This window comes from Cervus elaphus, chromosome 28 (genome assembly GCF_910594005.1).
Source record: "Cervus elaphus chromosome 28, mCerEla1.1, whole genome shotgun sequence".
Taxonomy (NCBI): domain Eukaryota; kingdom Metazoa; phylum Chordata; class Mammalia; order Artiodactyla; family Cervidae; genus Cervus; species Cervus elaphus.
In genome coordinates this window covers 28,493,048-28,637,226 of record NC_057842.1, presented here as the reverse complement: position 1 = coordinate 28,637,226, position 144,179 = coordinate 28,493,048, and the positions used below count along the sequence as shown (strand labels likewise).

General features: G+C 40.7%; 1 long non-coding RNA gene across 3 annotated transcripts; it reads right to left on the bottom strand.

Moving 5' to 3' along the window:
• Positions 1 to 45,821: 45,821 nt before the first annotated feature.
• On the bottom strand, positions 45,822 to 143,013 carry LOC122685585. 3 transcript variants are annotated; one of them, XR_006338452.1, is made up of 6 exons: positions 142,958 to 143,013; positions 141,083 to 141,156; positions 139,227 to 139,300; positions 123,640 to 123,913; positions 105,800 to 105,913; positions 45,822 to 46,267 (listed from the first exon to the last, which is right to left on the bottom strand). It is a non-coding gene; the product is annotated as an uncharacterized LOC122685585 (long non-coding RNA). The 3 variants fall into 3 exon arrangements; XR_006338453.1 differs by lacking the exons at positions 45,822 to 46,267; positions 105,800 to 105,913 and adding an exon at positions 117,713 to 118,084; XR_006338451.1 differs by lacking the exons at positions 45,822 to 46,267; positions 105,800 to 105,913; positions 123,640 to 123,913 and adding an exon at positions 138,200 to 138,473.
• Positions 143,014 to 144,179: the final 1,166 nt, after the last annotated feature.

Here is a 144,179-nt window from a genome sequence, read left to right as displayed (position 1 = left end):
CATAACAAACCTCAGGAAAAAGATGCTGTGGTTTTGTGTATCCCAAAGTTAGCTGAAAATCAGAATTATCCTGCAAGCTGTTTCCAACTTAGATTTCTAAAGCCTCAACCAAATCTACTGAATCAGAATCTCTAGGGGTTAAGTGTGAGCATCTTTATTTTGAAAAAGAAAAGAAAGTCATTCAGATGAAAGGAGCTTGGACCAATTTTTTTTTTTTTTTTTTTTTGCCAGCAGGATAAATGCAGCATCATATAGTTATATTTACCCATACAAAGCAAACAGACCCTTCCAGATTATGGTGATAATCTGGGTTCTGAAAACTTCCACCTGAGAGAGCTCCAGTAACTGAGGTGAAGTAGAAAATTTTAATTGTGCAAATAATTGCTTAAATCCTCCATTAATTTTATGTGGGCAACCTCTGGGGGAAATAGGGACCCCACATTACTAACCTTTTGTGGGTAACTTCTTTTACAAATATTTCTATGCCACTTAATTATACTCTGTTATGTTAAAAGCTCCCTGTTTTCTACTTTTTATAGAGTATATGTTATTATTTGAACTGTCTATTGTAAGGAACAATTAAACCTTACCCAATTATACTTTCGATACCTTTGTCATTGGGGGCTTCTCTGACGGCTCAGTGGTAAAGACTCTGCCTGCAATTCAGGGAATTCAGGTTAGGTCCCTGGATCAGGAAGATCCCCTGGAGGAGAAAATGGCAACCCACTCCAGTAGTCTTGCCTGGGAAATGCTATGGACAGAGGAGCCTAGTGGGTTACAGTCTTGGGTCACAGAGAGTCGGACATGACTGAGCAACTAAACCACCACCACCTTTGTCATCTCTCAACCTCCCATTTTCCAAATGAAGCTAATCTCTCTCTCAGTTGTTCTGGGGTGATGATGGGCAGCTGGAATCAGAGGAAATAACTTCCCCAGAAACACTGACTTTTCAGTCTTTAGACTTCAATCTCCAGTTCTCACAATAATAATACTTTGCTGTCCTCAGGCTTGTGTCTGCAGGGCTGGGCTGGAGGACACTTACTCCCAAATTTTCACTCTCTCAGGGGCTGGAGAGCTACAGGGAGAACCTCCCAGAAGGTCCTCCTTAACACTCATCAGAAGGATCGTCCTTCCACCTAACCTAGACAACAACTGTATAAAGGAAAGCCTGGACCCATCAAATGATGCTTTTTCTTAAGAAACGTACACAAATTGTTTGAAGATAAAACATCAGTGTTGCACCTGTTGATAAAGAAGCTTCCTCACTCTGAAAAAGGGAAAATCATGCCAGCAGAATGTATCCTTCAATCATTCTGAATAACACTGTGTTCTGAATTATGGTTAATTCAGAGTGATTTCACACATCAGCCATGGATGTAAAAGATGCAGCCACAGCAAGCACACACTACAAATTCCAAATCAGTTTCTCTTGAATTCAGCAGCTGCCCCAAACTCAAACATTACTAGTTAATTTGGTGCAGTTGTTCACCTATGAGAAGCGAAGAGAGTGTAGGTAATGAGCTCGGTTCTACCACTGCATTTAGGGTCCGTGTACTTGGTGTGATGGGAAAAGACCAAAACTTTGAGAGTTTCTTAGATGCATTTGAGCTCCTCACTTGCCACCAGGTGAAGTAACTTTATTTTGCTAAGCTTAATTTTTCTTGTTTGTGAAATGGGGAAAATATACCCAATTGATTTTCAGTGTTGTTGTGAGGATACAGTTAGAAAATGAATGTGAAAAAGCCATATAAGCTGTTGGGGCTTAGAAAAGTGTATGAAGTTGTAACTGGCCACCTGTTTGGTCTCCAAACCATGCTGTTCTATACTTAATGTTGATTAACACATTGTTTCATGAGGTCCACATACTTTTCTTGATTCCCTTAAATTTTTCATGGATTGAGGGATAGAGTGGGGACCCAGAGATATGGAAGTAAAAAATCATCCACCATTTCTCTACATATTTCTTATTTTATACTATGTCCTCATTATGAATCTGACCTTGATTGATTATATCCATTCAACAAATACTAAACTTATACTGTATACCAGGTGCTGCCCTGATTTATGGGAAGGGTCAATTTATATATACGTAGTTGGTGGGAGTGTAAATTGGTACAACCATTATGGAGAACAGTATGGAGGTTCCTTAAAAAACTAAAAATAGAACTACTGTATGATCCAGCAGTCCCACTCCTGGACACACATCTGGAGAAAACTCTAATTCAAAAAGATACATGCAACCCGGTGCTCATAGCAGCACTATATACAATAGCCAAGACATGGAAGCAACCTAAATGCCCTCTGACAGATGAATGGCTAAAGATAGGTACGTATATAAATGCAATATTACTCAGCCATAAAAAGGATGAAATAATGCCATTCATAGCAATATGGATAGACCAAGAGATTATCATACTAAGTGAAATAAGTCAGATAGAGAGAGACAAATATTGCTTATATGTAGAATCTAAAAAAAATGATACAAATGAACTTACTTACAAAACAGAAGTAGAGCCCCAGATGTAGGAAACAAACAGCCATCAGGGAGGAGAAGAGGGAAGGGTTAAACTGGAAGTTTGGGATTGATATATACACACTACCATATATAAAATAGATAACAAATAAGAACCTACTGTGTAACACAGATAACTCTACTCAATAATCTATAATTACTATATGAGAAAAGTGTACTCTAAAAAAAAATAGATATATATATACACACATGTATATAACTGATTTACTTTGCTGTATAGAAGAAACTTCCCAGGTGTCTCAGAGGGTAAAGTGTCTGCCTGCAGTGTGGGAGCCCTGGCTTCAATCCCTGGGTCCTGAAGATCGCCTAGAGAAGGAAAAGGCAACCCACTCCAGTACTCTTGCCTAGAAAATTCCATGGACTGAGGAGCCTGGCAGGCTACAGTCCATGGTGTCACAAAGAGTCGGACATGACTGAGCGACTTCACTTTCATAGCAGAAACTAACACAATGTTGTAAATCAACTCTACTGTAATAAAAATTTAATATATATATATATATTATATATATATATATATATATGAATTGTAGTAAATGGTGATAAATGCAATAAAAAAAATAGTGTCTAGTTTTATTTCACACAGAGCAATTAGAACTGGACATGGAACAACAGACTGGTTCCAAATAGGAAAAGGAGTACGTCAAGGCTGTATATGGTCACCCTGCTTATTTAACTTATAGGCAGAGTACATCATGAGAAATGCTGGGCTGGAGGAAGCACAATCTGGAATCAAGATTGCCGGGAGAAATATCAATAACCTCAGATATGCAGATGACACAACCCTTATGGCAGAAAGTGAAGAAGAACTAAAGAGCCTCTTGATGAAAGTGAAAGAGGAGAGTGAAAAAGTTGGCTAAAAGCTCAACATTCAGAAAACTAAGATCATGGCATCCAGTCCCATCATTTCATGACAAATACATGGGGAAACAGTGGAAACAGTGGCTGACTTTATTTTTCTGGGCTCCAAAATCACTGCAGATAGTGACTGCAGCCGTGAAATTAAAAGATGCTTACTCCTTGGAAGGAAAGTTATGACCAACCTAGACAGCATATTAAAAAGCAGAGACATTATTTTGCCAACAAAGGTCTGTCTAGTCAAGGCTATGGTTTTTCCAGTAGTCATGTATGGATGTGAGAGTTGGACTGTGAAGAAAGCTGAGCGCCGAAGAACTGATGCTTATGAACTGTGGTGTTGGTGAAGACTCTTTAGAGTCCCTTGGACTGCAAGGAGATCCAACCAGCCCATCCTAAAGGAGATCAGTTCTGGGTGTTCATTGGAAGGACTGATGTTGAAGCTGAAACTCCAGTACTTTGGCCACCTCATGCGAAGAGCTGACTCATTTGAAAAGACCCTGATGCTGGGAAAGATTGAGGGCAGGAGGAGAAGGGACCGACAGAGGATGAGATGGTTGGATGGCATCACCAACTCAATGGACATGGGTTTGGGTGGAGTCCGGGAGTTGGTGATGGACAGAGAGGCCTGGCGTGCTGCAGTTCATGGGGTTGCAGAGTCAGACTGAACTGAGCAACTGAACTGAACTGAATTACAGAAAAGTCCTCTTTGATAATGTGGTATTTGAACAGATTACAGAAGAAAAATGCTTGTGAAAGAACCACAAAACTATCAACTAGAAGAGTATTTAAAGTAGAGGGAAGCTTAAATGCTTAAGGCGGAGGTGTGCTGAGATGTTTGAGGAATATCATGGATGCCTGAGGCTAGAGTACAGTCAACAAGTAGGAGGCAAGGTTGGAAAAGTAGCTGGGGCCAAATTATGTAGCTTTGTAAGGACTTTGATTTTTTCTCTGATGAGAAAAGTCACGAGAGGATTTTGAACAGAGGAGTGGTGTGATTCGACTAACTCGCATTAAAAAAAAATCTGGTTGCTGTGTGGAGAATGTTAGGAAAACTGGAAGGGTAATTAGGAGCTATTGAAGTAATCTAGGCAAGAAATGATAGTGACTTACAGAGGGGTGTCAGTGGAGGGGTTGATGAGAAGGTGTCAGACTCTGGATGTCTTTTGAAGAATTGAGAGGGTTTGCTGACAGTTGTTATGCATGTGAGAGAAAGAGAGGAGTCAGGGATCTTTAGCCTGAGAACTCAAAGTTTGACTCTACTAATTATACTGAGGTGGGAAGTCTGTGAGCGTGTCTATGAGGGGAGGGAAACCAAGAATTCCAGTCTGGACATGTGTAATGGTGAGATGCATATCTCTACCTGTATCAGGTTGGGTAGGCAGGTGGCTATGTAAGTACAGAGTTCAGAAGGGGGATCTGGGTTGGATACAGGAATGTGGGGTCTTCAGCATTTGGACACCTTTAAAGCCATAGGAGTTAAAGACCTAAGGGGAGTGAGTCTAGAGAGAGAAGAGAAGATGTCCAATTTTCCATTTCTAGTTCTAAGATTCTATTCATTTTTTAATCAAGAACCTCCAGGGCACCTTTACCATGTTCTTGGCGACCCTTCATCTGGTATAAGACTTTCACCACATTGGCACAACCCAAGTTCCCTTCCTTGTTTGACGAAGCCCCAAATGACTATCTCAATCTTACTGTACACTGCACCTTTGCTTGTCTTTTTTCCACTATGACTGGCCACCCATGTGTCTGCCCAGTTCAGATCCTATGTCCATGAATGAGGGAGTGATTCTAATTGTTCCACGACCAAATCTCTTACTCCTTCTTAGCAACCAATGTATTCATTTGGACTGCAGAATAGATCACATGGCACTCATCTTAGTCCTCTTCTGAACTGCTTTTTATCCTAAGGAAGCTGGAAAAATAAAAATCACAAAACAAAACATTAACCCCTGACTCTTCAGCTAGAGTGTCTACCTATGATCTAGATCCCTCAAGTCAATATCCGGGCTCCTATGAGACTTGGAAAGCAGAGGTCTTCATGATGAGGCACCTGCTGCACTCAGGGAGGTATTTCATTCTGCTGAGGTAGCTGTGGAGCATCCCTGAGGGTCATGTAGGTGCTGAGTGAAAGACAGCAAGGGCCGCACCAGTTACCATTTCACTAAACATTTTTGTGGTAAAATTGGACAACTCTTTTGACAGTGTAGTAGCTAACTTTGCTTCCTTGGCCTTTCTAGAAATTCTATATGCAACCTAATACTCTTTAAGAAGCTCTTTCTACTTGAAGCAGGTTGAGTGAATTCTGCTTTCTGCAATTAAACATCTTAACCAATAAAACATCTTTTAATTATTACCAGCTCACTTTGCTGGGTGACATGCTTACTGTATTTTTTTCTCTGCTAGATTGTTTAGACAGGAGATAACTATGTCACATTCCTCTTGTGTAGCGTACAGCACCCAATGTTGCTGCGAGGTGCCCAGGATGCCACAGCAAGCTCACAAGAGGGCTGCAAGATGTTTTAACATGGTGACATGTCCATTTTGGTCATTGAGTAACCTACTACTACTAAGTTGTTTGGATATTTCTACTTAATAAGTGGAACTGCTTCTTTCACTGCTTCTTACCAAGACACTAAGGGAACCATGAACTAAGGCAGCTTGATAATCTCTGCACTAGGTACTGAACAGAAATAAATGTTGTATCTCAGCTCTGCTTGGAGAAGACTCGAGGAGGCCAGTTCTCAGCTGAGGAACAAAGGGAAATCTGGGCCATTTGGGAACCACTCAAAGCAGGGAGGATGGAAAAATAGGACTTACATGGATAGCATCTCAAACAGAGTTCTTTAACTTTGGTCAAAACTCATGAGAAACACTGGAATGCCTACAGGAGGCAGAGAACCCGCTGCTTATCTCTGCATCACTGAAGTTATTATGGAAGCGCTCCTGGAGTCCTCTGGTCAGCTTGCTCTTAACTGTCAGTGCTGCTGCATTGTACCATTCTATTGGCTTAAATGAATTCCACAGGTTCATAAAGCTATTACAAACTTAGACAGCGTATTAAAAAGTAGAGTCATCACTTTGCCAACAAAGGTCCACAGAGTCAAAACTATGGTTTTTTCAGTAGTCATGTACAGATATGAGAGTTGGACCATAAAGAAGGCTGAGTGCTGAAGAATTGATGTTTTCAAACCTTGGTGCTGGAGAAGACTCTTGGACAGTGAGGTGATCAAACCAGTCAATCCTAAAAGAAATCAGTCCTGAATATTCACTGGAAGGACTGATGCTGCTGCTGAAGCTCCAATACCTTGGTCACCTGATGCGAAGAACTGACTCATTAGAAAAGACCCTGATGCTAGGGAAGATTGAAGGCAGAGGAGAAGGGGACGACAGAGGATGAGATGGTTGGATGGCATCACTGACTCAGTGAACATGAGTATGAGCAAACTCTGGAAGACAGTGAAGGACAGGGAAGCCTGGTGTGCTGCGGTCCATGGGGATGCAGAGTTGGACACAAATTCACAACTGAACAACAGTAACAACCAGCCCAGAAAGGAGGTCAAATATAGGCAGACAGCCTAGCTGAGACAATGATGGAGAAGACAGACTGTATTTTAATTGCTGGCATGTCAGCTCATATCTTTTGCCAAATGATATTTATACAGCTGAGAGGAGTATGTTAGTTTCATGTTCCTTCTGAACAGGAGTCGGAGCCATTCTCAAGAGAAGGGTCTTAAATGGAATGCATATGTTTTACAATATCCAAAATGAGCTTCTCATCCTCAGATCCTTAAGCCCCTAAATACCACAACTTTGGCTAAGCTGGCAGGCTCCTTTCTGGCCAGCGGTTTGATTAGAATCTAAACTTTAGATGATTATACTCCAGAATCAGAACTGAACCATGTTGGGGTTTTGTAGTGTGTGAATTCAATTCATTATGGTTACTGGAGTTTAGGATTCATCAGAAGGATCTAGAATCACTGTGAGGAGACATTTTATCAGACAGTTTTCAATTTTGCCAGATTTTCCTGAGAGCTCAGAAACTGTGGTCCAAAGCTGGGATCTCAGCCACTGAGAGCAGCAGTTAGGTGGCTGAAGGCAACCCATGAAGTCCACTAGTATTTGCCTAATGGAAATATGAGTCAGCGTTCTCTGGGAAGCAGTAGCCAGGCCTGTGGGCCAAGGAACATATAGACTGAGAAGGTAAGACATTGACAAGCAACTTCCATTTTATGGAAAGGAAAAGTTACAAGCAAGTTGGTCTACTCTTCAGCGGCCCCCAAAGATAAAAATGTAGCAACTCTCAAAGTGATTATTACAGAGCATGATCTCTCTCTCTTTCTGTCTCTCTCTCTATCTTACTGTCTCTTGTTCTTGCTCTTCATCTTTGCATTTTTTCCAGTATTTAACATTAATGTCCATGTAAAACTGAGAGTCCATGTCCCTTAAGCTGCCAGATCTGCTCTCTCCATGGAATTTTCCAGGCAAGAAGACTGGAGTGGGTAGCCCTTTCCTTCTCCAGAGGATCTTCCCGACCCAGGGATCAAATCCAAGTTTCTTATCCTGCATTGGCAGGTGGATTCTTTACCACTGCACCACCTGGGAAGCTCCAGACTGAGAGTAGTGCCTGGGAATAGAGCTATAGAGCAGAGAGGACAATAGGGAACACTGGAAACAGATTTTTAGTTAGTTGGAAAGACTATGTGTAATCTTAGGGTCACTCCGTCTTCAACTTTCACAGAGCTTTGTAGAGTCATGATGGCCGAGAATACTGTAGAAGATAGTAAAGAAAAATGCTGGAGCATTTTTCTTCCCCTTGAGAACCAAATGAGGGAGCCTGGAGGGCTGCAATTCTCAGAATCACAAAGAGTGAGACACAACTGAGTGAGCATGTAGACACTTAGAGAAATGTTTTGCTTCTATGTATGCTTGTCATGTGTGCCCATGAACAGCATGAAAAGGCAAAAAGATAGGACACTGAAGATGAACTCCCCAGGTCGGTAGGTGCCCAATATGCTACTGGAGATCAGTGGAGAAATAACTTCAGAAAGAATGAAGAGATGGAGCCAAAGCAAAAACAACACCCAGTTGTGGATGTGACTGGTGATGAAAGTAAACTCTGATGCTGTAAACAGCAATATTGCATAGGAACCTGAAACGTTAAGTCCACGAATCAAGGCAAATTGGAAGTAGTCAAACAGGAGATGTCAAGAGTGTATGTCAACATTTTAGGAATCAGTGAACTAAGATGGACTGGAATGGGTGAATTTAACTTAGATGACCATTATATCTACTACTGTGGGCAGGAATCCCTTAGAAGAGATGGAGTAGCCAACATAGTCAACAAAAGAGTCTGAAATGCAGTACTTGGATGCAATCTCAAAAACGACAGAATGACCTCTGTTCATTTCCAAGGCAACCCATTTAATATCACAGTAATCCAAGTCTACACCCAGACCAGTAATGCTGAAGAAGCTGAAATTGAATGGTTCTATGAAGACCTATAAGACCATCTAGAACTAACACCCCAAAACGATGTCCTTTTCATTATAGGGGACTGGAATGCAAAAGCAGGAAGTCAAGAGATACTGGAGTAAGAGGCAAATTTGGTCTTGGAGTACAAAATGAAACAGGTCAAAGCTAACAGAGTTTGCCAAGAGAATGCACCGGTCATAGCAAACACCCTCTTCCAACAACACAAGAAAAAGACTACACATGGACATCATCAGATGGTCAATACCAAAATCAGATTGATTATATTCTTTGCAATCAAAGATGGTGAAGTTCTATACAGTCAGCAAAAACAAGACCGGGAGCTGACTGTGGCTCAGATCATAACTCCTTATTGCCAAATTCAGACTTAAATTGAAGAAAGTAGGAGAAACCACTAGAACATTCAGGTAAGACCTAAACCAAATCCCTTATGATTATATAGTGTAAGTGACAAATAGATTTAAGGGATTAGATCTGATAAACAGAGTGCCTGAAGAACTAAGGACAGAGGCTCATGACATTGTACAAAAGGCAGGGATCAAGACCATCCCCAAGAAAAAGAAATGCAAAAAGGCAAAATGGTTGTCTGAGGGGGCCTTACAAATAGCTGAGAAAAGAAGAAACTAAAGGCAAAGGAGAAAAGGAAAGATATACCCATTTGAATGCAGAGTTCCAAAGAATAGCCAGGAGAGATAAGAAAGCCTTCCTCAGCGATCAATGCAAAGAAATAGAGAAAAACAATAGAATGGGAAAGACTAGAGATCTTTTCAAAAAAATTAGATACCAGGGAACATTTCATGCAAAGGTAGACTCAATAAAGGACAGAAATGGTATGGGTCTAACAGAAGCAGAAGGTATTAAGAAGAGATGGCAAGAATACACAGAAGAACTATACAAAAAAGTTCTTCATGACCCAAATAACCATGATGGTGTGATCACTCACCTAGAGCCAGGCATTCTGGAATGCGAAGTCAAGTGGGCCTTAGGAAGGATCGAACAAAGCTAGCGGAGGTGACGGAATTCCAGTTGAGCGATCTCAAATCCTACAAGATGATGCTGTGAAAGTGCTGTACTCAATATGCCAGCAAATTTGGAAAACTCAGCGGTGGCTACAGGACTGGAAAAGGTCAGCTTTTATTCTAGTCCCAAAGAAAGGCAATGCCAAAGAATGCTCAAATTACCACACAATTGCACTCATCTCACATGCTAGCAAAGTAATGCTCAAAATTCTCCAAGCCAGGCTTCAACAGTATGTGAACCATGAACTTTCAGATGTTCAGCTGGATTTAGAAAAGGCAGAGGAACCAGAGATCAACTTGTCAACATCTGTTGGATCATCAAAAAAGCAAGAGAGTTCCAGAAAAACATCTACTTCTGCTTTATTGACTATGCCAAAGCCTTTGATTTTGTGGATCACCACAAACTGTGGAAAATTCTTAAAGAGATGGGAATACCAGACTACCCGATCTGCCTCCTGAGAAATCTGTATGCAGGTCAAGAAGCAATAGTTAGAACTGGACATGAAACAACAGACTGGTTCCAAATCGGGAAAGGAGTACATCAAGGCTGTATATTGTCACCCTGATTATTTAACTTACATGCAAAGCACATCATGTGAAATGCTGGGCTGGAGGAGGCACAAGCTGGAATCAAGATTGCCGGGAGAAATATCAATAACCTCAGATATGCGGATGACACCACCCTTATGGCAGAAAGGGAAGCAGAACTAAAGAGCCTCTTGATGAAAGAAGAGAGTGAAAAAGTTAGCTTAAAACTCAACATTCAGAAAACTGAGATCATGGCATTTGGTCCCATCACTTCATGGCATTTAGATGGGGAAACAATGGAAACTTTGAGAGACTTTCTTTTCTTGGGCTCCAAAATCACTGTAGGTAGTGACTGCAGCTATGAAGTTAAAAGGTGCTTACTCCTTGGAAGAAAAGCTATGACCAACCTAGACAGCATATTAAAAAGCAGAGACATTACCTTAACAACAAAGGTCCATCTAGTCAAAGCTATGGTTTTTCCAGTAGTCTCATACAGACGTGAGAGTTGGATTATAAAGAAAGCTGAGCGCTGAAGAATTGATGCTTTTGAACTGTGGTGTTGGAGAAGACTCTTGAGAGTCCCTTGGACTGCAAGGAGATCAAACCAGTCAATCCTAAGGGAAATCAGTCCTGAATGTTCATTGGAAGGACTGATGCTGAAGCTAAAACTTCAGTACTTTGGCCACCTAATGTGAAGAAGTAGCTCATTGTAGAAGACCAAGATGCTGGGAAAGATTGAAGGCAGGAGGTAAAGGGGACGACATAGGATGAAATGGTTGGATGGCATCACCATCTCAATGGACGTGAGTTTAAGCATGCTAGGAGTTGGTGATGGACAGGGAAGTTTGGCGTGCTGCAGTCCATGGGGTCACAAAGAGTCAGACACAACTGAGTGACTGAAGTGAACTGAACTGAACTGATGCTTGTCTGTGAGAGGGAAAAAACACTGGTGTCTCCTTATAATCTATTTATCAGCTCTTTCTCAGCTGAGAATGTGACTAGGATAGAATCTCAAAGAAAAACTGAACCCAAACGAGTGAATATTTACTTGGCAGTCTTTCTGCCAAAACAGATACAATATTTGTATTGGTGATATTTGTTGCTTCACCCATGAGAAAGTTTCTCTTTACCTTGAAACACTGGAAGCAGCCTGACCTAACAGATTCTCACAGTGAGTGAAGTAAGTTAGACAGAGAAAGACAAATGTAATATTGATTATATGTGGAACCTAAAAGAAGATTACAAATGAACTTAATTATAAAACTGAAATAGAGTAATAGTAATTATAAAACTGAAATAGATGAAGAAAACAAACTTATGGCTACAAAGGGGCTAAAAGGGGAAGGGATAAATTGGAAGACTGACAGAAACATGCTACTATATATAAAATGGAAACTAATAAGGACTTACTGTAAAGCACAGGGAATTCTACTCAATACTATATAATGATTTATATGGGAGAAGGATCTAAAAAAGAGTGGATATGTGTATATATATATATATATATATATATATATATACATATATATATATATATTTGAATAACAGATTCACTTTTCTGTCCACCTAAAACTAACACAACACTGTAAATCAATTATAATGCAATTAAAAATTTTTTTAAATCAACAATTGACATATCCCCTGCCCAAGACCTTTGAAAGGTCAGTGATGTCACTAACTTAAATGATTTTGCACTTATTTTGATTTGAGGTCTTCTGGTCAGGCCTTCATTTTCTCTCCTACACGGTCACATATTTGTTAAAGCACGTTGTCTGAAGGTGGAGAGAATTCTAGAGGAGCTATCACTAGACAGGTGGCCCATCTGGTTCTGTCATTCATCAGGGTGTGCCTGTGGGCAGCTCATTCAGCTCTCGGGCAGCATCAGTCAGTTCAGTTCAGTTTAGTTCAGTCGCTCAGTTGTGTCTGACTATTTGCGACACCATGGACTATAGCATGCCAGGCCTCCTTGTCCATCGCCAGCTCCCGGAATTTACTCAAACTGATTAGTGATGCCATCCAACCTTCTCATCTTCTGCGGCCCCCTTATCCTCCTGTCCTCAATCTTTCTCAGCATCACGGTCTTTTCCAATGAGTCGGCTCTTCACATCAGGTGGTCAAAGTAGTGGAGCTTCTGCGTCAGTCCTTCTAAAGAATATTCAGGATTGATTTCCTTTAGGATGGGCTGGTTGGATCTCCTTGCAGTCCAAGGGACTCTCAGAGTTTTCTCCAACACCACAATAGGCAGCATCAATAGGACACAGCAGAAAGAAAATATTTTCTAAGATTTTTTCCAACTTGAGCAACTTTTGATTTTAAGAACGCTCTCTGTTAGCCCTTGTGCCTCTTTCCATCTATCCTCCCACCTTTGGCATTGTTTTCTCAATGCCGAGCCGCACATTAGGTTCTGTATATTCTCATTTACAAGCCAAGCCAACGTGTCCTGAGCATGTACATCGTTGTGACCATGGTCACCATCATGGTGATCACAGTTAACTTCTAAGATCTACTCTATAGCCACTACAAGAGTAGATCTTAAAAGTTTTTATCTCAAAAAAATAATGTGTAACAATGTGAGGCGATAATGTAATATATTAACTAAATTTATTGTGGTATCATTTTGCTATTTATATATACATTGATGTTCCTTCCACTTCAGCTCAGGGAGTCTGTTCACCCTATTCCCACCCAGCCTGGCCTCTTTGCCTCTGCAGGAACATCTCCCTTGCAGTTTTTGTCTTAGGTTCATATCATGTTGTGGCTACATTCACTAATGCTCAATTTTTTTTTTTTTGCTTTATTTATTTTTTTAAATACAGATTTAAAAATAGACATTTCACTTCAAGGAAATCCTAAAAAAAAAAAAAATCCCGGGGCCATTTGCATTTGGAATACCTGATTCTTATTGCTGACACTGTTGTGCTGAAGTAGTCTCCTCCTTAACTAACGGTAATGCATATATATCAATCTTAATGTCCCAATTTGTCCCACTCTTCCCCTCCCTCTCTGTGTCCCCAAGTCTGTTCTTTACCTCTGCATCTCTATTACTGCCCTGGAAACAGGTTCATCTGTATCATTTTTCTAGATTCAACATGTATGCATTAATATGCCATGTTTGTTTTTCTTTCTTACTTCAATCTGTGTGACAGACTCTAGGTAGATCCACATCTCTATAAATGACCCAATTTCATCCCATTTTATATGTGCACCACATCTCTTTATCCATTCTTCTGTTGTTGGACATTTAGATGGGTTTCCATGTCCTGGCTAGGCTTTCTAGGAGAGCAAAAACAAGGAGCCATCTAAGGAAAGCCGCCTAAGATTACAAATTGTAATCAGGAAATATCTCTTCCCACCCCCTTTTTACTACCACGCACAGACCATAATCAACTTCCAAAATCTCCTGCTGAACACCATGTTCTGAATGTCAGACAAAAGAAAAATCATTCTTCTTCTATTCCTGAAAATAATTGAGACAAGGAAAGGAGCAGAAGGTTTGCAGTTAAAGGGTACTAGTTCAGTTTTGGACTTACTAAAAGTAAAAAGCCACTAAATCTGTAACTTTCCCTCTTGCACTCTGACATATAAGATAAGCTCTCTTTCTTAACACACACACACACACACACACACACACACACACACACACACACAATCTTTCTTCAATCTTTCCCAGCATCAGGGCCTTTTCCAATGAGTCAGTTCTTCACACCAGGTGGCCAAAGTATTTGAGTTTTAGCTTCAGCATCAGTTCTTCCAATGATACTCAGGAATGATTTCCTTTAGGATCTCCTCACTGTCCAAGGGACTCTCAAGAGTCATCTTCAGCACCACAATTCAAAAGTATCTATTCTTTGATGCTCAACCTTCTTTATGGCCCAATCTTCACATCCGTACATGACTAATGGAAAAACCATAGCTTTGACTATACAGAACTTTGTCGGCAAAGTGATAAACTTTGTTTTTTAATATGCTTCTAGGTTTGTCATAGCCTTCCTTCCAAGAAGCAAGTGTCTTCTAATTTCATGGCTGCAGTCACCATCTGCAGTGATTTTGGAGTCCAAGAAGAGAAAATCTGTCACTGCTTCTACTTTTCCCCCATCTATTTGCCATGGAATGATGGGACCAAATGCCAAGATCTTTGTTTTTCGAACGATGAGTTTTAAGCCAGCTGTTCACTCCCCTCTTTCACCTCATCAAGAGGTTCTTTAGTTCCTCTTTGCTTTCTGCCATTAGAATGGAATCATCTCCATATCTGAGGTTGTTATCTCTTCCAGCAGTTGATTCTAGCTTGTAACTCATCCAGCCTGGGATTTTGCATGGGGTACACTGCATATAAGTTAAATAAACAGAATGACAGTATATAGCCTTGATGTACTCCTTTCCAAATATTGAACCAGTCCATTGTTCCATGTAATGTTCAAACTGTTGCTTCTTGACCCTCATACAGGTTTCTCAGGAGACAGGTATGATGGTCTGGTATTCCCATTTCTTTAAGAATTTTTCACAGCTTTTTGTGCTCCACACAGTCAAAGGCTTTTGTATGATCAATGAAACAGAAGCAGATGTTTTTCAGTAATTCCCTTGCTTTCTCTATGTATGATTCAACAAATGTTGGCAATTTGATCTCTGGTTCCTATGCCTTTTCTAAACCCAGCTTGTACATCTGGAAGCCCTTCCTTACCAACATGGAAATGCTGGTGAACTCCTCAGGCATCTTACAGACCTTTTCCCAGAACTCCTTATAAAGAGCCAAAACAAACAAGCCCCCTAACACTCACGTATGGCAAAGGCCCTGTAGCCTTGCACCAGTGTTTCTGCTCTGATATATTCCTCATGTGCTTCAATACTGTTGTCTGGAGAGTGAATTCCAAGCCCATCTCTTATCTTTATCCAGTGATACAGTGTCATCATTCCTGCTTTTACAAGAATTCTGAGAGAGTGTGTGGGTGAACTTGGCCTGGAAGAGGAGAGGGGGATTCCAAGCAGAAGGGCCTCCATTCTGAATGTCACTATGGACCACGATGTGCAAGGCAGAAGCCATCAAACCTGCCACTTCCGGCCTCAACAATGCCCTTCTCACTCAAGTGAGATCTGAGGAGACGCTGGGGGCTGAGGAAGTAGGGAAAAGTTCTCTTACCCTTATTCCACCCAGCTCATGTGAGTTGAAAGAGAATGGATGGGTAATTCAGACCAAGCTCTAGGAAAAAAGAGTTTGCTGGGTAAATTACAGATGGAGTCAAGATTATAGGAAGGAAGAAAGTGCTTTTGAGGCATCCTTTTAAAAAGCAAGTTAAGATACTAATATTAGCTAAAAGTTTTTGAATACTTATTTGCAGGAAACATACATGCTAAATGCTTTGTTTATAGTATCTCACCAAATGCTCAGTACTGGTCTGGGAGAAGACATACACAGTCTGAAACATGAAGGACTTGTCCAGGAACATAAAGTTTTACATGGCAAATTGGGATTCAAATGTGGGTCTTTCTGTGCTCAATATAATATATGGCTTCCTGACTGTGATGATAATATCATAGGTCTCCTTGAACAAGCATTGTTACCACTTGTAACAATAAGTAAATGATTCATATCATTATACATTCTTAAAAGTGATAAAACAACAGTTTTCATTTTTAAATGAATGTAATCTGGCATTTTCACCACTTCAGTCTATTCTATTTAATTATTTAGAATTTGTATGACTCTACCACAAAATTCACATGTGCTAGCCAAAACCCAGAAAGAAAAATAAATGAATTCCATACAAGCAGTCCAAAATTAGTATTATCTTGTTTTCATTTAAATTGTATCCCATTGGTTCCAAGAGCCAAATAGAATCCAACTGCCCAAATACATACAATGAAGCTCAAAACATTTCAGCAGGAAGCAAAGTAGAGAAGGTTCCTGCTCCCTTAGCTTAAAGTCTAAAATTCAACATGGTCACACAACAATATGAAGAACATAACCACGCACCATGATACAAGAGAAAGTGCACGGGATCATCAATACAACAGCAAGCACACAGGGAATGACTAATTTTAACATCTCCTCTGAGATTTTGATTGCCAGGAAGAGGGAGAAATTTATCACTCAGATCAGAGAGGAGCTAAGTAGAAATGAAAGTGAGGAATGAACTTTTCCCAATAGAGAGATCTTCTGGATAAAGCCTGGGAATGACTTAGATGAAAGAGTGGAGTCTGTTTGGTCAAACAAGATGGAATGAATGCTGGGGAGATAGCTTTGGGCAAAGTGACGGGAGCATGAAGGAAGGGAAGAGATTCATTACAGACCCCAGGGATAAGATAAAGAGCCCTATAAACGGGCCCGAGCAGCCTGGCCTACATAGAGGGAACAAAGATTTCAAAGGGTAAGGTGACCTGGTGCAGGTGGTGAAGGCACTATTTCTCTGCATCACTGGGATCACCAGGGTCTGAGGTGGAGGAACGTGGGCCAGTGAGAAGGAAGTGGCCGTGGTCAAGTTTGGAAGCTGATTATTCTGAAGAAAATAAGTCCCTTTATCCACATAATGCCTCTTCTTTAGATGGAAAGGACAGAATTCAAGTCTACAGTAAGACTGCATTCTCATTTCTTTCAGGCTTTCAGGTAGTATAGAGTAGGAAAAACATAGGTGGCTGGCAGGGCAGTGTGGTTAGGGAGGAAGGAAGGCTGGATTATGAAAGGATGATGGTTAGTGGGTAAAACTTGTGTAAAATACACAGTCCTTGTCCCTCAGTGTCCATGGGGGTTGGTTCCAGGACACTGAAGTGAAAAGTGAAAGTGTTAGCTGCTCAGTCCTGTCTGACTCTTTGCGACCCCGTGGACTATAGCCCACCAGGCTCCGCAGTCCATGGAATTCTCTAGGCAAGAATATTGGATTGGGTAGCCATGCCCTTCTCCAGGGGATCTTCCCAACCGAGAAATCAAAGTCAGGTCCCTTGCATTGTAGGTGGATTCTTTACCATCTCAGCCATGAAGGAAGCCCTCCAGGACTTAGGGGAGATCAAAATTCCTACATGATCAAATCCCATAGTCAGCCCCCTGCATCCATGAATTCAATCAAATGCCCATCACATATTACGTTTGTAATCCCTGGTTGGTTGAATGCTCAGATGCAGTCCTGAAGATACAGAGCACCAGCTGTATATTTTGATGAAAATTCACTTACAGGTGGAGCCATGCAGTTCAAAGTCATGTTGTCTAAGGATTGATCATACTCACGACTAGATTCTAGTCTCCTCACTGCTGTTGCTGTTCAGTCACTCAGTCGTGTCTGCTTCTGAGACCCCATGAACTGAAGCACACCAGGCTTCCCTTTCCTTCACTATGTCCTGGAGTTTGCTCAAACTCATGCCCATTGAGTCAATAATGCCATCCAACCATCTCAGCCTCTGTTGATCCCTTCTCCTGGCCTCTGTCTTTCCCAGCATCAAGGTCTTTTCCAGTGAGTCAGTTCTTCACATCAGGTATCCAAAGGACTGGAGCTTCAGCTTCAGCATCAGTCCTTCCAATGAATATTCAAGGTTGATTTAGGATTGATTGGTTTCATCTCCTTTCAGTCCAAGGAACTCTCAAGAGTCTTCTCCAACATCACAGTTTGAAAGCATCAATTCTTTAGTGCTCAACCTTCTTTATGTTTCAACTCCCACATCCATACACAACTACTGGAAAAACCATAGCTTTGATTATGGAAAACCATACTTTGCCACTTTATTGCAAAGTGATGTCTCTGCTTTTTAATACTCTGTCTAGGTTTGTCATAGCTTTTCTTCCAAGGAGAAAGCATCTTAATTTCATGGCTGCAGTCACCGTCCACAGTGATTTTGGAGCCCAAGAAAATAAGGTCTGTCACTGAAACAGTTTTCTCACTATAAAATTCTATGTCCATCCTGACAAATGAAAGGCAACTTTATCCCCAAAGCATTGTTATTCACAAACTGTATTTCTTTATTCTGTGTCTTCACAAAAGGTCATGGAGTCAGTCTGCACCACATTTGCACTTGTTTCCATATTTCATGGTTGAGAGTTTTAATGCCATTTGCAGTGACTAGGAGATGAGGATGTGTGGCTAGACACACCTCATTAAATTCCAACCCTGCTACTAGTTAAGTTAGGATGTGATGTTGGGAAGCCACTTAATGTCTCCAAGTCTCAATGTCCTCACATATAATAATGATAATATCTACTCACATGGTTGTTTTAAGATCAACTAAATGCAGCTGCCATGGTGCATGAGCGCAGCCAAGAGGAGTTACCCCACGTCCAAGGTAAGAGAAACCCAAGTAAGATGATAGGTGCTAAGAGAGGGCATCAGAGGGCAGACAGACTGAAACCACAATCACAGACAACCAGCCAGTCTGATCACACGGACCACAGCCTTGTCTAACTCAATGAAACTAAGCCATGCCGTGTGGGGCCACCTAAGATGGACGGGTCATGGTGGAGAGGTCTGACAGAATGTGGTCCACTGGAGAAGGCAATGGCAAACCACTTCAGTGTTCTTGCCTTGAGAACCCCATCAACAGTATGAAAAGGCAAAATGATAGGACACGGAAAGATGAACTCCCCAGGTCTGTAGGTGCCCAACATGCTACTGGAGATCAATGGAGAAATAACTTCAGAAAGAATGAAGGGATCGAGCCAAAGCAAAAACAAAAACAACACCCAGTTGTGGATGGGACTGGTGATAGAAGCAAGATTCGATGCTATAAAGAGCAATACTGCAGAGGAACCTGGAATGTTAGGTCCATGAATCAAGGCAAATTGGAAGTGGTCAAACAGGAGACGGCAAGAGTGAACATCAACATTCTAGGAATCAGTGAACTAAGATGGACTGGAATGGGTGAATTTAACTCAGATGACCATTATATCTACTACTGTGGGCAGGAATCCCTTAGAAGAAATGGAGTAGCCATCATAGTCAACAAAGGAGTCCGAAATGCAGTACTTGGATGCAATCTCAAAAACGACAGAATGATCTCTGTTCATTTCCAAGGCAAACCATTCAATATCACGGTAATCCAAGTCTATGCCCCCGACGAGTAATGCTGAAGAAGCAGAAATTGAATGGTTCTATGAAGACCTACAAGACCTGCTAGAACTAACACCCAAAAACGATGTCCTTTTCATTATAGGGGACTGGAATGCAAAAATAGGAAGTCAAGAAATACCTGGAGTAACAGGCAAATTTGGCCTTGGAGTACAGAATGAAGCAGGGCAAAGGCTAACAGAGTTCTGCCAAGAGAACACACTAGTCATAGCAAACACCCTCATCCAATAACACAAGAGAAGACTCTACACATGGATATCACCAGATGGTCAACACTGAAATCAGATTGATTATATCCTTTGCAGCCAAAGATGGAGAAGCTCTATACAGTCAGCAAAAACAAGACTGGGAGCGGACTGTGGCTCAGATTATGAACTCCTTATTGCCAGATTCAGACTGAAATTGAAGAAAGTGGGGAAAACCACTACACCATTCAGGTATGACCTAAGTCAAATCCCTTATGACTATACAGTGGAAGTCAGTAATAGATTTAAGGGACTAGATCTGATAGACAGAATGCCTAATGAACTATGGACATGGTTCATAGTTCATGACATTGTATAGGAGAGAGGGATCAAAACCATCCCCATGGAAAAGAAATGCAAAAAAGAAAAATGGCTGTCTGAGGAGGCCTTACAAATAGCTGTGAAACAAAGAGAAGTGAAAAGCAAAGGAGAAAAGGAAAGATATACCCATTTGAATGCAGAGTTTCAAAGAATAGCAAGGAGAGATAAGAAAGCCTCTCTCAGCGATCAATGCAAAGAAATAGAGGAAAACAATAGAATGGGAAAGACTAGAGACCTCTTCAAGAAAATTAGAGACACCAAGAGAACATTTCATGCAAAGATGGGCTCAATAAAGGACAGAAATGGCATGGACCTAACAGAAGCAGAAGATATTAAGAAGAGGTGGCAAGAATACACAGAAGAACTGTACAAAAAAGATCTTCACAATCACGAAGGTGTGATCACTCACACTCACCTAGAGCCAGACATCCTGGAATGTGAAGTCAGGTGGGCCTTAGGAAGCATCTCTATGAACAAAGCTAGTGGAGGTGATGGAATTCCAGTTGAGTTATTTCAAATTCTAATAGATGATGCTGTGAAAGTGCTGCACTCAATATGCCAGCAAATTTGGAAAACTCAGCAGTGGCCACAGGACTGGAAAATGTGAGTTTTCATTCCAATCCTAAAGAAAGGTAATGCCACAGAATACTCAAACTACCACACAATTGCACTCATCTCACACACTAGTAAAGTAATGCTCAAAATTCTCCAAGCCAGGCTTCAGCAATATGTGAACTGTGAACTTCCAGATGTTCAAGCTGGTTTTAGAAAAGGCAGAGGAACCAGAGATCAAATTGCCAGCATCCACTGGATCATCAAAAAAGCAAGAGAGTTCCAGAAAAACATCTATTTCTGCTTTATTGACTACGCCAAAGCCTTTGACTGTGTGGATCACAATAATCTGTGGAAAATTCTGAAAGAGATGGGAATACCAGACCACCTGACCTGCCTCTTGAGAAACCTGTATGCAGGTCAGGAAACAACAGTTAGAACTGGACATGGAACAACAGACTGGTTCCAAATAGGAAAAGGAGTACATCAAGGCTGTATATTGTCACCCTGCTTATTTAACTTATATGCAGAGTACATCATGAGAATCGCTGGGCTGGAGGAAGCACAAGCTGGAATCAAGATTGCCGGGAAAAATATCAATAACCTTAGATACGCAGATGACACAATCCTTATGGCAGAAAGTGAAGAAGAACTAAAGAGCCTCTTGATGAAAGTGAAAGAGGAGAGTGAAAAAGTTGGCTAAAAGCTCAACATTCAGAAAACTAAGATCATGGCATCCGGTTTCATCATTTCATGGCAAATAGATGGGGAAACAGTGGAAACAATGGCTGACTTTATTTTTCTGGGCTCCAAAATCACTGTGGATGGTGATTGCAGCCATGAAATTAAAAGATGGTTGCTCCTTGGAAGGAAAGTTATGACCAACCTAGACAGCATATTAAAAAGCAGAGACATTATTTTGCCAACAAAGGTCTGTCTAGTCAAGGCTATGGTTTTTCCAGTAGTCATGTATGGATGTGAGAGTTGGACTATTAAGAAAGCTGAGCCCCGAAGAATTGATGCTTTTGAACTGTGGTATTGGAGAAGCCTCTTGAGAGTCCCTTGGACTGCAAGGAGATCCAACCAGTCCATCCTAAAGGAGATCAGTCCTGGGTGTTCATTGGAAGGACTGATGTTGAAGCTGAAACTCCAATACAGTGACCACCTGATGCAAAGAGCTGACTCATTTGAAAAGACCCTGATGCTGGCCAAGATTGAGGGCAGGAGGAGAAGGGGCCGACAGAGGATGAGATGATTGGATGACATCACCGTCACAATGAACATGGGTTTTGGTGGACACCAGGGGTCGATGATGGACAGGGAGGCCTGGCATGCTGCAGTTCATGGGGTCGCACAGAGTCGGACATGACTGAGTGACTGAACAGAACTGAAATGCATATAATGCATTTAATAGAATGCTGGCAAATAGTGACTGTTCAAAAAGCACACACACACAAAAAGAATATTAAACATTACAGTTACTTTTCTGTATGCTTTCTCTCCAGATAAATTTCAAGTGTCTCCATTTGAAGACAAGTTCAAAATTTGTGCAACATCAGATACCACAGAAAAATATCAAGCTCTGTCTTCCACAGACAGTGAGGGGTGGAGAAATTGAAAATACTGTGCCTGGGATTATGATTGCAGACCTCAACAATACCCAGGCAGAAGGAGGATAATTCTGTTCACCTTTCATACAACGTCAAACACCCAGCTACATTTTTGATTGAATGGATTGTTGGCTTCTGAAAGGAGACATTCATAAACTGCTTTGGATTAATATGTTTACAGGAATTGGGTCTTTTGTGAAACTCACAGAGGCGTGGTGTTTGATATTTAGTTATTCATCGCTGATGATCTTTCCTTCCTATACTTCACTATGAAAGTATTAGTCACGCAGTGACCTCCAACTCTTTGCAACCCATGGATTGTAGCCTGCCAGGCTCCTCTGTCCATGGAAATTCTCCAGGCAAGAATATTGGAATGGGTAGCTGTCCCCTTATCCAGGAGATCTTCCCCACCTAGGGATCGAACCCAGTCTCTCTCATTACAGACAGATTCTTACTGTCTGAGCCACTAGTTTAGACACAATTTTTTTTTTTAAAAATTGGATATCTGTGCAGCAGGTGGGATCTAGTTCCCCAACCAGGGATTCAATCCAAATCCCTGAGTTGCAAGGCAGTTTCTTAACCGCTGAACCACCAAGGAAGTCTCACTTTAGCCATGGTCTATTTGATCACCTAGGTGCATGACCTGCTAATATATTCAAGGATTTTCATCTCAATACACTCAGTTTTTAATGACATTGTCCTTTTTGAATATACAGCATTGGAATCTCACTCCTGGCTCATAATGAATTCCTCTCTGTGTCCTGTTTAGGACTCTATTAAATCTTTGTGCACCTCACTACAATGGTTTGCTTCAGTATCCCTCCACCATCGAATACATTAAAACCAAAACAAAACGCTGTCATACACAGAAGAGTTCATAAAGTCCAGACTGTGAAAAGCCGTCAGCAATCTGTCCAAGTCACATCCTGGACTTTTTGTTTTACAGACTTTCCCAGAAAATTGACTCAGTGTTAATAGAGCAACTGTACATAAAACTCAGAAAAGAAGGGGTCAGTTTGTCTATGGGAGACCTGGCCCCAGAGGGCTGCCCACACCTCTGGGTAGTACTGAGTTTGCTAAATCTGCTATTGTCAGCTAATAACACAGATAGAAATCATAAGACTCTAAAGTATGCATATTCAGACCTTTGGGGTCACTTATAAATAGGCCAATAAAGGTATTCTTTTGCTTTTTTCTGTGAACAGCAAATGCAAAGGCATCAGAAAGCAGTTATTTGCAGACACATAACATTTTTTTCAAGCCATGCATTTTTTAAAAACTAGAATGATAGAATTTGAAGGTCTATGTAAGAGTAGCTATCCTCATTTGCCCTGCTTAAAAAAAAAAAAAAAAAGGATTGCTTTTGTATTGTGTGTTATCAATTGCATTTTTGAAATAAAATGATATGTCTTTAGAACTAAAAGGTTCTTAATAAAGGTAATTGATGCTCTGAGAATTTTAAACATTCTGCTTCAAGTCCCACAGCCAGTGAGAGGTAGACTGAGGATTCAGATCCTGTTCTCCCATTTCTAAACATGTATTTATACTCTGCCAAGCAACCCAAATCCAAATCGCAGAAGAATTAGAGTTTCCCCCATGCTCTGGCCTCTTAGACACCCCAAGCCTGGATAAAGCTGCCCCTTTGTCCTTCTTTTAAGCGTTTCTTACCTTTACTCTGATCCCCTCATGTTCTAAGGTAATCAGATGGAATTTGAGCACTTTCAGCACGTGTCATTAGTACAGCTAAAAACATGGTTTCTTACACAACTGCAGTATAAAAACACAGCTATCCTGAAGGCAAAAATACTAAAATCTGTCTTGTCATTATCTCCATTAAGTACCCCTCTTCAAGAAAGGCCCAAGTCAGAAACAAAAGGAGTACATCAAGACTGTATATTGTCAACCTGCTTATTTAACTTATAGGCAGAGTACATCATGAGAAATGCTAGGTTGGAGGAAGCACAAGCTGGAATCAAGATTGCTGGGAAAAATATCAATAACCTCAGATATGCAGATGACACACCCTTATGGCAGAAAGTGAAGAAGAACTAAAGAGCCTCTTGATAAAAGTGAAAGGGGAGAGTGAAAAAGTTGGCTTGAAGCTCAACATTCAGAAAACTAAGATCATGGCATCCGGTTCCATCACTTCATGGCAAATAGATGGGGAAACAGTGGAAACAGTGGCTGACTTTATTTTTCGGGGGGGCTCCAAAATCACTGTGGATGGTGACTGCAGCCATGAAATTAAAAGATGCTTACTCCTTGGAAGGAAAGTTATGACCAACCTAGACAGCATATTAAAAAGCAGAGACATCACTTTGTCAACAAAGGTCCATCTAGTCAAGGCTATGGTTTACCAGTGGTCATGTATGAGCGTGAGAATTGGACTATAAAGAAAGCTGAGTGCTGAAGAATTGATGCTTTTGAACTGTGGTGTTGGAGAAGACTCTTGAGAGTCCCTTGGACTGCAAGAAGATCCAACCAGTCCATCCTAAAGGAGATCAGTCCTGGGTGTTCATTGGAAGGACTGACGTTGAAGCTGAAACTCCAGTATTTTGGCCACCTGATGGGAAGAGCTGACTCATTTGAAAAGACCCTGGTACTGGGAAAGATTGAAGATGGGAGGAGAAGGGGACGACAGAGGATGAGATGGTTGGATGGCATTACCGACTCAATGGACATGGGTTTGGGTGGACTCTGGGAGTTGGTGATGGAGGGGGAGGCCTGGCGTGCTGTGGTTCATGGGGTCGCAAAGAGTTGGACATGACTGTGCGACTGAACTGACTGAACTACCTATAAGCCCTTGGCAAGTTACACAGTCCCCTGAGCATCAATGTCCTTATCTGCAAATGGAACTATCAATAGTAACTACTCAAAAAGCGTTGCGAGGTTCAAATGAACACAGGTGTGTAGCATTCTTAGGAAAGCATGAGGCACATAGTAGATACTCCATAAATGTTATCTATGATGTTGTTGATGTATGTTCAAAGAATCATAGGTAAAAATTACATGGCGTATTCCTGAACATTCCAGGAAAAGCAAATAGTTCAAACTGTTGGGAGCACAGAGGATAAATGTAATCAGAATGATCTGTGCTCACTTCTTCCAACTGTGGAGTTTGCCAGAAATTGTACATCACATCAACTACATAATATAACTGTTAGTGCATGCTAAGTCGCTTCAGTCATGTCCAACTCTTTGTGACCCTGTGGACCAGAGCCCACCAGGCTCCTCTGTCTAAACAATTCTCCAGGCAAGAATACTGGAGTGGGTTGCCATGCTCTCCTCCAGGGGATCTTCTGGACCTAGGGATTGAACCTATGTCTCTTGTGTCTCCTGCATTGGTAGGCGGGTTCTTTACACTAGTGTCACCTGGGAAGCTCCACAATATAACAGAATACCCATTAAATCCTGTTTGTTCTTCAAAGGATTGATGGTGGGTTTATGGCAGCATCCATTAGAGGGTGTTTATGAATTAGGGTAGCCAGGCTTACTGTAGGTAAAAAGATTTAAGAGCTAAAAGAAAGGTATAGTGGATCCCAGGGAATGACAGGAATGGGCAACCAGGGCTGGGTTTAAGATAAGTGGCCCATACCTTGGAGTAGTCCTGTAGTAAGTCTATGAGCCCCAGAGTTCCAGGAGCACTGGCCCACAAAACTGCCTGAAGGGCACCATTTAAATGATCTGTAGTTGAAGGAGTCAGAAAGCTAACTGCTGAAATGATAGAAACAAACTAATTTGCAAAACAGTAACAGACTTACAGCCTTAGAGAATGAGTTTATGGTTGGTGTGGTGGGGGGGAGGGGGAGGGGAAGGGATAGTTCAGGAGTTTGGGATCGACATGTACACCCTGCTATATTGAAAATGGATAACCAACAAGGACCCACTGTATAGTACAAGGAACTCTGCTGGATGTTACGTGGCAGCCTGGATGGGAGGAAAATTCGCAGAAGAATGTATACATGTGTGTGTATGACTGAGTCCCTTTGCTGTTTGCCTGAAACTATCTCAACATTGTTAATCAGCTATACTCCAATGCAAAATATAAAGTTAAAAAAAAAAAGAATCCTGTTTTGGTTGTGTGCAGTCTGAGATGCCCAGCTGACAAACAACTTTATATATTGAGGGGGGCAACTATCACAGCACTGTTACTCAGCTATGCTGTATATTCAGTTGTGTCCGACTCTTGCGACCCCCTGGACTATAGCCTACCGGGCTCCTCTGTCCTTGGAATTTTCCAGGCAAGAATATTGGAGTGGGTTGCCATTTCCTTCTCCAATACAAAATAAAAAGGTTTTAAAAATGGAGCTAATACATAGTATGAGAAGCCTGAAAAAGAAAGAAAAAACTAACTGCAGCTTTTGGCCTGGGGATGACCCTCCTGGATGGCCCACCAGGTGAATGAAATTTTTAGTCTTGCCTCTGCCTCAGGTCAGGGGGCCATCCCATGAGTGGGATCTTTGGTCCAGAGGAGCTTCAAGTCCAGGAATGTCAATGAAGGGGTTGATATGGCACTGATGGCCAGTGTGTTAGTTTATTAACAAGAGCTGGTTTTGCTTCTAACAGTGTGTGTGCTCAGTCACTCAGTTGTATCCGACCCTGTGACCCCTGGACTGCAGTCTGACAGGCTCCTCTGTCCATGGGGTTTCCCAGCCAAGAATATTGGAGAGGCTTGCCATTCTCTTCACCAGGGTATCTTCCCGACCAAGGGATCAAACCCACATCTCCTGCTTGGCAGGTGGATTCTTTCCAATGAACCACCTGGGAAGCCTTGCTTCTAACAGAGAAATAAGTAATTTATAAATGAAGGTCAAATGACTTTTTCCAGGTGTCAGGGCAAACCGCAAGGCACAATTCGGCCGAGAAGACAAACATTTTATCTTCAAAGATCTCAGAGGCACACAGATTGACCTTTGGCAAGAGAGGAAGACCAGTCCAAATTGCTCAGAGATGCATCTTCTCCTTTAAAATCAGCAAGATTCCTAAGTTCTGAAAAGCTCTCTGCTGTAGACTGACTGTTGTGTCTCCCCAGTATTCATATACCGATACCTAATCCTCACTGTGATGGTGTTCGGAGGCTGGTCCTTTGGGAGGCGATTAGCTGCAAAGGTGAAACTCTCATGAATGGGATTAGTGTCCTTATAAAAGAGACCCCAGAGTGCTCTCTTACCCTCTTTCTGCCATGTGAGGATAGTGAGAAGAGGGCCATCTGTGACACAGAAAGCAGGCTCTCATCAGACACCAAATCTGCTGTTTTCTTGATCTTGGACCTCTCAGCCTCTAGAACTGTGAGAAATAAACATTTGTTGTTCAAGCCACCCAGACTATCAAGTTTTGTTACGGCAGCCCAAACTGATGAAAACACTCTGTGTGTTAGAAACATCAGATCAGAATGTGACTGGATACTCTTGCATCCTTTCTGAATGCCCTGGACCGCTCAGGAATCTGTGGATAGCAGGCAGAGCACTTCCACCAAGACCCTCCATTCCAGGCAGGCAGGGATTCAGAAACAGCCTTCTCTCTTCAGCTTTCCTTCCATAGTCTGGGAATGCTAGTGGTAAAGAACCCTCCTGCCAAGGCAGGAGACACAGAGATGTGGGTTCAATCCCTGGGTCGGGAAGACAGCCTAAAGGAAGGCATGGCAACTCACTCTAGTATCCTTGCCTGGAGAATCCCATGGACAGAGAAGCCTGGAGGGCTACAGTCATAGGGTCACAAAGAGTTGGACATGACTGAAGTGTCTTAGCAGGCAAGGGAACTTCCCAAGGGCTTAGGTTCGATTCCTGGTTGGGGAACTAAGATCCCACATCCCATATGGTGCAGCAAGAAACAAAAAAAAGATGGTCTGGACTTCCAATCTTGCTTTATCTTAAACTTAAAACAGACTTCCCACCTCTGCCTGTCCCTGTAGAAGAATTTTATTCTTACTGGCCTGCAGGTATTCTATTGAGCTGTTTTCATTTAACTAGCAGGATGTGTTCACAGAGTGATCCAGTGCATTATTTAAAAGCCTTTATTAATCGTCCCATGGTGCCATAAAATGACAGGCATTTGGTTCCCCAAAGCAAATACTGCAAACCAAGGACCTTAATGTAGACATGGATTTAAATGATAATAGCCAAGTGGCAAGTCCTTGGTGCATTTAGAGGATCACAAGAGGATAAAAAGAGCTTCTGGTGCCTCTCTAATTGTTTTTAAATTTTTATTTATGGTCATATTAAGCAGTTCTCAGAAGGTTCAAGTCATTTAAATTATGATGATTCTTTCTGAAGGCTTTTACCTGTAAGGAAATTGGGAATTAGTCCCTTTTCTGAGGAGACGCAGGTGCCTGGGTTTCTCTTAACAGACAGTTGTTCTTTCGAACTTGCTGAATGCAGAAGTTATTAGTGGTTCAAAACTTTCAGAATTTCCTGAGGAACTTAATAAACTCAAATTGCCAGGCCCCCATCCTAGGATTTCTGATTCAGTAGGTCTGAGGCACGCCTGGAAACCTATGTTTTGAACGTGTTCCCAGGTGATAACTGATGCTAATGCTGAAGTCTTGAAAGCCACACTTTGAGAACAACCGGTATAGAACACACGTGTTCATGTGTACTAAGTCACTTCAGTCGTGTCTGACTCTTTGCGACCCTATGGACAGTAGCCCACCAGGTTCCTCTGTCCATGGGAATTCTCCAGGCAAGAATACGGGAGTGGGTTGCCATTTCCTCCTCCAGGGGAACTTCCGGACCCAGGGATCGAACCTGTATCTCCTGTGGCTCCTGCATTGCAGGTGGATTCTCTACTGTTGAGCCAGAGGGGAAGCCTGCGGTATAGAATATACTTTGAGCTAAATGCATCAGGCTGTCATTGTTGGATAGGATTTCAGAGGATGCGGTCCTCAAGTACCCCAGGCCCTCTGTTTTCTTTATCCAGTAATAAGGGAGCACTCCTATCCCCACACTATGATCTTCTAATTGCCTACAGATTAGACACTGCTTATGGTTAAAAAAAAAAAACAAAACAGATATCCAGTGTCTGTTCCCATCATTACTGTGGAGAAACGTTTAATACATACATAGAGCTGAGCCAAGTAATCGCATGATGATGTAAATCCAGCAACATTTTCCCTCAGGAAAATTAGAAAATAATTACATTTCATTTTCAAGCAAGTCCAGTGATTTTTTTTTTTTGGTCCAATAAATTCACACTTCAATATATTCCATTTTTGAATAAGTAAGGAATAACATATATAAAGGGGCTTCCCAGGTGGTACAGAGGTAAAGAATTCACCTGCCAACGCAGGAGATGCAAGACTCAGGTTCGACCCTTGGGTCAGGAAGATCCCCTTTAGTAGGAAACGGCAACCTGTTCCAGCGTTCTTGCCTGGAAATTTCCATGGACAGAGGAGCCAGGTGGGCTACAGTTCATGGGGTCACAAAGAGTCAGACACGACTGAGTGAGCACATAGGCACAACCATATATAATGCCATCAATGCTGTTGCAATAAACGTTTCCTCTTTGCCTAAACTCTGACAAACTTTGACATCACGTGATTTCATCCCAACTTATTTTTGCTTATCAATAGACTATGATTCTCCCTGAAAGAATTTTTATTGAGCTTGAGCATTTCTAATATATACCTAAGGGTGTTCTCTCTGGGTAATTCTGTTACATTTGCTCATTCTCCATCTTAGGTAATTCATTTAAATTTCTACATTGTACTGCAAGTTATTAATTTTTTAACCTTTTATTTTGAAATCACTTCAAACATACAAGAAAGTTGCAAGAAAGATACAAAGAACATCCATGTAACCCACACTCAGATTGGCCAGTTATTCACATTTTATCTTTCTCTCTCTTTTGCTCTCTGTCTGTATACACATATGTCACATATAAGTAAAATATGTACATATATATCTAATATCATGTTAATTACTCTATATAATATACATACTTGAACCATTCAAGAGTAAGTAGACATAATGTCCCGTTACTTCTCAAGATATGAATGTCTATTTCTTGAAAATAAGGAAATTCTCTCACATAAGCACAGAGCATCAAAAAATCAACATTAATAGATTACCACCATCACATTCACACACTCGGTTCTAATTATACTGACTATTATAATAATATCCTTTATAAATTCAGGATCCAATCTAGGAATACTAGTTGTATTTAGTTTCCATGACTCTTTAGTTACTTTAACTTGGAAAAATTCTTTCAGTCTTTCTTGGTACTTTATGAGCTTGTATTTTATGTATTTTTAAGAGTACAGTATTATTTCCTGCAGCAGTCTTCAGCATGAAGATTTTGATTTTTCCTCATGGTTAGATTCAGGGTATGCTTCATGACAGAATATCACAGCAGTAGTGCTATATTCTTCCTGGAGTGTCATAGGAGGAAGCACATGATGTCAATTTGTCCCAGTATGGGTGCTGCAGAATTTTACCACTTGATTATGATGATACCTGCCAGTATTTTGAGGCTGTTTATTAATAAGTGATTAACAAGTATTTGAATAAGATATATGTTAACACTACAAGTATCCTGATGCTCATCAAACTATCACCAACTAGTTTTGGCATTCAGCAATGATTTCTTGCCCTGAATTGATTATTATAATTGTACTTGCCAAGTGGTAATTTCCTAATTCCATCATTAGGAATACTTTTACTTTCAAGTAGAGCTTTTCTTCTGGTCTTTTTATCTACCTGTCATCTATCTATCTACAGAGATTTTAATAGGCAGATATATGGTTTTACACCTTATTCAATGATTTATAATCCATTATTTTTATTACTTATTTTGAGACTTAAATTATCCCAGATTTGGCAAGTGGGAGTCAATCAAATTGGCTTTCATATTACCATTTTAGCACTTTCTTACTATCTAGCTCAGTAAGATATTCTAGATTCATCTTGAATTTTATTTCCAAAGGCCCTGGAATTAGCCATTTCTCTAAGGAGTCCTGGTTCTCCTTAGTGAACCAAGATATGGATTCTAGGTGTGTCCCTGTGTGTATTCTAGGTGTGCTCATGTAGTGTGTGTGTGTTTGTGGGTTTGTGTGTGTGTTACGGATTGAAGTCTGTGTGCCCCCAAACTCTTAAGTTAAACAATAAATCCTATTGTAGCAGTATTTGGAGATGGGGCCTAGAAGGTAATAATTAAGGTTAAATGAAGTTGTAAGGGTGGGGCCCTTATCCAATAGGGTTAGTGTCCTTATAAAAAGATCTCTCTCTTTCTCAATGTGCATGCACTAAGGAAAGGCCATATGAGTACATATGGAAAACACAGCTGTCTGCAAGCCAAGGAGGAAACTGTCACCAGAATCTGACCATAATGGCTCCTTGATCTTGGACTTCCAGCCTCCAGAACTTGGAGAGAATGTTTCCGTTGTTCGAGCCACTCAGTTTGTGGTATTTTGCTATGGTAACCCAAGCAGATAAATACAACTGATATCTGTGTCTATGTCTTTATTGATATCTATTTACATCCATACCTAATATGTATCTACTTCTACTTATATCAAAGGAAACGACTCACATGTTTCCATCAGTACTGCAGATTCCAATCCAGAATTTTTTCTGGCCTTCTCTTTTTTCATATTTGTAACTTTAATCTCCATTGGTGAAACCCGGCCTTTACTATCCTCCATATATTTAATTACTTGTTCACCCCACTGTGTTTAATCAGTCCCCCAATCACATGGGCTAAGTCCTAAGTGCTGGCTCTTCTAACCACAACTAGAAGGGTTACTTCCGTGTCCCTGAACTAACCAACAATGTTAGCTGAATCCTCAGCCCCAGAAGGAAACTTCACTAAAGGTTTAAAAGTTTAAACAGGATTTGGCTAGCTACACATCTTAAAAATTATTTTATAATCTTCCAATATTAATATAATATATAAATTTCAGTAGTCATGTTTTTTGTCTAATGTGAGATAATTCACCATTATATTTTTCATTATGAAGAAGATCAGTTTGAGGAGATGGCAGTGGTGATGAGATATATATTGGAAACAATTTTAATCTCATAAAATATGTTCATTTAATAATTTTTGTCTGACATTGAACATCGATTTACAAATTAAGTGAAAACTAAAATTAGTTTAAATATATTAAGATAAGGAATACCCATGGTCAGAAGAAATGATAAGTGGTGAAAGAAATAATGGATCAAATGATGAAAAAGTAACTTTTCTTTCAAGCAGTTACCAAAACTTTCTTCCCATGCACAGAAAAATTATGCCTTCTCATTAACAGTGCAGCAGTTGTGAAATCTGATAAAAATCTCATTCTAAACAAGTGGCATATTAGGTCAACAATGCTGTAACAAACCCATTTTACACACCACAGTGATATAATTAGTTTATTCTATGTATCTGAGAGTATATGGTAATAAAATCATGTAAATTTAAATCCCATGTGCAGGGACAAACCGGATTTGTCCTAATGGTCAGTTCGTTCATCTCCAAGGTTTTCTATGTCATATATGTAATTAAATATGCAAGTGCCATTGTACATAATGTCATATTTAGGGTTAGTCCCAAGACCTGAAATGCTTAACATGAATATACACTTTGCCATTCAACTTGACATTCTAACCACACATCAGTTTCTTTTTTAATATTTTCTCCATATTGATCAAGTCACTTAATCAACCTCCATAAATACTTTTTAAAAATCCTTCTTCATCTCAGAAAACCAAGATATTTTTCGAAGCATGTAATCTGAAGATGTGTGTGTATAATGGCTCCACTTACTTAATTAAAATTCATGGCTTTTATGGAAAATAAGAATTAGAAAATCAATCTAAAACTATGATAAGCCCTTTAGTTTACAGTCTAATTGAGAAAGTAAGAAATAGATACAAAGGAAAAAATGAACTGTGTAACGGAGTATCAGGCTGGTGAACTGAAGTCTTATCGCTGTTGAGAGAAGTGTGACTTGGGATAGTTTGGATTTCAAGCGACTGGGATATGAGGAAGATTGAGGCTTAAAAAGAGAGAGACGGCTGAGGCAAAAGCAAAGAACTATCAGAGCAGAGGCTTTTGTTAGGGAGTCTAGGGAAATAAGAGTAAAAATTTATGAAATTGAAAACCCATTTCACAGATTTACAGAACCATGTGCTTTTGACATATGATTAAAATCAAATAGGAACGGGAATTCCCTGGCAGTCCAGTGGTTAGGACTTGGCATGTTCACTGCATTGTCTTTCATCCCTGGTTGGGAAGCTAAGCTCTCGCAAGCCACATGGCGTGACTTCCTTTATCTTTCTTCTTAGTTGAGAGCTTCATTATATTGCTAACTTGTATTATTTTAGCATCAATCCTTCTGCTCAAAAGACGTGAAACTCTTTGAGGAAAGGGAATGTCATCTACTTTTTTGAATAATAATAATAATAATAGCAATAAATAGGAATTATTTCTAAACAATGGATCCAGTAAGCTTTGTAGACTTTGCTCATTGAATCCTTCTAACAACTCTTTGAGACAGGTATTCTATCAGTCTGACTTTATAGATGTGGAATCTGAGCCTGGTTAAGGTTAATTTGCATAAAATCACAAGGTTGGTAATGAGCAGAATATATGTTCAACTCCAGGTCTGTTTTTCTCAAAGCCTTTGTTCTATCCACCCAACTCAGCTGCCTCTGAGGGTAGACACTGAAAATTTTCTGTATTCCCTACCAGTCAGAGAGTTGAGTCCAGTGAGGTTTTTTTTAAGGTCCTTACTATGCTCAGAAAGACTTGATAAGTGAAAAAGCATGGGTATTTTTTGTTGTTGAAATCAATGAGGTACTACAAGATGTACTACATTTATCAAAAAGAACCTATGGAAGTCTTTATTTTTGTAAGTCAGCTGCAAACATATTGAATCAGAGAATTTTCACATTTCATAAAACGTTCAGCATTCATTTTATTGTTTCTTCTTGATGATTTTGTCCTTCATGAGCAAATACTCACTTGGAATGCTTCTATTCATCTATAAATCCTAAGGGGAAATATTGGACATCTTTAATAATCACATAACTTCTCTTGAGGTTTTGAATGGTCACCAGTCAGGGGCAAAGGGGCCAGGGTTAGGGTCTTGGGGACCACGGGAAGAGTAGAAAACCTTGCAAAGATGCCTGACTTTACTACTATGTTACTTTCTAATCTGAATTGTCACCCAAATGTTAGCAAACACTGAACTTGACAAGAGGGATGACACCAGAGCTGTGTGGGGAGGAGAGAAAGCCATTTGCAAACACACGATTGTTTGGCTGGAAGAACACCAGCTGAGAAACTAATGATGTCCACACGTATTTAATTGAAGGCAGGGAATTTAATCCTGAGACATCTTGAGTTGGAGCTCACCCTCCTGTTTCCTGTTGGATTTGGCAGTGCCCTTTTCTGTTATTGAGATGTGCCTTGGGAAGGGGGGTTCTTAGAAGAAAAGGGCACCTAAATTTTCTCACATCCAGGAGCTGCCATTAGCAAGACAGAGGCCAGACCCACAGTTCCAAAAGCCTTTCTCACAGTTACTGATGCATCTTCCTAAGGAGGCTTTTCCCTTTTTTTCCCCTTTTCTTTCTATTTTTTCCTTTTTTGATTTTTGACATTTGCTTTAGATATGCTTACACTGTGTAGGTGCATGACAACCCTAGTCATGCATTAAAATCACTCTTCAGCCCTGTTGGACTTTTTAATCACATGAATTTCTTTTCAAAAAATCACTCCAGGGTCCAGAAATTTTAATTTAATTGGTCTGAAATGGGGTATTTTTAAGCTCTCCAATTGGTCTCAATGTGCAGTGTAATGTGATTCTCGGCCCAGGGCTTGCAGGAGTCCACAGGAGCCACTTTGACTATTTCAAACAGCTTAAGGTCAGTCATATATTTCACCCAGGATAAACTTCTTTGGGGTTAACACTGAGACTCTTTGCTCTTAAAAGAAAAACCAAAGTTAGTTGCTCAGTCATGTCTGACTCTGAGAGCCCATGGGCTGTAGGCCAGCAGGCTCCTCCATCCATGGGATTCTCCAAGCAAGAATACTGGAGTGGGTTACCATTTTCTTCTCAGTGCATCTTCTCTACACAGGGATTGAACCTGGGTCTCCTGCATTGTAGGCAGGTTCTTCATTGTCTCAGCCATCAGGGGCTGGAGCTAAATCAATGCCTTGTGGTAACAGCTTATCACTTGCTAATGAAAAACTCCAATGAGCAGAGTTTCTAAATAAAATAAAAATGAGAAATTAATTAATTATTAATTTATAAATACCAGTTTAAATAGATAAAATCTTCAAGAACTTAGTTGATCATGGGAGAAGATAAAAGACTATTTCAGGTGAAAAAGTTGGAGAGCCATCTGATAAGGTTATCTTTTAAGCTGGTATTAAAACTAGCCTTCAAACACACAGCAACAAATTAATGGAAGGCATACCAGAAAGGCGGTGGGTGCTAGGGGACGCCAGAGTGGGGGTTTTACATTTGTCCTGGATAATGTGCACTCAGAGATGCAAAGGGTGACCTGAGTGATTTTGTCCCTGAATTCACTTGCCTTCTCTTGCTTTAGGCAGTAACACAGCATCTCCCCATCACCCCATCTTGAGTCTATCAATCCCATTAGGACCAGACCCTTCAAGACCTGTCTGAGAAAAATCACAGAGGGAAGTACTAGAGATTATTTCTATTGTCTGCCAAGTTGGTCTCTTGCTATCATCCGGAAATGTTTAACATAAGTGAATCTTTAATTAACTTCAAAAAGTGCCTGTGCCTGGTGTCAGGTATGTAAACATGGCAGGACAAAAGTCACTAATGTTTGGCAAGGGGAGTTTTCAAAACATCAATTAGAAAGAGTTGGTATGCCTGATGAACACCCACCTTGACGGTAGAAAAGAAATTAGTGCAAATCATGAGCATCCTTCTTACTCACCAAGCATTTGTTCATGATTATACACCAAGGAAGTGAAACCAAGCACAGTTTATTTTTTTCTTTTGCTATATTTTATCTATTCATATATTCAAAGGATGTTTACAGGGACTATGCTACGTGCCAAACACCGCTCTAGGCGCTAGAAATAGAGAAGTGAGCAAAATAACTAAAAACTTCTTATCCCCCTGAAGCTTAGGTTCTAAAAGAACTGTAGAGCTTGGAAATTACTGCTAGGCAAGAGAAGTGTATGACAAAGCAATTGTTACTTGAAATTGAATTGAAACATTTGTAGTTCGGACTTCCCAAAATATTTTCTTATTTGAATATAGAACACTGAGGTATTCCTTTCAACTCTTAAGAGTATTTTTAATTCACAGTTTCCCATTCTCTGAACTGATTAAGTCAAAACCTAACTAAAAGAGGAAAACATAAATTTATGTGCTGTATTCTCCATCCTCAAGAGTTTACAATTCAGCATTTGCTAGCCAGGAGCTTGGGTCATTCCAGTGGAGGATATTTCCTAAGAGAAGATAAGCAAGACAATGCCTGGTGTTTATGGCTTTAGGGAGAAAAGTTATGGACATAGAGAAAGAAAAGCAACCTTAGGAAACCTGAAAACGAGTTTGGAGACCAGTAAAGTACTTTGGAGAGCATTGACATTCAAATCAGATACTTCCATGTAATAAATATTTGCTGAATATTTCGTTGGGCAGCTAGATTCCAAAGATAAGTTGAAATTGTGTCTCTTAAGACGTTAGTACTTTGTATGTACAATTGTACTGTATAGGATACATTTCAGCTCTCATTTCCAGTTGGTAATCCCTTGAAAAAACTGGTATAATGTGTCCATGACTGAGTGTAAAATTATCTTGGGTAGAGCTTCTGTGAGAGTATTGAAGCAAATGCTAATTGTGCCACTTTCTTGGCTTGGGTGTTTTTCAAGGAACAGTTAGAAAGCCTTTAAGGCAGAGAAAGTGGTTGAGAGTCACAAAGTATTCTAGCAGCTGAAACCCTACTCTCGAGATAAGAGATACCTTGCCTAAAATACAGTGAAAAGCAGCCTTGAGACAAAGAATTAACGTGAAGAGGTGCAACGAACACGTCTTCTGAAAGCCCCACACCATTGCCACATTGTTCTGAGTATTTATAAAAAGCTTTCCAGCAGTACAGACTTTGCAAGGAAAACTGTTCACTTATAATGGGGTTTCTGTGAAGAATTATTAAGGAATGAACAATGTGTTTTCTTAAGCCTCCTCCATTTAAAATTTTATGTTAAAATGAAAGGAAGTAGATATATTTTGATACTTTAGGAACTGATGATTAAAAAATAAAAATTTTAGTCATATAATAATGTCATAACAATAATACATATAATAATCAGTCATAATAACATATGTCATATAATAATAAAGGCATACAAATTGGTTAAAAAAAAGAGGGAGAGAGAAATAGTTTTTTTTAAGTGTTTACCCACAGAAACGTCAGACAAATGTAGCAATAAATTTTACCTGGATACTTTAAAACTACCTCATCTCACTGTTCACAAGTCAGTTCAACAAATATATAAGCTAAGCTTCCTGAAGAATAATAAATACGTAAGCTATGATCCCTTTCCTGGAAAAAAACAAAAGTGATGTTCATCGTGGTAAAGCATGGAAGAAAGGATTGCCAGAGAAAATACAGGACATTAAATATTGTATGGTCCATACTAAAAACTTTTTGTTGTTTAGCTGAGATTCAACTATAACTGGACATTATGCATTTTTATTTGCTAAATCTGGTAACCCCAAAAGGGTACATCCAAATTCAATAGAAAATCAGTAGAACCTTAAATTTGTTTAACATTTGAAGAAAATGCTCAAGTAGACTCTCCCCAAGGTGCTATGGACTTGTGTCCCCTGTCCCCACATCCACACATTGAAGCTCTAACTCCCGATGTGACTGTATTTGAATGTAAGACTTTGGGGAAATAATTAAGGTTAAATGAGGTCCTAAGGGTGGGGTGCTAATCTGATTGATTCGGCGGCCTTATCATAGAAGGAAGAGAGGGAACTCTCTTTCATCAAGCACACTGCTGTGGAAGAGCCACTTGAACACTGAATAAGGGGACCGCCCACAAGCCAGAAAGAAATCACTCACTGTAACCCAGCCACGCTGGCACCCTGATCTCAAACTTCTAGCCTCCAGACTGTGAGAAAACAAATTTCTGTTGTTTAAGCCACCCAGTCTATGGTATTTTGTTATGACAGCCGACCTCACTAACACACAAGACCTATTGCACTTCCTCTTTGAAATAGTCATCACACTTGTAATTACAAAAACGCCAGGATTTTCTCTCCTGGCAGATCAAAATCTCCATGATGACAGGACTTCCCTGGCGGTCTAGTGGTCAAGACCTCGCCTTCCAATGCAGGGGATGTGGGTTCAGTTCCTGGTTGGGGAGCTAAGATCCCATATGCCTCTGTGGCCAAAAAAGCAAAGCGTGAAACAAGCAATATTGTAACAAATTCAATAAGGACTTTAAAAATGGTATACATTAAAAAAAAAAATCTTTAAAAAACCCTCAAATCTTCGTTATGGCAGAAAGGGCAGAGAGGGGCCTAACTTGTCTTCTGCTGTATGTTTTGCTGATTGCACAGTCCCTTTGACCTGGAATAAGAGCTAAGTGGATATCTGTTGATGAATACTGAATGAATTAAGTGACGAGAAAGGTAGACCAAAAACTTTTTGCTATGGTGTTTTTTTACTATAGTGTTATTCATAACAACGAGACGTTGCTGCTGCTGCTGCTAAGTCACTTCAGTCGTGTCTGACCCTGTGCAATCCCATAGATGGCAGCCCACCAGGCTCGCCCGTCCCTGGGATTCTCCAGGCAAGAACATTAAGGATAATCTAAATATCCAAAAACTGAGAAACGTTTCCGTAAATTAATTAAGTTAATAATAGTGCAATCATATGACAATATATCTTGTATTTGGTGAACTCCCTGATGGTCCAGTGTTTGGGCTTGATGCTTCTACTGTAGAGGTCATGGGTTTGATACCTGGTTGGGGAACTGTGATCCCAAATGCTGCATGATACAGCAAAAATAAATAAATTAATTAAAGGGCCTCAGAGATATAATTTTTAATGGCATGATAAAAGTCACACACAATTATGTTAAATAAAAATAGGATATTTATGTATATGCATTGTTGTTGTGTGCTGTGGTCAGTTGTGTCTGACTCTTTGGGACCCGCATGGACTACAACCTGCCAAGCTCCTCTGTCCATGGAATTTTCCAGGCAAGAATCCTGGAGCAGGTTGCCATTTCCTACTCCAGGGGATCTTCCAGACCCAGGGATCAAACCTGCGTCTCTTGTGTCTCCAAGATTAGCAAGCAGATTCTTCACCATTGTGCCACCTGGAAAGCCCCATGTACATGCATACATACGCACAAAGAAGGGAATGTTTGGAAGTGAGCACAGTTGCTAAGAGTGGCTGCCTTCAGGTAGCAGAATTTGATTATTTTTCCATTTGTTTTTCTTTATTTTTCAAATTTGCTACAAGAATCATAGATGCTTTTTAATCAGAAAGAAAAGCAGCAGTCACTTGACACGAGTTGTATGGATTGGAAAGATAATCTTTGCAAAATTTTTATAGCAAGGAAAACAAAGCTAAGTTGGCCAAAGTCATTATGAGTGTAGTGCTCAGAAAAAAAACATTCACACTCCACTGGGAAAACAGTGTTAATTGAGAAACATCACTGGGCACCCATTAGTGTAGGGAGGGCCACCTACTGCCCACCTGACAAGTACTCCTTGCCAAGCAATTTGAGGAGGCTTGTGTTTAGGTGATGTTCTTTTCTGTAGCATTACATGTTTGTACAGAAAACTTGTAGTAACAGAACTTCAAGTGTGCTGATTCTTTTAACACTTTTATTTAAATTTTTTTTTTCTTTCTGGCTGTACCACGCAGCATGCCAAACTGCCCCAACCAGGGATCAAACCCATGCCCCCAGAGCAATTTCTTTGTCTGAAGTCCCTAGTTTCCCAAAGTCTTTTTGTCAGTATCCCACATAAACATTAGGGCTGACTTTGTCCTTGGCTTTACCTGGGTGACTATATCACTACCCCTTCACTCTTCCACCAAGCATTTCTCTTCCATTTATTTCAAAGGAATAATTTATTGATTTTATGACTTGAGGAGGACTTGTCCAAGGATTAAATCCCAACCCTACAACTTAGAGAGTTTTCAATTTTACTTTCAGAATGTTGATACTTTTGAGAGACTTGGAGAGAATCAAAAGATATGAAAACTACTGATGAACTTTTATTATATCAAAAATGCTATTTAGAAGACACTGCTTGACAAGAGTCCTGGAGTTGTATTTTGCACTTCCTGGAATGAAGGATCCATAAATATGAAAACAAAATATACATTCTGTAATGAAAACAACTTTCACCATATTCTTGTAGGTAGTTTGTTTTATTTTTTGTTTTGGGAGTTGTTATTGTTTTCTAGTCACTTGACTATCTTTCAGCCCCCAAAAGATAAAGTGCTACACACATACATTATATTCCTACTTTATTCATTATTTTATTGTTTTATTATTATTGGTGAGAGTTCAAAGCAACAAATATTTATTGAATACCTACTAACTGAAAGGCATTGGCCTAGATATGGGGGGTATAAGGATAAATGGAGATGAACCTCTCCATCTCATCTGGAAATATCTTTGCCCTAGTGAGGGACAGTCATGTACACAGATCATGCCACTACATTAAGGACTAAATAAATAAAGCCATATAGCAGGGACCTGGGGCAGAAAGGAAAGGCTTTGTCATGGATGACACTGTTTTGTCTTGTCAAGATTCCCTTTCTCAGCCTAGCAGAGAAAGAGCTATTGTTGTTGTTCAGTCGCTCATGTCATGTCTGATTCTTTGCGACCCCATGGACTGCAGCACACCAGGCTTCCCTGTCCTTCACCATCTCCCGGAGCTTGCTCAAACTCATGTCTATTGAGTTGGTGATGCCATCCAACCATCTCATCCTCTGTCATCTCCTTCTCCTCCTGCCTTCAGTTTTTCCCAGCATCAGGGTCTTTTCCAACGAGTCATTTCTTCACATCAGGTGGCCAAGAGCTTCAGCTTCAGCATCAGTCCTTCCAGTGAATATTCAGGACTGATTTCCTTTAGGATTGACTGGTTGGATATCCTTGCAGTCCAAGGGACTCTCAAGAGTCTTCTCCAACACTACAGTTCAAAAGTATCAATCCTTCAGTGCTCAGCCTTCTTTATGGTCCCATTCTCACATCCATACATGACCACTGGAAAAACCATAGCCTTGACTATACACTTTTGTTGACAAAGTAATATCTCTGCATCCTGAAATTTCCAAGATAAAACCAGCATCACATCCCAGAGGGAAAGGCAGAGATTGGTATTACCCTCAAAGACTTAGAGTCTGAATGAATCTTGGTTTCCATCAGCTTCATTAAGTTCACCAGTCACGAAATGACTGTGGACACAGTGACTCAGCCTGTTGATGGTGGTCAGCTTAACATCACCCCACTGACTAACCAGGTCTTGGAAAATATGTTCCTGGATGGAGAGAATTCATGTGAGAAACAACTGCTTACGAGTAGCATAAGGAAGAGAGTGTCACAGACGCTGTTGGTGCCCTGCCGAGATCCCCTTTTTCTAGGCCAGTGCACTCACCCTACTGTGAGTTTGTCTGCTAAAGGCTCCTCTCTTACCTGGAAGATTGTCTTTCACCAAATGGGAATTATCTCTCCTGAAAGGTAATATAACCCCACCCCAGCCCAGCCCTCCACGAGGAGCAACTTGTAGTGAACAATTGACTGACGTGGTGTACCCAAGTACAAGCTGGCCGGAGTACATCGTGCAATGCTCCAGAGCTCCAGATGCGATCAGACTGAAAGAGTTCCCCTGAGATTACATTCTTATTTAGCTCCTTCCTGCTTCCCTCTCTTTCTTCCGAGAAGAATCCCTCAATCAATCATATGTACCAAAATTCCTGTCTCAGGCTCTTCGGCTAGGGAACATAACCCAAGATAGAACCTTATCTAGTCCTGGTGTCCAACAACTTTTCAGAGGAGACAGTGGCTGATATAAGACTTGACATATTAAAAAGTAAAATAGAAATCAGAAATGGACATTAGTTAACATCTTGATTTTGACATTCTTGTGCTTAAGCTACTTCCACTGAGAAAGACACTTTTCAATGATGATAAAGTTCCAACTGGTATTCGTTATGGTAATCTGGAATTTATTTTTCAGTGAACTGCAATAAAACTCATTTTGTAGAGTCATCTCTCAACATGAAGAGGAAAATGGTTCCTTCTTTTTGTCTTTTTTTTCTGTCTCCTTCTTTCTTTCAGAACTTACCCTCTGGGTCGTATCTGAATCTCACTCAGTTTTGTCTGGAAAGATGAGAGCAGAATATCCTTCTGAGCAGAGAAGTGAGGAAACTGGTGTCTTTCTGAGGGGAGGGTGATAGGGGTAGATTTTCCAAGTATAGGCAACATGTGGGTGTTCTGTCTGTAGAAAATGTAAACCAGTGACAAAAATCAACTAAAAGTTAGTGTGCTTTCTATTATTATCACATGAAGACAATCCTAAAATATGGTAGCCTTAATGTTCACTCCACTCCCAGCTCCCATTTGTCACTGAAGAGAATTCCAATGTCTCCTTGAGGAAATCCCTGGGTAACCAGCCCTTCTACTAAGTTTGGGATCCCAGCAGCTTCCAGCACCACTTTAGAAGTGGTTGGAAGCAGGGATTTAGAATGATTTGTCCTAAAAGAACCTAAAAGAACAAAAATCAAACACTTTCTACAAGTCAGGCTTCTGTGGGGTCTGAGAAAAGGGATGATCCTAACCTGCGCTGGCAAAGATTTAAAGTCCCTGATTTTGGCAGGGAAAGTCAAGAGATCAACTGATGATTCCTAGAGATTTGGAGGTAGTAAGTAACTTGCTTTTATTTTGGCAGTAAAAATTTTTGAAAAAGATAATTAAGGGACTTTCCCAGAGGCCCTGGGTTAAGATTCCTTGCTTCCACAGCACGGGGTGTGGGTTCGATGCCTGACTGGGGAATTAAGATCCCACACGCTGCACCCTGCATGCCACAAGGTGTGGCAAAATCAAGTTCATTGACAGAGGAATGGATGAAGAAAATGTGATACATTTATACAATGGAATCGCACTCAGCCATTAAAAAGAATGGAATAATGCCATTTGCAGCAACATGGATGGGCCTAGAGATTGTCATATTGAGTGATGTAAGACAGAGAAGGAGAAATAGATCATGGCATCCCTTATATGTGGAATCTAAAAAGAAATGATGCAAATGAACTTGCAAAACAGAGACTTAGAGAGCGAACTTAATTGATGCCTGTACCTACTGCCATATTTAAAATGGATAACCAGCAAGGACCTATGTATAGCACATACAACGCGCTCAGTGTTATGTGGCAGTCTGGATGGGAGGGGAATCTGAGGGAGCACAGATACATGTATATGTAGGGCTGAGCTCTTTTGCCATTCACCCGAAACTATCACAACACTGTTAATTGGTTATACCCCAATACAAAACAAAAGGTCAAAAAAGAAAAAAGAGAAGATTCTAAACAACTACAGACTACTCCTATTCAGCAAGTCTATGAGTTTTAAAACTTTGCAACTTATTTGCAAAGCTTTAAAAATGTGTGGAATAAACATTCTCCTATCTGCATTAGTCATCAGAATGGGATGGAAAATAAAGAATGAACAAATGCAGTACTTTGTAAACCTTGAATTTTATTATGATCTAATTTGGCACAGTACTGTTGTTGATCAAGAGACATTGAAATAATATAGATTATATTTTATGTTTTGGGTAAATTTTTCATACATGGACCTTCTTCGGAAGCCTAGGAGTAAGAACAAAAGGATATTAAAAAGCTGCTTGGCAAAACTTAGTATTTTTTTTTATTGAAGTATAGCTGATTTACAACATTGATTCAGATTATAGCATAAGTGGTTCAGTATTTTTACAGATTATACTCCATTAAATATTAATACAAGATAATGGCTGTAATTCCTTGTGCTATACAATATATCCTTGTTCCTTATCTACTTTATACACAGTACTTTGTATCTCTTATTTCTATACCCCTAGCTTTCCCTTCCTCCCTTCTCTCTCCCCTCTAGTAAATACCAGTTTGTTTTCCATATCTTTGAGTCTGTTTCTGTTTTGCATATATATTTATATGTATTACTTTTTAGATTCCACATGTAAGTGATGTCATACAGTATTTGTGTTTCTCTGACTTTTCTCACTAAACGTATTCTCTAGCTCCATCCACATGGCTGCAATGGCAGAATTTCATTCTTTTTTATAACTGAGTAATATTCCATTGCTTATTATCTTCTTCTTTATCTGTTCATCTATTGACGGACACTTAGATTGCTTCCATATCATGGCTATTATAAATAGTGCTTCTATGAACATTGGAGGTGTAAGTAACTTTTCAAGTTAATGTTTTCAGTTTTTCTGGATATACAGCCAGAAATGGAATTGATGGATCGTACAATAGTTCTAGTTTTTAAGGAATCTCCATAAGCTTCCATAGTGTTTTCCATAGTGGCTGCACCAATTTACATTCCCACCAACAATGCAGGAGGGTTCCCTTCTCTCCGTGTCCTTATCATCATTTGTTATGTGTAGACCTTTTGTGGTACTGCTTGAGTAGGTTTTTATTATGGAGCATATGCCCTGGAAATCCATCAAGCTGTTGGTGTATGAATAGTGTTTTTTTTTTTTAGTGAGTGACTAGTATTCTGTTGTGAGGCTATCTTATCCCCTTCTGGTTGCTATAACAACAGCCCATAGATTAGAGTTTTATAAACAACAAAACTTTGTTTCTCATAGGAACTCTCAGTTACTGGGCCCTCACTTTCGCCCAGGCCTTAATGAAGATACATTCAGTGAGCTTCTTGTTACTGCAGAAGATCAACATTGTTGTTCCCTACTCTCCATCATCCTTAACGTTATGGATGAAACAGAACCCAGAAGCAGATCAAAATGTTAGGGTCTAGTACAGAAACAAAGGCAATTCATTGCCCCAGGCTACAAGGGAAGAGACAAATTTTAGGCAGGGATCTAAAACTAGAGATCTGAGAAATAGATAAAGAGGTAATTTAGAGGGCAATGAAGAGGATAGATTAATGAAGTGAGACTGAGATACTGGTAGGTCAGGGAACAGATTGGGACTAGTTTTAGAAGGGTCAAGTTCCTTTCCAGAGACTTTCTGGAGACAGATATTATGGGATAGAAATAGTTGGGGCAAAAGTTGCTTTCTTCAGAGAACCCAGATGCTAGTTTCTTCTCACAGAATCTCCCAGAAAGAGTTTTCCTTTCTTAGTACAAGACTTGGAAAAACTTTCCTCAAATGATGTTCAAAATTGGGTTTTGTTTTCATATACTTTATACCAAAATTTATCTAAACTCTTCAAACTTCATCTCAATGCCTATCCACCCTTATCATTAGGGCATAAGAAGGCACCAACCATTATGACTTACACGTATTTATTTTCACTACCAACATACATAATAAAACAGATATAATTTTTCAAAGAGCAGATTTTCAGTCCAAATATGATTTCAGAAAAGGGAATATGGACACAGAGGTGTGAAAGAGACATACTAGGCCAAGATGAAAACTAATAGTCTTATTTCAGTGTGCTTGTTACCAAGTCATAATAAGAAAAATAACAATAGTTTTGAGGATCAACAGAGGTTTTTTGTTTTTTTGCTTTTTTTTCCAAAATGGTGCTAGGGTATGGTATAAAGAGTTAGACTGGGAGTTGTATGAAACCATGTCGAAATTCTTGTTCTGTCATTTACTAGTTCCATTACCTGGTGAAAATGACACATAGCTCTCAGCTTCAACAAAATGAAAGCAATCATAACACCTATCTTGTAAAGTCATTATTGGGATGAGATGAGATATAGTGCATGTAAGTTGCTTAGCATGATGTCTTCATAAACTTGGCACATGCTACAGGTTACCTTTCTTTTTTTCCATCTAACCTGTGATACCATCACTTACGTTGAGCCTTCTCCACCCATTTTGCTGTCCTTCATCCGTGCTGCTGGCAAGGTGACCTCTTCTCTTCTTCTGGACCCCCTATTCTTTTGTAAGAAAAGTTATTACAATCACCATGTGTTTTGTAACTGGGCATTGCTTCTATTAATTAAAATAACATATTTACACAGAATGCTTAGTAAAATTATGGATCAGGTTCATCACTAGCTTTTCATTCTTAATTTTATTTATTTTTTGCCACACACTACAGCACGTGGGATCTTCGTTCCCCAACCGCGGGATGGAATTCGTGCCCCCTGCATTGGGAGCATGGAGTCCTAACCACTGGACCCAACGCTCGCAGTTCCCCTATTTGTCCACTAGGTTTGCCACTGAACGGTTGATTCAAATTTACTTTATTGGACTCAGCGTTCATGTTTATTTTACAGTGTTTATCTTTATTCCCAATTATTCTAACCCACAGAAAGAAAGCAAGGGCCTTAATAAAATGGAGCATGAAGTTTCAATTTTCACATGAGTCACACTCGTGAATAGTACTTTTTTTGTCTTGGGCTCAGCGCATGCTGCAAATCAGAAAAGGATGGGAAGAGCTGCGAGTATGTAAGCAGCTGGAGCAGAGTGTTAAGCTGATAGTATGGAAGAATTTGAAGCTTTTTTTTTTTTTTTTTTTGAGGTCTGTGTAGAGAATAAAACTAGGAAGAATCATTTTACACCCATGGGAAGGATTTACTGGTTTATAAACATGATAAACCTTTGTTAATGCTGGTGCTTTGAACCTGCTGAGCGCCTTTCAGCAGTGGATTCCAAAGCACTTCACTGACAGTAAACCCCAGGACCCTCGGGATGGAGGTATTATTTCCATTTCATTGTCAGGGAAAGAGACGCAAGGAGTGCCTTTCTGGAGAGCACAGGATGAGTCCCAATCAGGCTTACATCTCAAGGACTCAAACCAAAGCTAACCTCTAGTCTACCCTTGTCCCCACACATGCATTTTGTAAAAGGAAAACAATGATTTTGAATGGATACGAGTGAAGCATAAAGATAGATCCCTTTCCACCTGTTTTAACAAGTTTTTGAAGTTTTGCCTGCTTTTACGTTGGCAGGATTTTCAGATGATTAGCTCTGAGTGTCTTTTGTTTAAAGCATCTTGTGTAGGGGATGAGCGAGATCGGATGATCAAGGATCTTTTCACTGCTTAGTCACTGGTTCATGTTCTGTCTAGTTGGGTGGTGATCCACAGGGACGGAGGTAAATATAGTGACCATCTTAACCTTGTGTTCGGGTGGAGAAAGTGGTTTCAAAATGAAAAAATTACAGAATTAAGGGCAAGTTGCTCATATTTTACGCAGGAGAATTCTGTGAATGCCTAGGAACACTGGCAGAAAAGTACAGAAGGGAATAATTTTAGAAACAGAAAATCATGTTCCTTTCAGTAAAACAAACAAAAAATGTAGGGCAAGAACACTGGAAGAAGGGGCAAGAGAGAAAGGCAGAGGTAGAGAAATGAAAAGTGGAATCAGCAAGGCTGATGCCACCAATGCTAATTGGTAAACAGATTTCAGCAGAGGTTTGTAATCTCTCTGGAGCAGAAGGGTTAAAGGGAATAGACAGCCAGGTGACAGCGATCTGCTGGGAAAGCAACTTTATCACACCAATTTCTAGAGAAGAAGATAAATTATATTTCCAGTTTCTAAATGGGAATTTGCATCTATTTAGTTGTCTAGTATAAGAGTGAAGTGAAGATATTGGGCTCCGAAATCACTGCAGACGGTGACTGCAGCCAAGAAATTAAAAGATGCTTGCTCCTTGGAAGAAAAACTATGACCAACCTAGGTAGTGTATTAAAAGCAGAGATATCACTTTGCCAACAAAGGTCCATATAGTCATGTGAGAGTTGGACCATAACGAAGACTGAACACCAAAGAACTGATGCTTTCAAACTATGGTGCTGGAGAAGAGTCTTGAGAGTCCCTTTGACAGCAGAGAGATCATACCAGTCAATCCTAAAGGAAATCAGTTTTGAATATTCATTGGAAGGACTGATGCTGAAGCTGAAGCTCCAATCCTTTGGCCACCTGATGTGAAGAGCTGACTCATTGGAAAAGACCCTGATGCTGGGAAAGATTGAAGGCAGGAGGAGAAGGGGACGACAGAGGATGAGATGGTTGGATGGCATCATTGACTCAATGGACATGAATTTGAGCAAACTCCGGGAGATAGTGAAGGACAGGGAAGCCTAGCGTGCTGCAGTCCATGGGGTCACAAAAAGTTGGATATGACTGAGCAATGGAACAACAACAAAGAGTGAAGTAAGTCCGAAAGAAAAAAACAAATATTGTCTATTAATGCATATATATGGAATTTAGAAAAATGGTGCTGATGAAGCTATCTGCAGGGCAGGAATACAGATGTAAACGTAGAGAACAGACTTGAGGGCACAGTGGGGGAAGGAGAGGGTGGGACAAACTAAGAGAGTGGCATACATTACCACTGTGTAATGTGGTAATATACATATACAATGTGGTATATACGATATACATTACCATGTGTAAAATAGCTGGTGGAAAGTTGCTCTATAACACAGGGAACTCAGCTCGGTGCTCTATGATGACCTAGACAGCTGGGATTTGGAGGGTGGGGGTGAGGGGTGAGGCTCAAGAGGGAGGAGATATACGTATACATAGATCTGATTTACACTGTACAGCAAAACCAACATAACATTGTAAAGCAATTTTGTTCCAATTAAAAGCAATAAAAAATTGTCTAGTATAGGTGCAATAGATCAAAAAAGCAACTGTAAATCATCATTCACATAAAAGCAACATTTAAACTATCAAGACTATAAACATGGAGTAATAAATAAACATCATTACTCATGCCATGCACACTGCATTAATAAAAGCTCCTCTACTACTCCCACCCTACCCAGCCCTCAAATGCACAAAAACCTTTTGAGACAACTCCTAGCCTGGATCCAATCTTCATCATCTAAGGGAAGCATCAGTTTCACATGCTGACAGGTCACTCCCTATTTCTTCTTTCCTCCCTTTCAGTTTGTAAAATCTGGGAACAGGAAGTGATATTTACTCCTTGGTGTTGAGAACAATGACAGACACTGAGGATATACTCCACTCTAAATATTGACCCAGCAAAGGAAATATTCCCGTAGGAACACTTACAAAGCTGGTGCTTTCGTTTTTGAATGTCTAGATGATTTTCTTGTAATTTTTTAAAAAATTAAGAATGAATTGGCATTTGGGTTAAAGGAGAAATGAGCCCCATAGAACGAGAAGAGTCCATGTGACCCTTGTCCAGATATATGCAGTGTTTTGAGTCTGGCAGAAGTGGCTGAGTCAGTGAGTCAGTGAAAGTCGCTCAGTCATGTCTGACTCTTTGTGACCCCGTGGACTGTAGCCCTTCAGGCTCCTCTGTCCATGGGGATTCTCCAGGCAAGAATACTAGAGTGGGTTGCCATTCCCTCCTCCAGGGAATCTTCCCAACCCAGGGATCCAACAGAGGCCTTCCGCACTGCAGGCAGATTCTTTACCATCTGAGCCACCAAGGAAGACCAGGAGAAGGTGGAAGTGGGTAGGGGGAGGTGATTTGATAATGTTTTCACTCAAGGGACCTTGTGCATAAAATGAGTAAAACATGATTTCTCAGTCACAATTCTATAGGCTATCCAGTTGTGATGTAAAACATTTGTGCTGGCATTACCATACAACCTACATGTTTAGGGTTAAAGTTTCCTTCTCATTCAGAAGAAAAGGAAAAGAGCAATGTCTTAAACAGAGCTTCTGTAGCAGTTTGGCTGCTCTCTTCCCCATGACCTTCCTTTTGGAAAAAGTCATATAGAGTCATGGTTACTATCCTTGTTTAACAGTACTTTAAATGACCCAGCATAGAAGCAGATGAAACATTATCTTATTGGTGCACTTCTTTTATATAATTAATTTGTAATATTGAGTTACTACAAAATCAATCACTGAGCACAACTAGTATTTTGATTTAGAAAATAATTTGAAATCAGCCTCACCATTTCATTTTTCACTGTATTTTGCTTAAGTTGCAGAATATTGAGAAAAATTTTAATCCAACCATTCAAGTCATTACAAACGATGCAATTCTTACACAACTCTCCTTGCAATGTTAACACACTCTTCAAAAAAGTGAGCAGCATTTCATTTAAAAAACTGAATTACCATTAATATATAACAACTGTTTGTTCTTTCTCATAAATACAAAAGTCAGAAGAAAAGCACCCAACAGCTTTACAGTAAGAATCCCAATTTTTACTGAACAAAATAACTTGTCGTGAATTTTTGCACAATTGTGCAGTTATCCTGGGAACAGAGCTTGTGCTGAGCAGATTCCCAGGCCTGACCTGGAATTCACTTGAGCCCGATGTTCATATAACCCTGTCATGTACTTTTACATGAGTACACTTGAGCAGGCCTGAATTTTAAAGGAACATTTAAGCACCATTACATTGTTAATAGATGGCACATTTAGGAGAAGGAAAAATATTTTCAGAGAAGGCAGAAGAAATTGTATCTTGAATCTACACAAAAATGAGTTAATCTGAGGACATCAGTGATGTCAAAAGTGTTAAATGTAGTATATAGCATATTGAACACACATGCCATTTCTATTGATTTTTCAAATAGTAAATATATATAAGTCTAGAATAAAATTGAAATCAAACATTTGCAGCTCCTCAAAACACACTGCAGAACCCCCCTGGTAACCGGCACAATGCCTGGCATAGAACCAACAGTCAATACTTGTTGACTGGATAATGGATCTAGTTTGAAAATTCACCGGTATAATGTAGCAAATGCTTCTCAAAACTCCGTTGGCCTCTCAAGGGGAGGTGGAATAGAAAACTAAGTCATTCCAAAGTTATCTATGTTCAGTACTTAACCACCTCTGAAATTTTTTTTCATGGCTATTTTATGATGGAAACTTTTAGAAGTGTAACTGTAGGTCTGTAAAAGAGGTATTGTCCCACTATCATAGCTCAAAAATCAAAGCAAAATAATGCTTATTAAGATCTATTAATGAGTAAGGTGAGGGATTAAGATCCAAAACCTGGACCACAGGACCCCCAAACCCATGCCTCCCCTTCTGCATCTCTTTGTCTTTGGCACTCTCCACCTCTCACTCTATCTCTTACCTTCCCCACAATGTGAAAACATTACATATCATTTAAAACCTGTTTGGATTTGGGAGTCAGAAAAAGCCATCATATCTAGAACTTGCTGTTGATCCCATATAAAAAAATTGAAATAATTATATACACTAATATACAGCATATAATAAAAATATAAATATATAGCATATTTTGTCTATACATCATGTATATGGAATAAGTTCATTAAGACTTGGTATAAAGTCTATTTCTCATTTTGTCAGTGTTTCACAGTGAGAGGCCTTTCCTATTCAGAAATGAACATTATGTTTTTCCCTCTAAATTTTTGTTTAAAGAAAGTTGCCTGAATGTCTTCTTCCTTTAGAAAATGGAGGGCATGCTAAGCAAACAAACATAGAGTATTAAAATTGCCTTCCTGATGATTTTCCTAAACCTCTGAAAAATCATCTCTGTTGCATAAATAGGATGCAAACAACAGTCAAGGATCAGGGTTTCTCAGTACACAAAGTAGGCTTTGTCCAGAGAATGTTTTCTTTGGGCTTTTTCTCCTCGACAGAGTGGTAACAAAAGTATAGCTTTCCCACTTTGTCCCGGAGATGAGGGTTTGAAGTCTATTGAGGGCAACTGTGTGCCTTATCTAAGCCTCTCATGGTGGGTCACTTAGGAGGGAAGGCCCCGCTTCATTGACCCCTAGACAGGAAAGAGGGGCCACTGTGGGGACAGGGAGCAGTTCTCTGCTTAAAGGGATCTGGCAGCTTTGCATAAAGGAAGATGTTTATCCCTGTTTATGGCATATCCCTTCTGCCTTTACAATTCCCATGGTTGATGTTACTTTTTATAGCACGTCTGACTGTCTGGGAAGGAGCCACATTATTCCACCCTTAGAAAGCAAAAGGGAAAGATGAGAAACCTTAGTAATGCTGTCTGCAGAAGTGTTTCTGGCTTTCAGAGTGTACAGAGCAGATGAACTCTGTGTGTGTGTGTGTTCACTCAAGCACATATATACACTATGTGTGATGTAGAAATTTTTCAAATGGATAAATAAATTGTAAGAATCAAAAGCTTTTTATTTATAAACTGCCTAGTTTCTCTGATCTATTGAGTACATTGCTAAATGAATATTGATTATTAACAATCAATTGATTCAAAATTATATTTTAATGTCACTTTTTGTGATCTAATTAATGAGTAGGACCCCATCATCTTTGAGTTTTAAAAATACATATAGAAAACACTAAAATTCCTGTGATCTACTTTTACTTTTATCATTGAGTTTGTGATTTTAGTAAGAAAAGAAAGAAACTTCCAAGCAGAGTTTAATTTTAAAAAGGATGCAGGGTATCTATTAGAAAGATTTTCTTAATCATGTGGATTAATCCTGACTTTCAACTCCAGATAAGAAATAGGATATCCCATAAGGAGGATTTGCAGCATGCAGGGAATATTTTGCCAACCAAGAAAGGCTCCCAGGGTCTAAGTTATTAAAGTTAAATTTATTGGTGATTATGTCTATTTCCTGTATAAAATGAAAATTCAAAACAAACACTCGAAAAAGTCAAGAGAAGTCAACTAAATGGCATGGTCTTTATAAATGTAAAAGAAGTGGCTATTTTCAAAGGACCTCTTAGTTTGGCGTATTGAATAAAATGAATGTGAGAGCCTAAGGTTAACCCCTGACAAATGCTGACACAGTTGTAGACACACACGCACACACACACACACACACACACACACGCTGTTCACCAGAAATAATAGACAAACTGCTGGGAGATACCCAGCTTTAATCCCATCAAGGGCTCTTGTGACATTATAAACCAAGTAACTAGAGTTTGAGTAGTTGAGGCTGTCCCTAGACCTTCTGGATGGGATTAATTCCATGTAATTCTCTATAGCCCTTTCTAATTGGTTAAGATGTGTGAGACACCATGCATCATGGAATACTTAGCCACCTGTATCTCACAGGCCATTTCAGTGAGAAAAAAAATTCTCTTAAAAAGGGGAGCAGCAATTGGCTCTACCTTACAGGAATATGTTACTTAACCTTCTTCTGGACACTATGACAAAACAAAACAGTGAACATCAATGCTGCTACATCGGCAATCCCATCTCTGACCAAAAGGACAATTAAAGTGTAATAAACAAGGGTATGGTGTGGTCAGGCATCTCTCTTTCTCTGTACGTGGAGTTTTTAAGTTTTGGTAAAAGTAAATGCCAAGCCTTATGCAAGTAGACACACTGGTTTCTTAAAAAATTTTCTTCACAGAGTTAAGCTGTCACAAAATAACCTACACCAGATGGAAAACTTAAGCCAAATCTGTACCTGCTATCCACCCAAACACTCATGCTGTTGAAGTTAGAAAGTAAATTATTGGTGTGACAAGAAGATAAGCCAATCGGCTAGTTTTTTAAATTTTTTTCCACTTTTCAATTTGTTTGTCACAGTCTTATATAAACACAACTTGAACCCATAAGCCATTACAAGAGCAAAACTCAAACAAAATGATACTCCATGTTACTCAGTGCACACACTACCCACCTGATGCTTAGTCCCTGTTCAAACCAAATCCATCTGAGTGAGCACTGGACACTGACAATGTGTCTCCAACCATACATTTCTTTGGAGCACTAGAGAATGTCAGTGCAATCCTGGCAGCTTAGAGGACAGACTCATGGAGGTCTATGTCTCTGGGGAATCGAAGTTAATTTATCTGGGTACTTGGTTTTTTGTTTGTTTGCTTTTAATATGATGATTGGAAAAGGCTTGGGAGAAAAGGTGATTTTCTTGGTAAATAGGATTGAAGATTACCACCCCCCCTCAAAAAAAAAATGTTGGAGAGCATTCTTATGCTCTTGCTCAGATGCAGGGCAATAAAGTCAGTTTATTTTTTACAGTTAACTATAAGACAGTCATGTTACTCACAAAAATTAAGTCTTGTGGGCTGAATGTATTTAAGAGCAGTGCTGTTTTCAAATATGTTCTTGTAGGCACATCCATTTGAATTATCTAATGTCTTTATTAAAAATGATCCCCACCCCTGAAGCCTTTTCCACCCTCATCCTTCTTGTCTCATTGACTCCAAGTCAAACCTAGACAGAGTGTCAAAAAGCAAAGACATCACTTTGCCAACAAAGGTCTGTATAGTCAAAGCTATGGTCTTTCCAATAGTCATGTACAGATGTGAGAGCTGGACAATAAATAAGACAGAGCGCAGAAGAATTGATGCTTTCTAACTGTGGTGCTGGAGAAGACTCCTGAGAGTCCTTTGGGAAAGCAAGTAGATCAAACCAGTTAATCCTAAAGGAAATCAACCCTGAATACTCTTTGGAAGGACTGATGTTGAAGCTGAAGCTGAAGCTCTAATACTTTGGCCATCTGATGTGAACAGCTGACTCATTGGAAAAGACCCTGAGGCTGGGAAAGATTGAAGACAGAAGGAAAAGAGGAAGACAGAGGATGAGATGGTTGGATGGCTTCACTGATTCATTGGACTTGAACTTGGGCAAACTCAGGGAGATGGTGAGGGACAGAGAAACCTGGCATGCTGCTGCCCATGGGGTCACAAATAGTCGGACACAACCTGGAGACTGAAAAACAACAAAATCCTTGGAGCCCTACTTGTCTGTTATGTGCTGGGTTTTCCCCAAAACTCAGAACTGCTTTAAGATGGGGACTGTACTGCCCTGATATCTCCAGAACTTAGCAGAGCCTAGCAAACATTCATGTTGAATGAATGAACTCTGATCTTAAGAAAGTGGAATTTTGCCTGATATCACAACAAATTGAAGTAGTGAATAACATGTGTTCACCTGTCTGGTGAGCCTCAGAACAGCTTATTGTTCCATAGCCAGCGCCCCTGAGCCAGTATTCATGCCCTAATTGTAGACTTGAGGGGTGAGGGGTGGGGGACTGTTGTGTATCAGACACAACATGCTAGGAATGATGATGGGTATCTCATTTAACCCTCACAACACCACTAGCCCACTCGGAGGAAAAAATTGCTGCTCATTAGAGAGCCACTGTAGAAGCTCAAAAAGGTTACTTTACTGACCTGATTTATCAGACTTAAGAAGTAGCTGAAGAAAGATGACCTACACCTAAGGGGTCTTCTGTCCCCTGCTGCAACTGGGGGTCAAATAGATTTTATCCATGTCTGAAATACCTGATTTACGTGGACCTGCCCCAGAAAATTAAGCAAAATTCCCAGACAGGGAAATTGGTTCAGTAGCACATCTCCTAGGTTTTCCATAGGTCAGGCAGGCTATTCAAAAGTAGCCCTTTCCAAAGCACTACTCTTAGAGCATGTGGGATGAGACCCCCTCCTTCCCCTGGCCCTCATTAGTCCCACCAACTGGCTGCTGGGCTCAAGCCAAGACACCAGTGGTTCACGGGGTCACTCCACAGTTCCTGTATTCCAACAGACAGCTCCTCAAGCCTGAGCAGAGCCTAGATCCCTCACATAGGCCGGCGTTCAGGGTCTATGGTCTTTCACTCTGCAAAGGGACAAAGGGACCATTAGCTCAGTCCCAGATTTCCCAGGCTTCCCAGCTGGCTCAGACAGTAAAGAATCTGCCTGCACTGAAGGAGACCCAGCTTCAAGCCCTGGGTTGGGATGATTTCCTGGAGAAAGGAATGGCTACCCATTCCAGTATTCTTGCTGTACTTAATAGCTCAAATGCAGACACATTTTCAGGTCTTTCAGACGTACAAGCTTCCAAGAACCCTCCTTTTCTAAGAATGAAAAAGCAGGCTTAAAACTCAACATTCAAAAAACTGAGATCATGGTATCCAGTTCCATTACTCCATGGCAAATAGACGGGGGAAAGTGGATTTTACTTTCTTGGGCTCCAAAATCACTGCAGACAGTGGCTGCAGCCATGAAAGTAAAAGACACTCGGTCCTTGGAAGAAAAGCTATGACAAACCTAGACAGCATGTTCAAAAGCAGAGACGTTACTTTGCTAGCAAAGGTTCATAGACTCAAAGCTATGATTTTTCTTGTAGTCATGTATGGATGTGAGAGTTGGACCATAAAGAAGGCTGAACACCAAAGAACTGATGCTTTCAAATTGTGCTGGAGAAGACTCTTGAGAGTCCCTTGGACGGCAAGGAGATCAAACCGGTCTAAAGGAAATCAACCCTAAATATTCATTGGAAGGACTGAATGCTGAAGCTGAAGCTCCAATACTCTGGCCACCTGATGTGAAGAGCTGACTCATTGGAAAAGACCCCGATGCTGGGAAAGATTGAAGGCAGGAGGAGAAGGGAGCAACAGAAGCTGAGATGGTTGGATGGCATCACCAACTCAATGGATACGAGTTTGAGCAAACTCTGGGAGACACTGAAGAACAGGAGAGCCTGGTGTGCTGCAGTCCATGGGGTCACAAAGAGTCAGACTGAACAACAAGTACAGAACAAAATTAAATCTCTTCAGAATAGGTTTCCTTCTCTCTTCTCTAGTTTAAAACTCCCTCTTTGACACATTTGATGTAGTTGAACAATTCATTTATTCTTGACATTTGCTATTTCAGAGGTCCCGATACATATATACACAGTTAAGATCTCCCAGGGGCCAAAAAATGAATACCACCCACCGCCCGCCCCCTCCCGCCAAAGCAGCCCAAGAAAGTGCTTTCAAATACAAATCATCTCCTTAAAAAGAGGTCTTCCAGGTACGATCACATTTAAAGAAATATCTTCCGAAATATCCCACCCTGGAGAGGGAGGTGGGAGGGGGGATCGGGATGGGGAATACGTGTAAATCTATGGCTGATTCATATCAATGTATGACAAAAAAAATAAATAAATAAATAAAAATTAAAAAAAAAAAAAGAAATATCTTTACAAAGAAAGAAGGAAAGAATAGAGGAAGTTCTGATATTCCTTTTAAAGTTACATTTCCTTAATATTTTACTAAAATAAAAATATTTTTAAGGGAACTCTCTGTGATCCAATAGTTAGGACTTGGTGGTTTCACTACTGGGGACCTGATGAATTAATGTTGATTTCCCTTAGTTTCCCTTAGTTGGGGAACTAAGATCCCACAAGCTGTGTGGTGAGGCCAAATAAATAATTTATGTATTTTAAAAGACTGATACTAGCTATAAGAAGAGTCATTCTCAACTTTAATTGATATTGGCAATAGTTCTTGAACTATGTCTAAATTTTTCTTTAAAAATTATGATTAAAAAAACTTTTTAGCCCTCAGGAAGTGAGTACAGCTATAGTTCAACTTTCTCATTTTTGGGAGCACACTGTATACCAAGACATGAGTCTCATTCAACTTACTAATTTTTCCACGCACATGTTTTTTTGAACTTTTCCAACTATATTTACATAGGTTTGGGAAAGCACAGGCAATTTCAGGGCAGGGAGAGAAATACCAAGTTTCATAGTGTTTCAACAGGGGATTTCATCTGCCAAAGAAAACTCTGACATTTGTGAGTTGTTTACTGATGGGTTGTTGGCTCTGAAGCAGGCAACAAAGATGTGATCTTCCTTTACACCTCAAAGGAGAAACCTATTTTAGATTTAATGAGGAACTGATTTATAGGAAGACCTTCTTTATCCCTAACAATTCAACACCCTTTTTAAAATTTCACAGTCTCCTTCCAAAACCACCTTCAGTGCCATAGAAGAATTCTAAACCACAACATTTTCCTAATCCAGGATTACTCACCAAAATCAGGGCCTATGAAGATATTTTGGGTAAATTTTGTTTGCCTCCATCCTAAAAGAAGGCTATACTGAGTGTTTTGTTTGGAGGAGCAGCAAATCATGCTCAGAGATTGAGTTGTCTTTGCCAGTATTTTATTTAACACCGGTTCACTGTGGAAGTGTTAAGTTGCTCAGTCAAGTTTGCCTTTTTTCGACCCCCTGGGCTGTAGCCTGCCAGGCTCCTTTGTCCATGGGATTGTCTAGGCAGGAATACTGGAGTGGGTTGCCATTCCCTTCTCCAGGGGATCTTCCTCACCCAGGGATTGAACCAAGGTCTCCTGCATTGCAGGAGGATTCTTGACTGTCTGAGCCTCCAGCGAAGCCCCAGGTTTACTCTGGGGATTATCAAAATTTCACAAGACAATAGGATAATGTCTCCCAATAAGCCAATAAAGAAATAACATACGCCAAACTAATCATAGATTAATTACACCTGTGGTCCCCAGCCTTTTTGTCACCAGGGACTGGTTTCATGGAAGACAATTTTTCTACAGATCGGTGTGTGTGGTGTGAGGTGGTTTCGGGATGATTCAAGCACATTACATTTATTGTGCACTTTATTTCTATTATTATTACATCAGCCTCACTTCAATCATCAGGTATTAGATACCAGAGGCTGGGCACCCCTGAAATTATGCTATTGTTCCATGCAAGGGGAGATGAAGGAATAAAGTCCAAATTTAGCTTGAGGTGTACCTTTAGATGAGTTAAATGAAAGTCCCTTTTTGCTAGAGTAAGTTGCTAGGGAACTGGGATATTTTGTCAGCTAGATGAACTTCTTGGGGCCACTGTGTGGCTTTTGCCACTACTGGTTAAAGAGAAGACTTTACCAAGGCAGAAGCCAACGCCCCAAGGTCTTACTAGAGCTGTTTAGATCAGCAAAGTGTGGCCTTGCCCAGACCGAACATCCTCAGATGATCCTTATAAACTCTGGGTATTTCTAAGCCAGTCCCCTAGCCAGAGCTGCTTCTTCATGTTCTTATTGATAAGCCCCCAGTAGCACCCTCAGGCGCTGGGCTACCAAGTGCTTATCAGCAACCACAGACATGGATGATGACATCCGGACACACAACTTCACTTTTCTATCAAAAGAATAACTTCATTCTGAAAACACATCTACCCTTACAAACAGTTTCACTTTTGTCACAAACAAGCGGATTTGAAACCATTTCAAACCACCACACAACGCTGAACTGCAAAGCACTGGCCACCAAGGAACAAAAAGGCTGTGCGATGGTTTTCCGGTCAAGCAAACAGCATGGGCTTCCCCTTAGCTGTCTGCTTACCTCCCAAAGGGAGGTGTATGTATCCACACTAGTGAACTGGGTTCCCTGGAGGCTCAGACAGTAAAGAATCTGCCTGCAATGCAGGAGACACAGGTTTGGTCCCTGGATTGAGAAGATCTCCTGGAAAAGGGAATGGCTACCACTCCAGTACTCTTGTCTGGAGAATCCCATGGACAGAGGAGCCTGGAGGGCTACAGTCCATTGTGTCTCAAAGAGTCGGACACGACTGAAGTGACTTAGCATTCATGCATAGAGGTTGCAAGGAGTGAGAGAAAAAGTGTTAGTCACTTAGTTGTGTCTGATTTTTTGAAACCCTATGGACTGTAGCCCTCCAGGCTTCTCTATCCATGGGGTTCTCCAGGCAGGAATACTGGAGTGGATTGCAATGCCCTCCTCCAGGGGATCTTTCCAACCCAGGGATTGAACCTGTGTCTCTTATGTCTCCTGCTCTGGCAGGTGGGTTCTTTACCCCTGGTGCTACCTGGGAAGCCCTGCAACCACTACAGGATGAACCAAATCCCCTTTTCCTAGAATGCTTTTCCCTCACTTCAGTCATGTTCCTGCCCTCTCAGTTATCAGAGCGGCCTTGCCCTGACCACCCTACACAGACTAAACCCCCACCGCCATCTCTGTATCTGATATCTTAACCTGGTGCTCTTCTTCCTTATAAAGCATCACTTGTCACTTAGGTTTTTTGGTTCCTTTTCTCCAATTAGAATGTTATTTCCTTGGGGGCAGGATTTTGCATTTTGCATTCAACATGATATCCCCCAAGGCCTAGGACAATGCCAGAACATTATTCAATTATAAATTTAAGAGAATTTTTTATTTTATCCTAATTATGCATTAGAAACTAATTTTCATTATAAATTATGAATTAATAGAAGACGCTTCTGAGATATTTGTTTTGTGAAATAAATCAGTGAATGGTAAAAGGCGTTGGCCTAGATTTTCAGGAAAGATTTAGGGCATTTACTGAACTGTTTTGGTGTGGGGCCCTCACATTCTGTGGGTGGCTCAGAGGTAAAGCGTTATATCACAGGGTCTGGGGGACTTCCTTCAGGCTGAGGGAAAGTCTAGGCTTGGTAAGGGATGGGTGAGAGGATAAAATCCCCACTCACTGTGGCCTGATCAGAGGTTTAAAAAGCACTCCAGAGAATGACTCCATTCTTACCTTCCAGCGTTCTCTCTCTTGGAATAAACATAACCATTCTCGGCCAAGGGGAGCCACTTTCTACTACATGTGTTCACCCCTGCCACCCAGTATGATATTTTACTTGCCCCCAAAATGTTCTTTCTACTTTCCCATCCTTCCAGGCACCGCTTATCACTTCACCACCCTTTAAGACCTCCTCTAGGAATCATTCTTCCATGAAGCTCTTCTTCACCAGCCCCCCCCCTCCCCACCCACATCATCACCATCATCCATCATTCCATCCTGGCTGGAAGGGACCACTTCTCTTCTCACTGCTTAAGACCTCCATCTCCTTCACAGCAATAACACTCTTTACTGTGTAGTCGAAGGTTTTGGCTGTTATTGTCTGTTTATATATTTGTTTTTGTAGAAGCCTCAGATTCTCCATTAGACCAAGCAGTTTCCTTTGTTTTGACTAATCTGCCTCCACCCAGTTCACATGCAGAGTATTCCTCATTTGCAGTGATTTTCATCCGCAGGGCACACATCCTAAGGTGGGGAGGGGTGGAAGTGGGGGTGGCAAGTATCTGAGGTTATGGTGGGGGAGAATGTATATAGACTGAAAGAGTACTTCACCTCTTGCTACTCCACCGCCCTCCACCCTGTGATTTCTGGGATCCCAAATAACCTCCCTATGCTTAAGATTTTTCATATTAGACTAGAAACGATTTGTGTATTATTCACCACTGTATTCCCTACAGTGTCTAGCACAGAGCCTTGAACTTACTGGGTGCAGAACAAACATTTGATGAATGAGCAAATGAATGCATCCATGGGAAACCTTTCTGTGTCCTTGCGCCTAGCACCTCCTTGATCCCAGACTTGAAACACACATCCTTAAGGCAGGCTCTAAGCCACCTTCATCTTTAATCCTTATCCCCTTCCATAGCCACCCACACCCTCTGACCAGGCATTTATCTCAGGGCACAAAATGCCATTTGCCTGCTGATCAAAGGCTGTGGGAATGGGCGGCATGAGCAGAATGGCAGCTGCGCTCAGATCCTGCCCACACCCTTCCTGTTTGCAGCAGCCCACCCCAGGAGCTATTATGTTTTCAGTAGGCTGAGCAGAGCCCCTCCCCCTCCCCACCTCCTTCCCTGGTCCTTGCAGACACTCTGCGGGGTCTGCAGTGGCAGCCCCTCGCCCTTGGAGCCCGCTTTCAGCGTCTCATTGTCCCCAGGCAGGCGCAGATAGCCAGCCAGACCTCTTTTCCCCTTTCCTGGGACACTGATAAGGCCATGAAAATAGTTCTCTATTTTCCTGCACAAAAGCTGACTTAGAAGAATGGGGTGGAGCATAAGTGATAACCAGCCAGAATTTGTTGCTTTTTGAAAAGAGACGTGCTGGGGAGGGAATGGGGGAGACTGGAAGCCTTTGAGTTTTTGCTCTGGGTTGTGTAAGTCAGGCCCTTTCCAGCGACAGTGCCCCATTGCCAGCCTTGGAACCTCGTTTCACTTCTGTAATGGGAAACGCTGCCCTTGGGTCAGAGGGCCACAGTGTCTCCTGCTGAGGTTGGCTGTGCCACCTGGAAGACACTCGTGACCCACTTAGCCAGACTGCAGCTTACTGGATGGAATTCAGGGAGGTGGGGGAAAGATTGGAATGCCTTCCTTGCACTGAACCCATTCCAATCAGGTTCTTATCCTGAAAGTGAAAGTGAAGTCGCTCAATGGTGTCCGACTCTTTGTGACCCCGTGGACTGTAGCCCACCAGGCTCCTCCATCCATGGGATTCTCCAGGCAAGAATACTGGAGTGGGTTGCCATTTCCTTCTCCAGGGGATCTTCCCGATTCAGGGATCAAACCCAGTCTCCCACATTGCAGGCAGATGCTTTAACCTCTGAGCCGCCAGGGATCTTTATCCTGAGAACCCCTCAAATGGCCAATCTGCTCTCAGGACGCGTGTGCCTTAACGTGGGGAGCTTCACCAACTCCAAGTGATCTCAGTTTACTGCAAGGGTCCCTGATCAGGTGGTGGTGGTTTAGTCATTAAATCGTGCTCAACCCTTGTGACTTCACGGACTATATTTCACCAAGCTCCTCTGTCCATGGGATTTCCCAGGCAAGAACACTGGAGTTGGTTGCTATTGGGGGCCCTTTAAATAAACAAAACTGTCTGAAGTTTCCAAGTTATTTTGCAAGAGGGATCCTCTAAAGATGTAGTTAGTGTTGGTGACTGCTGAGGTGAAGAAACGGGGTGAGAAAAAAATGGAGGCTCACCATTTCCACCCAGAACTTTAAACAATGAGACGGAAGAGAAAAATACATAGGACTTTCTAAAAAAGTGATTTCTGCTGGGAGTACACTGCCCTGATGCTGGTGGTGCTGGCCCCACTTTGCCACGACTTACTCTGCAACCTATTGCAATTAACAGAACCTGCAGGCTTCAGCTTTTGTGTGTTTGTGTCAGAAAAATAAAGGGAATTAATGTTTTGGGGTGAAGTCCCAATACTAGTACTGTTTTTAAATTGTTCTGATATACAGTCAGGGTAGAGAACCAGGGAACAAAATAATCTCTAATCTCTAAGGTATCTGCTGGTTCTAAAATGTATGGTTTTATAGTTTAGGGTCTGAGTTTCTTTATTTTTTTTCTGTTTAGATATAGCTGATATATAACCTTATATTAGTTTCAGGCATGTAATGCAATGACTCAATATTTGTATATATTATGAAATGACCACCATAATTAGTCTAGTAAACCTCCAACACCATCAAGTTTCTCCTTGAATCCTTCTCTCACTTACCTAAAGACTTGATTCACGGCTCCTCACTGCCATTCATGTCTTTTTGAAATGCTGGAAAAAATTCACGCAGGGAGCCCAGCCAAGCAATCTGTGATGATCTAGAGGAATGGGATGGTAGGAGGGGAGAGATGATCAAGAGAGAGGTGGTATGTGTATGTTATGGCTGATTTGCATTGTTGTATGGTAGAAACCATCATAACATCACAAAGCAATTTTCCTCCAATTAAAACATAAATTAAAAAAAAATTCAGCAAATGGTCACTACTACTTCTCCTCCCACTCTGGAACATCAGAGCAGATGGTTGAGCATTTGCTCAGTCACCCAGAACCAAATTTCACAAAGCATGCAAGCTTAGAGGCTCTGGGAGAATAAAAGCAGGCTTGTATACCTGAACTGAAGATACCCAAGAAAAAGAAAGAACTTCAATGAAATAGTAGCAGTGAGAAGAAGAGGACACAGCAGTAGAACAACACTACTAGGCAATTTAGACTCAAATCCATTTTTTGTCATGAACAAGCCTGCACTGAGCGAATACAGCCCTGCTAACCACCAACTGGGATCTTCCTCTACTTCCCTTGAGAAAACACTTGATCATCTTTACAAGTCTCACTACTTTAGCTTTTTGCTTCCTAAATTGCAATCTAACTCATTCTTATAATACCTCTGTCCCCCTTGTGCCTCCTTGAATCCAGCCCCCAGGACCGATTTTCTAGAATCCATACTTCGGATTTGCCTAGGGAGGACCCACCACCCCAAAATAGTTTTGGGATTGGCTCTTTGCAACAACTGTTTAAGGCATTGCCAACAATTCTCAAGTGGTTTTAAAATCAAGTATGTGTGTGTGCATCTTAAGTCACTTCAGTCATGGCCAACTCCTTGCAACCCTATGGACTGTAGCCAGCCAGGCTCCTCGGTCCATGGGCTTCTCCAGGCAAGAAAACTAGAGTGGGTTGCCATGCCCTCCTCCATGGATCTTCCCCACCCAGGGATCGAACCCACGTCTCCTGCGACTCCTGCATTGTAGGAGGATTCTTTATGGCTAAGCCACCAGGGAAGTCCAAAATCAAGTATGTAGTTGCATAAATAGAAAAATAACATGCAGCATAAAATTAAGTAAAATGCCAAATATCTCATATAAATGGAATAGGTAGACAATAAAAGCAAATAAATAAATACAATTGTGTTAACTTAGATCTATAGAGCAAAATCCCAGGAATCTGAAAAGATTCTATTCACCACATAGGCCAACTCCAAAGGATGCTCTCCTCAGCATCCTTACCGTATTGTCATACAGGATGTGACTACCCAATCCAGTGATGGAGTTCTCTCTCACACAAGGCATCTCATTCCAGTTTTGCTCTATTTTAATTAAAATCCAATTGAAGTCAAATACCCGATTAGAAGCACTGTGAGTAATGGTGAAACCCTGAAGGAAACATCAGCCATGGCAGAAGAAAAGGAGAAGCACAAACTGGGGAGGAAGTTTACAGAATGGACCACAGTGGTCTAAGATATTTAAATTTTCCCTTAAAATTAATTTTAAAGCTGCACATTCACATGGTCTTTCCATGTACCCACTTAAAGAATAAATATTCCTCTTCAGCAGCTTGTGCTGTTAGATTAAAAAATTGAGGGAAACCTTTTTTTAAAGTAAGTTTTTTTTTTTAATAAGAAGTTTGTTCTGTGCCAGCTACAACTATTTGGCAAGTACTTTTGCACTCTAGTAGTTTAAATGGCATGGATAAGCAGAGAGTATTATGATTATCTATCCCTAGTCCTCCCAAATTCTGGACTTTTAGGAAAATGGATTAGAAATATATGTAGCAATTATACCAAAACCATTGGAGTCACAGAACATAATTTTAAATCTGATGCTTCAAAACAAAGTTTTCACCCAAGATACTTTAGGTAATGTAGATAAAGAAAGATAAGAACTCACTGAGGGATGAAATAAAAGCAATTTGCTCTCTGGAATTAATTCCACTTCTCAATGCATAGATTTTACACCCTCACCGTGAAAACATTGCTCTTGAACTTGTTGCATTAGTCAAAAGAAAGATATTCCATGCACATACTGAGTTTTCAGTATAAATCAATAGATTTATTTTCAAGTTAGTTGATAGGATTCTGAAATGTTATAATTTTCAGAATGCGGAAGAAAATAATAGTAATAATAGCAAACATTTACTGAGCACTCAATGATAGGCCTGGGACTGTACTAAGAATTTTATATACATTATCTAATTCAAAGAAATAGTCTTGATTTGCTTTATCTGAAACCACTTCACAGGTAGTACAGAACTGAATCATCACCCACCTAGATCTCCAGAGGCATTGCATTTCTGTGATGCTTAAAACTTCCCTGTTCTTCCCTAGCTATAATCTCTTAAAGATACTTCATAGATTAAGTATATACAGATAAAGGTAAGAAGATATTAGGTGGGATTGCCTAAAAACAACCAAATAAGGAATAGCAAAACTAAAAATAGAAGCTAAATCCTGCCTTGTCTTCTATCTTTATTTACAAAATGAGAAAAACTTGCGGGTTGTTTTCAAATTTCTTTTTGGTTTCAGAATCCCCACCCTGTAAGTCTTTGCCCAAGGCCCAGAACATTTAGAAAGTAGTGCTATATTTATTATCTTACAGTCAAATCTAAGCTTGTCTACTGTCCACCTCCTCTCCACCTTCACAGATGTCAAGATGGGTCCTAACTTTAGAAATGCACTTTAATCCAACAACTAGCAAGGTTGTTGATGCTCTAGGAGTTTGAAAGAAAAATAACTAGTTACTAACAAACCTCAATATACTTTGGAAAGATGAAGGAATGAGATAATTCCAACTGGGAGAAACAAGGAAGTTGTCAACAACTCCAGTAACCATGGGGCTGGTGACCAGCAGGATAAATAAAAGCCATTTTTACAGAGCTGAATCTGTAGGCAAGCTCTATGAGTTTGGGGAACTATAGCAGAGAAGCATATCCAAATGGAATGGCTTCATCTATTTGCTCTACATTATTCTTAGTATCTAATATTCAGCCCCCAAAAGAAAGTCAGTGTGTTTCTGTGTTGTTGTTTTTTTAATGATTTAATGAACAAGTAATAAACTATTAAATCAATGGGCATCCCTGGTGGCTCAGATGGTAAACAGTCTGCCTGCAATGTAGGAGACCTGGGTTTGACCCCTGGGTCAGGAAGATTCCCTGGAAAAGGAAATGGCAACCCACTCCACCATTCTTACCTAGGAAATCCCACGGATGGAGGAGCCTGGTGGGCTACACCCCATGGGGTTGCAAAGAGTTGGACACACATTAAGTTAATAGTGTAATAAATGTATTTATTCACCTGCTGAACAAATATTTATTGAATATAACTCTGGACCTAGTGGCTACCCATGTAGCATTTATAATTTAATGAGGAGAGTTTGTAACTTAATACATTAAACAACTAATCACAATTAATTTTTTTTTCCATCCACCCTGAGATCACGTCTCTCTTTCACATCTTCCTTCACGTCATCCAGTTAACTACTTCTCCTTGAGCCAAAAACTCCTTCCTGCTCCACCATGGACCACCTGGCTGCCATTTACTGAGGTCACCTCAGTAATTCTGCGAATCACTTTAGAATTCTGCTTCCTCCTCAAGGGCCCATGGGGAGGACAGCAGAAGACAAGGCAGGTCTCTCCTTCATCTGCTGGCTCCATCACCTCACCACACAAACTTAAATGGACATGTAAATGTCACTTAATAGTTGTGCAAAATTAAGGGGAATCACAAAATATGAAGGGAGAAATATTAAACTCTGTTCTAAATGAGACATCAGAGATCGAGAAGGAATTGTACACAAAGCAAAACCCTCTGTAAGGGAATACAGTAAATTTGTTCTGAACTATGTCCTCTAGACTCAGCTCATCCTCCCTTTCATCCCGAGAGCACCTTTTAAAATCACAGCTACCTTTTGGGAAATGCCAGCTAAGATCGGTAAAATGTTTTTATTAATACTACATCCTGAAACCAGCAATAGTCATACAAGAAAACAGTGCATATGAAAATGCATTGCCTTATTCACAGAAGCTTAGGAGAGAGGGTGGTGGAGACTGCAGGTCAGCTCAAGCCATCACCACCCCTCCAGCTGCCCTGGGAGCTGCCCCCACGGGGATCATTCCCCCTGGGGATGGGTGAGGGGGGAAACCTTTCAAGACTACTTCCACAGAGGAATATTACAGATGTCAGGCATCTCTAGACGGTGGTCTTCCTTTTAACATGCTAGCCCCCAAACAGGGAGTGGGCAGAAGAGTTCCCTATTGCTCTCTCAGAATACTCCCTGGGCCCTTTCTGATGAAAAAGTAAGTGAATGTTGCCAGTGGCCAAGAGAGGTCACCAGGGAGGAGCCAACATCAGAAGCCCAAGGACAGGAAGGTTCTACCTGGAAGCAAGAATGCAGTCAGGAAGTTCACTTCATGTCAGCAAGACTTTCATGAGCACCTACTAAGTGCAGGCCTGTGCTGAGGTCATGGATCACCAAGGTGAGCAAGCAACAAGCAATGATAAGAGCATGGTGCCTCTGGGAGAAGTTACGGGAATGCAGATGCAGGAGCCACGGAGGCATCCATCCCCGAGTAAACCAGCTCCTGAAGCAGGAAGGATGGAGCAGGGGCGCCACATCAGTTAGTTAGAGAGGATACAAATTCCATCTTGTGCAAGAAGAGAACCATTGAGCAAGCACTTCCTGAGATCAGTGCCGACTTGGGACAGGAGCCATCACTGGGCAGTGCTTATTTCCTGCTGCTACCTGGGGAGGTTTTCCAGGTGGTGCTAGTGGTAAAGAACCCACCTGCCGATGCAGGAGACAGGAGAGACGAGGGTTCTATCCCTGGGTTGGGAAGATCCCCTGGAGGAGGGCATGGCAACCCATTCCAGTATTCTTGCCTGGAGAATCCCATGGACAGAGGAGCCTGGCAGGCTGCAGTCCATAGGGTCGCAAGGAGTCCGACAGGACTGAAATGACTTAGCACACACTCACCCACAGGGACGGGGTGAGCCCTTCACAGAGACTCCAAATCCTGGGGGTTAGTACGTTCTTAGATTTCCTTCTTGGCCTCTCTGCTCACCTCAGACCTCAGGAACCCCTGAAGGCTTGGTCACCAACTTGACGTGCCAAAGGTCCCTGGTCCCACTGCGCAGGGGGGACCCTGCCCTTGACCACATTCTCCCCAGGGCCGGGTGGCTGCTTTCTCCTCTTCTACCTTTGTTTTTCCTAGTCTGTTCCTCCCTCCTGGGGCTTGTTTGTGTAAGAAAACCTCTCTCCCTGTTTCCTGTGTCTCTGTCATTTCCTCCCATTGCCATTCTACACCGTGGCACCGAGGGCCATTGTTTTTCTTTCTAACCATATTCTCGTCTCTGGGAACCAGCCAGTAGGTACGGGACAATGTGGAGGAAGGCAGGTCTGCCCGGGCTATTTCGGAACCACTCAAGCACCAGAATATCACAGTAAACCAAACCGGTTGGGGGGGGGTGGAGTGGTGTTTGCTTGTCAGCTAGGGAAGGAAGAAACTCAATATCAGGAGACAGCTCCTTGCCAATTAATCCTCGGCCACTATCTAAACGGAGGCGTGTTCCCAGGAGCAAGACTGGAGATGCCTGACAGCGCTGATAACCATCTTTGCGAGAGGAAGCTGTGACTGTCCCACTTGTTTTCTGGGTTTTTGACATGTTCTTACTGCTTTTTAAATTAACTAAAAAAAAAAAAAAATCAACTGAGCTGCATTAAGAGGGGAGCTAAACAGAGATCTGAAACCCAGCACAGGACGTAGGGATGCCAAGCGAAACCCGCCTAGGAATGGATTTCCTTGTGGTTCTATTCAGCGCTTTATCTAGCCTGTTAACCTTTTTGATCAGCCCCACGATTCACCAAACCCGTATTGGAGTGTAAGGTAAACTGCTTCATGCTTTCCTGGCAGAGTTTGAATCACACAGGTTCTCATAAGAGATCCTGGGTCGTTTTCCTGAGCACAGGAAGAAGAGCTGGAAAAGCAGCTGGCCTGGAGAAAGAGAAATGTAATGCCTTTTTATTTACCATGGAAATGCCTGTGCTGGGCTCCTGTGTTGATTTCCAAATATAAATGGGAGGAAACTGTGGTCCATGTGCCACTGAAGGACTAAGCAACACACTGGCTTAGGTTTGTAACCTTGGGCATTTCTTTAAGTACAGTTCCAATAAAGTGAACTGAGCAAAGTTTGACGTAGGAACCTCAGCTTGGTTTTCCTAAGAAATATATCAAGCAGCACATTTATTCTGACTGTCACCTAGCAGAAGTACATGGTTTTATTTTGGTAGCATTTGTCCCATAGAACTCTCGTGGCCTTTGCCAGTTCCTCTCATTATTCTTTTCCCACCAGTTATGACACTAAGGGTCACTCATCAAAGAGATTTTGTTTATTTCATGTTTTACAGGGCAACGTGGCTGCCAGGAACATGCAAACTTCCAGGTTTCTGTTAGAGGAGTAGAAAGTTGTAAAGTACAAATGTAATAGAAACATATCAAATTCCTGTATTTCAAATAAAGATGTGTTTTTCATTAAAGGATTAAGGCATGCCCTGTGCCACCCCAATGCTGCAAAGCTGCTAATCTTGGGACACATTTTAAATTCCGAGCCAGTCTCCATTTATAACTCAAGAAAACAATAGTCTCTACTACTTAGGACCAGGGGAAAATTTAAGTTGTAAAATCTTTTTCAGGGACCCCATTCTCCCCAAATCAGATTGGATGCATGCTAAGTCACTGTAGTCATGGCTGACTCTTTGTGACCCCATGGACTGTAGCCCTCCAGGCTCCTCTGTCCATGGGATTCTCCAGGCAAGAATACTGGAGTGGGTTGCCATGCCCTCCTCCAGGGGAATCTTCCTGACCCAAGGATCGAACACACGTCTACTGTAGCTCCTGTATTGCAGATGGATTGTTTACCACTGAACCACAGGGGAAGGCCAAAATCAGATTAGCAGAAGTCATTTTAGAAGATATATTCTGTTAAAAATAGAGGGACTTTTTTTTTTTAAATGGAGAGAGATTTCTTTTTCAGAAGGGTATTTTTCAAAGATTCTTATATTGCTGGGCTTAAATCATTGCTCTATACTTGGATTTTAAAAAGCTCTAGGACATACTGAAATATTTAAGGGTTAAATGAAATGAGTTTTGAGCTGTGCTTTAAGATAAAAACAGAGGTGAGTTGGAGAGGTTTATATGAAACAAGACTGATGAAGAGTTGTTGATATCTGGAGGTGATGGGTAAACCAAGTTTCCTTATAATAATCTGTCTATTTTTGCATGTTTCATCTGTAATAATAATGTACAAAATGAAAAAGAATAACAGAGGCAAAAATAAATGTATTTTTCAGTAAAGAAAATTAACTGGTATTATTTCTTCATTTAGTTTCTAATTAGATAACAGTTTACTAGCATGCCACTCTAAGGTTGTCTTCTCAAAGAGGTCCAACATGTTAGAACTGTTGGAAATTCAGAAATCTGAGCAGGTACATCATTTCTCAGGTGTCCAGTGAAAGAAATGCAAATCACATATTAACTGCATGCAGATGACTTGACACTATTAACTCAGTTATAATAACTCAGTTAGTAATAATTATTCAGTCTACACAATTTCCAATCCAGACCCCCACATGCTCCATCTTAAGCCTAAGGTAGCCTCTTCCTTCAAAAGTCTTCCTTAGAGGTCTCTCCATAATATTTGAGGAGTCAATTATATTCGTCACTTGATGTATTTCTAGATAGAATGAGATTTACAAGGAAAGTCTGAGAAATAGTATTATTGGTGAATAGATCTGAGATATGGGTTTTTCCATGTCTGGTTCTACAACACGTATACACCGTAGCTTAACTAAAAGTGTTCCAGAATTTGCTTCACTGGGATGAGGTCCTTATATGAAAAGATGAAACTTTTCTTTGCCTATGAAAGAGAAAGGACCCTTTTACTTCCACTGATAATAATGCTTGATACATGCAAATCTGTATTTTCTAGGACTACATCTCAGGCTTATGTCAGTGTTCCTTCTCTGTGCTTCTGAGAACAGAGTCTTGTGTATCAAGATTTTTTCCATCAGTTTTGGCAATCAAATTTGGCAATCACAATATCTGCTTCCTGGAATATTTTATTTTCCTCAGTTTACCTATTTTATTCAGATTACATCTGTACGCAAATCTGCAACAAAACGGCCTTCTCAGGTGGCTCAGCTCAGCGGTAAAGAATTCGTCTGCCAGGGCAGGAGATTCAGGAGAGTGGGTTTCATCCCTGGGTCAGGAAGATCCCCCGGAGGAGGACATGGCAACCCACTTCCGTATTCTTGCCTAGAGAATCCCATGGACAGAGAAGCCTGGTGGACTACCCAGTCCATGGGGTCACAGAAAGTCCGACACAACTGAGCTGATGGAGCTTGCACACACGCATGCCCACATGCAACAAAAGCATTAAATAACGAATCACTGAGATAATACTTTCATTGTCAAAGTATCCTGTGATGAGATTCTCAGAGCTGCCAGCAAATAGACTATCTACAAAAGGAAGTTAGAATCCGGGCCCAGAGATTCATATATGTGGCCCAGATGAGGAACAGATAACCGAGCCCAATATTTTCCTAACCAAGCATTTATGGTATTTTGAGTCTGTGCTCCCAAAGGAGGGTCAGTAGCCAGGCTTTGGCACTGCCTGGGGAAACACCTCACTCTGGTGAGCACAGTAGTTATATTTCAGGCCATCAGAGAGATGGGCTCTCCGTTAAACTGAGCTGAAATAGAAAAGAATCCTTAACCTCTGTGTGGGTTAAATAAAGATCACCAGTTACAACAGTCGGCCTCAAAGGGTTGAATGGGCCTCTCCCAGACACTCATTCTACTTATCTAGGGTCTTAATCCCAGTCTGCACCTTTTGATCAGGCAGCCCCCAGACCACGGATGACTTATCAAAGGGGTTGGAATTTGCACTGTGCCCATTGCACCCCATCTTACCGGCCACTTGTAGGCTGGATTGTGGGACTAACACTTCAACACTCGCAAGGGGAGCTCTGGGGGAGGGGGTGGCTCATGGTGTCCATCACAGGCGAGGTGCCACGAGTCAAGTGGGGGGTCAAGCAGAACACGCCAGAAGGCCTCCGGCAGCCTCTGAGCCTCTTCCCAGCTTTCCGCGATAACAGAAACATCCTTCCTCACTAAGGCTGGCAACAGGGCTCGCTTTTTTTCTTTTGAATGTAGGAACAAAACCCCTTCCCTTTTACACATCCTTTCCTTTTCAGGGTGGTCCTGTTGTCTCACCAGCTTCCCATTTCACCCCAGGAGGCGGCTCCCACCTGTGCCACCAGCCGGCTGAAACTTTCTGATCTTCCTGTCTACAGATTTCTGTTATCAGCCTCCAGGCCTGCTGTCTCCCAGCATCTGCTTTTAAGGATAGCAATAGCCCCCAGGCCTTCAACTCCTCTCCAAGGGGAGCTGGACTATTACTAAGATTAATTACTACTCTCCTCCCCATCGGATTTCCCCATCGCATGTGCCCCAAACCCCAATTCAGACCCAGCCTTAGCTAAAAATTATAAACCAAGGAGGTACATTAACCCTTGGTAGCCCCTCTCCCCGCCCTCGAACTAACTCCTGGACTAGCAGAAGCCACTCACTGTCATCCCCCACCTTGTCCTGACATCTTTGCATAGTTTCTTCTCCAACATTTTCTTTTCCACCTTCCAGAGTATCAAAATTTAGTTTCCTTGCATAGCATTTTCTCCTGCCCCATCCCAGTGAATTACCCTCTGAGAATAAGTTTTGAACAAGTTAATTAGTATTAACACAAAGATGTTGATAGACAAAGAAAGCTGAATACCTTCTGAAAGTAGTTTAATATGACTTAAAAGAAATGTTTTTAATGCCAGAATTTTCAAGTACCAAGGGAAACAACTGGCCCAAGAAATATTTATTTAGGGGGAAAGGTCCTTTCCTAGCACCTCTTTTTATACAACACAGCCAGCCTTTCCTCTATAAAATTGATCGTGGTTAATTTCCTATCAAATTTTCCCAAGCTGGAACTCATACTTCCAGATAGTTTTTGAACATAAATGTAGCCTGACAACTGCAATAAATACCAGTTAATTTCCTCATCACTTAACGTTTTATTTTTCACTATTGACAGCTTCATTCAATCCTGCAGAACTAGCATAACAGCCTATCTGTTGACTTTAGATATTAAAAACCTCAGGAAGACATTAAGATCATTTGAAATCCAATTTTTGGCTAATTCTAGACTACTTAGTGACATATCATGAGGAGCTGAAAAATAAATGGAAAAGATGTGGAAGGTGAAAGAACTGAATGTCTATTCTTCCTACTGAGGACAGGAATTGCCTTCACATTCAAATTTTGAATATAAAGTCTAGTAATATAGCTTCTAAACAATTCACACATTGGATTTTTTTTGTCCCTTGAGAATAGTCATTATAAAATTATAAGTCTCACAGTGAGGAGGAAGTCTTCTCAAATAACAAACCTAAAATTTCCCTGCTTCTTGACAATTCCAGAGGATCTTAAAATATCCACGAATGCTTGATCTGGGGGAATGTCCTATTTCTACATGAAAATAGTTACCTAAATACACCTTAGGAAAAGATAACATTTCTTGATTCTTTAAGCACCTCAAGAAGGGAAATCTATATGACTAAAGTTGTCACTTACTCTTACACTAACGACACTCTCTCCTCACAGTCTCTCACAACTTAACAGATTTCTCTTTAAGTCGGTTTGTGCTTTTGATACGGAAAATGAAACTTTTCTGCTCCTGGGCTGGGAAAGGAGATGCCAATACCTTCCTTATTTCACTTTTAGTCACTGTTGTGAATCTGGAGCACATTAGCTTATTTGGTTGGAAATAACAGTTTTAAAAGGTGGCTCATACTTATTGCCTGTGATTCAGAGTTGAGGATTCAAAGGCTTCAGGAGATTCTGAAGGTGCCCAAGGTCGCCTAGACATCAGTGGCAGAGTCCAGACTCAAGCCCAGGAGGCTCTCATGTCACCTGATATGAAGGTCGGCAGCACAGGCTGGCCTGTGGGAGCCAGTCAGCTTCGGGTTGTTCGCTTCACCTGAAGCCCGGCCAGGTGTCCTTCCAGGCTGTGCTGTTCTCACCAGGGGTACCAAGTCAAAGAGACGGAGTAGCACACACAGCCCCTGACAGAATCGGCTTGCCAGAGGGGACACGCTCCAAGAGGCAATGTGGCTGACTCTGTTTCTCTGTCCTTTTAGAACCCCAACCTCCCCCTCTGTGCTTCAGTTGAAAAACTAACATGTAATTCAGAATTTGCTTGCATGCATGCTCAATCATGTCCAACTCTTTGCGACTCCACAGACTGTAGCCTACCAGGCTCCCCGTTCATGGAATTTTCCAGGCAAGAATACTGGAGTGGGTTGCAATTTTCTACTCCAGGGGATCTCCCCGGCCCAGGGATTGAACCCATTTCTCTCGCGTCTCCTGCATTGGCAGGCGGATTCTTTATCATTGAGCCACCTGGGAAGCCCAGATTCAGAGCTTATCTTCCCCACATATCTAAATGGGCTTTCCAGGTGGCTCAGGGGATGAGGAAATCTGCCTGCAGTGCAAGAGAGACAGGAGCTACAGGTTCAATTCCTGGGTCGGGAATATCCCATAGGCTCCCCCTTCAGGCTTTTGTCTTCTTTGCTAAACCCGTCACACCCCCTTTGGGACTTCTCTGATGGCTCAGATGATAAAGAATCTGCCTGCAATGTGGGTGACCTGGGTTCGATCCCTGGGTCAGGAAAATCCCCTGGAGAAAGGATGGCAACCCACTCCAGTATTCTTGCCTGAAGAATTCCACGGACCGAGGAGCCTGGCAGGCTACAGTCCATGGGGTTGCAAAGAGTTGGACAAAGAGTTGGACAGAGAGTTGCCCGAGAACGGGCAGAAACCAGGGTAGCAAGAAGCTTCTACCCTGGAGCTGCTGGACTCCCTTGGACACTGCTGCCACTCCAACGGCCTTCAGGGCTTGCTGTCTGTCCACCACAAGGTCCAGTTCCCAGGAGACAGACACTGGCTGGCCTCGCCTCAGTCATCTGTGCCAGGCTGAGGTCAAGGCAGGGGCACAACAAAGCCACATGGAATGGAGAAACAGCATCTCCCCAAGGAGCAGAGGAACAGGGGAAAGAAGTCATAATTGACTGCACAATGCCCAGTAGCCTTCTCTTTGTATCTAATTGACTCCTTGATTTACCATTAACATTTCATCTAACTTTATAGTGGACAAGATGATTTTCACATTTTGTTATTTAATTCCATTAAAAAAAAAAAACCCTGAATTAAGTCTTATGTTCCTCTTTTAGAAATGAGGAAACGGGGTCTCTAAGAAAAGATGTCACTTATACAGAACCGAATTCCAGACCTTCTAAGTACAAACTCCAAGCTCTTCCCATTACATGCCACTATTTCCTCTAAAATAAATTTTAAAAAATAAAGGGACATTTTGGAATTAAGTCTGAATCAATTTGGACTCAGTGTATGCAGTACTTTTCCAAAACATGAAAGTTTTATAATATCAACAAAAAATAACTACTGGATACTAACTACTTCTAGATCCATCATATGCCAGATTTTATTCAATTAAAATATATGCAGGTCAGGAAGCAACAGTTAGAACTGGATATGGAACAACAGACTGGTTCCAAATAGGAAAAGGAGTACGTCAAGGCTGTATATTGTCACTCTGCTTATTTAACTTATATGCTGAGTACATAATGAGAAATGCTGGGCTGGAAGAAGCACAAGCTGGAATCAAGGTTGCCGGGAGAAATATCAATAACCTCAGATACGCAGATGACACCACCCTTATGGCAGAAAGTAAAGAAGAACTAAAGAGCCTCTTAATGAAAGTAAAAGAGGAGAGTGAAAAAGTTGGCTAAAAGCTCAACATTCAGAAAACTAAGATCATGGCATCTGGTCCCATCACTTCCTGGCAAATAGATGGGGAAACAGTGGAAACAGTGTCAGACTTTATTTTTGGGGGCTCCAAAATCACTGTAGATGGTGATTGCAGCCATGAAATTAAAAGATGCTTACTCCTTGGGAGGAAAGTTATGACCAACCTAGATAGCATATTAAAAAGCAGAGACATTACTTTTCCAACAAAGGTCTGTCCAGTCAAGGCTATGGTTTTTCCAGTGGTCATGTATGGATGTGAGAGCTGGACTGTGAAGAAAGCTGAGCACTGAAGAATTGATGCTTTTGAACTGTGGTGTTGGAGAAGACTCTTGAGAGTCCCTTGGACTGCAAGGAGATCCAACCAGTCCATCCTGAAGGAGATCAGTCCTGGGTGTTCATTGGAAGGACTGATGCTGAAGCTGAAACTCCAGTACTTTGCCCACCTCATGCGAAGAGTTGTCTCATTGGAAAAGACCCTGATGCTGGGAGGGATTGGGGGCAGGAGGAGAAGGGGACGACAGAGGATGAGATGACTGGATGGCATCACCGACTCAATGGACATGAGTTTGAGTGGACTCCGGGAGTTGGTGATGGACAGGGAGGCCTGGCGTGCTGCGGTTCATGGGGTCGCAAAGAGTCGGACACGACTGAGCGACTGAACTGAACTGAAAATAAATTCAATAAATTTTCTTAAGTGCATGGGATGTATTCCAGACGTTAGGGAATCGAATATACATGAGTTGTGCTCAAGTAGTTCAAATTAGGTCATCTAAATAAATAGAGGCATCCATCTAAATAAATAGATACAATAGAGGTGTTTTAGGAACATTGTATTTTGATTGTCTATTTGTTTATATTCCTTAAATACCAAGCTTCTTGGTGTAAGAAACCCTGTCTTTTTTGGATTCCCAGCACTAATCACAGAGTCTAGGAGAGAGTAGGTTCTTGATAAATAGTTAGAGAATAAATAAATTAATGAATTCATGAAAAAAAGATAAGCTTAATGGAAACACAGTTGAAAGAGAATCTTTTGACTTCTGTGTTAAGAAAATCTTCATTTTCTATAAAGAAGAAATGTGGGAGAGGGTGCAGAGAAAAGGGAACCATCTTACACTGTTGGTGGGAAGGTAAATTGGTATAGTCATTATGAAAACCTGTAAAGATTCCTCAAGAAAACTAAAAACAGAGCTACCATATGATCCAGCAATTTCACTGTTAGGCATATACCCAGATAAAACTATAATTTGAAAAGGTACATGTACTCCTGTGTCCATAGCAGCACTAGTAACAATAGTTGAGACTTGGAAGTAACCTGAATATATACATATGTAGGCATGTATGTATGTATGTATATACATATTTATGAATATTACTCAGCCATTAAAAAGAATAAATTGATGCCATTTGCAGCAATATGGATGAACCTGGAGATTATGAAACTAAATGAAATAAGTCAGAAAAAGAAAGACAAAAACCATATGATATCACTTACAGGTGGAATCTAACATACAACAAAAACAAACATATCTAAGAAACAAAACAGACTCACAGACATAGAAAACAGTCTTGTGATTGCTAAGGAGGAAGGGGGGAGGGGGAAGGAAGTATTGGGAGTTTGGGATTAGAAGGTGCAAACTATTAAAAATAGGATAGTTAAATAATAAAATCATACTATATAGCACAGGGAACTATATTCAATATCATGTGATAAATCATAACAGAAAAGAATAGGAAAAGAATATATATGTAGAAGTGAGTCACTTTGCTGTACAGAAAAAGTAATACAACACTGTAAATCAACTATACTTTATAAGATTTAAAAATAAATTGGGACTCCCTGGCAGTCCAGAGGTTAAGACTCTGCCCTTCCACTGTAGGGAATGTGGGTTCGAACCTTGGTTGGGAAATTAAGATTTCACATGCCACACAGTGTGGCAAAAAAAAAAACAAAAGCAAAATTTTAAAAATAAGTAAACTTAAAGAAAAAAGAAAAGCTACATTTGAAACCTGGTAGGATGAGTTTAAAGAATGCATGAAAACAACTTACCTGCAGGCTGGAGTTTACTATGTTAAGTGAGCATTCCTGGTCATGTTCGTGGCTGGAAAGGCCTTTGCATCATCAGAAGAATGTCCTTTACCCTATAGAGAGTACTTTCGCATTGTTATGCTGAAACAAACAGATATTTCTGTTCCAACAGATACTCCAAAAGTGGGTTTAGTTTAGTTCCTTAGAGACCTGCTTCTAATTTCCTCACAACTGCTGCCTTTAAATCTAATCCCACTCTAAACAGTTTTACAGTCTTAATTTTCTAAAGTTGTCCATTTGTATCATGTAAATTGGGGCTTCCCTAGCGGATCAGATGATAAAGAACTTGTCTTGAAAGCAGGCAACCCAGAAAGATCCCCTGGAGAAGGGACTAGCAACCCATTCCAGTACTCTTACCTGGACAGAGGAGCCTAGAGCGCTACAGTCCATGGGGTGGCAAAGAGTTGGACACAGTTGAGCAACTAACACACACATACACACACCACTCATTTAAGTTGCCCATCTATTGTTGTATTATTGTTTTTCTCACGTACTATACACTTACTCATTTATTTATTCAATAACCTACTAAGCACAGAACCATCTACTAGGTTCATCCTGTGATTCCGGGACCTACATCCCTAACTTCTATCATTTCTCTCTAAGCTCACTCCCTGGAACTAACACTGTTCATCAGACATTCAGCAAAATGCTTACCATCTGACAAACTCTGAAGTTAGGGTTAGGATGGAGTCTAGCACAGACCCCAGATGATACATCCACTCTAATGCAGTTCAAATGTCAAAAGGATAAAACCCGGAGACCCTACAGGATGAGGCAGAGTCACCTGAAATACTTTGGCACCTTCTGTCAGGTCAACAGTTGGAAAAAAGGATTCTTGCAATACTGGACCTGGAAATCTTAGCAGTCCTGCCTATGGGGCTCAGAAAGGTGCCACTCAAAATTAAGCTGCTATCTTGCACCCACTTGGAAGTAAAGCATTTTTCTTGGCCAATGTAAATGTTTTTGTTTTTTTCCATTCAGAGCTCATGTTTGATCCTAGACCAAAATCTGTACCCCAGTTGTAAACAAAGCTATTAAAATACCCAGAATGGCCACGGTGGGGTAGTCTTCAGAAACAGTTCCAAAGGCATATGAACAAGCAAAGCCCTGTGGCCACTTCACAGAACCTTTGAAGTATCACCATCAACTCGAAACATATGGCATTTCAGCATATGAAAAGGAGGCTTTCACTTCCTGGAGAGATGCCAGTCTTCCACTGGTAAGACTGGAAGGTTCTGCCACAAGAGAGACCATGGAGAAGATGCAGTGGCCTGTGTGAAATATTAACACACTGGTGGTCTGTCTACTTTTTCATTGCTTCGTGTATTAATGACACAACTTGTTCCTCCAGTTTGCTTGAGCTGGTATTTTACGTTGGCTACAGAAACTTGGAGACTACTTTATTCTCATCATTCCGATGTGGACCTTCTCATGTGGGAGACTGTTTGAGGCCAAGTGAGATCCACTCGTTAAATAATTATTAATAAAAATGGAGTTCTTTAAGTGAATAAAACTTGCAGCCACAAGATGGTAAGCCCCAGATTATCCATAAAGATGGGAGAAAAGCAGTTCTGCTAATTGGATCTTCTTCTTACAGAGTTGTATAGATCCCATAGACCACCAACTTCAAAAAATAAGAAGACAATACACTCACCTAGTATTAAAACCATACAGAGCAAATCCATTCCTGATTCAGAAGTGCCTCAGAATGTAATATGCCTTAGGGTCACCATTAAACATGTCATTTTTAAAAGCTGTGGAAGAATAAACTCACTCCCCACAGGCCTAATCTGGGATGGGCAATTCTAAACAAACTCTTCACTTTAACTTAGTTACTTCTGATTTATTTCTTTCCCACAAAATTGAGCTCAGTGTATTAAAAAAAAGAAATTCTATTGGTTTGAATATGGGAATCTAGATGTGGGAACTCTGATTCTGTGCATATTCTCTGACCTCTTTTCTGTGCATATTTCTACATGGTTGAGGTTACATGGCTTAGAAAACATATTCTTCTCATTTAACAGTCCCTCTGTCACGAGCATCTTTACATGTTACTGAAACCCTTTATTAACACATTATGATTGCAATGTCATATTAACTCAATTAAATCAGTTGTAATGTACCACTTTTCAGTTTGAGATGTGTATTGAAATTGTCTATAATTTAGCTATCATGAATATTGTGATAACTTTAATGTGTTAATCTTTGTCTAATCATTTGCTTAAAATAATTCCCTAGAAGTGAAGTTATGATCAAAGTGTTTGGTTCTTGAGTGTTAATTAAACTTATAACAGTTTATATACATTATATACATATATATGTATATACATATATCAAATCATTATGTTGTACACGTTAAACAATGTGATATATCAATTATATCTCAATTAAATTGGGGAAAAAATTAAAGTGGTTCTTGATGCATATATCTATGTCTGCCTATCTATATATCTTGATGTATGTAATTTCCGCCAATTATTTTCCACACATATTATATATGTAATATATATAATATCTATGAATAAATATATGAAATATAAATAAATTATATAGAAATAAATATATATTAAATATACATAAAAATGTCCCCATAGGTTTACTAACTTACTTTCCATTAGCAACATTTTTAAGTATCTTATCCATTTTATCATCATCAATAGCACTGAAAATTCATTTTAATTGACTTTTATTTTATTTATGTTTCAGTAATTCCTCTCAAACATCTCTCTTGGTAGGTTATCTTATCCAATCTGCAAGTTCTTCTGAATGCAAACAATTCTTTAAAAAAATATTACAAATACACAGCCTATTTTGAAGTTACTTTGTCTTTCTGCAATAAAGAGGGTTACTCATAATTCTACATGACTAGGAAAGGAGGTTGTGGCATAGATGGAACGCAAAAGCTCTCAACTACTCTCTGATAAGTTTAACGTGACAAGTAGAGGCTCATACTTCACTGTTTTCTACAGGAAGGATGTATTTCTGTCCTCATGATGCTTAGAACATTTAACTGAAAAATCCACATTCTTTTTTTCCATATTCCTTTTTCAGTTATTGTATTAAAATATTATGAGACAGAAAGAAGACATGAAAAGCCCAAGAAGAAAATTAATGTACCTATATTTTCTCTTTGTATTTGACTGGGGGGTCTCTGGGAAGAGCCAACTCGTTAGGAAAGACCCTGATGCTGGGAAAGATTGAGGGCAGGAGGAGAAGGGGACGACAGAGGACGAGATGGTTGGATGGCATTATTGACTCAATGGACATGAGTTTGTGCAAGCTCTGACAGGTGGTGAAGGACAGGGAAGACTGGCGTGATGCAGTCCTTGGGGTCGCAAAGAGTCAGACATGACTGGGTGACTGAACAACAACTAAGAAAGGAAACAATGAAGAGACCATGGCTCTGTATCTGCTTTGCAACCTCCTCAATCTCCAGGTTCCCCTCACAGGGCAGGGCTGGCTCAAAAAGCAACAGAGAGAAAGTTCTGGGGATGAATGACAGTGATAATTGTACATCTCATATGCATGAAAATGGTTAAAATAGTACATTTTGCTTTATCTTTACCCCACCTCCCCACCCCTCATAGGAAAAGCAGTAGAAGCTTTACTGATTTTTTTCTTGGCCTTTCTGAGCCTGCTGCTGCTGTCTATGAATCTGCCACAGCTCGCTGGCTGCTGCCAGGGACTTCAAATCAATCAAGGAAGCCAACTGACTTAGAAACCCTGCCCCAGCCCTTCTTTCAAATTAGCAGCAGTGAAAGTATAGCCATAAACATAATATATGTGAAGAAAGACGACTGAAATAGTAGAAGCTGCTACTTCACTCCTGCTAGGTGACTGGAGTAGAAGGTTTAGAATCGCCGTCAGAGGCCCTGACTACAGAAGATGTCACTGTAAGTGTGTCTGGCCTTCCACAATGGGCAGATTTCTGGAAATGTTATATGATTCACTTGGAAATTAAGCACATACTGCTTAATGGTGCCAAGTATTGTTATTTGTCTCTTTTTAAAATGTTGTTCCGTGCACTCAAATGCATGTCTCATCTCACCACTAGACTGTAAATTGATTCAGGACTATGTGGTGAGCTTGTTGTGCATGTTTAAAGAGATGTAATATAACAAGGACCTAGAATAGTATTTAGCACACGGTACAGGTTTCTCTGGGCTTCCCCAGTGGCTCATTGGAAAAGAATCTGCCTGCAACAGAGGAGCTGCAGGAGACATGGGTTTGATCCCTAGGTCAGGAAGATCCCCTGGAGGAGGGCATGGCTACCCACTCAACTATTCTTGTCTAGAGAATCCCATGGACAGAGGAGCCTGGTGGACTACAGTCCATAGGGTCACAAAGAATCGGACATGACTGAGTGACTTAGCGTGCAAGCACAGGCTTCCCTGGCGGCTTGGTGGGAAAGAATCCACTTGCCAATGCAGGAGATGCAGGTTTGATCCCTGGGTCAGGAAGATCTCCTGGAGAAGGGAATGGCAACCCACTGCAGTATTGTTGCCTGAGAAATCCTGTGGACAGAGGGGGCTAGAGGGCAACAGTCCACGCGGTTGTGAGTGAACATGACTTGGTGACTAACAACAACATGAGTTCAATAAGTAGAAGTTTTACGTTTTTCCCAAAGTTTGTAACATAGACCTCAGTACAGAATATGTACAAGTTATCAACTAACCATTGCATGTTAGAAACACCACACTTTGGGATATTGTTTGATGACTCCCTTAAGCAATCCTTACACAGGACTTAAAAAGAATACTCTGAGTCCATATCAAATGACATTACCAATAGAACAACAATACATCAAAGTTAAGAGGGAGCAATGATGATGAATATAGGCTTTGGAATTAGGCAGATCCTGGTTTAAATGTCTACTCCAACTCTCATTAGATAGGTAGCCTTGGCCAAATTCCATCACTCAGTCAGCTCCATATGAGAACAATGATACCTGTTCCTGCCTTGTGACAAGCATTAAAGGAACCAATGTATGTCAAGAACTGACAATCAGATAGTATTAGTTACTCTAATTATGAAGAGTCCAAAAATTTTGTGTTCTGGGATTGAATATAGAAAAATGATTAACGTGTCCTTTAAAAGAGATAACTTGGTCTGACAGTCTCCTTGTCCACCAACCCAACCTTCATACTCTGAGAATTAAGTAGTGTAGATCACATATATATGAACATGTTTAATGCATATAATTTTCTGGCAAAAAAAGATTGAAAATCTGGAAAAAGTATTTGGTTGTTGAAAAACACGCCTTTGTGGTTTAGACTAAGATTGAATTAGTAGACATCAGGAAAATACAAGTCAAAACCACAATAAGATACCACTTTATACCTACTAGGATGAGTATAGTCAAAAATACAGTCAGTAATAAATGTTGGTGAGGATGTAGAGGAAATTTTGGAATGTACATTCACTACTGGTGGGAATGTAATTGGAGCAGCCACTTTGGAAAATAGACTGACAAGTCCTCAGAATTGTACATTATTGTTAGAGTTAGCATTAAAGTTGTCATGCATGCCTGCTAAGTCACTGCAATTGTGTCTGACTCTTTGTGACCCTATGGACTGTAGCCCACCAGGCTCCTCTGTTCATGGGATTATTCGGGCAAGAATAACAGAGTGAGTTGCCATGCCCTCCTCCAGGGGATCTTCCTGACCCAGGGATTGAACACTCCATCTCTTACATCTCCTGCGTTGGCAGGGGGGTTCTTTACCACTAGTGCCACCTTGGAAGCACCTAAAGTTATCTTATGACCCAGCAATTCCACTTTATGGAATATACCCAAAAGAAATAAAAACATATGTCCACACAAAATTTTACATGCGCTATTCATAGCAGCAGTATTAACAATAACCAAAGAATGAAAGTGAAAGTCGCTCAGTCGTGTCTGACTCTTTGTGATGCAATGGACTTAGTCCATGGAATTCTCCAGGCCAGAATATTGGAGTGGGTTGCCTTTCCTTCTCCAGTGGATCTTCCCAACCCAGGGATTGAACCCAGATCTCCCACATTACAGGCGGATTCTTTACTAGCTGAGCCACAAGGGAAGCCCAAAAGAATGAAAATAACTCAAATATCCATCAACTGATAAACGGCTAAACAAAACATCCATACATTAATTATTCCACAGTGAAAAGGAATGAAGTGCTGATAAATGCTACGGCATGGGTGAATCTTGAAAATATCATGCCAAGTGAAAGAAAACAGCCACAAAAGGCCATAGATTATATGATTTAATTTATAAGACATGTTCAGAATGAGAAAATTCCTAGAGACAGAAAGTAAATTAATAATTGCTGAGGACTAGGAAAAACGGGGGGAAACAGGGAGCGATTGCTAATGGGTATGGGAGAGATTGCAAAAAGATTCATTCACTTTTTGGAGTGATGAAAATATTTCAAAATTGATTGTGGTGATGGTTGTCAAACTGAATATACTTAAACCATTGACTTTTTAAATGGATGAATTTTATGGTTTGTGAATTATTTCTAAATAAAGCTAATTTTAAAAACTTTTCATTATTTGCTATGTTAATTAGAAAGAGTTTATTAGCTCACAGAAAGTGAAAAAAAAAAAAGAGCAAACCAGGGCATTCCCTGGCAGTCCAGTGACTAGGACTCTGTGCGTTCCACTGCAGGAGGCATGGGTTCGATCCCTGGTTGGGGAACTAATCTAGATGTCTTGAACACTATAGCTTCACAGTATAGTTTGAAATCAGGGAGCGTGATACCTCTTTAATATTCTTTCTCAATATTTCTTTGTCTATTTAGGGTCTTTTGTGGTTCCACACAAATTTTAGGTTAATTGGTTCTAGTTCTGTGAAAAAAAAAATGCTGTTGGTATTTGACAGGGATTGCACTGAGTCTGTAGATCTTTTTTTTTTTTTAGTAGAATGGACATTTTAACAACATTAACTCTTCCAATCCCTGAGCATGGTGTATCTTTCTATTTATTTGTATCCTCTTGAATTTTTTAACCCAATGTCTTATAGTTCTTAGAGTATAGGTTTTTCACCACCTTGGTTAAATTTATTCCTAGGTGTTTATTCTTTTTGATGCAACTCTATGCATCTTAGAACATGAAATTTTTGGATTCTTCCTAATAGGAGGAATTAATACTATTTGGTTCTATGTCAGTTGTTCACATACACTGGTTCCTTTCATTCTTATAACAGTGGTGGAGCAGGTAACAGCATTCTCATTTGGAGCTGACAGAGTGATGTAATTTGGTTATTTGTTTGTCTTTCTCTATTCCTTTCTTCTTTGCTCTATTACCTTGTGATTGATGATTTTCTTTAGTAGTCTTATTGGTAGTCCTTTCTCTTTATTTTTTGTGTATCTATTGTCAGTTCTTGGCTTATGGTTATCAGAAACATATATTTTAATTGCTCTTGAAATATCTTTAAGATTTACTTTATTTAATCACAGTGCCCTTGTTTAGTATTTTTCTCTGTTAAATTTATATGTAGTGTAATTTTAGAAATGTTACATGCCCCTTAACTTTAGGATCTGATTCCTGTCTTTATAAAACATATCTATGACTATAAAATATTTAGCAGCAGTTGAAACTACATCTAAAATCATTTAAAGTTGAAGGTAGATTTAAAATTAAAAGAGTTTATGTCAATCATACCTCAATAAAATGTTTTAAAAATAATTTTTAAAGCAGAGGCTATAAACAATAAACAAAGAAAACTTCAAACTTAAAACTTTTACCATGATGCAATACTTGTTTTAATAACCCCCAAATTAATTTTATTTCAAGTTGCTTCAAATTTTCGCCATCATTCTGGTGTTCACCTTGCTATATTGTAGAAAACAAATTAGAGAAAAGATACCATTTAAGAACAGGATCAAACAATAACCCTATATGCAGGACAGAAAAAGAGACACAGATATATAGAACAGACTTTTCGACTCTGTGGGAGAAGGCAAGGGTAGGATGATCTGAGAGAATAGCATTGAAACAAGTATACTACCAAGGGTGAAACAGATCACCAGCCCAGGTTGGATGCATGAGACAAGTGCTCGGGCCTGGTGCACTGGGAAGACCCAGAGGGAAGGGATGGGGAGGGAGGTGGGAGGGGGGATCGGGATGGGGAACACATGTAAATCTATGGCTGATTCATGTCAATGTATGGCAAAAACCACTACAATACTGTAAAGTAATTAGCCTCCAACTAATAAAAATAAATGAAAAAAAAAAGAACAGGATCACACAATTATTATTGAGAACTATGTGTCTCATTCTATAACTTCATAAAAAATAAAGAATTCTATTTCAAAAAATTATCTAAGAATTTTGTGAATTGAACACATTGTTTATACATTAATTGTGTTTTATTTTCTCACCTTGTTTAGAAAGTTGAGTTGGTACAGGGAAAATTCACATTTATATGTGAGGAATTCTCCTGACACTCACTTCTAATTAAGGACCATGGATCACAGTGAATAAGCTAACATGGATTTACATGCTAGCTTTGGAAAATAGCTTGACTTTCAAAGAAGTGACACCTTCTTCAGATGAACCATAAAGTCGTTAAAAGTTAACAAAAAGATAGAAATTTCACATTTTTTTACCCACCATGGTAGTTCTACAAATTTAAAAATATTTTTGTAGTCAGAGTACTACAGAAATCTGGAAGTAATTCTGATTTTAAAAGGCAACATTTTCAGCATTTTGAAGTTTCCTTTTAAGTGAAAATTAAAAGCCATGGCTAATGTTTCATTTTAGTTGGATCTGTTACCCTGAATGTGAATAAAGTAATGATACTGGGAAGTAACAAAATACATACTAGACATAACTTAATTTCAGATTACTGAATATGCACTGTATGTAATGAAAATGCTTTTTATGTATGCAACATATTCAAAAATTACTGTAATGCTATCCACACATTTTTCAAAAGCAGAAAACAAACTTTTCAAAACTCTAACTCGAACCTTTAATACATGTTAAGAGAAATCAAATTGAAGTTCTTAAATTATTTGAATAGACTGACTTATAATTGTTCAATAGAAATAAGTGAGTTTAGATCAATGTATTTTAAATGTGTAAAAAATGCCCACATGTTTGCGTGTGTGTGAATGTGTATAAATTTCTAGCAATTAATTTAGGGCCAAGCAATGTCATTGGAATGAATTCCTTGAACAGATGTAAAGGTCTTGATGACAGGTATTTTCCAGTTCAAGGGTTCCACAATCACATCTCTGAAAGATTTTCTACATGAAGTGTTTGAAGAAGTGGTGGACGTGTCACTGATCTCTGAGGTCCATTCTGGGTCTCCTATAAGGTGGAGGTGGGGCAAATAGGAGAGGAAAAAAAAGGTAATGCTGATAAGGGAATCTGAACCAAATGTTGTCGTATGCTAGAAATGATTAGATGCCCTTGTCAAGGAGCTGTTACTGAGGTCCAGGGTGAAAGAGGGAAACAAGAGGTCAAGTGTGGGCACATGAGCCAAAAAAATAAAAAGAGTTGGTGCTGTATAGTGGAGGGAAAATGAATCCTTAATCTACTCCTAAATCTTCTCTCCTTTTCCTTTTTAAATGTTCTCTGGTCCCGGGATGGAAAGAATGGAGGTGGGTCTTGTTGCTATGTATTAACACATATCAGGTTTAGCTACACAATATGTTTGTAATTAAAAGCTTGAGCAAGAATATTCTGTTCCCTTCCTTTGAGGTTCCCAGAGCATGGGCTTGGAGCACAGCTACTGAACTGACCTTCATTATGCAAAGCCTATTTTCATTTTTTAATTTATTTTTTGCAAAGCCTATCTTTAAATGTCAATGTCTTATCGGTAAAGCGTCTGCCTGCAATGCAGGAGACCTGGGTTCGACCTCTGGGTCGGGGAGATCCCCTGGAGAAGGAAATGGCAACCCACTTTAGTACTCTTGCCTGGAAAATTCCGTGGACAGAGGAGCCTTGCAGGCTACAGTCCATGGGGTCATAAAGAGTCGGACACAACTGAGCGACTGCACTTAGCACCATAGTTGCTGTTTGGCAGGAGTTAGGTCTTAAACATTCATTCAATACTTAACGCCTTGAGGACCAGCTAGGGGCCAGGTCTTCTAGACAATGATCAAATGCACCCAAAGCTCTGCTCGCATGAGGTTCACATAATATGATTTTAAGTGATGGTAACTTTTATTTTATTTGGTGATTTTTTTTTTATGGTAAGCCATAAAACTTCAGTGATAGCACTAAAGTTTCAACAAAGTACAGCAGAGTACTAGAGAGTAATAAATACTTTCAAAGAAGAAGTCTAGAGTGTGGAATATTGCAATTTTTAATTATGTGGTCAGAGATAGTCTCTCTGAGAAGATGCCATTGGGGCCCAGACCTAAAAGAGGAGGGAAGAAGCCACACAGAGCATTCCAGGTGAAGGAAACCACAAAAACTCAAGTCCTGAGACAGGAGGGTGCTTGGTCATGCTCTGGGAATACAAGTCAGGTGTAGCAGGAACTGTATCGGCGCGAGAACAGCTGTGGTCAAAGGCGAAATCAGAGTAATAATAAGTAATAATAATAATCAGAATAATAAGGAAGCCAGACTATGTAGGGCCTTGCAGACCATTGTAGGGACTTTGGCTTTTGCTTTGCATGAAATGGGGACCCAGAGAAGGGTTTGGAGTAGATATGATATATGATACAAATTATAGATAAAAGGTAAAAAATGTACTTCTAGCTGCTGTGTTGAGAATGGATGGACCAAAGGAGAGTAAGATGGACAAAGAAACCACTTGGGAATCTACTGCATTATTCCAAATAAAAGCTGATGGTGGCTATCACTAGCGTGTAAGCAGTAAAGGTGATGAGTGGTGGACAGAATCTGAATAGATCTGGAAGAAAAAACCAACAAGATTTGTTAATTCTGAATGTGGGGTTTGAGAGAGAGGTTTCATGGGTGACCCCAAGGTCTTTGGCCTGAAAAATTGGATCTAAGGTGTTATCATTAATTATTCTAACTGTAAATGAGGTTCCTCGTGCTAAATCAACAAGTTTCTAACTGAATTTGTTGTTGTTGTTTACTTGCTCAGTCATGTCTGACTTTTTATGACCCCATGGACTGTAGCCCCCAAGGCTCCTCTGTCCCTGGAATTTTCCAGATAAGAATACCGGAGTGCATTGCCATTTCCTTCTCCAGGGTATCTTCCCAACCCAGGGACTGAACCCACGTCTTACTCACTGGCAGGCAGATTCTTTACCACTGAGCCATCGAGGAAGCCCTTCTAACTGAATAGGGCCATATAGATTCCATATAGAAAATTTCAAATAGTAATGACTGTGAGAGTTCTATACTACAACACAAGAGTGCTATTCAACAAAGCAAGGGAAAGATGAAAGAGAGGGAAGAGTGGAGGGGAATTAACTTTACTGTACTAAGTGGTTCACGTACATTGTCTCATTTAATCCCAAGAACAGTCACACAGGCTTGGTATTTAATTCAGTTCAATTAGGCAGTCATGTCCTACTCTCTTTGAGATCCCATGAACTGCAGCACACCAGGCTTCCCTGTCCATCACCAACTCCTGGAGCTTACTCAAACTCATGTCCAATGAGTTGGTGATGCCATCCAACCATCTCATCCTCTGTCGTCCCCTTCTCCTCCTGCCCCCAATCCCTTCCAGTATCAGGGTCTTTTCAAATAAGTCAACTCTTCGCATCAGGTGGCCAAAGTATTGGAGTTTCAGCTTCAACATCAGTTCTTCTAATGAATATTTAGGACTGATTTCCCTTAGGATTGACTGGTTTGATCTCCTTGCAGACCAAGGGACTCTCAAGAATCTTCTCCAACACCACAGTTCAAAAGCATCAATTCTTCAGCACTCAACTTTCTCTATAGTCCAACTCTCACATCCATACATGACTACTGGAAAAACCATTGTTTTGACTAGATGGACCTTTGTCAGCAAAGTAATGTCTCTGCTTTTTACTATGCTGTCTAGGTTGGTCATAACTTTTCTCCCAAGGAGTAAGCGTCTTTTAATTCCATGGCTGCTGTCACCATCTGCAGTGATTTGGAGCCCCCCAAAATAAACTCTCACTGTTTCCCCATCTATTTGTCATGAAGTGATGGGACCAGATGCCATGATCTTAGCTTTCTGAATGTTGAGTTTTAAGGCAACTTTTTCACTCTCCTCTTTCACTTTCATCAAGAGGCTCTTTAATTCTTCTTCACTTTCTACCATAAGGGTGATGTCATCTGCATATCTGAGGTTATTGATATTTCTCCCAGCAATCTTGATTCCAGCTTGTGCTTCCTCCAGCCCAACATTTCTCATGATGTACTCAGCATATAAGTTAAATAAGCAGGGTGACAATATACAGCCTTGACGTACTCCTTTCCCTATTTGAAACCAGTCTGTTGTCCCATATCCAGTTCTAACTGTTGCTTCTTGCCCTGCATACAGATTTCTCAGGAGGCAGGTCAGGTGATTTGGTATTCCCAGGTCTTTAAGAATTTTCCACAGTTTGTTGTGATCCACACAGTCAAAGGTTTTGGAGTAGTCAATAAAGTAGAAGTAGATGTTTTCCTGGAACTCTGTCTTGTTATTACTCTCCCCATTTTACAAGTAAGGAAACTGGGCCTTAGGTTGGTTAACCTACTTACCAAGGTCACATAGCTGCGGTTGTCCCTAAGAGTTCTCCCCTTGGAATTGGCTGCAATTCTTTAAGCTTTCAAATCAGGCACCCCATTTTTCTTACTATTTCTAGCTCTCCTTCCTTCTCCCAAAGAATATCAGGGATTTTTTTCTGCAGATCAGTGGAAGAATATTTCAGTAGGTACTACAGTGTTTTGCCAAAATGCATCTTCCAGCTAACATACTTCAGTGTCCTGGAAGTGTCTTAAATTTCACTGGCAGGGCCCCTGCCCACCCAGAGCACCAGCCTTTATCCAACATTCCACCCTCCTTACACACCTCTTTACTGTTTTTTCTGACTCTTCATCCTGGGAGTCTAACCTCAGAACCTACAAATTTTCTAACTCCTTTGCCATATTATCAGCAGCTGCTCACACCTACATGACTCCATGCCCCCTGAGCAGTGATCACACAAGAGGTTCTCATGCTGGGATTCTTGATCTTAGATGGTGCTGCCGCTGCTGCTAAGTTGCTTCAGTCGTCCGACTCTTCGCAACCCCATGGACTGCAGCCCACCATGCTCGTCCGTCCATGGGATTTTCTAGGCAAAAGTACTGGAGTGGGGTGCCATTGCCTTCTTCTCTTAGATGGTGAGCCTTCCCTAAATAGGTTTACCAAATCTAGCGCAGCATGAAGAATGAGGACATTCGTATCAGCTAACACTTCGTTCAGATCTGAGTTTCTGACACTTTCTGGCTCTGTGATTTGAGGCAAGACACCCAGCTCTTTGAACTTCATTTTTTTAAAATCACTAAAAGGCAGAAATCTATAACTATGGTGTGAGAATTAAATGTGCCTGTGAACCATGGTAAATTGCATATGCATCTTGTAGTATAGAAAGCAACCACTAAGAACAGTATATACAAAGTTGTATATTCTCAGAGACTATATGTCAATCAAGATGCCACAAATACATGAATGAATGAATGGAAATTGGTTCTTAGGAATATGTAATTTTTTTAAATCTTGCTTTCAACCAAAAAAATTATTGCATATAAATTTTTGAAAATCATTTCCATTATACATGACAATGATTAAAAGATTTTTTTTGGTAAAGTATTGAATTAGGAGATTAACATTTTTAATCATGAAAAAAATGTAAAATCTGTGTAAAGACACAATCCCCCAAACAAACAAACAGCAAAGATAAAAATGCAATCTAACAAAAGCAGGAAGTGTGGTCATTTCACCCTCAAGACCCTGACCTGATCCCATCCTTTCATTCAGGTTACTTTTGTTTTTTAATTTACTGCGTATAACTTGATGCAAAGCAGCTGTTTTCCCACAAAAGAGTCTTATCTTTTGCAGCATGGAGAATAAAATAGGGTTTAAAATGCAACCAGATACAGCCACAGTCCATGAAGCTTCATGTCGGAAGAGGCTACAAGCAGTACCAGAAGCTCATAAAGTTGGTCTGAAGGTGGGATTATCTTGTTCTCTCAAGACAGAAGCCATTAGAACAAGGTGGAGGGCGGCAGCTCTCAGACAGCTCCGCAGCCAGCAAACTCCAGACCTCTTTCCTTGTCCTTGACAGAGACGAACTTTTCAAAGAGAGAGACATGTGGGCCCCAGGGCTGAGGTCATCTCCGCTCCTCCTCACCCAGTGACCTCTGGCCCAAGTGGATAGAGAAAGAGACACTGCCTTGTGGGAGATCAAAGCCCTCGCCTTCCTCACTGGCTCTCCTGAGGCCCCCTCGGAGGGGGCTGAATGCCCCCTTAAGGAGGGGTTAAGGAGGTTAAGGAGGGAGCAGGCAGGAGAAAAAGGAAGGGCGTTTCAGCACAATGTAAATCACCGAGGGGTCCACGGAAACACTTCGCTGAGGCATCACTGGCCAGGTGGCTAAAGGCTAGCCAGTCAGCTTCCTCGGCCACAGCTGCTTTTAGAGACCCCAACAGCTGACAGCGCGGGGCTGCTACAGGCAATGAGATGAGCAGAAATGAAGTCCGGAGAGCAGCTCTGACAGACAGGACTTCTCTCCAGGGTCTCCCATTTCAGCAGCAGCCTCTGACTCACTCATCACAGGAGTCAAAGCAGAGGTCAGAAGGAGATGGGGCATCTCTGAGCCAACCCACCTTGTCTTGGACGGTTTTGTTTTCTCCTGCCTTGACGTCATGCTTCCAGTGTGGGATGTTGGTCATGCAGTCCCTTTGTTCTGCTGGAGGGTAACCAGCCATCATGGTTTAACCAGAATGCTCCTTCCTCTGGTTTTAGCACCGAAAGCGCCATTGCCAGGAAATCTCAGGCAGGGAAAACGAGGACAGTGGGCCAGCCTAACGGTGGAACTGCAAGTTTGCACAGTTGACTCTGCTGCTTGTGGAAAGGTAACCACAGTGGGTGGGATGGTGTCCTCGCCCAAAGACATATCCACGCCCCTATCCCCCAAATCTATGAATGAGACCTTTTGGGGGAAAAAAGGTCTTTGCAGATGTAAAGAAAGATCTTGAGGTTATCTGGATTTACAGTGGGCCCTCAGTGCAATGTCAGCCGTCTTTATAAGAAACAGAAGACGAGAGAACATGAACACGCTGGAGAGGGTGATGGGAACACAGAGGCAGAGATCACGGGGATGCTAACACTCACCAGAAGCTGCGAGACAAAAGGAACAGAATCTACCCAGGAGCCTTTGGAGGGAATACAGCCCTGCCAACACCTTAGCATTCAGACTTCCGCTCTCCACAATGATGAGAATAAATTGCTGTTGCTTTAAGCTGCCCAGTTTGCAGTCATTTGTTATGGCAACCAAGGAAACCAATGCAGGGAACCTGCTGCTTGGTGTCTCCCCTGAGGTTATGATAAATTAAGATTTTTCTGTGAAGACATGGAATGGCTGCAGATAGAATAAAGTCAATGTGGTCTTTAGAGGGAGAAAGAGCTTTAAGATGAATTCTCAGAAATCATCAATGAGTTTAGCAGATTGACTTTTTTTCATAACTACTGCTGCTGCTGCTAAGTCGCTTCAGTTGTGTCCGACTCTGTGCGACCCCATAGACGGCAGCCCACTAGGCTCTGCCGTCCCTGGGATTCTCCAGGCAAGAACATTGGAGTGGGTTGCCATTTCCTTCTCCAATGAAGGAAAGTGAAAAGTGAAAGTGAAGTCGCTCAGTCGTGTCCAACTCTTCACGACCCCATGGACTGCAGCCTACCAGGCTCCTCCGTCCATGCGATTTTCCAGGCAAGAGTACTGGAGTGGGGTGCCATTGCCTTCTCCTTTCATAAATACTAGTTACATGCAAATTTGCCTTAGGGGAAAAATATAACCTCTCTCAGATACATATGGGACTTCCAAGGTGGCGCTAGCAGTCAAGAACCCGCCCCTCAATGCAGGAGAAGTAGGAGACGCGGGTTTGATCCCAGGGTCAGGAAGATCCCTGGAGGAGGGCATGGCAACCCACTCCAGTATTCTTGCCTGGAAAATCCCAAGGACAGAGGAACCTGGTGAATTCATAGGGTCGCAAAGAGTGAGACATCACTGAAGTGACTTTGCATGCACGCACACATGCATACATGTTTTTCTTTCTGTCTGTCTGCTTAGAGCAACAACACATCCACAAGGTCTCATATTTTTGTCTAGTGTAGATATAGGCTCACTTTTCATTTTTGAATTTTTATTCATGAATTAAATTCCCAAGATAATTTCCCCCAAATAGAAATATCTTGTTGTGTCTGTTACTAGCAGATTCCAGTCTTCTAATAATGTGGCGTATTTGAAAGGGGCGTTGACTATGACATTGGGTTCTTAGTTGGCTCCAGTATAAAATAAGTGATGATGTTATGCAAGTCACTTTGCCACTCTGGTCCCCGTTTTTATCACAAATAAAATTGGGAGGTTCAACTAAATGATTTCAAAAAGTCTTTTTTACTGTAGCATTTAAGAGATATGGATCAAAAGTCAGATTTTAAATGTTAAAAAAACACCATATTTCCACACTAAAAAAGTCACATCTCTATAAAAATCACATATGAACTTCTCTCGTTTTGAACTTTTGTTTCAAGATGAAGGCATCTCCTACTTTTGCTTCTTTTTGTATTATATATAAATAAATTTCTTTATGCATTTTTTCGATAGACTGTGGAGGGTCAGAACATTGCATTCAGCAAACATTATGCTGAAGACATTACAGCTTATTATTATTGAAGTTCTTTAAAGGCTAAAAATGAGAAGGCAGAAAGTAAATGCATGAAATGAGTATGAAAGCCACAATAAAAAGAGATGTTACAACTAGCATCTTAGCTCACTTGAAATGAATCACTACAGAGCACATTTCCAAACAATGTGACAAGAAGGAAAAATACCTATCAATATCCCCAGAGATATGCTAAAGGAGGTCTCTGTGTTCTAACTCTCCACAGACCATGCCAAATGGGATTATTATTGATCTCAGTGAATATCTGCTACCACCCACTAAGAACAGCTATGATAATTACAATTTGTCCATTTATCCAGCTTTCCTTTTCTTCATGATGCCCATCTAGCCCCTTAAGTGTGGAACATGTGCCCCCTCCTCCATGTGTCCATGCACCCTCAGCTCCTTTGTTATTATTTCCTATGTGGCTATCTTTTTCTCTCCCATAGACTGAAGGGTCCTTGGCATCAATGGTAACTTCTGTCTTTATAATCACTGGATGCCCAGCATTTTGCAATCTTGGCTGAACCTATCACACCACGTTACTCACTACCCACCATGTCAATCAAATGAAAACAAACAACACCAAATGTTTTATTCTCTCTGTCAGACTCTCCTGTTTCCATATTGGTGCATGTGACTGCTACATAAACTGGAAGCATGGTAATGTTGATGAAAAAGGAAAAATGAACCAGTCACAATGGAACAGCAGAGGTCAACAGTTCCTCTGTTAGGAACCTTCTCAACACTGCAGAGTAACTGCTCTGATTTAATGCCAAATGTGTGTTGTGGAGTCTGAGAAAGTTTACACTAAGCAAGCAAATGGAGGACCAAAAAAGAATCCTTTCCTCAGGTAACTGGCTGTCCACAATTACAGTCATCACTGAAGAGAGGAAATAAAACTGAAAATTACCACAGAAGTTGCCAAAAACCCAGCCAGAATAAAACAAAGTCAGATGGCATGGAAGCCTTACATGCCTGAATGAAAAATGACTAAATGAAACCAAATTTTGTCCCACAAGAAAAATGGGTAAAACTTTTACCCAATTAGAGAAATGCCATCATGATCAAATATGAGCCACATAATTATTACATGGAACAGTAAACATTTTAATTATATAATTAGATGCAAATGTAAGGTTTTTGTTTTCTTCTTTTGTGTGCTTGTATTTTTCTGCTTTCATGGTCAGCAGCCTAATGTAGTGATTTAATTACCTCAGAGTCAGTCAGTTAAGCTCGCTGTCTGAGCACTGCCTTTTCACAATGCCCTGAACTGACCTAAAGTGAAACTCAAACTCACTCTTTGTGTCCAGGGCTTTCCTGACAACAAAAGAGGTATTGGTTCTCCTTTCCCCAGATACCAGCCCTGGGCTCACTTCCCAGTCCTTTCTCTTCCTCCCCAGGTCTCTTTCCTCTCCTGTTCCTTGCCCTCACTCCAATCTCCAGTTCATTCCCCACCCCCAGCCCCCTGAAATGGAAAGTAATGCCCAATCTGCCATCTTGTTTCTCTGGGTTATCACAGAAACAAGAGCATCGGGATTCTCCTACGTTTCTAGGCACATAAAATCCCTCAGTCTCTAACAGCTCTGACCTTGGCTGCTATAGCCATGCAAGGGAATAGATCTCGTGATCTTGTTTTGGAGTCATGTGTAAGAAAAGGAATCAGAAACACTCCCTAGTGAAAAGAGGTGGGCAATCACCTGACCTCTTAGAAGAACCTGGTTTAGATCAAGAAGACTTCAGATTCTGATCCTTGGGCTCTGGTTCTACTTAACTAAGGAGAAATACCTTCTACAGAAAGGGCTTCAATGGATAGAGGTGGCTTCTCTAGTGTGTCTTCACCAATTTTTTCCTCTCTAAACCATACTGCCTAGGACTCATATCAAGGTTAGAGCCCATGTGAGAGATGTCTGATACTCTGTAGGTAAGAACAATGCTCAGGGCCCCTGGCTCCATTTCTCACACAGGACACACTGCTATGCCCTCACCTCATGCTCAGCTACTGTGTTGGTACTTGCAAAATCTCTATCAGCAGTTCTGGGTACACGTCTCAAGTAATTTTCCTTCTCAAAAAGTAGCCTTATGTCATAATACTGAAAAGCCAATGAGAATGAGTACCGTGGAGGCATTGATACAAGGGAGAAAAAGACAGCATCAAGACATTTTCTTAAATTTTTTAATATATGCTACAGGTTATGGGTTATTCATCTGAAAGATTTTTTTTCAGTTCAATACATTTTCTGTTTCTATGGCCTAGAGTCTAAGAAAATATCTAACATAATGGGACTTTTGACATCTTCACAGTTAAGATCCTTCTGCATTAAAAAATGAATACACGGCCTAATAGTTCAAGGGTGTCCTTTGAGAACCCTAAAGCATGACCCCACAGTGGAAGCTTTTCCACAAATAATCCCCAGGAAACAGATTCTACAGCAGCTAGGCCCTGAGAAAGTTTTAAATCACGTTACCACTGACAGAATTTGGTAGTCTACTTCTACCACCGCTCCTTCTACAAGTTCTACAAATTCCTTCTACAACTTACTTCTCGGAGAATGCAGTCAGCAGGTGTGCCTGCTCAATATTCCACAGTCTGTGATTCCCAGGAAGCACTAATGTGGGGGTCTGCATCTGTAAAGACATAAACTTTTATTCTTCAGAGAGATTTGCAGGACTGGCTTGTGTTGTTTGATTTGCAGCAGAAACTCACTTTCTTCAGTTTTGAAAAGGATACTAGTTATGTGTCGCTCTGACAGGGAGATGATGAGAAGTGAACATCATACTTAAGCACTTGGCCAGTATGACCTGGCCTTCTTTAACATGGAGACAGGAAGGGTTGTAGTAACAGACAGACGTGGTATTCTTATTATAGAGGATGCAGATCAATACACTCAGTCTCTCTTGCTGCTGCTGCTAAGTCATGTCTCTCTTAAGAGCTGATAAAAAGAGATAAGGGATTTAAGCTAGAACAGAGCATATTTGGGTGAAGTGAAGCAAAAGCCTGTGTTTCTACAAATAGACGTTGTAGAATCTATTTCTCTGTGCATTTTGATAAGTTCTTACTCCATTATTGTGGGTGTTACCAAATAACAGCAGGATGAATTCTTAGGGGCTCTTCCAATATAATTTTTTTTTTTCAGAAAAATGGTTTAAATGTTAAAAAATACTGTAAGACTATATATTAAAATAATTTGAAACAAATATGGCTTTCCCACTTGCTTTAGAATTGTTATTGTACTCCTGGAGAGCATTTATTTTGTATTTAATCAGCTATAAGCTGCTGTTAAACTGGAGGAGGAATAAACACATACATATTTATATGTGATAAATATATATATATACATATTATGTGATTAAAAGTACCGAGCTCACCGCTTTTAATCATTATTCAGAAAAATACTGTTTTTCATATAGTTGCCATAAATATCAAAACATTACTGCTGTTACTAAAATTTTAATGTTCTCTAATAATTAGAAATGCTATAAGTAAATAGTCAAGAGTAGTGAAAACAGCTATTTAAAAACACTGAAAAGAAAACAAACACAACTTTGAAGAAATAGAAAGAGAGAAGCAGGAATAAGTATTAATAGTAAACCTGATCTGTAAGAAGTAAGTAAAATATCCACCCTTTTAAGTTAACCTGGCCAGACCATGATGCCCTGGTGTTTGATGAAACACCAATCAAGATGTCCTTGTAAAGGTTTTCTTAAATGAGATGAACATTTAAATCAGTAGACCCTAAGTAAGGTAGATTGCCCTCCAAGGGGTGGGGGGGGGAGGGTGGTGGTGCTTCATCCCATCAGTCAAACGCCTTAAAAGAAAAAGACTAACTTCTAAGGAAGAGGGAATTCTGCCTTCAGATGGCCCTGCAAGTTTTGAATTTGCCAGCCCCTACAACTGTGTGAGTCAATTATAAAAAAAAAATCCAATAAGTCAATCTCTCTCAATTTTCTCATGTGTGTGTGTGTGTGTGTGTGTGTGTGTATATACATATATATATATATATATATATATATGAGATGAGAGGTATGTGATATGCATAAATATATGTGTGTGTATATATACACACATATAGTTTCTCTTTGTCTAGAGACCTTGATTCTGACTAATATGTCCACTCTAAAAACCATACATTTTTATATTTTTTTATTATGCTTGTCTTAACAGCTGGGTTTATAATTATGGATGTGGCCATTAATGCTTGCTTGTAGTAGGTACTCAAAAATGTAAGTTAATTTGAATTCAACAGAATGGAAAGAAAAAAGTCATATAGATTCAGTCATTTGATAACCTGATTATTTCTGCTTTCTTGTACCCTAAGGGGTACAAACACAGTAAAATATGCTCTGTATTCAGACTGGTGCTATGAAGTGAAATGAAAGTCACTCAGTCGTGTCCGACTCTGTGATCCCATGGACTATACAGTCCATGGAATTCTCCAGGCCAGAATACTGGAGTAGGTAGCCTTTCCCTTCTCCAGGGGATCTTCCCAACCAGGGCTTGAACCCAGGTCTCCCGCATTGCAGGCGGATTCTTTACCGGCTGAGCCACCAGGGAAGCCCATGGACATCTCTAATACCTGCGGTCTTCAAATAATTCTCTTTAAAATGAAGACACTGGAATGGAGTAATGGTTCACTGTTTAGAAGGACCCTTACAGAGGGAGGATAATTAGAGCCAGGGCCAGACTTTCCAGACCCCTTGTTGCAAGGCACCTTTTGGGTATAATAGGTATCTTTATTTTATTGTTGTTTTTATGCTACGTGTTTTTGCCTGCAATAAAACATAGATTCATAAGCATTGTTATTTTAATCCCATGAATCTTCCTTAGCAATTGAAATGTGATTGTCTCTCTTATCACACCTGGGGACCAAATTTTAATAGGAATTGAATCCAAAGATGGAAAAGAAAATGTAAAACAATCTGAAACCATGTCACATAATTAAAGACTTGAAAGAAGTAGAGAGGTATCATCTGGGAAAAAAGGTGTGAAGAATTGTAATATGTCATAGGATTTTGTCTATGTATCTTTCAACTCTAAGATTGCACTATTAATTTTTTCACATATTTCTAGAAGGTAAAACAAAATAGTAGTATGATATATTACTCAGAGACATTTAAATATAAGGGTAAATTTTCAACAGTGTTGAGGCTGTTTTAGCTGGAATAGGCTTCTTTGTAAGGTTGAAAGCGCCTTGTCTCCAGATGGTTTAAGAAACTAGAGGACAAGAAGTACGTATACATGGTACCATCGCCTTTCATTTCAAAATTATGGTAATTTTTACATTCCCTTTCAACGCTAATATATTAAAATTCTAAGATTTTTATGGGTATAAACAAGAAGAGTCCCTTTCACAATGACACCAAGATTAACTTTACTCACGGTATGTTTAAAATGTCTTCCTCTTGGGTATGTCTGACTTCATTGTATGCTGTGTAGATTACACATCCCTTCCCCCTTCTTAGCAAAAGTGAGCATTCAAGTTTCCACTTAAAGTCTAAAGAAAAAAAAAGTCAAAGCTTATTTTCTCACAAATCTCCTTGTGACTAGAACAAGAAGGAAAAAAGGGAAACTGTAACTGAGAATTAGCACACCCTCCGAGCTGGCTGTCAAGAACTGGAAGGATGCATCCAGGAAACACATATAACTGAAAAGTGTTGGGCACTGGGAGGAGGAACTGAGGTGGCTGCCAGGAAAAACAACAACAACAAAAAAAAAGAACCTCATCTTTGTATTTCAAGCATCTCGGCCCCGGGATACCAGTTTGATTTTGGGAGGAGCACCCCAGGGGGGAAGTGGCCCATTGGGTCCAAACACAGAGAGAGGGTTCAAAAGCAAACAACTTTGCTGCTGAGAGCGAGGCGAAGCATCCTCCCAGCGCCGTGGGCTGAGATGCTGCTGATGCGCGGCCGCCCGCGTGCACACGGATCCGGACCCCGCGATTTCCCAGACGGTAGTGAGTCCCCGCCAACCGAGGACATTCTGAGAGGCCGATTCCAAAGGAGACGCCAGAGGGTCTGATGAGACCTAAACCCAAGGCCAGGTTGGACAGGGGAAAGGAAAGCAGCCTTTTCTTGCGGACAAGGGCCGAGCGGCCGTGGGAGGCAGGGCTCAGGTGCCAAGCCATTTCTAGCAGCCAGCGCCCCCGTGTTCACCCCATGGCAGTCCGAGAAGACGGCTTGGGCTTTTCTCCTCAAAACGACTGCTGAATAAAATACAGTTGGTCCAACAGGTTTCCGTTTCATCCCCAAACGTAGCGTCTTGTCCAGACACGTATTGGAAAAAGGCTCTCTGCCCAAGCCCCCCAGTGCAGGTAATATGTCTTTAAAGGCAGCCTGGGAAGGAGTGGACACCCCCATCCCCACCCCAACTCAGGCACCGCCATCCATCCTGGTCTAACACTTCATAAATTACCAAAAAGGAAAACTTTCCTCATCTCATTTAAAGGAGTGAGGTGTATATGGCTTTAACAGATCCAGGACACTTATCTCAAGCTGGGAGTGTAATTTCACGGTAATGATTTGTTTCAAGTGTTGCTGATTGCTTCCTATTTCTCCCCTGCTAATGACTTTTGCACCTTTCCACTGTTCCTTTTATATGAGCTGCTCTGGCAATTCATCCACAGGAGGTTGTTTAGACAGCCCAGGGCCTTTCAACAAGCTGCTGGGAACTATACTGGACATTCCGAAGATCTGAAAGTCTCTTTCATACAGATTCTTCTCTTTTTTGTTCATTTCTTTGGTTCACCTGTACCCTGCAGTATGTGGGATCTTAGTTCCCTGACCAGGGATCAGACCAGCATCCCTTGCCCTGGAAGCACGGAGTCTTAACCACTGGACTGCCAGGGAAGTCTTGATTCTTTTTGGGGAAAGAATTTTTTTACCTTCTGTCAGTACTTTGCTCCCTCACAATTACTACTACTCCTGTCATTTTAATGGCTTTTTAGTAGTCAACTGAGCAAAGCTAATTTGTTGTTAATAAATTTCCTGTTGACTGAAATCAGCTTGAAAAACGTGGTGTGGAAGGGTTTGATTTGGATGTATCAAAGAACACATCCCAGGTAGGCTACAAGTCCAATGTGGAATATCTTGGAAAGTGTGTTAGGGGTTGTTGGGTCATTTGAGAACCTTTCAATCTTCACATTTTTAAAGCAAGCCATTCTTGTAATTTTTGGCAAAGTATTTTCTTCTCCTATTGGCAGAGATTTCAAATCTGAATGATGAAGTAGCTTTTTTGGGTTTGGAAAAAAAAATAGCATGTTCCTCCTGTCACTGGGGAGCATAATGCATGAAAATGCCAGGGAGAAAGAGGCACGGGCAACACATGAGCATCACCACACTCCCCCACCTCTGGGCTGCCTTCTCTCCAGGTTCCAACACATCTGTTCTTTCCATTTATTCACCTTTTTCCAGCCACTGCTTTTCTCTGTTCCCTGCCCTTCTCACCGCACTTTAATTCTGGCAGAGGCAGGGCAGTCTTGGGACCAGAAAAGAGAACAGAACGACTGAAAACCCCAGCCACTTAGGTTCAGGCATTGGATTCTACTGACCAAGTTCACCATTTCAGCCCAGAGGTGAGTGTGAATGAGGAAAGGAATAGAGATCCAAGATACTGCACGTGCGTCAGCAGCGCTGACAGCCCAGGCCCTGAATCACAAGGCGCTTTAATCCCTCCATGGCAGACCCACATAAAGAAAGGGATACCTGAAACCAGACCAGGAAATATTTGTGCAGGAGGCAGGGAACACGATCCACACTGCTTTTCTCAGTCACTCAGATTCTAATTAAAAACAAGGACAAGTCCTAACTCCAAAAACAGTGTTCATAACCCCCATGTCCCAAAATGTAACATGGGAAGCCTTTGCCAAGCCTGTCATCTCAAGATTCCTTTCTATACTTTTTGGGTGACTTTCAGGAAAGTCTTCTCCTCAGGGTCCAGTGCTTTTGTGCTGCCATAGCCATCTGTTAGAAAAGTAACATCTGCAGCCTAGGTCTCTCAAGTTGATCACCTCAGTTTGTTTCGTATTCATCAGATAATCAAGTTCATCTTGGATAACTATTCATATTCGTTCTTTCAGCAAACATATAAAGTGCCTATGATGTGCCACACATCGTTCTAGGTGCTTCAGGTACATCGTTTCCTCCCTTCATAGAGCTTATATTCTAGTGGTGAGTGAGAAGGACAAGAGACCCAGTAAACAGGCAAGGAAGTGACCTCATATGCTAGCAGGCGGTCATTTGTTGTTCAGTTGCTCAGTCATATCCGACTCTTTGCGACCCCATGGACTGCAGCACGCCAGGCTTCCTGTCCTTCACTATCTCCTAGAGTTTGCTCAAACTCATGTCCACCGAGTCAGTGATACCACCGTCTCATCCTCTATTGGTCCCTTCTCTTCCTGCCTTCAATCTTTCCCAGGATCTGGGTCTTTTGCAATGAGCTGACAATCAATGCTATCAAACAAACTGAATAGAGAAAGTGGAGGGGGAAGTGGCAATACAAACAGGGTTGTCTTAGTAGCTCTTATTGAAGAGGAGACATTTGAGCCAAGTCTTAAAGAAAGTGAGGGAGTTGTCCAAGCAAATATTAGAAGAAAGGATTAAGGAGCAAATACCCTCTAACAAGAGCTGGCCTAATGTGATCCAGGAGCAACAAGGAAGCCCCTGGGGCAGGCTCTGAGTTAGAGGGGGAGGGTGGCAGACAGTGAGGTCAGAAAGGGAACAAGGGCTTTACAGGCCTTTGTATGGACTTGGGGTTTTATTCAGAGCAGAGTAAAGAGACATCTGAAAGTTTTTGAGAAATGGAGTTGAATGACAGGGCTTCCACTTTAAAAGAGACTCTCTGGCTGCCCCATTGAGAATAAATGGGGTGTGTGTGTGTGTGTGTGTGTGGAGTTAGGAGGCCACTTAATCCTTGCAAGAGATGTTGACGGCTCCCCCAGAGTGGCAGGAGTAGAGGTGGTACAAAGGAATCCGATTCTGGAAAATTCTGAAAGCAGAGCTGTCAGGATTTCTGATAGACTGGTTGTGAGATGAAAGTGAAAGAAGAATCAAGGACGACAGAATTTTTGGACATAAGCAACCGTAAAGCTATGGCAAACCTAGACAGCATAGTAAAAAGCAGAGACATCACTTTGCCAACAAAGGTCTGTATAGTCAAAGCTATGGCTTTTTCAGTAGTCATGGATGTGAGAGTTGGACCGTAAAGAAGGCTGAGCCAAAGAATTGATGCTTTCGAATTGTGGTGATGAAGACTCTTGAGAGTTCTTTGGACTACAAGGAGATCCAACCAGTCAACCCTGAAGGAAATCAATCCTGAATATTCACCGGAGGGACTGGCACTGAAGCTGAAGCTCTAATACTTTGGCTACTTGATGCGAAGAGCCGACTCACTGGAAAAGACCTTGATGCTGGGAAAGATTGAAGGCGGGAGGAGAAGTGGGTGACACAGGATGAGATGGTTGGATGGCATCACTGACCCAATGGACATGAGTTTGAGCAACTCATGGAGATGGTGAAAGACAGGGAAATCTGGCATGATGCAGTCCATGGGGTTGCAAAAAGTCAGACATGACTTGGTGACTGAACAACAACAACTGTAAAGGTGGAGTTATCATCACCAGAGATGGAGAAGACAGCAGGTAGCAGAAGTCAGATGGTGGAGCTCAGAAGTTTATTTTAAAATACATTGCGTTTAATAGATTTCTATCATTTAAAAATGATTGCAAAATAAGATTACATACTATCTTATTATGTGACAGATTGTGAACATTGAGATTTTCACTTTGTGCATGTCTAGAAATGTTCAAAAGTCACAATTAGGAAGAATACAGCTGAAGGGCAGCCTAGGATCTGCAGACAGTGATTCTATACATTAATCTTATCAGTAAGTTGAGAAAGTACACTCTCCTTTTGGAGGAAATCCCTGGATGCTAGACAAACTTCTTACTTGAGGAAATTGACCAGCTTGTTCTGATGAATGAGATTTCTTCATTCCCTCTGTCGCCCCGCCAGCCTCACACAGGATTTCCTGCGCAAAGAGCTCAGTGGAGATAATGATGAAGCGCCATGGCTCACAGTCATGGCTCTTTGGGAAAGCCTGCAGAAGCAGCCAGATCCAGAACACGGATCAGAGAAAGAGGGGCTCTACCCCAAAACTGATAGCGTCCGTACCAAAATAGTGCATACTGATGCTTGAAGTGGTAGGAGCAAAAAGTCATGGTTGGATGTAACACACAGTTTCTTATAGGAAGAGTCTGAAAGCTCAAGCCAAAACAAAACCAAAAAAAACCATCTTTCGTGTTGGTAGTTTTTGTGGGGCTACAAGCAGGATGGAGCAAGAAAATATCTAGCTGTCTGCCTCTTTAGCACAAGAGGCCAATCTTAACCAAACTGGAAGTGAGGTCTGGGCTGATATTGCCAAAGGAGTGAACTCATTGAAAATTCTGATGGTTATTCCTAGAGCAAAGGACCCATAGAGTAAATTTTTTTTTTCTTCTCTGTTCCTCTCTTTGGAACCTTGACTCTAATAAAATAGATACTCGATTCTTGTCAAATTAAGAAGAAACAAATAACTGTTCAACTGTACAAATTAAACAGAATTTCAGAGCTGCAGTAAATAAAACAAGTGAATAAGTGGCTTTAAGAGACCTAATAATCATGTGGGTCAGAGCAAAGAAATGTATCCCTCTCTTACCTAACAACCCAAGGTCAGCATTTCAGCCAGCAGGCAGCTTGGATTCCTGTGGCCATTCAGGAACCCAGGCTGATGGCAGCTCTGCCATCTTCCAGGTGTCCAAGGTCACAATGCCTGAAGGAAAGAGAAAAGAGCAGAAGGTCAAAGCTAGAGAATTCCTCTTAAGCAAGTGAGGCAGAAGTTGTTCACTTCATTTCTGCTCATGTTCCATTGTTAAGAGCCAAACTACATGACCAACCTTTGCCACAAGGGGCGCTGGGGAATGCAGCCTGACTGGGCAGTCACTTGCCCATACAGCGCTATTACTATGGAAGACTGGTTCGGAATTGGGAAAGGAGTACGTCAAGGCTGTATATTGTCACCCTGCTTACTTAACTTATATGCAGAGTACATCATGCGAAATGCCGGGCTGGATGAAGTACAAGATTCATCCAGAAGAAGTATCAATATGCAGGGAGAAATATCAAAAACCTCAGATATGCAGATGAAACTACCCTTATGGCAGAAAGTGAAGAGGAACTAAAGAGTCTCTTGATGAAAGTGAAAGAGGAGAGTGAAAAAACTGGCTTAAAACTTAACATTCAAAAAACTACGATCATGGCAACCGGTCCCATCACTTCATGGCAAATAGATGGGGAAACAGTGAAAACAGTGACAGACTTTCTTTTCTTGGGCTCCAAAATCACTGTAGATGGTGACTGTAGCCATGAAATTAAAAGACACTTGCTCCTCAGAAGAAAAGCTATGACCAACCTAGACAGCATATTAAAAAGCAGAGACATTACTTTGCTGACAAAGAAAGCTAAGCAGTGAAGAATTGATGCTTTTGAACTGTGGCGTTGGAGAAAACTCTTGAGAGTCCCTTGGACTGCAAGGAGATCAAACCAGTCAATCCTAAAGGAAATAAATCCTGAATATTCTTTGGAAGGACTGATGCTGAAGCTGAAACTCCAATACTTTGGCCACATGATGTGAAGAGCTGACTCATTAGAAAAGACCCTGATGTTGGGAAAGATTGAAGGCAGAAGGAGAAGGGGATGGCAAAGGATGAGATGGCTGGATGGCATCACCGACTCAGTGGACATGAGTTTGAGTAAGCTCTAGGAGTTGGTGATGGACAGGGAAACTGGGCATGCTGCAGTCCATGGGGTCTCAAAGAGTCAGACATGATTGAGCGACTGAACTGAATTGTGGAAGAGAGCATAGCAACTCACTCCAATATTCTTGCCTTGAGCATCCCATGAACAAAGGAGCCTGGTGGGCTATGGTCCATAGGGTCACAAAGAGTCGGACACAACTAGAGCAACTTAGCACACACTGTGGAAAAAGACATAAAAGCAGTTTGCAAAGAACTAAATGTTTTCATCCCAACTGCATTTATTATTGTAAGGTGGACTAGGAAATATGCATTGAGCTAAGAAGGAAGGGAAGATGTCTGTCTGAAGAAAACTTTATTCTGTAAAGCTGGCCTTATGACATGACTACCAATCCAACTCTTCCTAAACCAGTAGAATTACACAGAAGGCAGATATTCCCTGAAATTCTTTAAGGAGAGAATTCAGATTATCAGGAAGTTGAAGAACTTGATCTTAAGTCATCTAAGTCATATACCTACCTAAGACCCTAGTATCCCAGGATACCAGCTTGTTTGGACACTTGAGCTATATCAATGGATATAGCTTGGGCAGCCAAAATAAGGTGGTTAGATGTATCTGGAGAACCTACATACATGCATGTGCACATGCACACAGAATAACCACACCAACAATAACACATATAACCACTGACATACGACTGAAAAACTTTCTCTTGTTGTACTACTTAAATGCACAAAGGTCACTTGCCCATGTGCTATGGACTAGAGAAGGCTTTAGTTTAGTCAATAGTCTGAGATGAACCTACTTAGGGTAGCAAAACACTTGTACCCTTCACCAGAGAAAAGATTAATTTATAATAACTGCTAATCTTTATTGAGTGCCTACCGTTTTATATCTATCATCTCATCCTAACCCTCAGAACTGTCCTGTAAAATCTTTATGAAAATATGGAAACTTATGTTCAGAGAAGTCAGGTAACTTCACTAGGATCTCAGAAGAAGCAAATGATTGAGTCAGAATTTGAACAGACTTTCTGACTGTAGAATATATGTTCTTTCCTCTACACTACACTGCCTCCAACTATGCCAGGAATAATTTGTGTTTGAGTCACACTGGGAGACCAAAGTATACATGAAAAATTGGGATTATTATGTGGAGCACAGATTAGATTATTTTATTTCTAGCAGAGCCAGAAAAAGTGGAAGGAAGACACAGGAAAGCAGATTTATGTGAAGTAACAAGAAGACTTCCCTGGTGGCCCAGTGGTTAAGAACCCGCCTGTTGATGCAGAAGACATGGGTTCGATCCCTGGTCTGGAAAGATTCCACATGCCTTGGAGCAGCTAAGCCCATGCATTGCAACTACTGAAGCCTGTGTGCCTAGAGACTGTGCTCTGAAACAAGAGAAGCCAATGCAGTGAGAAGCCTGTGCTCCACAATCAGAGAGCAGCCCCTGCCTGCGGCAACTAGAGAAAGCCCGCATACAGCAACAGAGACCTGGCACAGTCAATAATAAAATAATAATAATAAAGAAGTTGCAAGCACTTTCCAGCTATCCCAGCTGTCTGACGGGAGTGTCAGCTTCTGCATGTGGTAGTGAGCTTCACACTGCTGGGCATATTTATACAAAGGCTTGGCAAACAGTCTTCTGAGTTTCTTGCAATGGAAACCTAGTTCAGTGGCTCCAAAGACCCCTTCCAATTCTATTGTTCCTCTGCTCTAACTTCAAATGTCTAAGATGGCATTTTATCTTCTTCGAGAATTTTTTCTTAGGATAATTGCAGTTTTGGTTATACAGACTTCAATAACTGATTGTCTGCTTTCTGAAACCATTTTAAGTCCTGTCAATGATTGTAGAATGTAAATGAGAAATGGTAGAGCATATAGGTTGAGAGTTCATTTTTAGAGTCAGATCTTTGGCTCAGTAATTCCAAAACTTACCAGCTGTGTCATTTAAGTCTGCAGGCTTTAGTCTCTTCAACTGTAAATGGGAGTAGTCAAACCTCTTTTACAGTGTTATTGTGTTACACTTGCTAAGTCACTTCAGTCGTGTCCAACTCTTTGCGACCCTATGGACTGTAGCCCACCAGGCTCCTCTATCCGTGGGATTCTCCAGGCAAGAATAATTGGACTAGGTTTCATGCCCTCCTCCAATTGTGTTACATACCATATTATTAATATTTATAAAATCCCTAGCATACCATCTGGGACATGATAAGGGCTCAAAACATGATTTTTTTTAATAAAAAATAATAACATAGAATTCAGAGGCCAATGAAAAATCTTAATAATATCTCTAGTTCCAGAATTCTTACCCTTCTCTTGGTAGACAACTTACATTACTGTAAATGTAAGCTGACTACACACACAACATACAACCACACCTCACAAAGGGCTTGATTAGTTGGTTGTTTATAACCCAAAGTTTACTTGGATCACTTTACTGCCTTCTCCTCATGAAAAGAAGTGTGGCCATGATGATGGGAAAGGAGGAGGGCAGCCACCAAAGAAGAGCTTTCTCATCATTTAATCATTTATCATGTCTCTCAGGGAAAAGATATGCAAAATCATCTGGCCAAGAGTAAATAGAACCTAAAGCTCACTTCTGTGTATACCTGGAATAAGCCACGACCTATGGGCTCAGACAGTAAAGAATCTGCCTGAAATTCATGAGACCCATGTTCGATCCCTGGGTGGGGAAGATCTGCTGGAGAAGGAGATGGCAACCCACTCCGATATTCTTGCCTGGAAATGGCAACCCACTCCAGTATTCTTGCCTGGGGACTCCCATGGACAGAGGAGCCTGGTGGGCTACAGTCCATGGGCCCACAAAGAGTCGGACACAACTGAGCAACTTTCTTTTCTTTCTTTCTTTTAAAATTCTGTGCAACCTGCTCTAGCTTTTCAGAGACAAACTGATATAAAAAGTCAAGCAGAAATTTTTAATGCTGAGGAAGACTACTGGAACAGAATAATTTTGTGATAAGTTTAGGAACGTGCTTTAATGTGTAGACATGTTTAAAAGTTGTTCATATACTGTATCTTTGTTTTCTTTTGTTTCTTCAGGGTGTAGAACTTTACATGTATAATTTATACAATAAACATATTTGTTCTGTTGGTGTAGATACATTTGAATTACTAGAAACCACAAAAAACAGATTTCCTAGGTACCACGTCTGATGCGTGATATGTCTCTAACAATTGGTTTGTTGTTGTTGTTTAGTCACCAAGTCATGTCTGACTCTTTTGTGACCCCATGGTCTGTAGCTTGCCAGGCTCCTCTGTCCGTGAGATTTCCGAGGCAAGGATACTGGAGTGGGTTGCCAATTCCTTCTTCACAGGATCTTCCTGACCCAGGGATCAGACCTGCATCTCCTACAGTGGCAGGGGAATTCTTTACCACTGAGCCACCAGGGAAACCCTAACAATTGGTAGAGAATAATATTTAACACCTACGAAGGATTTGCTGTGTGTTAGGAACTGGAAATGTTAGTCACTCAGTCGTGTCCAAACTTTTGCAACCCCATGGACTATAGCCTGCAAGGCTCCTCTGTCCATGGAATTCTTCAGGGAAGAATACTGGAGTGGGTTACATTTCCTTCTCCAGGAGATCTTCCCAACCCAGGTATCGAACCTGGGTCTCCTGCATTGCAAGCAGATTCTTTACCGTCTAAGCCACCGGGGAAGACCCAGGAACTATTTCAGTACATTATGTGCATTGATTCATTTAATCTTCAAATCATTTATGAGCACGGTGCTTTTTTTTATAATCCCCATTTTGTAGATGAGGAAGAATGCACAGGGAAGTTAAATAACTTGCCCTGAATCACACAGCTACAGTCAGAGACGGAATCTGAACCCAGCTATCTGGCTCCAGAGCCTACCTGCTGATCACCATTTCTGGTTATCTGACTCTGACCAAGTCCCAGGGGAATCGCAGCCAAAGTAGATCAGACTTCAAAGGAGCAGCTAGACAGAGGTCCCAGAGGACCGCAGCTGCAGCCCTGGCTTTAGTCAGCATGCACTGACCATGCCTCATAGCACCTCATGGATGACTCTTGATAAATTGACTCTAGTGTTTGTATGTTTAGTCTCTCCAGCTGCAAGTCACAGTTGCTCATCTGTCAGTTACATTACTAACATGTTCATAAATGTGAGCCTCCATTACTGTCCAGAGTTCTAGGCCTGCCTCTCTCCTTGGTTATAATGCACTGTAGCAATAGAGGCCCTAGGTCCAAGTCCTATTTCCACAACTGATCACCTGTGACTTTGGCCAAGGGACTTACCTCCTAGAGCAGTCATACCTGTAGCCTGAAGGCAATACTTACTGATAGGATTATGAAGGTTTAAGGTAGTAAATGTAAAGCATGCTACCAATTCCCCTTCCCCCAATTTCTAACATTTGAACTCTGTATAATTCCTGATTCCTGAACTGTATTTGTTTCTTGTCACATATGTGTGGCACAAAAAACCCCAGCAATTTAATTCTACCTTCAATATTATTTCTAGATATTAAAAGGCTAACATTCTTTGAGAATCATCCATTTTGAGTAAAGACATCCCATGATGCTAGAGTCTCTTCATGATGGATTAAAAGTCTGGTTTTAAAGCTCTGTTAATAATCTCCCTCTCAAATTGAGGGTGGGATGTATGGAGAGATTAATGTGAAAACATGCATTATCATATTCAAAATAGATAGCCAATGGGAATTTGCTGCATGACTCAGGAAACTCAATCCTGGGCTCTGTAAAATCTAGAGGGGTGGGATGGGGAGGGAGGTGGGAGGGACGTTCGCATGGGAGGGGGCATGGGTAAACCTATGGCTGATTCATGTTGATGTTTGGTAAAAACCAACACAGTACTGTAAAGCAATTATCCTTCAATTAAAAATAGATAAATAAAAAATTTGCCTCTCAAATAAACTGATGTGTGTTTTTTTTTAATTGTAGCAGAATACACATAACATGGGCTTCCCAGGTGGCTCCGTGGTAGAGAATCCACCTGTCAATGCAGGAGACACAGGAGACACAGGTTTGATGCCTAGGTCGGGAAAATCCCCCTGAAAGAAGAAGTGGCAACCCATTCCAGTATTCTTGCCTGGAAAATCCCCTGGACAGAGAAGTCTGGCAGGCTCCAGTCTATGGGGTCACCAAGAGTCTAACACAGCTGAGTGACCAAGTACACACACACACACATACAAGTCACCATCTTAGTCATTCAAAAAATTGTATGTATTTTAAGATGATTGCTTTCCAATGTTGTCTTGGTTTCTGCCACACAGCAACATGAATCAGCCATAGGTACACACATGTCCCCTCCCTCTTGAACCTCCCTCCCACCTCCCAGCCCTCTGGGTTGCCATGGAGCCGTGGGTTGAGCTCCCTGTCACAGAGCAAATCCCACTGGCTACCCATTTTACATATGGTGATGTACATGTTTCAGGGCTCCTCTCTCAATTTGTCCCCCCGTGCCTTCCCCAGCTGTGTCCACAAGTCTGTTCTCTATGTCTGCCTTTCCACTGATGCCCATCAGTAGCAGTTTTCTAGACTCCATATATATGCATCCATATACGATATTTGTTTTCCTCTTTCTGACTTACTTCACTCTGTATAACAGGCTCTAGGTTCATCCTCCTCATGACAACTGGCTCAGATTCCTTCTTTTCTGTGGCTGAGTAATGTTCATCTTAGCCATGTTTAAGTGTACAGTTCAGTAGTGTTAAAATACATTCCCATTGCTGCAGAATCCATCTCCAGAACTTTTTACCTTGTAAAACTGAAACTCTACACACAAAAAAAATTTATTTTCCTCTCTTCCAGTCCCTGCCAGTCACCATTCTACTTTCTGTCTCTGTGAATAGGCTGCTTTAAATACATCCCATGAGTAATCATACTGTGTTTGTCCTTTTTTTGACTGGCTTATTTCCCTTAGCATAATGTCCTTAACATGTTCATCCATGTTGTATCATGGGTCAGAATTTCCTTCTTTTTTAAGACCAAGTAGTATTCCATTGTGTGCATTTACCACATTTTGTTTGTTCATTTATTTGTCAGTGAATACTTGCATTGCTCCCTCTTTTGACTATTGTGAATGATGTTGCTATGACCATAGGCATAAAAATATTTCTTTGAGGACTATTTTCAATTCTTTGCGGTATATAACCAGAAATAGAATTACTGGTCATATGATCATTCTGTTTTTAATTTTTTGAGAAACTGCCATACTGTTTTCCATACCATTAATATTTTACATTCCCAGCAAGAGCTCACAAGGGTTCAGATTTCTCTACATCGTCACTAACATTTGTTTTTATTTTCTGGTTTTGTTGATAGTAGCCATCCTAAGGAGTATGATTAGGATGGCTAATGAACCATTTCAGTGTGGTTTTGATTTTCATTTTCCTACTGATTAATGATGTTGAGCATCTTTTCATGTGCTTTTGGGCCATTTGTGTATCTTCTTCAAAGAAATGTCTTCTCAAGTCCTTTGTTCATTTTTAAATCAGATTTTTTGGGTTTCTTTTTTTGTTGAGTTGTAGAAGTTATGTATATATATTTTGATATTTGCTTCTTATCAGATATATGTTTTAGAAATACTTTCTCCCACTCTCTGGATTGCCTTTGGGCTCTGTTGCTTGTGCCCTTTGATCCAAAGTCATTTTAATTTTGATGAAGTCCAGCTTACTTATTTTTTTTTTTATTTTGTTGCCTGTGCTTTTTGTTATCATCCTCATATATATAAACTACCATTTTATGCGTAGGACTAATAAGGCAAGAATCACTATCTCTTTAGGGACTGTCTGGGAATCTAAAACCTTTGCCTCAGACATTCCCAAGGGAGCCTTGTGAGTAAATACACAGAACAAACCCTGTTGCAGGAACACGACCAAGGCTACGAGGCATAAAATTGGAAGCCCTTGTTTGCTTGTTCACAGCCTGTGCGTGGAAGCCAGAGGGTCCTGAGATGCCAGAATCAGGCTTGAGAAGAGCCTGCAGTTCAGCCGTGCCTGCTGTCACAAGCGGAACAGGCCGCTCGTGTGGAGGGTCATGTGTCAATGAGTAATCACTAAGAAAAGCAACTCTCTGAAGGGCTGATCAACACGTCAGGGTCAGGACGCATCACATGGACATGTAGATGCCTTGGCGTGTGTGCGCGCATTTTAAGTACCTATTCAGACCTGTCAAACATGATCAAGTGTCTTTAATTAAGTGCCTGGGCCAGTCTGTATGCACACATATGCAACTGCTCTTTTCTACCCACTGTAGCTTAATAAACACTCCCTATGAAATTTCATGTTAACTTATTTACCTAAGTAAGTAAATAAAATACACATTGAAAGAATTTTTCCTCTTTTGCCCACTCTTGAGATTCCATAAACATTTCTATATTTCATACACACAGAATTCTCACCATTTAGGCAGCCAAAATAGAATCTAGAGGTGGGTGGACAGTCACTTAATTGTCAAATATCTCTAGTGATTTTTTTTTTTTCTCTAGTGATTCTGACTGCTCGCCAGAGCATTTGAAACAGTGCAGGGTGTCTAGCACTACTTCTCTTAATTTTTAATCCTGGGTGTATTTCAAGGGGAATTTAATCCATCTGGTTCTGATTCACTTACTCTTAGCTCATCAAAGTGGTACTTTGTAATTGATGTTTGATGTCCAGAATGCCTTGTGGGTTTTCTGGTCATTAGAAAGATTCCCCCTTGCCTGCCCATCTGCCCCTCCACAGCTCTGGCCGTACTCAAGAAGTTATATTTTATTTACCTGACTAAGTTTTAAATGACCAGAAATGAGTACTTGACCAAATGTTAGAGCCTTCAGCCCTCCATAGTCACGATTTTGGAGTGTGACAAAGTGAGAGGCCTGGGGTGGCAGGTTGCTGGGGGCTGTGTGTGCACGGTGGGTCCGACCGCTCAGGCGGCCAGACCACACACTCTGCACTGTCCTCTGGCTTGAGGTCTGTGTCCACCGTGGATGTCTCTAGGCGCCGGGAACAGAGTTCTGAAACCTCTTTCATCTAGCACTCGCACACAGCCACCCCCACACCCGTAGCACATGCAGACGTAAACGGGCCCCCAGACAAGGTTTCTCATCGTGCGTGCGTGCAATCTCTTTAAGATGACTTCAAAACAAGCTCTTGACTCAGTAAGCCCTGCTGTATCAGGAAAACAACATGCTCATGCCCTTCCAAATCCTACCAATAGGAAACTTAATACCGTCTTCTCAAGGCTTGACCTCTCTCAAAGTCCTCCAAAGAAGACCCCAGAATGCTCAGCTCTCTCTCATGATGGGAAGAAAATGCAGTCTATTGTGTCCAAAAAACAATGCAGAATTTTAGCACCAGAAGTGGCCTTGAAGATCACATAATCTCGATTGTCTCCTATAGCTGCAAAGGGTAAACTGTGCATTTATTTATGCACTTGTTCTTTCTTTTAACTATTAGTGATGTATGGTCATGGCCTTAGTCAGCTTTTCCATTCAACAGTCATTCAATAGATCTTTGCTGAGCACCTCCCTTGTGTCAGACACCTTGCTAGGCCCTGAGGCTTTCAGAGGGCAAGTAAGCTTATCCCTGCAAGAGCTATGCATCCATTCCCTTCTCTATCACTGCTCTGTCCTTATAAGCCAACTAGTGATGTCATCTGCTAATAAGCAAAGAGTTTCTGAGGTTGCCAGTTTGTCACAGAAAACTTTGGAGAACTCGCTTTCATTTGTAAGGCTCCTATCAATAAATCTTGCCGATGGCCCTCTTGTCTTGATTTGTGAACTATATAACTCTATTAGTTTTCCTACCTGACCAAGACTCTCTGGATGGCATTTTGGATTTCCCAGGAAATAAATAAAACCTATATTGATCAATGTTAGTGGATAAACTCTATTCAGCTAACAAGTGCGCATCCTGCCAGCCAGCATAGAACCTTATACTACCGAGAGCAGCCGAGAAACACCACAGAGAGGGAGAGGAGGCTGATGAAACACCTCTTAAAAAGAGGCTGATTAACAAAAAAAAAAATTCTTTTTTCTTCCGTTTTTGTTTTAAAAAGGACTGTATATTTAAGCTTCTGAAAACTAAAGAGTCTGAACAGAAATAGAGTCAGTACTAACTTACAAAAACAAGAAAAGCACATGGAGGCAAAGCAGACAAGAGGTGAAGGGCCAAGTGAGCATTGGTCACAAACCCTTCTTGCTTTCTCTTAAAAATAGTTTCCTTAGCTTAAAGTCATTTATCTTTTGCAGCATCGAAACCAAACGCATGAACATTTGTATAAAGTCTGGCACTGCAAATATCACAGCGCAGCATCCCATCTCAACCTTCTGCATGTTGAATATTTTCCTGGTGAATATGGAATTCTTAGAAGTGAGAAGGTAGTCATCCAGGCAACTTCGCCTTTGTGATACTTACTTTTATCAGTTTACAGAAACAGAAAGCTTCTTTTTGAACTGACTTTTGCTAGCTTTTCCATTTCCCTTGACAACTGCATTTTACTATCATACCATAAAGGAAAAGTTTTCAGGCGACTGATTCATGTGTCAGTGAGGTCATCTGAAGTTTTCGGACCTTAAATAGGAATGGTGTTGTGAAAAGAATGAGCCTGGCTCGTACCAGGCGAGCTAAGAGCTTATCTTACCAGGACATGGAGTCCCCAGTGGGTGGAGGAGATGGCCCGGCTGCCTTTCTTTCCTTCTCCATTAGAGTTAAGCAGATGTGGTTAGTCACTGTGTAAGGGAGCGGGTGGAAATGTAAGTATTCAAGCTTATGTGCGTTGCCAGGTCTCAGTCAGCCAGGCAGTCACTTCTCCGGAGCCTAAAGTAGGCACTAAATTTCACCCTCACCCACCAAATGGGCACACTTGCCCCTTAATCTGTCTTCCTGCAGGAGGGCTCCCCTGGCACCATCCCGCCTGAACCTGGGGCCAGCCTTTCCCTGGAGCCCCTTCTTGTGAATTACAGCCTGAAGCCTGGAGGCTGAATAGAAAACAGCCTCCAGAAACCCAACTGGAAGGCCTGACCGGAATTCAGCCTAATGTGGAGAATGGCAGGAAAGCTTCTATTATTCTACTTCATTCTATCTGCTGGGAGGCAGCGCGGCGCCTGGAGTCTGACTGAGCTTAACTCATTTCCCTGGATTTCCGAGTCACAGCCACCATGCCTACTAAAGCCAAATATCTCACTCCCGGGGCTCACTGCACTTCCTGATATAGGATGCACTTGCTTGTCTCCTGGTGACCTAAAACACTAATAAAGGAGTCATAATATGACCTAGACAAGACCTGGAAGCCAACCAGAATGCAAATGATTGACGGGAGTGCTTCCAGTTATCTACTGTTTGTTCTGATTTGGCGTGGTTCTTTTTATTATGATTGTGGGAGTAGGAAGCTTAAAAATACATACAGGCATTACTCTCCACATTGGTGAAGGTTAATCCTAAGGTGTGGCAAAAGAAACTCTGTGTTACAGATTGGAAATCCATAGGCACCAGCTACAATTTTTGCTGCCCCTTCCTTCCCCTGGCTTTCTGCAAGGATGGCCATGGCACTTTGAAAACAATTCTTAAATGTGACTTTTGTCCAACTCTGGGTACAGGGTTAAAGGAGCAACTTCTTTTGTTGAGTTATTTTCCTCACTGATTGTTCTGATGATCTCTGCTTGCTATTTCTCAAATGTTATTAAAGTGATTAGCATTTCTGCAGAAAGGTCATGAATTCACTGTCTTATTCTTTCTTTTTTTAATCTTTTTAATACCAATCTTAATCTTTATTTCCAAAATAAGATAAATATTTGATATAATGCAGATCCATGGTTAAAATAACCACTTGTGTTATGAATCAGGACTAGGGAGATTTTTTGGAGTCATCTCTTAGGTTTGCTGGTTGTCATGTTTCAGGGTCTTTAACCTCAAATTCCTCTTTTTTTTTTTTTTTTTAGAGGAAGGCTTTTTATATATCCACTGTTCCTTTTGCTTTTTCTTCATATATTTAGATTCAAAAGGTCATCTTATATCCAAGCTAGATAGAGAGGTAGGCTGCCCAAATGTTAGTTGCCTTTCTGTACTTGGAAAGTATCCTCTGAAGTCAGCTTGCAAGGAGTTCTTGTAAAACCCAACCTGGAAGTTTCAGTCTCCCATCCTCGGAGGCCAATGTCCTAAGGTGATCTATCATAGCCTTGCCTGGGAATGGTCATCCTTCCTGTGGGAGGAAAATCAGATGGAGTCAGAGTCCTCCACCCAGGGTACCAGAGTCAGACTGGACTGGCACATCGTCCTCAATGACAACAGCCCCAGCAGGCAAGGGTATGCTATGAACCTCATTTTAATGCATTCCCTTTAATACCTACATTTCTATGTTAAAGAATCCCTCCACTTTTAAAAATCTATTCTATCAGATTTAGATTTAACTAGTACTTCTGAGTTTCTACTATGTGCTGGGCATTGTGTTAGGGTCTTTCTCTCCTGATGATAATAATAATGCCTAATATTTATTATTATTATATTTATTGTCTAATATTTATCTGCCAGGCACTGTTGAAATACTTTCTGTGAATTAATTCACTTAATTCTTGCATCAATCCTATGAGAAGTTTTATCTCAATTACCAAGAAAAATTTCATGGATTAACATGGTGATTCTTACCATATAGATGATAATTCTAAGGTTCAGAGAATTTTGAGCACCTTGTTCAAGGCCAAGGATCAAGAACCAAGGTTCATACCTAGAACTTTATCTGTGTATAGCATCCTCCACCCTTCTTGGCTGTATTGCATAAATCATGGAAAACTAATTTTAGTTCTGTTGGATGTTGCTTCATCTAACTAATTCTTAGAGTTGGGTTGTTTCTAACATGTTATACAGATTTTTTAAAGTAAAGTTCTGATTTATCTTTCTACTGGTCTGTTGTCAATTGATACTAACACATAGAGAAATTAACCTGATACAGTATCTGAACACAATATAACTGTGGAAGAGAAGATCCAACTATCAGATACCATGGTATAAACATACTTTAATGCTCATCAACTACAAGGTTGCAAATTCCATGTTATACACAAATAATTAATGCAAAACTATAGTTGGCACATCTAGAACTTTAATTCATTTGCTGTGTTTGTTTATTCACACTTTGGTTGTAAAAGGATTGTAACAGCATTAGTGATCTTCTATTGAACAGAAATTCTCTATAAAATAATCTGTAGAGAGGCCAAAATGAAGTCTTTCAAATTATTTAAATATGCTTAAGTTCAAAGGGCTTTTCCTTTCCTTTATTTTAATATTTTGTTTTTTCTTTGGCCATGCCCCAAGGCATGTGGGATCTTAGTCCCCCAACCAGGGATTGAACCCACACCCCCGGCACCGAAAATGGAAGTCTTAACCACTGGACTGCCAGGGAAGTTCCTTTCCTTTCCTTCAAATTCATGCCCATTTCCTTAATCTTTTTTCTAAACGTTAATTTTCCATGCTTTAAATCACTTTTGAAAACCCTCCAAGTCTTCTGTTTCTCTCAAGTTGCGAAGCCCAGAAATGGACACTTACTAAAACTGAGTAAGACATGGAGACGATTTAATAAGGATTCCTACCTTCCCTTCTTATATTCTAAATTCCACATATTATTCTCAAAAGGCACTTTATTCTAACACATTGCCTCTTTAGCACAAAAGATAATCTCCTGATTTTATTTATGTCTCTCTCTCTCTCTTTTTTTTTTTTGCATACCCAGATTAAAATTGACAAATGCATGGTCTGGTTTTCTTCTTAAATTAACAACTTTGCCTTTTCCCCTTAATCTCAGACCTAGGTGGGTTTGGTTTTTGCCTGTCCCTCACTTTGGAGGCATCTGGATCCTTTGTGTTCGCTCTTTTCCTCTGTCTGATTTTAAACACAATGCCGGGATCATAACCTGTAGAATAAGCTGCCTCCCCAGGATACCACAGAGACTTGGTAATAAAGCCCCTCTGTGAGTATGTCGTAGCTCAGTCTAGAAGTGTAGCTGGTGCAAAATTTCATATAAAAATATCATTTGCAAATCACTGGGCCGGTTGTTTTCTAAATCAACAAGCTCCTAACATAAATATGTCATTTGCATGTGGGAAAACTGGGTTGGATAAGTTGATTTCTTCAGTGACATAACCAGCCCTGCCTCAACTCTGCTTTATCTAGAGGGAGGAAAGCAGAGATCCATAAACACACAGGGTTCCCACAGCTCATGTGGGGGTTGGAGGTGGGGTCAGACAGCCTGGGGTCCTTGGTTGTAATCAGGGCTTCTCTCCACTGCAGAATCAGGGACAATCGCCCCTGAATCACCCAGAGTTGTCTTCTTCCAAGAGGCTGATTCAGACACAGAGTCTAGTCTTGTTTATCTTTTCTTTTTTAAAAATATGCATCTGCAAAAAAGCCCTAAGGTCTCTTGTAAAAATGTCACTGAGATACTTCCTAGTGATTTCTCACTAGATATTTTTCCCTGAAATAGATTTTTTCACCAGCATGTCATCAGATATTAATGTAAATGCTGAGCTAAATTTTCAGCCATTGTGATATGCATTGATAATTAATAAACTGACTTCCACTCTGGTTTTATAAATCTCTATTTCTACTCTTGGTTATATGAGTTATGTAATGAGGGACTATTAAACCATGATAAAGTACAATAATTTTTTTCAATTTTGGCATAAAGATTATTCCAAGGATAGAGATTTCTTATGGATTTCTGATCATTTATACATAATGAAATAAAAATACTCTTTTAGAGTTTCAAAAATATTACTTAAGCCAAGATGGGATCTATCAATTGTAGTTTTTATACTTGCTTGATTTTTGTTGCATTTGTTTCAGACCGTGGTTCATGACAGGGTAAAGTTTTTTACAAGTAGGGAGGGGGTTTGATTACATTTGATGTTCTCTAAAGCTTATTAGTCCTGGGAATAAGAATTGTATATTTTCCCAGAGGAAGGTATACGATGTTTGACCTAAGAGAAGCTTCAGGGATTATTAATATCAGTATTGCTCAAAGGAGCTCTAGGGGTTCCTCAGACACTCCTGAAGAGCAGGGGGAAGAAAATCAGTTCAGGTTGGGCTGGGTGGAGACAATTAGTGGAGTCTCCAGACCCTGAACCAGGGCAGCTCCACTTCTGATTAGGTTTACGCACTGGACTCCTGTGTGAGGTTTCATTTGAAAAGGCTACATGTGCTATAGGAATATTAACAACATTACTAACAGTAAGAAAGTCTTGAAATCCAAGTCGAATGCCTAAATTTTATAAGTGAGGGAACTGAAGCTCAGAGAGAATAAATGATTTGCTCAAAACAATGCAGCTAGTAAAAAGTTAGCTGGATTAATGATTCTTAAAAATTAAAAGGCGCAGACATGGAGAACACACTTCTGGACACAGTGGCGGAAGGAGAGGGTGGGATAAATTGAGAGAGTAGCATGGAAACATATATATTACCATATGCAAAATAGATACTTAACAGGAAGTTACTGATTAACACAGGGAGCTCAGCCTGGTGCTCTGTGACAACGTGGAGGGGTGGAATGGGAGAGGCGGGAGGGAAGTTCCAGACGGGGGTGATATATGTATACTTATGGCTGATTAATGTTGTACAGCAGAAACCTACATAACATTCTAAAGCAACTAATCTCCAATTTAAAATAAATTTTTAAAATGTAAAAGGCTATGTTCAATTTAATCAATGTTTATCAAAGCCCTGCCAAGTGTAAAGTACTATGCTAGGCCTCAAAGGAATAAAGAAAATAGCATATAGCCCTAGTATAGAAACTTAGCACAAGATTCTTTAGCATCTTGTACTAAAGTTAGATCATCCCATCTAACTTCTTTGTTTTAGAGTTAGAAGCTTCCTGAAAGTCATACTGCAATTAAATGTCAGAATCAGGACATGAGTCTTACTTTTAAAATCTTCATTCTAATGCACTTCCCACTGTACCATCATGCTGTCAAATTTGGTTCATGAACACTGAGGGTCTCAAGAAAATCCTCCACTTGAAAAACCCAACTGAACATTCGCATTTTAAAAGTTCTGAAAAGTCCTAGAGTAAAGAACTGTGCTTATCTACGGTTCCAAAACCTATGTCTTAGAATACTACTTATGCCTTACACATCTATGTCCCAAAGAACACACTTGAGAGATTCTGCACTATAACTTCTCCTCCTCTAGACTTTACTAGATATGATAATGAACTCTAGTAGGACCTTTTTTTAAAAACCACATTTCCCTATATATAAATAGGGTTTCAGCTATTTACTCTCACTGATGTGTTCGAGCAGATGGATTAGTTACCAATACATATTGTGTTTGAATGTCATGGAAAATATTATATACATACGTCCAAATATGTGTGAATCAAATGCAATATACAAAATGCTAACAATGTATTGTTTCAGCCTCAATATCAATTCACATTTGTTCCTATCTATATGAGAGGCTCAATGCTATCTATTTTCTTCCAAAGTATAATTATGCATTACAAGTCACCAGAAATATTGAATTAATTTTAGTAAGATAAGAATTGGTGAATAACTTTTTGCCCAGTTTTCAGAGATAAAGTTACTGTCATGCAAAGTGAAGACCCATTTGTTTTTTCTTATAAAATACATATATCTTGGTGCATTTTGCTTTGGTCAGAATGCAAAACATAGAAAAGGAATAAATAGTAAAATTTCTCCAAAAAAGACTATGCAGGGTACACCAAACCAAAATGATACTGTAAGCCTTGGGAGGGAACCTGTTCTTGCAAGATTTGCAGATCGATTTTTCAAGATCAAAAGTGTTTACATAAGCACACAAAATCTTGGACCTTTTCCCAGACTAAACCTCCAACACTTCTGAGGTTGGCCCATCACTAATATTTACAATATTTTGACATTTCATAGGATGGACTCCATAGGCCTTTATGATAGGCAGGCTTCCGACTACGGCAGAGTGCTGAAACGGTTTGTGGTGCGTGAAAGACGGTCAGACAGCACTGGCGTTTTGCAACAGGAAGGAAATGATTTGTAGGTCCCACCAGCTTGTTGTATCTTGTCGGCTTTGTTAGATGAGAAGCATCACTGGGCACCCATTAGTATAGGGAGGGCCACGCTGCTCACCTGACAAGCACTCCTTGCCAAGTGATTTGAGGCCTGTGTTTAGGTGATGTTCTTTCCTGTAGCATTGCATTTTTACAAAAACTTTTAGAAACAGGACCTCCACTGTGCTAATTCTCTTAACTCCTTTATTTTAATTAAAAAAAAAAAATTTTTTTTTTCTTTTTGGCTACACCACGCAGCATGCTGAATTTTCTAACCAGGAATCAAACCCATGGCCCCTGCAATGGAAGCCTTTAATCTCAACCACTGGGCCACCAGGGAAGTCCTCTTAACCCTTTTAAATAAGACTGAGCATAGCAACTTACACTTAGTAGGGCTTTAATAATAAGAGTCTTCAACAAATCCATGCACTTACCAAGTTGGAACTTGTAAGATAAAATAAATCCTGTACTCTCTGGTAACATCTACCTCTAATGACCTACTTATCCACTGTGATTTATTATTTTTTTCCATTTTGAAAAGTGAAAGTGTTAGTTGCTCAGTAGTGTCCAACCCTGTGACCCCCACGGACTAGCCTATCAGGTTCCTCCGTCCATGGGATTTCCCAGGCAAGAACACTGGAGTGGGTTGCCATTTCCTTCTCTAGGGAAGCCCCCCAACCCAGGGATCAAATCCCAGTCTACGGCAATGCAGGCAGATTCCTTACCTCCGGAGCCGCCAGGGAAGCCGTGGTCATTCCTAATAAAGCTTCTAATAAATTGCATGATTATTGTATCTTCATTGCCAACAGCAGCAGTTGAATAAAGCCACAGGTGCTCTCTTACATGCTAAATTAGGATTCTCCTCCATAATCATCGTTGTTCCTTCGCTGCTTTTAAGAGGTCCATTTTCCTTAGATGACAAGGGTCCACACTTGGAATATATATGCTCAAGGATCTCCAATCTCAATAGTTTTCATGTGTGAACAGGTAGAAGACACTCTGTTAGAAAAGACAGAAATGTATGAGATGTGAGTCCTGCTCTCAGAGAGTTACAGTCTCATTATGGAATCAAGAAAAACACAAATACAGGCAGTAGTACTTATCAGTGACGTTTGAAGGTGCTGCTCTAGAAGCAGGGATTCAGATACTTATCTTGACAACAAAGAAGGTTAATAATTGTATGTGTTCATCTGTTCTTTAGGGGATGGGGGATATAAATGAGACTATCTCATTCATTGGGCTTCCCTGGTGGCTTAGATGGTGAAGAATCCACCTGCAGTGCTGGAGACCTGGGTTCGATCCCTGGGTTGGGAAGATCCCCTGAAGAAGAAAATGGCAACCCACTCCAGTATTCTTGCGTGGAAAATTCCATGGACAGAGGAACCTGGCAGGCTGTAGTTCATGAGGTCGAAAGAGTCAGACACAAGTTAGCAACTAAATAATAACAACTACCGCATTGATCATATGATTTAAAGCCAAAGATCAAGACCGCCATTCTTCCAGAGGCTTGGGTATTTTCTCCTCCATCATCCCCAGGAGTGTCCAAGGCTTTACTCCTTTCTTTTCCTATCCTGGCTCAGCCTAAGTCTTTATGGGAGTTTGATCTTTCACTGTCAGAGCTCCACAGTGGGATTAGAAAGAGGCCAATCTAACAGGAGAGAAGTGGCCACACCTGTAGTGATAACCCCAACTGGGGTTCTCCTAACTGGTCACCATGTCTATCCACATACTTGATAATTTAGAACTTGTGGTCCTGTGACATGGGCTTAGATTATTCGCAAGGCAGTTCCCAGGCAACCTAGGGGTGGTACTGAGCAGTGAAACATTTAAGGTGGCAAGCAGATGGTGCCTGTCCAGGAGTCCAGCCCTGTTAGAATATGTCCTGTGAGGCAAGCCTGCCAGTTGAAGGGAATAATTATAAGAAGCTGTCTAACTGCCATGGCAATAGAAACTTAACCCAAGTGTTTTCAGGTAACTGCCAGCCCTGGGCCTGGCCCCCTTCCACAGGCCCCACCGCACACGGCCCTGTGTGAAGTGGGTGTTTTACGGCAAGTTACAGCAACGCAGCTGTTTGCACTAGAACTTAACCCAGGTATGCCACATAGCTGTGCCAAAGCACGTCTTACTGTTTCATTAATTCAAAAGCAACTCACATTTTAAAAAAACCAAAAAAACAAAACTGTGTGACCCTGACTGCTGGCTTCAGTTCTTTGTCAAGAACTGGTTATTTAGTTCAATTTCATAAAATGTTTCTATGTACCCAATATGTGTTTCAGGCTTCCCTGGTAGCTCAGATGGTAAAAAATCTGACTGCAATGCAGGAGACCCAAGGTTCAATTCCTGGGTCAGGAAGATCCCCTGGAGAAGGGAATGGCAAGCCCACTCCAGTATTCTTACCTAGACAATCCCTGGACAGTAGAAGCCTGGCACGCTACAGAACATGGGGTTGCAAAGAGTCGGACACGACTGAGCAACTAACTACACACACACACACACACACACACACACACACACACACACAATATGTGTTTGACACCTGGAAATAAAGAAGGTACAGGCCCTGACCCAAAGACAAAAACATCATGCCAACTGGTGAGCAACATCCTATCTAGTGGTAATAAACACACACACATTACAATTCAATGACGTGTGCAAAAATAGAAATAAACATGAACTAAGATGGACAGGGAGGCCTGGCGTGCTGCGATTCATGGGGTCGCAAAGAGTCGGACACGACAAAGCGACTGAACTGAAGTGGTGAAACAGAAGAAAGAATGGTTATTTCAGACTACTCCAGATAGTCAGAAATAGCTTCCCAAAGGTGATGCTATTTGAACTGAAATTTGTAGTATAAATGAAAATTCTCTAGGCAGATGAGAAAGGGAAAAGGTCTAACAAACAGAGGGACTATAATGAACCAGAGTGTGAAAAGCAAAATCCAATGGGAGAAAAATGAGTAGATTAGATTTATGGAGGGTAACTCTTGAACAAATGAGCTAGGGTGTTGTGTTGATAACTGAGCCAGCAAGTTGTGTTGATAAAGCCCAGGGTGTCATGCTTGGAACTGTAATTCATACAGTGCCCCTGGGGAGATTTAAAGGGTGTTTCCTAGGGTGTGATTTGAGTCTGGCAGCCCCTGCTGGAGGTCCATAGGAGGATGAGACTCAAGGATGCTGAGAGGCTACTGCAACAGTCCAGACAAGAGAAGGTGAGGGGCTGGAGTGAGTTCTTCACCGTGATGATACTGAAAGTGTTAGTCACTCAGTTGTGTCTGACTCTTAGCTACCCCATGGACTCTAGCCCACCAGGCTCTTCTGTCCATGGGATTCTCCAGGCAAGAATACTGGAGTGGGTAGCCATTCCCTTCTCCAAGGGACCTTCCTGACCCGAGGATCAGACCTGGGAATCAAACCTGGGTATCCTGCATTGCAGGTGAATTCTTTACCATCTGAGCCACCAGGAATTCTCCTGGATGGGCTCAAAGAGACTACAAGTTTCCCCTTTCCTTCTGCAGCTGGACTTCGGGGCTTGTACACAGATTTGTTGGTGAGTGAAAAAGGAACCATCGTGGTTAGAAAGAATGGAAGAATACTAAAATGATAGAATTATAGAACATTCAAACTGAAAACTATCCAAAGAGGTCCATTCCAATTCCCTCATGTACCTACAGGTGAGTTGGCTAATTAATGGCAAATTCTAGCCTGGCAGCCAGGTCCATGACCAGTGAAAAGCTGACTTATTTTGTGTTATGGGTTGAATTATGTACCCCAAACAAGAGATATTGAAGAAGTGTGAAGCTCCCAGTACCTATGAATGTGACCTTTTTCAGAAATAGCATCTTTGCAGGTATAATCAAGATGAATTCACTGGAGTGGGCCCTAATCCAATAGGACCAGTAACCTTTTAAGAAGGAGAATGCCATGGGAAGATGGCAAGAATGTCTTGGGAAGACAGAAACGAGACAGGAGCTACTCAGCTGCAAGCCCAGGAAGGCCAAGGATTATGGTCACTACCAGAAGTCAGAAAGAGACAAGACTCCACCCAGAATCTCAGAGGGAGCAGAGCCCTGCCAACACCTTGATTTCAAACTTTAGGCCTTAACAACTAAGAGTAAACTTCTGCTATTTTAAGATACCTATTACAGTAGCTTAAAACAGCCCTAGGTACCAAAGCGGAAGGGGAGTGGAATTAATTAGGAGTTTAGGCTTAACATGTACGCACTACTGTGTATAAAATAGATAGCCAACAAGGACCTACTGTATAGCAGAGGGAGCTCTACTTAATATCTTGTAATAACCTATAATGGAAAACAATCTTAAATTTGCATATATTTATATATATATGTCTAGCTGAATCACTTCAGCTGAAACTTACACAACAATAAAAATTTTAAAAAACAGCCCTAGGAAACTAGATAAGCCTAAGAAACTAATTCAGATATTGCTAAGATTTGAATGTTGTGTTTGTGTGTGTGGGTAAACTTAAATAACTTCAAAGATAATGCATAATGCAGAGCTACCTTTAAAAAAAAAGATGACTATAAATTTTACACATTGTAAATCAATTTGGTTTGACAGTAAATCTCATTATCACAGTGTTCACAGAATGAAAAGATTTTAGAAAGTAAAAGCTGAGTATACTTTATAAAGCATTTCCATCCATTATCTCATGTAATCCTCATACCAGTTCTGGGAGGTGGTAATCATGAAAAAAAACCACTGATTGTTCCAAAGTTACCCTGTGATGGAATGAAAGTCAAATCCCATGCTGGTGCCTTCATTCTGCCCCAGTGGTGACTCTAACGGCTTACGTCTGCTGAGAATCACTCAGGATAAACTGAGGTTACAGGCGAGGAAGATCTCTGCCCTGCAGTTGCGCATGGATGTATTCAAGAAGAGTGAACTTGAGATACTAGTTCAAGTGCCAACAAGCAGGTCTACTTCCAGGAAAGAAATGCTAGTGATACAATGTAATATTATAACTAGTCTAATTCATTCCAACAAATATTTATATTCAGGGACTTGAGCAGAAAAAAGAGCCCGTGAAATGACATGTTGTTACATCTCCTCCCTAACTGTCTAAGTATGAAAAAATAAGCTTTCTTTTTATAAAAAGGGATATTTATAGCCTTGGAAACCAGAACCAACTCAGCTTCTCTTAGACAAGCGGGGGTCTCCTCTTGCTTCACCCATCATCCTATAATCTACTATCTCCCTTCTTACTATGGGATTTTTATGGTTGCTAAGAAAAGCCATGCCTTAGGCAAGTGACACAATTCAGTTTTTGTTGCTTTTGATTTGGAGTTTTTATTTATTTACTTTATTTTTGAGGCCCTAAAAAGCTCATGTAGGTAGTTGCAGGGAGACAAATAGTTGACTAACAATTAAACAGAAGAGGAGGAATTAGATTCTTGAAATAGGGTGATATATGGCCCCAGACCCCATGTATCAGAAATTGACTAATGGTATTATGTTAATTACAGCTGTGCCACGCATGAAAGAAGGAGGAAGGCGACGGGAGAGAAGGAAGAGGAAGGAAGCCTCTCGATTTGCACAGATCAATCAATAATTGACAGTGCTTCCTTGTACAGATCAATAAATGACAGTGGTTTCTACTAGCAATCTTATGGAACTTTATTAATGAGGCAAGAGAGTAATATCCAGTCTCAGTCAGGAGGAGTCCTTGGCACCATAGCAGTGAGACACTGCATTTATAAGAGCTAACAAACCTTAGGGTCATTCTCTGTTTTATCTCCTAAAAGTACTTAAAAGTCAAGGATAGTGCCTCAAAGGAGAACCTCAGCCTTTCATCTTTCCGACTGGGCTGAAGGCAAATTCATGACCAAACCTCCATCCAGGTCATAAACGTATGTCATGTTTGGTCTCAAGACAGACACCAGAAACACAGCAAATAAAGTCTGTCTCTCCACCTGCATTAAAGACCTTCTCCATTAGAGCTGTGACTCCGAGTGTGTCGAAGAGTTCTCCAGACTAAGGATGTTTGCCCAGTTGATGAAGAGTTTCAGTTGTTGCTTTTAAAGTACTGACCCATGGTCACATAGCCTTCTCCACCTTTCATCCACTCGTGCATGCATACATGCATGCTAACTCACTTCAGTCGTGTCCAGCTTTTTGTGACCCTATGGACTGTAGCCCACCGGGCTCCTCATCTACTCATACCCTTAAATAAAAGTCAGGTCAATTATGTTAGACTATAATCCAGAGGATATCCAAATTCTTGACTGGTATGTCATAAATTGTCCATTATTTTAAATAAAGAAGTCACGAGTTACATGTCAGAAGGTTTTCTTTTTCCTTTCTTTTTTTTTTGAGGGTGTGTGTGTTGTGTGTGTGCGTGTGTGTGCAAAGTCACTTCAGTGGTATCCAAGTCTTTGCAACCTGATGGACTGTAGCTTGCCAGGCTCCTCTGTCCATGGGATTCTCCAGGCAAGAATATTGGAGTGGGTAGCCATTCCCTTTTCCAGGGGATCTTCCCGACCCAGGTATCAAACCTGTATCTCTTACGTCTTGGGCGTTGGCAAGCAGGTTCTTTACTATTAACCAATTTTTTTTTTTTTTTTTTGTAAAAGGACTTGGATTTGCCCTATGGCTTTTAAAGTAAAAATTGCTTAATCTTGCAAATGTTCAATATCTTCACATACTTGCAAATGTTTACAAAGATTTTATTCAGAAGTTGCAAAGAAGGCTGAGAAGCGTTTCATATGGATAATTGAGACTCAACAGCTAAAGTCAACAGATTTAACACAGACAGATTTTTGTGGCTTTCAGAATTAAAGCACCAGGACCCCCACTCACATCTTTACATCTGTCTCCACATTTGCTTACGAGAAACTGAGCGCTTAGCCAACCCCAAGGCTGTGAAGGGCCGTCCTGGAATAGGAGCCCCCAGCCAACGCAGGGCACCACACACAGCTTTTGACTTTTCGCCCGTTAGTCAGTTACTCTGCCCAGATTTCCAGGAGAAGGCCAAGCCGGCCCGGTCCCCCACTGGCCCCAGAGCTGCGGGTGACCTCCCAGAAGCACAGAGGAGCTCGCGGGGGCAGCTGCTGTGAGGTCTGAGACTCCCCCCAGCACTGAAGCGGTTAACTTGGAGGAAGACCCAGAGAAAGAAAAACAGACTGAGGACTGCCTTGTGCTGGGAGGAGGGCTAGAAAACGAGGCTGTTGCTGTTGTTTTCATTGTGTGCACTCTAATCAGGGAGAGTAAGAACAATGATGCATGTGATGCTGATTTTGGAACGCGTCCATGCAGCTTTTCCCAGGCTAGACAGCCTTGGGAACCACTGATAGAGCGGCACACCAGGAGCACAGCCTCAATCACCAAGCCCAGGGCAGGGCAGCCTTTTCTGCGGATAAAATATGTGAGGGATGACAAGAATCTTCCCAGCATGGGAAGTGGTGGTAACAAAAAAATACACAACGGGGTGGGGGCGGGGGGGAGGAGGGAAACTGTGAGGGTTTTGCAAATCCCAGCCCAGGCCATGGGGGACGTGTTATTTGAAAGATAGGGGAACTTCTCCTTCTGCCCACCCAACCCATTTTACTTTTTTGTTTGTTTGTTTCTCTCTTTGCATTCAACCGGCCCTCCCTTTTCTTCCCCGCTCCCCTCCCCCCAAGCTCCCTCCACCACACTTTGAAGCAGAGATGAAAGCCCTGTGTTGTGGCTGCCGGCCCCAGTCAAGCAGGGGGACCGCTGAAGTGTGCTTTAGTTTAAGACGCTGTATTTTTCTCCCAAGGAAAAGGGGGGAAAAATCAGCTTGAAACAATACATCGTGTTTTGCTGGAGAGCATCCTTTATGTATCTAAGGTTCAAACGTGGTCCTAATTTTTCAAAGCTTTTGTCTCCAAAGGATAAGAGAAGAGCTTAAAATGTGGTGTCCTCTCTCAAAGTGAATGCCTATAACTAGGAGGGCTTGGGAGTGCAATTGTTTAATAAAATAGAACAAAAAAGAGGCAAGAAGCAGCCACATGAGCTCTTTGGTATTGACACAACAGCAGGTCACAACTTTCTCAACTTTTTTTGACACAGCTCACTTATTTTGAAATAGCACATCCAAGCTATGAGGTACGAAATGATTCTGAAGGAATGACTTCCATACATTCACTTAGTTATTTGGCTACCAGGTTTAGCAAATAAAAATTCAGAACACCCAGCTAAACCTGCATTTCAGGTAAACAATGATAAATCTTCAGTGTAAGTATGTGCCAGGCAATATTTGGGATAAACATATGCTAAAAATTCACTTATATATTTATTTATCTGAAATTCAAATTTAACTAAATGCCCTATGGCTACTCTAGTAGTTAGGAGAGTTTTTAAATCAACTTTTTCTTTTGCAAAAATTTATGTGAAAACATTTGTAAAGCCTTGTTATAACGTGAATTTATTTGCGATTCATCAAATTTGAACGTAGGAATATTCAGCATATCATTTTTGCAACAACACAGACGATCTGTAATAAGGCCCTTTTGTGCCCCTGTCAACCCATCCCTTAAACATAACACATGTATATAGAACTACACACACACCTGACCCCCCAGCATGAATATCCCACAGGGATTTTAAAAGGATTCTATGTATGTAATTTTTCCATCAAAGAAAGGGCTGGTTAATGTGTTGCCTCGAGCAGTAGGTCAATATTTATAATCAACTCCTACCATGGAAAGTGCATATGGCTCCCACTTGGCCATTCTTAAAACTGCGGCTGCTTTGTCCAATAGTAATAGCTCATGCAGTCTAAATGAAGCATAATTATTTTGGGTTAAAAAATTTTCCCCAATATATCTACTTAATGCCCTGAAACCTGGTTTTATTATTTTATGTTTACTTAAAATAAATGTGCTTATAGACACAAAATCAACACGAAGGAGCCATCTGGAAGGCTCAGCTGATGTAATTCTGGATGTCATGTCTGCAAATCTCCCATGTACACTCTTGTTCGTGTGAACTTGGGTTCCCTTGAACTTGGACAAAGTAGAAGGCCTGGTATTTTTGCCCCTCACAGCTGCCAATCATGGGGACTGAAGAAGGCGCTAAAAGAAAAGCTAAGAATAAAGGAGAAGATTTCTGAGTCATCTTTGAACTCTCAGGGTGCATGAAATTCAAACAGTGCTTAGATAAGTGGTGAAGGCTACATTTAATCCCGTAGTTGGAAGATTGTTGAGTATCATCTGAGGAGTTATGTCTCCCTTGGACTGCTGCTTTCCTCCCTACCAATACTATTTTTTTTGATTAGGCAAAAGATTACTTTGTCATAAAAATAATTATTAATCAAAATTTCAGTGTAAGTTCTCTGATGCTTCCTCTTTCACTGGTACTAGGAAAGGAATTACAAGAAAATTTCCTGAACATCAGTATACTGTTCAGGAAAACTAACAGGATTTCAACTTGAGGATTGACTTAAACTTGGATGTTTTTACACAAAGCTAGATAGATAATATTACATGATCTTAAATCATACAATTTTCTAAATGTAGTCAAGAAAACCTCCTTAAATGAATTCAAAAATTTACTTTGTTTGTAAAAAAAAAAAAGAGGATAGATATATTCACCTCCTCATCCCACTGTTGAAATACTATCTATACTTATCCCCATTTCCACTCAATACTTATACAAAATGATAGCATGTTTACCTAATTAATCTATGCACATGTTTAACTGGTGAAGTAGCATGATGATTGACTCTGGAGAATTCTGTCTACTTTCAGTTCCGATACTAATAACTATATGATTTGGACAAATCTAGTCTTCATTGCTAGTCGAAAGACTGAGAAATAACAAGACACTTAGTGTCTTCGAAAAATAATGCAAAACCAGATGTTCAAAAACTCTTTCTGATATTACATCAGTTTCCACCAGTTGGTCTTCTTTCTACTCTAAGTATCCAAAGGCAATACTGCATCAATTAATTTCACTTAATTCAACTTTTTCTATGGTAATGGCTTATTTAGGGGAAACCTATGCCCAAGCAGAATTATGAAGAAGTATATATAGAGGAGTGAAATTATCAACTATTAGGTCTATAAGTCCTCTCCTTTGGGAAATTAGAATTTGTGAATACTGCATCTTGGCCACTGAATTTTCAAATAAGGACAACACATGGATATACATGAGTATCTATTCGCTCAGATAGTGTGCCAATTTGTGGGTATCGCAAATTCAAGGATTCCAGCTGTGCCGGAGTACAGACAGACACCCAAGGAAAACATATAATTTCTTAAAGACAGCAAATGACACTCTCATTGCTTTCAGCAGTATCATCAAATAGAAAAGGACTTGGATCACTTATAGGATTGATATGGCATATGGCAAATGCTGTTCTTTTAGGGGGAAAAAATGCAAAATATGGAGACTGGGAACCAGGAACCAATCAAGGGAATATCTAAAAAATGAAACAAGCATCTAGCTTGCTGATCAGAACCAGGCCCCAAGGATTATTGTGGAGAAGTCATTGAAATCATCAATTGGGTCGAGGGAGAGTAAAAATGACAACCTGGATAAAGGGATAGAGAGAGAAACTGCACAACAAAAGTCTCACAAGGGAACTGTTAGAGCCCAGAAGTCCTTTCTTCAGAACTTCAAGCCTCTGGGGTCAGTTTTCTTCTCTCTGGAGCTCCCTGGCACATGAAATCAGCCAGGTTCCTGCTCATTCTTCCCAGATTCAGACTTCAATGATCTGAGGCAGAGTATTCGCCAAAAAGGGAATTCATTGCTTTCTCTGTTCTTAGAGATCTCTTCTTTTCCTTGACATATCATTCCAAGGGTCTTTTAATAAGGAGATCATGTAAAAGTGAAATCACATACCAAGTTATCATGTATGACTTTGCCGCTGCCAGCAGTTGATTGCAACGAAAGCTTTTTACTTACTTAAATATATGTTCTGGGAAAAGAAAACAAAACAGGGTTTTGCTCTAGCTCACATGGTCTATTTTATGTTTGTTTTATTATTTTCCTCTTTATTTTAAGAATTAATCAAGTCCTTCAAAGGATAGATACAAACTGATATATATAAAGAGTTTCTCTCTCCAATATAAAGTTTTCTATACTATTTTTCACACATCCTACTTTAACTGGGCCACATTTTTCAAGCTGGCTTCCTGTTACCAACTGTCTCTCAAAATACAGAAAATTCGCTCAATATTTCACATAAGATGGCTAGAAAAAGTTCATATGTAACACCCACTTCCCTTCTGATTTCTATGTTCACCTTAGAACTCGGTTTCCTCCCTTTTAAAGGGAACAAAAGGGAATCCCTAACAGCTTGCCCAGCACCTCCTTAGCTGGTTAGAGGAGCCTCACGTCTCCTCTCCTAATCAGGTACTAAATACCCTGGACTTGGAAGATTGACCCCAATTCAGATGAAAAATTTCCTGTTTTCTCTAAGATGGTAAGTCACTTTTCCTTATGTCCATGTGTGAACATTCTAGATGCTCTGCCCCAGCCTCCTTCTTCCACTCACTGGCAAGAAATGGAGATCCTTGGGGCACACGAGCCACCAGCACTGTCCTCTTCCTTCTCTGTGAGACATAGGTGTCATGTCTAACTTGTTTCTTCCTCAAACTGCAGTCCCAGAACAAGAATTTGTTCATTCATTTAACAATCCTGTAACAAACAGTATACTAGGGAGCAGATGTTATCTGCCAGAAACTTTGCCAGGCAGATACAAAGGTAAGCAAAACAGATGTGGTTCCAGCCATCAAGAGGTCCAGTGAGAGAGATGACCATTGGTTGACTGCTCACTAAAATGTATGAATAATTTAAAACTGGTTAAGTGTTGTGAAGTATGGGTCTCCTCAACAGCTCAGCAGATAAAGAATCTGCCAGCAATGCAGGTGAGGCAGGAGACATGGGTTCGATCCCTGAGTGGGAAAGATCCCCTAGAGGAGGAAATGGCAACTCACTTCAGTATTCTTGCTGAAAAATCCCAGGGACAGAAGAGACTAGCTGGTTATAGTCCATGGGGTCACAGAGTCAGACATGACTGAGCAAAGAGAAGTTACAGAATATCATGAGGGTATAAGGATTTCTCAACAAATTTCTCACAAGTGCCCTCATACAGTGTCAAAGCACTGATTAATTTTTTTAGGGGAGGAGGGATGGAGAGCATAACTTGAATGCTTAATGCACATCAATTAGTTCAAAAGAGGCTTCCCCAATGCTATGTCCTTCTTGAATTTGGTAAACCTTATATATTCACTGTTTATAAACTTTTATTACAATCCAGTAACACAATGTTAGTTTTCTTCATTTCTACATGCAAGCAGAATTGACAGATTTTGTATGGTATCAATTTCTAACTGGTTTGAACTTGCCAACTCCTGCAAACAATCATATACATGTTATAACAACTTTGTCTTTTCCCAAATTCTGAAATATACTTCACTAAAAGGTTATCTTCTGCTTTAAGAATTTGCCTTCTTTTTGTATCTGGATGAAAGTGTTGGTAATTAGTCAATCAATCATGTCCGACTCTCTGCGATCCCTGGACTATATTGTAGTACACCAGGCTCCTCTGTCCATGGGATTCTCTAGGCAAGACTACCAGAGTGGGCTGCCGTTCCCTCCTCCAAGGGATCTTCCCAGCCCAGGAATCAAACCTGGGTCTCCTGTGTCACAGGAAGATTCTTTACCATCTGAGCCACCAAGGAAGCCCTGTGTCTGAATGGAATGACTGTAAATGTTCTCAGTGACTGTTTTCCAAGACTTATACAGAAAATAATACATGCTTATGAAATTTGTAAAATTGCAATTAAAAAAAAAACAATAGTAAAAAAATTTCATTCCATCCAGGAGATAAAAGATCCAAAGTAACAAGCTTTGGAATGCCATGTATGTTAGTAAACCAACATTTTCTCTCTTTGCCAAGTAGAAAAGTTGGCAATGATAGATGTCAAAATACTTGATTCTTCAAGAGATTTGTAGAAGCTTCCAGTGACCTTAAAACCCTTAATCTCCATTTCTTGCCTTTAAAACATGTAAGCGATTTCAGTTACACCATTTTCTCAACTGTATCATAAAGTTTTTTCAAAATGTATTAAAGATGGCAGTGCTTCCACTATTTATTTTTTCCAAATTCTAGCACAAAACTTTAACAGCTCAAAAAAGAAGAAGAAGAAGAAACCCACTGCTGCTACTGGTAATGACAATAATAAACTCTGCCACTTGCTGTCTGTGTAATCTGGGGCAAGTAAATTATTTCTCTCATCTGTAAAATGAGTGAATTAAGACCTGTCAAGATTAAAGATAACATGTGAAAAGTGTCTTAGACTTACAAAAACTCCATGAATTGCCATGGGACAGTGGTGATTATTATAAGATGCTGGTGGTTTAATTTATCCTCCAAACAAAAGAAAACAAATACAGAATCCCATATGTAAATCATATTATGAAAATAAGAAAACTTCAACAAAATAATTCTTTTTTATAAACTGGATTGAGCATTCAATCATGTAGTTAGCAAAGTTAACAAGTTCCTACATGAAGCTATGCTGTTCAGGTAGAATGAAACAGCTGGGCTCTGAGAATGAGACCAAAGGGGGAAAAATTGACCTAAAATTGCAACCAGAAAGATCTCTGGTTATGAGACATCAGAGTCAGAGGATAAAACAAAACTGGCAGCTCCTTGGGTGGTTCAGTGAGTGGAAGTTCTGGGTTTGGTTAGCTGACAGCCCACCAGAAGAGTGAAGAAGAGTTAGGAAATCCATCATGGTGCCAATGACCCACTGGAAATTGTCCATTACATTTAAAAATGAAATCAAACTTAAACTAAAAGGACTAGTGTTGTATGCTGCAATACTGTATGTGGTATCATTTGATGCAATAGAACAATCTTTTCTCACAACTTACAGGAACTGCTGTTACCAACTTGCACATTATTGAGTCAACCAGAGGTGAGGGCAGTTACTATGACTGGTTTAATATATTATGCTTGTTCATTCTTCACGTGGTATTTATCCCAAAGGACATCATGCTCCGTAAGATAGTGCAGTTTGCGTTGCCAATTGGTCTGAACTTCTTAAAGCTATTTTCAGAAACCATGATTCTGCTCTTTGGCAATACAACCAACTCATACATTCTACATTTGGTAAGCAGACACTAGTTCCTGTAAAATTGTTTATTACTTAAAATTATCTACAAAGACAGTCCACTGGAAATACTAAACTGGGACTCCAAGCAGACTGCTAATAATTTAGAAGCAAATGCTTCCTGATTTAACCACTTAGGGGAAACTACCAAATTTACATTCTCTAAAAAAAAAAAAAAAACTTTAACAGTACTTCTGTTGCAATTTGCATAACATATGCTATGCATACAGAGATCTTTAAATAGGATTAGGTTAATCCACAGTCTTAACCTTAAAAAGTGTTTGACTTTGTGTAGCATGGTCTCCAAATGGGTGAGAGTGACCCGTGGACTGGTCCTCACCACCATGAAATACTTAGCAAGAATCCATCAAGCACTTGAATCTCAACTGAACGCCTTGGATTTACAGTTACAGTGTGTCTTCTGTTCCTAAGGAACTCTCTTGTTCAGAGGAATTTACAAGTTGGCAAGAAGATATCAAAATTCAAATAAGGTATATGTATATAAAAAATATATATGTGTGTGTTTCAACACTCAATGCTAAGAAAGCAAACAACCCAATTTAAAGAATGGGAAAGAGACTGGAACAGACACTTTACCAAAAAAATCATGAATAGCAAATAAACACATGAAATGATGCTAAATATTATTGGTCATCAGGGAAATGCAACTGAAAACCATAGTAAGATACCACTACACACACATTAGAAGGGCTAAAATTAGGAAAACTGGCCATAGCCAGGATGGGTGAGAATGTAGAAGAACTGAAACTCTAATGTGTACGTGCTGGTAAGAATGTAAAATGGTACCCCCACTTTGGAAAACAGTATCTCTTTCTTTTTTAAAATGGTTCTTCATTCATAAATTTGATGCAAGTTTACAACATTTATTGTACATTGCCAAATAAATATGAAGTGAAAATAAACTTTCTTAAAAACCCAAGAACCAAAAAGCAAAGAATGTCAAACGTGCAGTTGTCAATATGCTAGCCATCTTGCTAAATCTATGAGAAGGCGTCTGAGAGGCATGTTAAAAGATACAATTACGGAGTAGTATGGACAAACTTCTAGGCATCACTATTGACCTCCTAGTCTATGTACATAGTTTGTCCTTGGATATGTAAAAAGCATAATCTGGGTGGCCTTACGTGGCACATCTTACTAAGGAAGTTGTTTTGAGGTGAGGAATAGGATGTGGCTGGGGGTAGGGTTAGGGGCATGCTGAAAGCTGGAAAGCAAGCTCATTCTTGATGGGTAAGAAGCCAGTTTTGTTTGTTGACCGCTGTGTGAGTGTGTGGGTGTTAGTTGCTCAGTCACGTCTGACTCTGTGGCCCCATGGACTATAGTTCACCAGGTTTCTCTGTCCATGGGATTCTTCAGGCAATAATGCTGGAGTGGGTTGCCATGGAAGGCATGTGTGATTCAGTAGGCAGGTCCCAGTGGTGTGCGTCCCCAAAGCTGGTGATAAGGAATGGAAAAAAAAATATTCAATACAAACCAATATTGGGTTTTCAATAGAGAAAAATGAGGTTAATTAAACGAAATTGCTATTATGGACAGTTTTCTGTTAAGAAATATTGACTTGCAGAAAAAATTGAGAGCTGTAAGAAAACAGCAAAAATTTAGTAGGGTAGGGGGAAGGATTGGTGCACATGGAGACAGATATTGTTTCTAATTTCTTAAGGAGAACTCAGTTGTGGAGTAGGACTAGGAGAAACTAAGATTGTTGGGCATCTGTCTGCTGTATGTTGATTTATTGTAATGGGAAAGCTAACAACTAATAAGAAAGTTATAATAGCTGTTACTTATTGAGACTTCATTAAATCCAAGCTCCAACTTGTTCAAAAATCTTTATACAGAATCCAGTTTAATCTTCACAACAACTAAATGAGATAATTATTATTGTTTCCATTTTGTAGGCAAGAATATCAAAGACTAGAGACTTAGGGAAATTGCCCATTGACCACACAACATGGAAGAGGAAGAGTTAGGACTTTAACTTGGGTGTTACTTAATCTTTCATTTATCCAAAAGTGAGACCAAGAATATAAAATTCTATTCTAAAAAATAGTAAATAATATAATTACAGGAACTTCTACTTAGTAATTATTGTCACTAATTAACAGAGAGACCAAGAATGTATGAGAGGCAGAGAAGAGTAAAAAACGAAGAACATCTTGTTAACAGTCACCACTTCAAGGCTTGTCCTACCTTGAAGTTCTCCAGGGTCATTCTAAGACAGCAGGGTCAATCATCACCCATTTTAATCTGTCCTCCAAAAGGACCTGTGAAATATGAAAGCAGTTTGTTTTCTTTCTAAACAAATTACACTTCTAAACTGAAGTTTGATTTTCCTAGAAATCCTGGAAATTTTGCACAGATGCGATAGAATGACAAACATAAATTTTTAAGTTGCTCCCTACCCTGAAAAAATGTTTACTTTCCAATGCTTCTTGGCACAGGTCTCATGTTAGAATCATCTGGGATACCAAGGCCACACCTCACATCAGTGAACTCAGTCTCTGTGAGGTAGGCCTGGGCATCACCATAGACTTTTATATATATATTAATTTATATAATTTTAAAATTTATTTATTTTTGGATGTGCTGGGTCTTTGTTGCTGCACAGACTTTGCTCTAGTTGCAGCAAGGAGGAGCTACTCCCTAGTTAAGCGGCTCGGGCTTTTCGTCGAGGCGGTTTCTCTTTTCGCAGAGCGCGGGTTCTCGGGCACTGGGGCTCCAATAGTTGCAGCATCTGGGATCAGTAGTTGCAGTTCCCAGGCTCTAGAGCACAGGCTCAATAGTTGTGGCACACAGGTTTTCCAGAGCATGTGGGATCTTCCCAGATCAGGAATTGAACCTGTGTCTCCTGCACTGGCAGGCGGATTCTTTACCACTGAGCTCCCAGGGAAACCCCCACCATAGTCTTTAACCAGCAACTCCATCAGGTATTTCTAACATAAAGTTTGAGCACAGAGTTTGGACACTTCTGGGTCACAGCTAATTCATTTAACTAGTAGCCCACAAGTCATGTGACTTTAAAAGCTATGTGGTAGCCTCATCTATGGAAAATGGAACTGCATCATCTGTGCCTCCTTGTCTCACTCAAGAGGAAGCAAACATCTCCACTTCTTGCAAACAGCCTACCCTACCCAAAGATCAGAAGAGGCCCTGGATCCCAGTTCAAGTTCCCTGTCCTGCGTATGGATCACAGGGGCCCCAGGAAGCAGTGAGAGATGGTAGGCTCTACCAAGAGCAGGCCAAGTGGCAGTCTCTGCTGTTTGGTTTTTACACTCATGTCTTGTAAAAGTTTGGGAAGGAAACACACATATGTAAGTGTCTACATCAACATAATATGTATAATTTTTCAAGTTTTCAGAGATAAACATCAAAGGACTGAAAGGTCCTTCCGCTTACAGTTTATCAGGAAAGGAAGAAAAATATACATCTGGAAATACCTGATGTCATTCATTGCAGAATGATCTGAGACCTTACTTTCTCCATCTCTTGCACCCCAAGCACCGGCATTGCATGTACTTCACAGGCAATGGCTGATGCAAAGTGATTAGATAACAATCAGAAAACTCTGGATCAAATCCAGGCTCACTCCCTAGAAGCTCTGTGACCAGGTCACTGATGACCATGACCTGTAGAAAAGGGGAGAGATACTACCTCTGGATACCAAGTCAAAGAGGAGGTAACACATATGAAAGGATTTTATATGAAAGCCCTGTATATAAACTGTTTTGATTATTCGTTTCATTTGCATTACATGAGTTTTAGCGCCCTGCCTCTGGGCAGGAATGAGGCTAACCTCAGACTAATTGGAACCAACGCTTGACAGCTTCCCATTGCCTGCTTCCATGTGCTGTGGAGGCCTCAGCCTTGACTCCTGGGCCCCCAGGTCAGTGGAATGGCTAAAAGGAAGTGCAGGTGATCTCATCATCCACTTGGTACACTGGATTGATTGAACACTGGCAATTATTGGGAAGCATCATGTCCTTGATGACAGGGGGAGCTCCATCACAAGGATCACCACCATCACCACCATCACACCTGTACCTTACCCCCACCTCCAGCAGGTGGCCAGTGACTGATGGGAGATACAAAGCCTGGCTCCTTGGCCTCAAGTAGGGCAACTCTGCAGAGAGATTTAAATTTTCCACAATCAGATCAAGGATCACACCCTTGCCTGGCTCCTTCCCCTTCCTTATCTTGCTTCCCTCCCTCCCTTACAAGGGTTTCCTGAGAAACGCTGATCAATAAATCACATACCTTGTTGACAAAGGTCACAACTGAATCCTTGTCTGAGGACCTGTCTTTAGGCAACCTCACTAAGACAATTATATTAAAGTTACCTGCTCTATGTTTTATCTACTGAATATTTTAAAATAGAACCTTAGCCTCATTATTCAACCATTTGCAGAACACTTCTCCCTGTCATCTAGCACTGATTAGAAAAGAATGTAAAATAATTTAGTAGTACCCCAAACGACACACATATAACAGGGTGAATCCGTACAAATTCAGCATTCCCATGTCAATGTCATCTAAGTAGCCAGAGAGAGGGAGCTAACATTAGATCTCCCAAAGAAGCAGAAGAGAGTTACAATCATCTCCTGAGCTTAGAATAATGGCTATTCCTAGAAGTTTGATAAAAGTTAGGGAATCTAAGAATTTGATGGGAGTTAGGGATCCTCTCCCCTCAATAGGCACAAACCACAAATGTATAATATTTTGCATGAATTTTCATAATGTTGTTAGCTTCTGAAGTAAATTCTAGATCTCAAGTAAATGTTGTTAGCTTCTGAAGTAAATTCTAGATCTCAAGTAAAGAATGTGGGGCTGTAGCAATATGACCTCATCATTTGAAGGATTAAAAATTGCTTATATTTAGTACTGCTAAATTAGTGCTAATAATAAGTTTAATTCCTATCTCATCTTCCATATTTAGCATATGGGGGGAAATCTACTAACACTCTACCCAAATGGAGACTCTCAGTCCCTTCTCCCGGGAACTGTGGGCCCACATTTCCTGAGAAGCTGCCTGCAGATTGTCCTGAAGCTGCCAGCTTGACACCAGGAGGCCCAGACCTCTGGTTCACAGACATGTCAGCCCACCCCAGCCCCTAACAAGGCTGACTCAGAAGCAACGAGGCCCAGATTTAACACCATTTGGAATTAGTCCCATCCTTTCCCTCTGCCTACCCCCATCATGCCTCATTATCACTCCAAACATAACACCCTCCAGAAGTCTCTTCTCTTCCAACTATCTCCATACTGTTTTCCACTTCCTCTCCTCTCCTCTATCTTCTCTCTGATCTTCCAGATCTTTCACTCTTCCCTCTGGATCCTCCACGCCAAGATAAACAAAACTCTATATACCCTCTACCTCTTTATTGAATGTTCATTTCCTTCATTTCTTTACCTTAATTAAAACTGGGCTTTTCCACTATAGAAGACAGCATAGAGATTTTTTTAAAAACTAGGAATAAAACCACCTAACAGTCCCACTCCTAGGCACTTTACCCTGAGGAAACCAAAATTGAAGAAGATACATGTACCCCAATGTTCATTGCAGCACTGTTTACAAAAGCTAGAACATGGAAGCAACCTAGATGTCCATCAACAGACGAGTGTATAAAGAAGTTGTGGTATACAAACACAATGGAATATTACTCAGCAGTAAAAAGGAAAACATTTGAGTCAGTTCTAATGAGGTGGATGAACCTAGAACCTATTATACACAGTGAAGTAAGTCAGAAAGAGAAAGATAAATATCATATACTAACACATATATATGGAATCGAGAAAGATGTACCAAAGAATTTATTTGCAGGGCAGCAGTGAAGAAACAGACATAGAGAACAGCCTTATGGACATGGGGCAAGAGGAGGAGAGGGTGAGATGTGTGGAGAGAGTAACATGGAAACTTACATTACCATATGTAAAGTAGGTAGCCAATGGGAATTTGCTGTAGGTCTCAGGAAACTCAAACAGGGGCTCTGGATCAACCTAGAGGGGTGGGATGGGGAAGGAAGTGGGAGGGAGTTTAGAAAGGGAGGGGAAAAAATAAAAAATAAATAAATAAATTAAAATAAAAATTAAAAAAAAAAAAAAGAAAGGGCGGGGATATATGTATACCTATGGCTGATTCATCTTGAGGTTTGACAGAAAACAACAAAATTCTGTAAAGCAATTATCCTTCAATTAAAAAAATAAATTTTTAAAAATAGAAGAAACAAAAACAAAACAAAACAAAAAAACCTGGGCTTTTCCTCCAGAACCAGCTGGAGCAGATGCTTCTATCCAGTCTTCCATGCTCCATAGACCAGGAAAAATGATCAGTAAGAGAACTGAAATATTTTGTTTGCTTGGAGCAGTGCCACTCTCATCTGTTGGTATATTTCTCCTCCTAACAGATCCCTTTTGTACTGCTCAAAAGTAGGCTGCATGTTCCTTATTTATTTTGAGAAATTTCATTATGTACCCGCTTATCAGGGGCTTCCTTGGTGGCTCAGATGGTAAAGAATCAGTCTGCAATGCAGGAGACCTCAGTTCGACCCCTGGGTTAGGAAGATCCACTGGAAAAGGGAATGGCAACCCACTCCAGTATTCTTGCCCAGAGAATTCCATGGACAGAGGAGCCTGGTGGACCATAGTCCATGCGGTCATAAAGAGTCAGACATGACTGAGTGACTAACACTTTCACTTTCTTCCACCAACTTATCCAGAAGACTTTATTTCAAAAATTGCAGTCACTAACATACAAAATAGGAGACTGGTGGGCCACAGTCCAAGGGGTCACACAGAATCAGACATGACTGAGCGACTAATACAACATGCAAACCAGGTAACTTTAATATAAATGTATTAAAGTCAGGGTTCCCGGAAGCAGATCCTAAACAGGGACTCAGTTATATGTGATTCATTGTGAAGATGGTCTCAGGAAACTCTTGAAAGGGAGGGAATGAAGTAGGGAAGAGGGTGACCAAGATCCTTGCCTGATTGCAGCCAGACAAGCTCTACAGTTGAAACCTCCTGGCAGACTTCTCCCATCCTGGGGCAGAGGGGGCCAGGCGCCATTCAAGGTCCTGAATATACAGAAATAAACCAAAGAGACAAAACCCCTTCTTCCATGGGACTGCAATTCTGCTGGGGGAG